This window comes from Pseudoliparis swirei, chromosome 12 (genome assembly GCF_029220125.1).
Source record: "Pseudoliparis swirei isolate HS2019 ecotype Mariana Trench chromosome 12, NWPU_hadal_v1, whole genome shotgun sequence".
NCBI classification, from domain to species: Eukaryota; Metazoa; Chordata; class Actinopteri; order Perciformes; family Liparidae; genus Pseudoliparis; species Pseudoliparis swirei.
In genome coordinates, this window is record NC_079399.1 from 5746026 (window position 1) to 5888022 (window position 141997).

General features: G+C 42.4%; 9 protein-coding genes and 1 long non-coding RNA gene across 19 annotated transcripts; 4 read left to right on the top strand and 6 right to left on the bottom strand.

The window, feature by feature from the left end:
- Positions 1-11961: 11961 nt before the first annotated feature.
- ccn2a (cellular communication network factor 2a) lies at positions 11962-15091 on the top strand. The gene is made up of 5 exons (XM_056428087.1): positions 11962-12279; positions 12418-12634; positions 12758-13009; positions 13122-13333; positions 13747-15091. The coding sequence occupies exons 1-5, from the start codon at positions 12217-12219 to the stop codon at positions 14041-14043; spliced, it is 1041 nt and encodes a 346-aa protein (XP_056284062.1). The 5' UTR covers positions 11962-12216; the 3' UTR covers positions 14044-15091.
- Positions 15092-17396: 2305 nt separating this feature from the next.
- LOC130202262 (guanylyl cyclase C-like) lies at positions 17397-26601 on the top strand. The gene is made up of 8 exons (XM_056427641.1): positions 17397-18183; positions 22141-22299; positions 22769-22961; positions 23190-23364; positions 25203-25301; positions 25419-25513; positions 25624-25700; positions 26025-26601. The coding sequence occupies exons 1-8, from the start codon at positions 17939-17941 to the stop codon at positions 26230-26232; spliced, it is 1251 nt and encodes a 416-aa protein (XP_056283616.1). The 5' UTR covers positions 17397-17938; the 3' UTR covers positions 26233-26601.
- Positions 26602-28203: 1602 nt separating this feature from the next.
- Positions 28204-36966, bottom strand: LOC130202263 (guanylyl cyclase C-like). 2 transcript variants are annotated; one of them, XM_056427643.1, is made up of 9 exons: positions 36610-36694; positions 33425-33568; positions 32496-32654; positions 31834-32026; positions 31431-31605; positions 29504-29602; positions 29292-29386; positions 29105-29181; positions 28204-28780 (listed from the first exon to the last, which is right to left on the bottom strand). In XM_056427643.1, exons 3-9 carry the CDS (start codon positions 32621-32623, stop codon positions 28573-28575), a joined length of 975 nt encoding a protein of 324 aa, XP_056283618.1. In that variant the 5' UTR covers positions 32624-32654; positions 33425-33568; positions 36610-36694; the 3' UTR covers positions 28204-28572. The 2 variants fall into 2 exon arrangements, with proteins under 2 accessions (XP_056283618.1, XP_056283617.1); XM_056427642.1 differs by lacking the exon at positions 33425-33568 and having other exon boundaries at positions 36610-36966.
- A 542-nt stretch (positions 36967-37508) lies between these two features.
- Positions 37509-54727, bottom strand: si:dkey-177p2.18 (phospholipase B1, membrane-associated). Of its 4 annotated transcripts, XM_056427637.1 has the most exons (18): positions 53691-54727; positions 53429-53493; positions 52922-53012; positions 52761-52819; positions 52425-52492; positions 52124-52167; positions 51900-52020; positions 51757-51808; positions 51160-51240; positions 51002-51067; positions 50807-50898; positions 50112-50193; positions 49031-49132; positions 48560-48655; positions 48325-48396; positions 44561-44623; positions 44132-44181; positions 43236-43275 (listed from the first exon to the last, which is right to left on the bottom strand). In XM_056427637.1, the coding sequence occupies exons 1-16, from the start codon at positions 53746-53748 to the stop codon at positions 44582-44584; spliced, it is 1191 nt and encodes a 396-aa protein (XP_056283612.1). In that variant the 5' UTR covers positions 53749-54727; the 3' UTR covers positions 43236-43275; positions 44132-44181; positions 44561-44581. The 4 variants fall into 4 exon arrangements, with proteins under 4 accessions (XP_056283613.1, XP_056283614.1, XP_056283612.1 ...); XM_056427636.1 differs by lacking the exons at positions 43236-43275; positions 44132-44181; positions 44561-44623 and adding an exon at positions 45172-47647; XM_056427638.1 differs by lacking the exons at positions 48560-48655; positions 49031-49132; positions 50112-50193; ... (9 more) ...; positions 53429-53493; positions 53691-54727 and adding exons at positions 37509-38413; positions 39119-39519; positions 40275-40565; positions 41546-41626; positions 41765-41833 and having other exon boundaries at positions 43179-43275; positions 48325-48397.
- Positions 54728-54816: 89 nt separating this feature from the next.
- Positions 54817-65453, bottom strand: sel1l (SEL1L adaptor subunit of ERAD E3 ubiquitin ligase). 3 transcript variants are annotated; one of them, XM_056427635.1, is made up of 21 exons: positions 64900-65453; positions 64711-64748; positions 63216-63414; positions 61526-61693; positions 61243-61348; positions 60781-60943; positions 60597-60650; positions 60445-60504; positions 60267-60348; positions 60005-60159; positions 59503-59559; positions 59343-59411; positions 58911-58988; positions 58710-58772; positions 58419-58506; positions 57983-58131; positions 57714-57879; positions 57536-57613; positions 57025-57197; positions 56746-56874; positions 54817-56631 (listed from the first exon to the last, which is right to left on the bottom strand). In XM_056427635.1, exons 1-21 carry the CDS (start codon positions 64985-64987, stop codon positions 56365-56367), a joined length of 2430 nt encoding a protein of 809 aa, XP_056283610.1. In that variant the 5' UTR covers positions 64988-65453; the 3' UTR covers positions 54817-56364. The 3 variants fall into 3 exon arrangements, with proteins under 3 accessions (XP_056283610.1, XP_056283608.1, XP_056283609.1); XM_056427633.1 differs by having other exon boundaries at positions 54817-56637; XM_056427634.1 differs by having other exon boundaries at positions 54817-56637; positions 57536-57610; positions 64900-65452.
- A 1042-nt stretch (positions 65454-66495) lies between these two features.
- On the bottom strand, positions 66496-84617 carry arhgap18 (Rho GTPase activating protein 18). Of its 2 annotated transcripts, none has more exons than XM_056428389.1 (18): positions 84540-84617; positions 75939-76194; positions 75389-75530; positions 74713-74795; positions 74359-74511; positions 73387-73450; positions 72739-72857; positions 71932-72003; positions 71701-71794; positions 71478-71569; positions 70617-70694; positions 70331-70490; positions 70145-70227; positions 69843-70049; positions 69610-69744; positions 68700-68821; positions 68504-68559; positions 66496-68379 (listed from the first exon to the last, which is right to left on the bottom strand). In XM_056428389.1, the coding sequence occupies exons 1-18, from the start codon at positions 84572-84574 to the stop codon at positions 68288-68290; spliced, it is 2043 nt and encodes a 680-aa protein (XP_056284364.1). In that variant the 5' UTR covers positions 84575-84617; the 3' UTR covers positions 66496-68287. The 2 variants fall into 2 exon arrangements, with proteins under 2 accessions (XP_056284364.1, XP_056284362.1); XM_056428387.1 differs by lacking the exon at positions 84540-84617 and adding an exon at positions 82862-83152.
- Positions 84618-85454: 837 nt separating this feature from the next.
- On the bottom strand, positions 85455-90504 carry fkbp6 (FKBP prolyl isomerase 6). Of its 2 annotated transcripts, none has more exons than XM_056428952.1 (9): positions 90284-90504; positions 88757-88874; positions 88578-88667; positions 88256-88497; positions 87412-87531; positions 87111-87308; positions 86378-86487; positions 86141-86235; positions 85455-85837 (listed from the first exon to the last, which is right to left on the bottom strand). In XM_056428952.1, the coding sequence occupies exons 2-8, from the start codon at positions 88845-88847 to the stop codon at positions 86163-86165; spliced, it is 924 nt and encodes a 307-aa protein (XP_056284927.1). In that variant the 5' UTR covers positions 88848-88874; positions 90284-90504; the 3' UTR covers positions 85455-85837; positions 86141-86162. The 2 variants fall into 2 exon arrangements, with proteins under 2 accessions (XP_056284927.1, XP_056284928.1); XM_056428953.1 differs by having other exon boundaries at positions 88295-88497; positions 89461-90504.
- A 90-nt stretch (positions 90505-90594) lies between these two features.
- On the bottom strand, positions 90595-95144 carry tmem244 (transmembrane protein 244). The gene is made up of 6 exons (XM_056428954.1): positions 95016-95144; positions 93100-93185; positions 92884-92960; positions 91993-92118; positions 91537-91581; positions 90595-91051 (listed from the first exon to the last, which is right to left on the bottom strand). Exons 1-6 carry the CDS (start codon positions 95106-95108, stop codon positions 90954-90956), a joined length of 525 nt encoding a protein of 174 aa, XP_056284929.1. The 5' UTR covers positions 95109-95144; the 3' UTR covers positions 90595-90953.
- Positions 95145-100408: 5264 nt separating this feature from the next.
- Positions 100409-119698, top strand: tmem200a (transmembrane protein 200A). 2 transcript variants are annotated; one of them, XM_056428969.1, is made up of 6 exons: positions 100409-100975; positions 101502-101525; positions 116455-116586; positions 117322-117596; positions 117684-117847; positions 118406-119698. In XM_056428969.1, coding segments are annotated over exons 2-6 (1620 nt in total). In that variant the 5' UTR covers positions 100409-100975; positions 101502-101523; the 3' UTR covers positions 119453-119698. The 2 variants fall into 2 exon arrangements, with proteins under 2 accessions (XP_056284944.1, XP_056284945.1); XM_056428970.1 differs by lacking the exon at positions 101502-101525.
- Positions 119699-122921: 3223 nt separating this feature from the next.
- LOC130202934 (uncharacterized) lies at positions 122922-128435 on the top strand. Its single transcript, XR_008833422.1, has 2 exons — positions 122922-125623; positions 125702-128435. It is a non-coding gene; the product is annotated as an uncharacterized LOC130202934 (long non-coding RNA).
- The last annotated feature ends 13562 nt before the right edge of the window (positions 128436-141997 follow it).

Here is a 141997-nt window from a genome sequence, read left to right on the forward strand (position 1 = left end):
AAAAAAGAAAGAAAAAGAAGCTAAGTGTAACAGTTTAGCTCCACACCTTCCTTTTTGTATTAGTTGTTTTCATCCTGTCTCACAAACTATCACGTCATTCCAGATCCTGTTTCCCATCTCGTCAGTCCAACTCCCTTCACCTGCCTCTGATCACCTCGTTAGTCCCTCATTACCTTCACCTGGTCTTCATGCCCATCTCACCTGTTACCCATTCCCTCATTAGTCCCTGTCTACTTAGGTTCCCTCACTTGCCCTCTGCCAGATTGTCTTGTGTTGTGTTTTTCCGACAAAGCCCTCGAGCGTTCCACAGTGTGTTTGATTATTCTGTCTGTTCAGTTCCTTACGACGCTCTCAGTAAAGGATCTTTATTTGCATTATTGTCTCCTGAGTCGTGCATTTGGGTCCACCCTAATCCCACCGTGACACTAAGATTACTTCAAATGTCTTTGTATGAACAAGAATATTAATCTTTATCGAGTTCATTTGGCTTTCTTCTCAGGAATTTAACTTTTTCAAAATGGATTTTGGTAGAGGTCTGAAATATGAGACACTAATGCTGTCGTATCAACGATTGAGTTGTCATTTAAGTTTCATATACACTTTAACAGTCTTTGAAGGCGGATGATTAATATAGATTTTAAAAAGTCAGGATTGTAAAGTGTCATAATATAGTATGCCTTAATAAGTACAGAAAAAGTACTAAAAACGGTCACAGTATTGCATATAAAGTGTCTATAAAATAGCATACGTCATAGAATATGGCATACTATATACTATGTGATTAAAAAAGATCAAACATGAAAAAGTCTGATAAAATGTCATATTATAGTACGCCATTACCAAGGCGGTGTGTAAGATGTAGCGGCATTTAGCTGTGGCGAAAACCCGTCCGCTCACCTTCCCTTCCCAAGCAGGTAGAAGAACTACGGTGGCCTTCAGGTACCAAAAAGCACAAAACAAGAAGCCTATAAACTAAGTGATGTCTTTTGACGCACTGAGGACTCAAGTGGTAAAGTCTTGTTTACTTCAACTCAGATATTTAACCCAGATAATAAGGTTATTCCTCTTATTCGCAAATGTAAAGGAGTTGTATCTTCTACTGCGTAATTAATATTAAATGCAGGAGCATAACAATATGTTTGCATTGTAAGAAAACAATTACAACTGAAATAAGATAGTATGTTTAAGGAACCGTCTTTGAGCCACACATCTACTAATACAACACAAATGTACGAATGCATGCTGAGCACTCCTGTCGTTTGTGATTTTATTATCTCATGACGTTTTTTTTCGGACCATCAATCTTTCGCCTGTCATCAAAAAAACGTTCTCACTTTGATATATTTGACTTTTTTCATTTTTACTGCTCCATTTCCAGTAACCTGAGGAAATGCCTTTTCTGGGCTGTCCCACTAAAATGCCACATATAGGCGTCCCCTTCCACTCCTGCAGGATAGGCTGCCCTGAAAAGCCCCTCCGAAATACTCTGCAGGGCGGTGTGCGTCCTGAATGTCCTGCACCTGCATAAACACGCCGAGCCGGGAGAGCCGCCCATGCCGCCCCTGCCAGGCACGCTAAACCACATGTCCAAAAAGCAGGAGAATAACATACCTGGGAACATTTACCGTGAGAAGTAGAGAGGTAACGGAGGATATAGTTCACCACAAAAGAGTTGCAGTCGCACGGTAAAAGAATTGTGCCACCTTCAGTTTTTTATACACAAAGTACAAAGTAAGATTTTAATGGTCCAAGTAAACACCAAGCATACCTGGTAACAAAATGAACCAGTACATTACCAGTAAAATATCCTATCAGAGGCAAGAAAGGGGGGAAATAACAGAAACCAGATGGGTGGAGGAGACAAAGAAAAGGAGGAAAATGTGACAAATGAAATCAGATTGGGTGGGAAAAACTATTCGGATACTCTGTAAAATGAGCTTATAAAAGGTTAAACGCAAATATGTGTACGGACCAGAGAGTGGAAATTGGGCCCCTGAGATATTGACCCTCTGTGATAGAAGACCTACCTGTCAGACCCCGGCGGGACAAGGCTTCATTCACCCGCCGTCACACGACACCTTGCAGTTACGTAACTGTGGCACCCTTCAATCGCTGAGCTGTAAGTGAGACCTCACATGGGGCCCCGGTGCAGGACTCTTATAGCGCAGGAGTCTTGGTTTGGTTTTTCTGAGGTTTTTTTTGAGAGTTTTGAGATCTGCAGGGAACCGAAACCGAAGTGAAAGCAAATCATTTAATGCCATAATTCAATGGAGCAATGAAAATATTACATGATGTATAAATAAAACATGACGCACTCTGATAATGACTGGTCATTAAGTAGTTGCAGCTCCCAAATGCATTACAGGGATTGTATAAAAAAAAATCAGGGTTGGCTACCACAGATTTGACAGATACCAGCGTGACAGTTGCTGCTGATGGATTTATACACTGAGCAGGATGCAGCTGGAAAAACAGCAGTGAACTCACAGTTGATGATGCATGAGATACATTTGGGGGGAATACTTTTAACGAAATTAAGATTTGTAAATCGGACAAACTAATAATCCTCAAAGCAGACATTACAGTATGTGGCCATGTGTTTTGGCTCTTAATTAACAGCCTAGATTCAGAGATGGACTGAAGGGTCAATTTAGCTTTTTTGCAAATTGTATTTGAAAGCTGACGAGCTTTATGAAATAAACTAGTAATGTGACTTCCATGAGAAGATTGCCACCACTCTGTTTTATCTGGATGAGGGATCATGAGAGAGTTAGTTTAGTTTCGCATATAAACTGGAAACCAGGAGAAACAGCTCCGTCCAAAAGTTATAAAATATGCCTACTGGAACTTCTGGAGCTAAAACATGACAACTCTGTTAAATCAGGTAAAAAAACAAAATGTAAACCCATAAACGGCGATTTCACTGTTTCTTGTCTCATATGATCTTTCCCTATTAAAGTTTTTTAAGTTTTTCCTTATCCAATGATAGGGTCCAAGAACAGAGGATGTTGTAAAATCTACAGATTTGAGCTATATAAATAAAATATGTGTTGCTAAACTAAGCTAATCAAGCTCCCGACTGTCATGAGCTTGGTCTCCATCTTCTCATTTCACTCTGCAACAAAGAAAGTAAAAGTGATTTCCTATTTTAAGCTGATGTAAATAATGCAAATAAGTCGACATTTTACATTGAGGAAAGAATTAATCTTCCTTAAATTGGCTTTTGTCCACATTGTAGTACGTCCCAAATGGACGGCATGTTTTACTCACCACTAAGTTACCACTAAACTATTACAAAAACTTTGTTTATGCTCCTATTCACTCCCACCGCCGCCAGTGGGAAACAAATGTATTGGCTCTCTGTTGGGAGGAACACGTGAAACTCGGGTCGTCTGCCTCCCGGTTTGACAGCCAGCTGAGCGACGACTCCTTCCTGCGTCATCACTTCCTCCTCACGTCGCTGAGAAATCCACCGTTCCAAAGTTCCAGCTGCGGAATATTCCATGTCGTTGCGAAGAAGGACGATTGGGGAGCGTTAGCATCTTCTTTCTTTCCTTTTTTTTTACGCTGTCAGTTTGCAGTGGGCGGGTCCTCCGCGAGGTAGAAACATCGACTCTGGGAACCATTATGGGCCGAACTTTGAGAGCTATACCGTCTAAGAAATGTACGTAACGCCAGGCTGTAACCTAACCAGCAAACAGACGTATGGACGATCACAGAGGGGTCTGATGGCCACCAGACAGGCAGGCAGGCATGGGCCGAGGGTGGAGGCTGCAGTGTGTGACCTTGCAGCTCCAGCAGACGGATGGGGAGAGGCCTTTGGTTCCAGACACACAGACAGACAGGGAGGGGTCCAGCGCAGAAACTTCATATCTGGAAACAATTAGAGCCGAGGGGAGCTGTGGCCTGTTTCTATGGAGGTGCAGCACAAATCTATCAGGACGTTATGGGAAATACAGTTTTGCTCTCCTAACAACCAAATCCACCACGTCACAAAAAGCGAAAGTTCAGTAGTCCATCAGCATTATGAGGCGAGAGCTAACACTATTGTTTTTTTCCGATCCTTCAGTCAGTTAAGAACACATCGCTGTTTGCTCTGACTCCGGAATATTTTCTCCGCCGTCTAGAAAAAGGACCGGCCTTCTTTCGCGCTACAGCCGTTCACCTTTTGTTCATTTTGATTCGTCATCCGAGAACGGCGTTTCCCTTTTCTTTTTTCAGCCATCAGCACGAATAACATCCATCGGAGGACAGATCATCTCCTGTTGACTTTGAAAGTTCTCTCTCAGTCGAGCCACTACGCGGACGCTCGTTTTGCCAAAAGGGGTCCGACTGGGTTTTTCACAGGTGAAGCCAAAACTCCAGCAGTGATGAGAGATGCTTATTGCACACTTCTCTCATAAAATTGCTTTTGTGGCTTGAATATTGTCATTTTTTCTCTCTTTGCGTTGATGTTAGTGCCGGTGTGTAGAGAGCCCAATCCGTGGTCTGGTTTTATGCTCAAACCGCACACAAAATGCTTTGAAGTTTATGAATTAGTCATCCGGTTGATATGGTCATGCAGTGCTTCTGCTATGTTTAACTACACAGGGTCAGTAGACAGTGTACAGACTACTTATTAAGCTATGATCAATAGTTTTAAATTGACAGTGGATCAACTGAAAAGCTTAACAGAGCTCCTCAGGGTCTTTTAGCTCATTGTTTTGGTTCCTCAGCTAGCTGCTAACACCCAGTTAGCTGCTAACACCCAGCTAGCTGCTAACACCCAGCTAGCTGCTAACATCCAGTTAGCTGCTAACACCCAGTTAGCAGCTAACACCCAGTTAGCAGCTAGCTTGAGAACAAGGGGGCATTTAAAAAAAATAGCCAGATATTTCTTTCAGCAGACCAAATTAGAGTTAAAAGTAGAGTACATATTAGTCTTGCTGCTTGCAGTTTACCAACAAAATGTCTTTATACACCACCCTTGAAGCGAGATTGTTTTCTATAGTCCAAGAATGCAATTCATGAGGCTGTTTTCATTTCAATAAATAAAGTTGCGTGAGACGGTGTGTTCCTATATGAGGGAAAGTAAGCAGCTTGAATCTGGTAAACAGCTTGTAAATAATTGCTATGCTTGATTGAGGCACAGTAAATTGAGATTTGCGTAACTGGCAGGCGGCTGCAAAATAAACAGAAACAAGTCAAAAGCTGCGTATAGTGGGAACACTCTGTTTTTGACAGTAAACCAACAGACTGTAAAAGCAGCCGCAGAGCCTTATGAAGCTGCATGAGACCACAGTTCTCCCGCCAGTTCATAACTAGACAATAAAACAGACAGCGCGTGCACACTTTTGACATCTCAGGCTCCCTCGGTTTGAAAGTAAAGAAACTTATGAAAAGCATAGTGATAGAAAAACAGGGAGTTCATTTGATGTTGTTCAGGTTCAGGTGAAGTGACCTGCACATCAATGCTTGAAAACACCTGTCTGGGAAGCAGAAACCCACAGAGCAAAATTTCTGTTTTTTTCTCAGCTTGAAGTAACATTTACGTTGGCAGCGAATGAGACAAAAGCAGCAGCGTGTGATTAAAGCCAATGTTTTTATTCAAGGCTTTTACAGGAAGCTAATTAGCCGAGGTATGCGGTCGTGTGCCAAGCTAACGGGGGGAAGCTGACATTCCTGCAGGGAAGCGGGAGTCTCAGAAAAAAAGCTACAGAATATGTATTTACATTCACGGCCTACTCCACACAAGACTTTCAATTCAAACACTTCACGAAGGGATTATTTATTTATTTATTTTTATTCAAATATTGAAGAAAAAAAAGTCGGGATGTGGTCTGGCTCGAACCACGGGATGAATATATTTGAGGATAATAAAAAACCTGCAGAGATGATTTGTCATGTTGTTACTGGAAGATGAAAGTCACTTTGAAATATGAAATAGCACCTTTAACAACGGTTCTACAAGTGAGTCGTAACATTAACGGCGTGACAGTGTGCTAACGTGAACAATACCAGGACCCAGAAATCCGGCCCTCATTCATTTTATTATGTCAAAATGTCTACGTCTAAATCTGTCTTTTTGCATGTGGATTAAACAAATGAGATCTAACATTATTTGGTGAACTTTAGGGTAGTTGACAAGTATATTCGTTAGCATTGGACAGAGCTGAGCCAGGGCAAAGCTCCACTAATCACCTCCTGACTTTTGCTCCATACACAAAGCAACCACGAGAGCGGCATCCATCTTTTCATCGGACTCCTCTCAAGAGGCCAATAAGCACATTTCCCAAAAATGTTAATATATTCCTTCAAACTAAAACGGAAAAGCTGAGTCTTGCTCAATGCAATAAAGTGCAGCTGTGCCACTGTGTGTGGCAGGACCCACACTATATATAGGAAGCATCACCTGCAAAGGGCAGACCCATCTTCAGGGTCACAGGGACCCACATGACCCCAAGACCTGATCCGGCCTCATCTGATCACCAATAAGACCTCCAGAGGAGGGAAGCACTCTGTGGGAACTAAGTGTTCCGGGCATGACGTCTAAGAATAGACACCCACCCACATGGCCTTCGGTTGAGAGGTCACTGAAACAGAACGGAGGCCATCCTGGACCCACATGGAGCTGTGTTTAGGTACAGACCACCTGACTTCCACATCCATGTGTGTGGCAGTAGATCCACAGCTGAGATGAGTTTCTGCTGTTTGTTGAAAGAGGAACAGCCCAAATTCTCATCAGTGTCTGTAGTCTAAACACTTTCCAGGACACGGGTTTATAAAAAGGCTTTTAACACTCTCGCTCTGCTTTTGACATTTTGACTTCTCCCCTTGTTATATCTGCACAAATGTTCCCATGCACACTGCATAAGTCTAGTTTCCACCTGTGAGCATCTGCCAGACACAAAAATGCTTCGCCTAAGGTAGATGAAAGCAATACTTCTCCCTCGTTAACGCAGACTGACAAATGCATTCCCCTAGATGTCTCTAACTAAATGATTTATGAGTTCATTTGACCCAAAAATGCAATTCACCTTCCAAATATGCCCCTCTGGCATCAAACCGTCAATATATTATACCGCCGGCCCATTACCCAGAGTAATCCTAAACCCGACTATTTTGTACTGGCTGTGCCTGAAAAAGATTGAGTCTCATGCATGTTTCCAGTCTGAATATTTTCCACCACCGAAGGCTTTAAATAGAACAGCGTTTCCATCTCGACAGTTCATCTGCCCACCGACTCCATTGTTAAAACTCAACAAATCATCCCAGGCTCCAGATCCATTATTACTTTCCACTGCTGGTCTCTTCAACAAAGTTTCCACTTCTTTCATCTCTTAAGTAATTGACCTGTCCCTTCGACATTGTTAAAATTTCAACAGATCACGGTCCCACCCATTAAAAATCTTTTTCTCCGTGAGTGTTTTTGCAGACCAAATTGTAAAAAAAATAATTAAAAAAATAAAACAGCAATTTGCAGATGACACATTTAACGTTGTGAAATCATTCTATGTCGTCTGCTTCGCTCCCTCGGTCTGTATTTCTTTAACATGTGGCTGAGCGTACAATCAATGATTATTTTCCCACATGCGCTAGTTGAAAATCAAGTAAAATACCTCAAATATCAATGAATTACAAAATACCTATTCTCCCTCCCCGTTTAAAAACCATGTTGTTTTCAACTCCAGGCAGCCCGAGAGTTCAAAGAGGCAGAAATATACAAGGCAGGGGAAATCATTTTGAGATTTTGGTTTCATGTTCAGTTTACACAGTGGTATATAGACGGTTGGTTTGAAGACTAAAGCCAAAGGACATTCTTGGAATAGCCTGCCAGCCACCACTAATGGAATCTGGTTTAATGGACAGCTGAGTGCAGATAGCACAACCGAAGCTTCGAATACAGACCCACGCGGTTTGGGAAAAACACTCCGGCTTTGCCTACATATACATTTTCACATACATATACACACACCAATGCATGGAGTTGCCACTTCAACCGAGAACCTACAAAAGCATCATCAATTTGAATGAAAAAGAAGGGACTTATTTGAATAAATATGGGTTTTATTGGACTGCATTTCAACTAGTATTACCTAATGAACTGAATGAACATATATAATATATAAGTCCATTAAATAATGCAGAACGGTTTTGATGAATGCATCCTCTAAACCTCACATCTTTTTTTCCCAAACTGGCATGAAATGAAAAGCACACAAAAGCAAAAATATAAGAATTTTAGATGCACTAAAAATGTTCACTCCGAAATGAAGTTCTGTATCAGGCGCGCTGCGGCACGAAGATGCAGCCTCAAGTTCAGAGTGTCCGGTGCACCTGACCTGCCTTTTTCCCTTTTGATGCTTATCTTCCTATTCGGTGTAAACGTGCAGGAAATAAATGACAGTGGAAACAGATAAAAGACACCTCCAGCATCAGCGTCATCAAACCACGTGATGGAAACATCCCTTGCACACACGAGAGGTGTCAAAGAATACAGGGATTAATAATATCCGCTTTCCACGCCAGAAGAGTAAACAAGGACAGTGTCGCCATACCAGAGCCTGATGTGGGTGCATAAGAATTCAGCCTGAGTCTGTCATCACCACACGTCCTCAAGCTGGAAACTCCCCCCCAGCTAATAAGGTTGTGATGTCACACAGTAGCTATGAAACCAGCAGTATGAGGCTATAAATGGCGAGCAAGAGATGTGCGTAAATCCAGACTAGGATAGAAGGCCTTGAACTACACGGGTCACATGACCTAAGATCAGGGTGCGACTGCAGAGCTAAATCAGGAGCCTCGCATCGGTTTATTCTCTTGGTAAGAATGGGGGAGGGGTGCCGTGGGAATAGTTTTATTTTGGAAAAAATAATGTGAAGAAATGCACCAAGCGTGACGTCGTTAGTGTCGATTTGGAGTCGGCTGTAATCCGCAGACGGATTCCTGTCGGTCAGAGTGTCAACGCCTGTCACTGCGATGCCCGCATGACTAATGACGCCGAGTAGTTATGGCAGTTTAATATTCCCCACGTACGTCACACTGCATGCCTACTTTCACACGTTTACGTTAGCTGGTGAACCGCTTCGGAGTCGGTGTGTAGAGCAGACTCGCACAGAGCTGAAAAATAATCAATATGGAGTTACAGGATTTGAGATTCTTACATTAGATCAAAAAATATCATGCAATAATTGGGAAAAAACGGGGAATCTATAAGAATTGGACACACACACACACATGTGACAACCCTTCTCCACTAATTGAACACCAATCACTCTGAGCCGTTGACGACAAACTGACTTCAGGTGACGTCTTTTATGAGAACTTTGCAAATACAGAGGCAGTGTGAGGAATCAATGAATCCCATCGTCACCAAAATACTTTCCTCACTTCATTTTCCCGACGTGTGAAAGAAGAAAACAACGGTCACACAGGTCTGTTCCCCAACGCTGACGCCAACGGGATGAACACACTCCCCTGACGTTGCATTACCACCACCGTGGCAGTACAGATTGTCTCCCACAGCGACTCTCCGTGACAAACATCGTGGTCTATACTTAGCTCTCGACATATCTGGGCCGACCACACTCAGAACCGTGTGCTTCCCCGTCCACACACCTGCAGAACACTGGAGGCCAGTCAGCCGGCTGGACTTCAGGAGAGGAAACCCTGAGCCTGACGGGCTGAGCTCAGTGTCCGACAGCATAAACATCCAACAGCGTGACAACAACGTCACTTATAGTTCAGAGTGTGGAGGAAAAAACAACATGCACTCCCCCCCCCCCCCCCTTATAAAATAGCCATCAATGGACTCCTTTGTTTGTAGAATGCCATTCAGATACACCTTCAAGTCTGATAAAGCTTTTTCAAATTACAACAAGATAGCGACTTTATCCTCAAATAACATCCCTTAAAACCATTAAAAACAAAAGTGCCTGTGATGTAAGATAAAGTGACCTGATAAACAAGCTGACTTGCGTTACTCTGCACGTATAAGATAACAAAAAAAAGTGTTTTCTGCAGTGTGGCCGGAGCACGTTCCTCCATCAAGCTGTTTCCTTTGGATATCATGGAGTTGAGGCTTTAGACTGGACACACACATATACACACACACACACACACACACACACACACACACACACACACACGCATAACCACACTTTCACTCACGGCTGTGTTTTTCCTTGCTCCGCTGGTCTAATGGGAGTCCCTACTGTACTGAGCCAGCATAGAGAAAGAACATATCCATATTAGGAAGAGAGCAGGCGCCCATATATGGAAACGCTTCCTCTGTAGTAACGGCCCTGTGTCTGCTGGCTTCTCACTCGCATTCCTTCTGCCCCAGGTTTCTCTGGGAGTTTTTCATTTCCGATTCGCTGGCTCGAGAAGGAGCACGGCCGCCTTTCATCAGAGTCTGGGCCCGGTGTGTGATCTCCTTCTTTTTTTTTTTTTTCAACAACAACAAAAAAAAATACACAAACTTATACGTCTAGTCTCTTTCCTGCAATCCTCCACTGTGGGGTTTGATGTCGTAAAAATTTAAGTTAAAGGGCACACCTGGCCTTTTTTAAGTTGATCACAGACTCAACCTCATTAGGGAGGCCTTTGTTGCTGTAATATCTGCCTGATGGGCCGGGCTGCACTTTCACTTGAGTCCACTCAGGATTGCTGACCAGGATTTGTTTTCCGACTAAGACTAAGAGTTTAGGAATGAAAAACGGCCGGTCAAATGTGGAACAAAACCCACAGGCTTTTGTTTTCAACGGAATCCTTCTTTTCGGGAAAGAAGGAAAAGCCAGCCTAACACTCAAATCAACAAACATCCATTAACGGGAAATACTATTGACTGAGAACATTAGTTCTTTTGTCCCATAAATACCTGTCCTGCATACCTTGGCCGAGTGGCACATTCAAATAACTGAGGTAACACCATTAGGATTAAATGACAAACATAACACACATCCGATTAATCCTTCTAAATCTATTAGTGCTACAGGATTAACACTTTTTTTTCATATGCATCTCTAATGAGAAAATCTGAAAGAAATATTTATCAATTATTAGACCGGAGTACAATTTTTGTGTCTTTTACTTAAGTAGGCCTATATCCATTTTATGCTACGTAATACCACGATAATAACCACCGTAAAGGTGATTGGAGGAAGTATTTGAGAACAAAATGCTCCTCACGCATGCAAAAAAGAGATCATAAGACGTCCGTAATGTGCTTTAAATATTTAGTGCTCAGAGCTGCAGTTCAGCCGCTGATTTCAGAGCACAAGAATGCCTCCGCAGTGTCCCAGATGTGACCGCACAAGCACAGGAGACAAAGTTTCGAGAGCGTTCGGTTCAGTAGCCAACGCTCTGTGCTGGAACCAGCAACCTGTTAGATAACCGGCTCGAGCTAATGACTCAAATGAACTTTCTTTCCTCAACAGCTGGGGGTTAACTCACTAAAGTACAGGCTGTCTGTGCACCTCTGAAGCAAAAGCAGACGCATCAGCATTTCCTTTCTTAATCATCACATGTTGATGCATTTTGTGTGAATTTCTACCTGGTGTGTTTTTAAAAACATTTTTTACTGTCCTTCTTTCATGTAAAGCTCGTTTTCGCCTTCACTTTTGAACTTTGAAGTTTGTTCCTCTTCTTCTTTTTTCTTTTTTTCTTCTTCATTAATATTTATAGGTACCGGCTGTCTGTTTGTGAAGTCAGTCTTTAGGAATTCCCAGTGTGGGGTCCCAGGCCGCTAACCAGACTTAACCTCCCGTTCCAGATGAAAGCCGAGAGAGAGAGAGAGAGAGAGAAAGAGAGAGAGAGTGTTGTTTGGCCGAGCAGCAGAGCCTTGCCTTCAGACAGCAGGAATGTGGGATGTCTGGAGTGGGGGTCAGGAAGCGAGGAAAGAATGCCAAGCATGTCCATGTTTGTCCAGGGCTGGCTCTCCATTCAGCCCCCAGTGACGTTGCCGCGAGGGCCAGCGGGTATAAAGGGAGCCGGGCTGTGCAGTCAGAACTCAGATCAGCTCCTCTACCGAAGCTAAACTCTAGCTTTCACCCAGACAAGAAAGAAAATACTTTGACCGGAGCAGCAGAGAAACTCTACGAGACGGACGGGACAAGAGATCAACTTGATCGCCTACAGAACGGTTTCCTCGAGCTCAAACTCTGAGACGACAAGGGAAGAAACTTCCTCAACGAGAATTAAGGAGAAACTAGACTCTATTTCTACAAGGAAGACGACATGTCTGCCGCAATGAAGAAAATGATTTTGCTGCCTTTCCTGTGCATCATGCTCTCATACATGGTAAGTTAAAAAGAAAAAGAAAAAAAAACATTTAAAATGACCTTTGGCTTTAAATATATGGGCAATGCTTTCGCTTCTCTGGCCGTCTCCATGTCCCGGATGTGTCACTTTAACACGTGTGTATCTGTGTGTGCTCAGGTTGCCGGTCAGGAGTGCAGCAACCAGTGCTCGTGCCCCTCCACCCCCCCTCAGTGCCCCATGGGCGTGAGCCTGGTGCTGGACGGCTGCGGCTGCTGCAGGGCGTGTGCCAAGCAGATGGGCGAGCTGTGCGCCGAGAGGGACGTGTGTGACCCCCACAAAGGCCTCTACTGTGACTTCGGAGCCCCCAGCAACAGACGCATAGGAGTGTGCACAGGTGAGTCGTTGAAATCGTCGCCGCACTTCTTTTTTTATGCCGTCGATCATTCGCCGTCCTTGAGTTTTTGGACTTTTTTTCTAATCGTCGTTTTTTTTCTTCTTCTCCCCCCCCCCCCTACAGCTCGAGACGGAGCCACCTGTGTGTTCGGAGGCATGATATACAAGAGCGGGGAGACTTTCCAGAGCAGCTGCAAGTACCATTGCACCTGTCTGGACGGAGCCGTGGGCTGCGTCCCGCTTTGCGCCATGGACGTCAGGCTGCCCAGCCCCGACTGCCCGATGCCGAGACGCGTCAAGGTGCAGGGGAAGTGCTGCGAGGAATGGGAGTGCGACTCTCCCAACAGACGCAGCTTCCTGGGCTCCGCTCTGGCCGGTAAGTTATTCTCCTTTTCTTCAGTTTCCTCGTTGGTTATTTACAAAGAGAGGAGATGCGACTCGTCCGGATGCTGTTTCTAATCCAGCGCTTTGCTCCTGTGTGTTCGCAGCCTACAGAGAGGAGGAGACCTACGGCCCGGACCCCTCCATGATGAGGGAGAACTGCCTGGTTCAGACGACCGAGTGGAGCGCGTGCTCAAAGACCTGCGGCCTCGGCATCTCCACCAGGGTCACCAACGATAACGGCGAATGCCGCCTGGAGAAACAGACCCGGCTGTGTATGGTCCGACCATGCGAGTCCCAGCTGGAGCAGAGCATCCGGGTGAGTTGTTGTTGTTGTTGTGAATCTGCGTCCATGAACTCTTAAAGAAACAGTATTTGCCTTCAGAAAAACAGCCAAAAAGATGCTTAACCCTCCTGTTACCTTCACATTTACTAACATATTTTACCCTCGGGGTCAATTTGACCCCAGCTATTAAAACCTCCAGAAAATTATTAGAATTAATATTGTTTTCCAAGTTTAAGTGTGAGGTACTTTATGTTTGTTTGTTGACTACCTAAATAGCTCTTTAAATATATAAAAAAGTTGATATTTCTTATATGTTTGACACAGTGAAAACAGCCTGGGGTCAAATTGACCCCAAAGAACACTGACGTTAAACATTGAATGGGGTCAAATTGACCCTAAAGGTAACAGGAGGGTTAACGATGTTTTTTCCTCTTCTTCCTCTTCAGAAAGGGAAAAAGTGCATCCGTACACCCAGACTGTCCAAGCCCATGAAGTTCGAGATCTCCGGCTGCACCACCACCAAGTCCTACAGGCCAAAGTTCTGCGGCGTCTGCCTGGACGGCCGCTGCTGCACCCCGCACAGAACCACCACCCTGCCCATGGAGTTCAAATGCCCCGACGGACAGTTCATGAAGAAGCACATGATGTTCATCAAGTCCTGCGCCTGCCACCACAACTGCCCCGGGGAGAACGACATCTTCGAGTCCATGTACTACAAGAAGATGACGGGAGACATGGCGTGAGCCGGCCGAGAACGGACGACCGCCGCGTGCGACTTGAAAACCAAACAGAACTCCATCTCATTTTGCAGCTCATCGTATATTATTATTTTTTTCTCTCTCTCTTCTTCTCATTTTTCTCATTGTAAAAGTAGTCGAGACACTTGTGTAAGTGTCTGTGTGTTTTCGTATTGGCCGGCACGCGTCGGCCACATAGACTCAGACAGAGGGTTGCATCGCAGCTCCAAGAGATTCCTGCACTATAACTTCTATTTTTTGACAAGCCTGCTGTCGGGTTGCCGCCCCTTTCCCCTCCTTGAAATCCCTTTTTACAGACTTGTCCATTTTACTGTATGCATTTAAAAAAAAAAACGTATCTAAACCTTGACGTCCCCCCCCCCCCCCCCCATCCTGCGGGCCCAGACCAGACCTGGAAACTCTAAGCAGCTGTAGATGTAGCACGCACACCACAGCAGGCCAGTGTTCCCCTGTGCAAACAGGTCTGAATGTGTCCTCGTGTGTGTGTGTGTGAGAGCATGTGTGTGTGAACATGTGTGTGTGTGTGTGTGCGTGAATGCCGGCCTTGTCTCCTACCTCTAAGCAGGTCTCCCTGCTCACAGAGTAGAGGAAAGGTCAGAGTTTCCGCCCAGTATGTGGATGAGAAGGCAGCGTGCTGAGTTTAAGGTTAGATATGCAACAGAGTGGACTTTGCCACGGCACTGAGAAAAGCAAAAAATATAATTAAAAAAGAAATGACATGCTGACTTTTACTGATTCAGGTCAGACGGAAGAAACCGAGTGGTTACAGGAACAAAGTGTCTATTTTGGACACAAATAGAAGAAACGACTGGAAGAATTGTAATTTCATTCCTTTTTTGTGTGTGTAAATGATGTATATATATTTGTACAGTTTAAGTTAATTTAAAAGCCAAATGTGTTCTGTGCTTGGAAATGTTTCGATAGTGTCTTTTTTGTGGACAGTATTTTTTACTATTTTATTGAGAAGTGTGACGAAGATGTCACATGTTTCACTTTGTAGCTGGAAATAAAACGTTATATTTTTTTATACAAACACGAGTTCTCTGATTTCTTCTCTGGTTCATTTACTGTAAGAGCTAAAAACTAACATTACAAAGCAAACTGACGCACGTGACTGATCTGCATAACTAGGACATCATTAGTTCATATTCACCTTCCTCATCTTAGTCGGGGAAAGTATTATTATTAATAAAAATCCATTTAATTAGCTCTTTTTAAGGTACTCAAAGACACTTTACATGTTACATTCATACACCGTAGACACAGCAATTCAGGGTTTAGTGTCTTGCTCAAGGACAAATCGATTGGACGGGGATTGAACCCTCAATAAATCAATCAATTGGAAGACAGACCTGCTGACAGGAAATTAACCCTTAGTCGCTACACCTGTCTATTCCCCTTTCCACTTGGGTTTATGGAACACTACTGCGTGACGGCTTCTTCAATCCGACTGTGGATCCGTGGTCAGGTTCGTCGTTGGATCGTTGGTTCGATTCCCCGGCTATATAGTTAATGCCGATGTGTCCTTGGGCAAGACACTTAACCCCAACATGTCTCCCGTAGCCCACGGTGTGTGGATGTTAGTCCTGATGGGCAGGTGGCCCCTGTCATCAGTGTATGAACGAGTGAATGATGACATGCAGTGTCAAAGCGCTTATGGGTCAGATTACAGTCCATTTACCATTCGATAAACAAATACTTAAAAAAATTTATGATTTCTTACAGCAAACAACATGAATAATGCACAGACCTGGTGGCTGTTTATTAAATAGCTTCCGATTGAGCAGAAAGAGGATATTTAAAATGTTGTAGGTTACACTTTGATGCAAAGCTTTGCTGCTTGGCTTTCTGTAACTATTGCATGAAACCAGATGGAAATAAATGAACTTGGGTTCCAAGGAGCAAAAAAGAAATCTCCTTTGCAGACTTTGAAAAAAAAAGGTCCTCATGGACCGATGGTCCAATGTCGCCATCTGGTGCCATTTTTGATAGTGATGTCATGGATTAGAGGAAGAAACATAATCTTCAACCGGAAATGAATCTCTCTGATTCACAGTTGTGATTTTATTTAAACAGCGTAATTTTTTTTATTTAGAAAGGTCTAAAAGCAACATGTCTGTTTGTGGTTATCGCCCAATATCTTTCTGGCCTGCTTCAGGGTCCTGGAAGGGAACAAGTTATGGAGGGAAGCCAGATTACAGCCAATCACCCTTTTAGTTTACCAGATGCTGATGGAGGAGCAGAGGATGGATTTAAGCTGTTTTGAGTCCCTTCCATCAGGCAGGAGGCTGCGGTCCATCAGAACAAGGCCTCACTCCACACAAACAGTTTCTTCCCGTCGGCAGAGCCCGGGTCCCCCACTGACTCACCGTCATCCGAAGGACAATTGCCTTCCGGTCACTCCCCTGCACATCCCTTCAGGGGTGTCCAAATTACGGCCCGCGGGCCAATGGCAGCCCGCGGTCAGATTTCATACGGCCCGCGACATCGGTCATATAATGTGTTATTTCTGGCCCGCCAGATCTGTCAGAATAAATGAATCATAAAAACTTGAAAGATGTAATTCCTCCTTTCTAATGTATCTCAGAGCTGCCAACTTTTCAAAAAACCTTTTTAATAACTCTACTCTCATTTACAAAAACATGCCTAATTCTATTGCACAAATGTCCTGTCTTTATGTTAAATTCTTTATAATACATCTTACTTGTTCAAAGTGCTGTTTTGAAATTTTTTGAGAGGGTCCTTTTCCTAGGACTGCAAATAAAGTGATAAATGCAATGTGGGCAGCCTTAACAAACAATGCTCTGATGTTTTGAGCATGCAGTATACCAAGAGGTTAACACGGTGCTCTCCTGCTGCTTGTTATGACAGCTGAGTTTACACCACCACACAAAATCACACGCACAAACACAACACATTATTTCAAGATTTAAAGTTTAAGAGAGTGAGAACTTAATTGAACCACATGTCATTAACAGGGCTCTCAGGTTTGAAGACAGGCAAGAGTGACATATCTATCCAGGATGCTTTATTTTCATTGGTTGCTGGATTAAATCTTACCCAGATACAACAGATACGTTTTTTTCTGATTGGCTATTGTGTAGCCCATTTCTTTTTTTTGATTGGCTGATAAGTGGCACCTCGCAGCAGAACTCCAGGGGAGCGCTTGATTCCTCCACGGTGAGGGCAGCGCGGCCAGCTCATGTTGGCGCGCTGCTGCACATTAAAACATTAAATAGCCGAGTTTTTTCAGCGTGAGAAATACGATGTGTGGCGGGAGTGCGTGACGTAAGGTCCGAAAGACGCTCAATGCGTGACACTTGAGAGCCCTGCATTAACACACCGTAGTCTCTGCTCGTTGTGTCTGTTTGAAAATCTTCTTCTGTTGCTGACTCCGGGACTCTTTGGGGTAAATAGGATGTCTATGCAGCGAATAGGTTTATAGATAAGCTCCTTAGCGCCATCTATCGTCGCGGAGTTTGAAAAGGAACCAACGCGCCTCGGCCCAAAATCAGAATTTCTTTTGCCGTGAGAAATTGGTTGTGTGGCGTGAGAGCGTGTGAAAACATGCAAAAGCGTGTGTCACACGGCGAAACCGTGAGAGTTGGTAGCTCTGTGTATCTGGCTCTGCATCCGTGGCGTGAACCCTTCTCGAAACCTATTTGGCATGGCGACGGCAAAAAAAAGGAGAAAAGTTGACAGTGAGGGCCGCCGCCTTCAGGAGCGGTGGGAATTACTAGTGTTTCTCCTACCATGAAAACAGGGTGGGGGTCCGCCCCACTGAAATGTTCTCTTTAGCGCCAGATTACAACATAAGTAATGTCAGGTTGTTTTTTTCAACTAAACGGTCGTATATTATTGATCGTATCGACACAGCGGCATGTCATTTCTGTCTCTACGTGGTGGCGTTCACACTTCTCCTGGCTCTCGGCATCGCGGCGGAGCTCCGCCCCCATGCGCACAGACAGGTGCGCACATACAGGTGAGCGCGCTCCAACCAGCCGGCAGAGAGCGTCCAATATGTCGCGGGAACAGCAAACCGACACCTCTGCGTTCCCACGGTGGTGAAGACAAGTCGTCTCAGAGTAGCTCTCTGCTAGAGCAGAGACGAGGTCGGGCGCGAGGGTAAATGCAGATTCTTTTATTTCAAGACCTTGTTTGAGAACTTCACATATTACAAACTACACGGACATAAAACTAAGTCATTAATAAATAAAGAGCGAAATGCCTGTCGCCTACTTTCGTGTAAATGTGTACGTTACAGCGTTAACCGGTTACGCTGCGCATGCGCGACAGACGAGATTATTGGCGACTTGCCAGGTGTTACCTCTCAGCGTTCCAGCTGTTGCCCTTCAAAACAAGAGCTCAACATTGAGCTTTATGAAGAGTGGCCGTATCAAGCCTGCAACTCCGTTTTAAAAAGAGGTGAAGTGGAAAGCCCATTTTATCACAGAGTAAAACGTGATGACTCAAACATATCTGCACTTGTTTTGTTTTTCAAAGGTTGCTCGTTATTGTTATTTTGAAAATATATGCAGTGTAACTAACACTCAGTAAAACTCTTTATGCCCAAATTCTTGATCTTATTTGGTTTAATTTGTCACAGGTTGCACTTTATTGATATTATCTTGAAAAGGTATTCAGTGCAAAACAGGTTAATTGCAGCCACAATCAGCTAAATGTGAAGTGTGTTGAACGGTAACATGTCATTAACAGTGAAAAACCTGTAGATGTGACAAACTATTGCATTTCTGAAAAGATCTAGTGAAAGATAAGGGCACAATTAATTAGTTTGTAAGTGTAATGATAACAAACCACTTTGCATTACTCATAACTCCTGTTTCAAATGTTCATTAACCAACGTTATGTAACTCATAGATATGTAAGGTATTCTATATACAGCTTTTTCATTGTTATCTGACTGAATGAAAGGCAGACTTGGTTATATTATATGTGGTTACATTGTCATTTAAAAAATAAAAGTAATTGTGACAGTTAAAATACATTGTTTTATAACAGTCTATATTCATGTAACTTTTGTGGTTTAAAAACATGTCTAAATGAACTATTGGCCCTCGGGCATCTTTACTTTATCACAATTGGCCCTCATTGCAAAAAGTTTGGACACCCCTGCCTTAAATCTTCACTTTAAATATACTTGTCACTTTAAACTCACACTACTGTTTAAAGTAATGTTATGTGTGTCTGTGCAATATATTTTATATGATATATTCTACTGTAAATCGAAAGTTTCAATTCTTTGACGTGTTGATTGTTTAATTTTATTGTACAATGTTGCACGACCCACCATGACACATTCCTTGCACATGTGAAAACATCCATTTGATTCATAGTTTTGATTCTGATCTTGTGCCCTTTGATTGCCCTCACCATGTATTCGCCCTTGATGACTTCTGACCAGATTTCTAAAAAGGCACACATAAACTTTTTTGTTCTCGTAAAAGGGAATGACATTATATCTGTGTAGTTAATTTGTGTGTGTCTGTGCATGTCAAACTGCACTAATTAGCTCATAAATCACCTGTGTGGCTGCCAGCATCAAAGGTTGCAATCGTGATAACAAAGAGACTAAAGCTCCAGAGGCTTAACATAGAATGAAAGCTGTCAAAATATCTAGAAAGATTACCGAAGCTGCTGTTGCTTCGATATCAGACCTCAAGAGGAAGGACGGCTTGATGAATAGAAAATGTGAAAAGTGTGTCTGAGGTGTAAAAAATCTAGAAAGCGGGAATGGTTTTCTGAGCAAGATCTTTTGAGAGTCAATAATATCTTATTGTGGCCAAATGTGTAAATCTGTTGAATTCCACAGTAATATGTCAGTGACCAGGACAAGATTAGATACATTTTGACCAAAAATGACAATAATAATCATACTTTGAAATATATATAGTGCTTTTCTAGACACTCAAAGATGCATGAAGAGTGATAATTGTGTGATTTGTGGATTCTGAAGCTACTCTCCACTCTCGCGATGACCTCAAATGCTCTGAGCTGCGCAAGACACATCCTTTAGAAAATCTGAATGTTTTTAATAAAAAGTTAAATAAAGATTCGAAGAACAACATATCAGGCAAATAATCATGGTACACGTCCATAGTATGTGAAAAGACAGCAAAGAGGTAGACAGGAGGCTTTTAAAATTGTTTTTATAAAATGTACCTAAACAGAAATGAGCACTATAATAAAAGATAAAGAACCAGCTAATTTCGCTTCGGTACATAGAGCAAAACAACATTTGAAAAAATAACAATAAGACTAAATTACTATAAAGGTAAGAGATCAGAAAAGGCATCGTTACCACTAGAACATGGTAGAACAAACAAATAAACATAATTGAACAAATTTAACAATGAAATACTATAATCTGAAATCAATTGAGTAAAATATACAAATGAACTTGAGAAATGACCCAGGGTTTCCACGGAGGAAAAGGAAAGCCCCAAAACAAGTTTAAATAATGTCCAAGTGTGGCACAATAAAATATTGGAAAACAAAGCTTCAAACCATGAATATTGATATTTCATACACTGAAACATTCAGTCAGATATTTCCATCTTTTTGAGGATGCATTCCTGCCAAATTAATATGAGTCATTATATACATTTACCCCAACGAGAAAGAGGTTTTCAAAGCATTGAAGGCAGCAAACCGCATCCGTTTAGTAGAAAACAAACATGTCTCTCTTGCCAATTGTAGTCCAGAACATTAAGGAACTTGTTCCCGTTAGATGCCCACTTCAGTTTTGTGACCACATGAACCGTGCGAGTCAACTGGCACATTTTCTTGCTCTTCTTTGATCGATGTGCTCTGGTTGCTCTAACCTATGGTCACCATGATGTAATCCAGGTCCTCTGCTGCTTCAACTGGGACTGAATACTTCACATCCTCAGTGTCCCATTCAGTTTGTGTGGTATTGACAGTGTTTGGAGATACAGCACATCCTGGTGGCTCAGCGAGAGAATACTGAAGATTCTCATTTTCTGATTTGGGGAAAGTAAATCTCAGAGGTTCTGGAGGTTCGCCTGGGTGCTCGGCCTCTGCAGCGTTTGACTCCATTTTGACTTCACCATGAAGTGGATAATATTGTTGCTCTGTGTCTGGATAAATATTCTGATAACATGGATCATATTCCTCCTCTTTTATGTGAAGGTTTCCCTGAAGAAGACCGCCACAACTTGCACCCATTTGACTCGTCTCCGGATCTGTTGGCAACTCGGCGTCCTCATAACGGAACAGAGTTTTCGTTAATTTTGGCGCCATCAAGAAAATGCAAACGGTTTTCATCCGACTGGTATCTTGCTTGTTGCACAAAATGATCCTTGCTCTTTTTCTTGCCTGGAACTTCCTTGGGATACTTGGTACATTTCCTTTTCTGTGCTTTCTCGCGACAATAGCGTCCTTGACTCGGATGATTTTTTTCAGATTTCTTTATGGCACTTTGAAGTGTGTCCGTTTTCACTTTTGTTTGCAGCGCCGGTTTTCTTCGGCGTTCATACACAAATGGCAATTTGAAAATCTTGTCTCGATGAGTTTTCCAGGGTTTCCCATATCCATTGACCATATTTTTGACTGTGGATGCGGTAGTTATTGAAAATTCCCAGCTCCTGTGATGTTGTGAGCTAATATCAAAGTTAAAGTCGAGGATCTCATACAGTGTGTGTGGAAAATAGCATCCCTTTTTCGTTTTTGCAAATTTAGATATCTCAAACACAACAGCTCTTGTCAACTGCTCCAAGTCCAGTTTTTTCTTCTTCCTTGATTTAGATGTCACTTCTAGGTCCAAACCCATCTCTGTGCAAATGGGGTAACAGCGTCCTTGATACTGTACTCGACTAAACTGGTGTAATATATCACGGCTTACATCATATGCTGTGGTGTTAAAATGTACAATAATTAGAACTAAAACTATGAAAAATGGGAATGTCCACATACTTCTGGCCCGGTTGTGTGTGTAACCCTGTTCATTGAGGTCCTGCTGCACTATACTCTTTTATTGTGATTCATTCATTCAGTCACACAAACAATATTTGTAATGTTGTCTATATCTTTCTTTTGCAACAGTAACCGGCACAACCAAGGCAGTGAGACGTACATGGACAACCTGATCCGCCGCTTGCAGATGTACTCCAGAACTCTGGAGCATCTGGTGGAGGAGAGAACCTCTTTGTACAAAGCGGAGAGGGACAGAGCGGATCACCTCAACTTCATGCTGCTTCCTGGGTACGCTTGTGTATCTGCTGAAAACATCTTTTTAACTTGTCCTATAAAGGACCGAATGTTTATTGTTTCAAGTGCCCGAACTGACAGAACAACAAACCAGGAACATTTGTTGAGTGTGTTATATATTTGCCTCGTATTGAAGACTTTTTGATTCATCTCCTTTTCTTTCTCTTGTTTATTTTGATTGTTCTCCATTGTGTCCTGAGGGTCTTTCACATTTCATGAATCCTGAAAGCAGGAGACTTTTTGAAAGTTTTTCGAGCAAAAATATCCAATATGGTACCTATTTTCCAAATTGTTGTCCTATTGGTAAAAATAGTCTTTGTCTTTCCTGTCCCTGCTCAAGGCAAAGCGTCATCTGCATGTACCTGTGATACTCCCTTAGCTGAACCTAATTGACAGCAATTAAAATGTCTTTAAAAGCGATCAGTTAACAGCAGTATGTGTCACTACCCCCGTGTGTCCTCAGCCCAGTGGTGCGTTCACTGAAGGAGACGGGCAAAGTGGAACCGGAGCTGTTTGAGGAGGTGTCCATCTACTTCAGCGACATTGTGGGATTCACCACCCTCTGCCACTACAGCACTCCCATGGAGGTGGTGGACATGCTCAACGACATCTACAAGAACTTTGACAGCATCCTCGACCACCATGACGTGTACAAGGTACATAAGTCAAGCGGGCGCAGTGGGGACAACTTCTTATCTCTATTTCTGGGTGTATTCCTTTTTGTATTTCGAAGACCGATATATTGTGCGATAACACTTAGATTTTAAATTGTTCAATCATAATCTAAAACTCTGATGATCAAGTTTGTGTTTTCATTGTTCACGGAATACAGCTAATGATGAGCTCAAAGGTAATAATGAAGCTATGCATCTTTTGCCTCTTAGGTTGAAACGATAGGAGATGCGTATATGGTTGCCTCAGGTTTACCCAAGCGCAATGGTGACAGGCATGCGGTGGATATTGCCCACATGGCCTTGGACAACCTGGCATTTGTAGGGACCTTTGAGTTGCAGCACCTGCCCGGCATCCCTCTGTGGATTCGGATCGGTGTGCATTCAGGTAACAGTCATGAAATTGTCTTATTTAATGCTTATTCTTGCCCATACACCTCACTTAGATCAATAGTGTCTTAATTAATTGGCAAAAATGGAATATAATATGCAAAACTGTGTTTTCATTCGTGTATAAATGACCTAAAACTAAGAATCGTTATGTTGTATTTATGCATGAACGAATACTCAAATGGAATAAATTATTTAAATGGAAGTTAATAAAATATAATAGAAGACTACATTTTATTACTACTTTAAAAATGTTTAACTCCCCTTTTCAGTTCTCAATCCAATCGCATTATTTCCCATTTCCACCCCACCATATTCTCTTAAATGAGAACAACATAGCTACACATTCAATTCAATTCAGTTTATTTGTACAGCCCAATTTCACAAATTACGAATTTGTCTCAGAGTGCTTTACAATCTGGACACATAGACATCCCTGCCCCAAAACCTCACATCGGATCAGGAAAAACTCCCAAATAACCCTTCAGGGGAAAAAAGGGAAGAAACCTTCAGGAGAGCAACAGAGGAGGATCCCTCTCCAGGATGGACAGGTGCAATAGATGTCATGTGACCAGAAGGACAGATTTAGAGTTAAAATACATTCAATGAATATGACAGAGTGTATGAATAGTTCGTAGTAGGCATATTCCACGATGGAGACCTCCACGATCCATCAGGCAGATGGAGGTAAAGAGGAGGAGTGGGCGGAGTCTCAACAGTGGGCGGAGTCTCAACAGGACAGTGGCGTAGTTGGTAGCAGGAATTCCACGATCCAGACCTCGATGATCCATCAGGCAGATAGGATCTATGCTGTCTCATAGGGTCCGATGGTGAACCTGATTCAGCCCTAACTATAAGCTCTGTCAAAGAGGAAAGTCTTAAGTCGACTCTTAAACGAGGTGACTGTGTCTGCCTCCCGGACTGAAGGTGGAAGCTGGTTCCATAAAAGAGGAGCTTGATAACTAAAGGCTCTGGCTCCCATTCTACTTTTTAAGACTCTAGGAACTACAAGTAGTCCCGCATTTAGTGAGCGTAGCTCTCTAGTGGGGCAATATGGTACGACAAGCTCCTTAAGATATGATGGTGCATCACCAATCAAGGCTTTGTCGGTTAAGAGAAGAATTTTAAAAGTGATTCTCGATTTTACGGGGAGCCAGTGCAGAGCAGCTAGTGCAGGAGTGATGTGATCTCTTTTCTTAGTTTTAGTGAGAATACGAGCTGCAGCATTCTGGATCAACTGGAGGGACCTAAGAGACTTATTAGAGCAATCTGATAATAAGGAGTTGCAGTAATCCAGTTTCGAAGTAACGAACGCGTGAACCAATTCTTCTGCATCTTTTTGAGACAAGATGTGCCTGATTTTTGAAATATTACGTGTCTGTGGGAAAGACTCAGACAGGAGTGGGTAAATAATAACATGATTAAATTTAATTCAGTTTTCAATTCGGTTTATTTTATATAGCCCAATATCACAAATTAGCCTCAGAGGGCTACAATCTGTACACATATGACATCCCTGACCTTTGACCTCACATCGGATCAGGGAAAACTCCCACGCTTCACATTATGGATGTGAAAGTAATTTAAAAACACATAGGTAGCCCACACCTCATGATGCTACTGACATCTAGTGACTGAAAGACAAGTCAGATACAGCCAGAAACACCTTCCTCATGATCATAGGTGTTCTAAGTAATCATAGGTTTGATTCAGCAATGTCAACAAATGTGTGAGCACTCAGAAAATAAGAAGGGTGATGACGACGGGAGAGTAAAATGATTTTAAAATGCTGAAATAAAAAAATCAGATTGCTTGTTTGTGTGTATTTGTGTGTAGGGCCGAGTGCAGCGGGAGTGGTGGGGAACAAGATGCCCCGCTACTGTCTTTTCGGAGATACGGTCAACACTGCATCACGCATGGAGTCCACGGGCCTGCGTAAGAGACAACAAGCATCTTAACACAGTCACACTCTGGGTGCTTCAGGTGCAGCTTCTGATTTTAAGAGAGCTTTGGGGTTGACCCTGATGGTTTTCCGTCATGTCGTCTTTCCAGCTCTGAGAATTCACTTGAGCCAGTCTACCATCAACATCCTGCAGAGGACAGACTGCATGTTTGAGTATGAAGAAAGAGGAGAGACGTACTTAAAGGTGGGTTTGCTTTAACTTCTATACTCATCCAGGTGTTTACGTCAAACGTAAACCGCACAGAAAGTGTCCACTGCTCTCATTCCCTTTGACTGTTTGTTCCTGACCCTCAGGGTAAAGGCAAAGAGATGACATACTGGTTAACAGGAGTGACCGCGGGGAAATACAACCTGCCGACACCTCCAACAGCGTGAGTAAAACACTGTCTCCTATCTCCATTGTGAGAGATACACTCATTCCCGTCCTTCCAGCTCACTATTGATGTAAACTGGGTTCAGCTACAAAGCAACAGTGAGCGTGTTCGACATTTGGGACACGATTCCTAATAATGCAATGGATACATGAATGTATTCATGATCAGCATTTAACCTAGCACAATGTAATGCAATTATTACCCACCCTAATGTAGCAGAAGCAGACATTGTTCAAGCTTGACAGGGCTTGTGTCATATTAACATAATTTTTCATTTTGTCACCTTTGCATCCATAAAACCAAATAATCCTCACGTTACAGGGAGAACTTCCAGCGGCTCCAGCAGGACCTGTCGGAGAAGATCGTGTCCAGCTTGGAGAGCCGTGGCGATGGGAGCGAGGGCTTTAAAAACAGGAAGACTCTGTCCACCAAAGTCCGTCGGGGAGAGACTAACAGCAGCCTGCAGAGGAACAGCCCGCCGGAGTACTTCCACCTGGCTGTCACTGACAACCCCAGCACGTACCTGTGATGAGGAGCTTTCAGTACAATATGGCCAAGGAGGAGACGTCATAGAAGTACATCACAGCACCTGCATCAGCCCTGCTGGGTGTGTTGGCGTGGCAGCGGAGCCGCCGTGAGGACCAGCGGGCGTGTTGGAAGTGAGCCGTGTGTGTTGATGTAACGATAAACGGTCGAGCAACAGAGTCTCAGTTGTCTCTTTACCCTTTGACGCGTCATCCTCTCAACACCCATCCCTCTGACACGAAATTAACTGTTTATTAGTCGATGTTTTGCTAAAAAGGAACAAAGTCCACCCTAAGATTTGTTTGTAAATCTCATTCAAGATGTTTTTCAAGTTTTATTGTGGAGGAATAGATGGTTTAAATGGTTAAAATAAGGCTCCTCCTCTTTTATTGTGCTGAGCTGACACATTTCAACACGACATTCTTGAGATAGCATCACTGTGTGTACTCTACATTATCACATGTATGTTATGGGAATAAGAAAAGGAACAAACCGACCCTAAGAGTAGCAAACAAATATACAATATCTACCAGTGTATTTTGATACTGTCACTTTAGGGAGCCAACGTTTTGCAATTTTACTCATAATGGCTATACATATAACTATTTTGTGTGGATATTTCATATATAATGTTGCAAATAAAAAACGGCATGGGCTCATGCCTTCTTATAATTAGTAACACACAACCGTCTCCTGCCCTGTGGAAAATTCTATCTATTCTATATCTATTCTCTATCTATTCTATATCTATTCTCTATCTATTCTATATCTATTCTCTATCTATTCTATATCTATTCTCCACTAAACTGAACCCGCGTCTCCGCTGCTGGGGTCCTTACGCTGCCACAACGACTACGAGTCGTACGTCCACTGCAGCTGGAGGGAGCACGGAAACCAAACACTGCAGCTGTGGTTCCAGACAGAAACCCACAGGTGAGGACAACAACAACAACAAGGTGTGTTGAGGACGTGGCATCATGGGGAGTGTGTCTTGTGACCTGCAGGAAGCAGTGTGCGCCTCACCCAGCTGAAGTGCAGCATGCAAGTGAGCGCAGGACGGCCCGGTGCAGATATGAGACGCAGGCCTTTTCCATCGGCATCGAACACACGGTCTTCTTCCTGGAGGACCGAGCGCTGACCCACTGCTCGCCCGCCCCGCGCCGCACTAGAAGAACAAAAAACTGACTCGGCACACGATCCTCTCACAGGGCTCGCCGGTCAGATGCTTTATGCGTGCGGTTATTTTTCTGCATACGCAGGTTTTACGTGTTTCTGCTTGTCCTGCTGTTGCCTCTGACCTCAGCAGGCTGACGGGTGTGCATGTCAGACTCCCCCCCCCCCCAGACCGCTCCGACCGGCGACCACGGTCGGCGACTCTGGCCGGATCAGCGACGGAAGGGCGACTCTGGCCGGATCAGCGACGGAAGGGCGACTCTGGCCGGATCAGCGACGGCAGCCGGCGTCTCCGCTTCGGCCGGAGACGCCGGCCGTGGAGGCCGGCCGGAACGGAGACGCCGGCCGGAGAAGCCGGCCGGAGCGGTACTGCTCTGCTGGAAATCACTGCTATATACAAACTCTGTTTCGCTGCTCCGTGACGTCACGACTACGAGCGACGTCACCGCATCAAAGCGCAGACTGTTTCCATGGTGACTCAGTGACGTCACGGAGAATGTCTTGTCCGCGAGCGCGCGATTAACATCCGCCAGCTAAATCTGCCAAAGCGTCTCCGGAGCAGCGACGGCAGTCGGCGACTCTGGCCGAAGTGGAGACGCCGGCCGTGGAGGCTGGCCGGAGCGGAGACGCCGGCTGCCGTCGCTGGTAGATATTGTATATTTGTTTGCTACTCTTAGGGTCGGTTTGTTCCTTTTCTTATTCCCATAACATACATGTGATAATGTAGAGTACACACAGTGATGCTATCTCAAGAATGTCGTGTTGAAATGTGTCAGCTCAGCACAATAAAAGAGGAGGAGCCTTATTTTAACCATTTAAACCATCTATTCCTCCACAATAAAACTTGAAAAACATCTTGAATGAGATTTACAAACAAATCTTAGGGTGGACTTTGTTCCTTTTTAGCAAAACATCGACTAATAAACAGTTAATTTCGTGTCAGAGGGATGGGTGTTGAGAGGATGACGCGTCAAAGGGTAAAGAGACAACTGAGACTCTGTTGCTCGACCGTTTATCGTTACATCAACACACACGGCTCACTTCCAACACGCCCGCTGGTCCTCACGGCGGCTCCGCTGCCACGCCAACACACCCAGCAGGGCTGATGCAGGTGCTGTGATGTACTTCTATGACGTCTCCTCCTTGGCCATATTGTACTGAAAGCTCCTCATCACAGGTACGTGCTGGGGTTGTCAGTGACAGCCAGGTGGAAGTACTCCGGCGGGCTGTTCCTCTGCAGGCTGCTGTTAGTCTCTCCCCGACGGACTTTGGTGGACAGAGTCTTCCTGTTTTTAAAGCCCTCGCTCCCATCGCCACGGCTCTCCAAGCTGGACACGATCTTCTCCGACAGGTCCTGCTGGAGCCGCTGGAAGTTCTCCCTGTAACGTGAGGATTATTTGGTTTTATGGACGCAAAGGTGACAAAATGAAAAATTATGTTAATATGACACAAGCCCTGTCAAGCTTGAACAATGTCTGCTTCTGCTACATTAGGGTGGGTAATAATTGCATTACATTGTGCTAGGTTAAATGCTGATCATGAATACATTCATGTATCCATTGCATTATTAGGAATCGTGTCCCAAATGTCGAACACGCTCACTGTTGCTTTGTAGCTGAACCCAGTTTACATCAATAGTGAGCTGGAAGGACGGGAATGAGTGTATCTCTCACAATGGAGATAGGAGACAGTGTTTTACTCACGCTGTTGGAGGTGTCGGCAGGTTGTATTTCCCCGCGGTCACTCCTGTTAACCAGTATGTCATCTCTTTGCCTTTACCCTGAGGGTCAGGAACAAACAGTCAAAGGGAATGAGAGCAGTGGACACTTTCTGTGCGGTTTACGTTTGACGTAAACACCTGGATGAGTATAGAAGTTAAAGCAAACCCACCTTTAAGTACGTCTCTCCTCTTTCTTCATACTCAAACATGCAGTCTGTCCTCTGCAGGATGTTGATGGTAGACTGGCTCAAGTGAATTCTCAGAGCTGGAAAGACGACATGACGGAAAACCATCAGGGTCAACCCCAAAGCTCTCTTAAAATCAGAAGCTGCACCTGAAGCACCCAGAGTGTGACTGTGTTAAGATGCTTGTTGTCTCTTACGCAGGCCCGTGGACTCCATGCGTGATGCAGTGTTGACCGTATCTCCGAAAAGACAGTAGCGGGGCATCTTGTTCCCCACCACTCCCGCTGCACTCGGCCCTACACACAAACAAGCAATCTGATTTTTTATTTCAGCATTTTAAAATCATTTTACTCTCCCGTCGTCATCACCCTTCTTATTTTCTGAGTTCTCACACATTTGTTGACATTGCTGAATCAAACCTATGATTACTTAGAACACCTATGATCATGAGGAAGGTGTTTCTGGCTGTATCTGACTTGTCTTTCAGTCACTAGATGTCAGTAGCATCATGAGGTGTGGGCTACCTATGTGTTTTTAAATTACTTTCACATCCATAATGTGAAGCGTGGGAGTTTTCCCTGATCCGATGTGAGGTCAAAGGTCAGGGATGTCATATGTGTACAGATTGTAGCCCTCTGAGGCTAATTTGTGATATTGTGCTATATAAAATAAACCGAATTGAAAACTGAATTAAATTTAATAATGTTATTATTTACCCACTCCTGTCTGAGTCTTTCCCACAGACACGTAATATTTCAAAAATCAGGCACATCTTGTCTGAAAAAGATGCAGAAGAATTGGTTCACGCGTTCGTTATTTAGAGACTGGATTACTGCAACTCCTTATTATCAGATTGCTCTAATAAGTCTCTTAGGTCCCTCCAGTTGATCCAGAATGCTGCAGCTCGTGTTCTCACTAAACCTAAGAAAAGAGATCACATCACTCCTGCACTAGCTGCTCTGCACTGGCTCCCCGTAAAATCAAGAATCACTTTTAAAATTCTTCTCTTAACCGACAAAGCCTTGATTGGTGATGCACCATCATATCTTAAGGAGCTTGTCGTACCATATTGCCCCACTAGAGAGCTACGCTCACTAAATGCGGGACTACTTGTAGTTCCTAGAGTCTTAAAAAGTAGAATGGGAGCCAGAGCCTTTAGTTATCAAGCTCCTCTTTTATGGAACCAGCTTCCACCTTCAGTCCGGGAGGCAGACACAGTCACCTCGTTTAAGAGTCGACTTAAGACCTTCCTCTTTGACAGAGCTTATAGTTAGGGCTGAATCAGGTTCACCATCGGACCCTATGAGACAGCATAGATCCTATCTGCCTGATGGATCATCGAGGTCTGGATCGTGGAATTCCTGCTACCAACTACGCCACTGTCCTGTTGAGACTCCGCCCACTGTTGAGACTCCGCCCACTCCTCCTCTTTACCTCCATCTGCCTGATGGATCGTGGAGGTCTCCATCGTGGAATATGCCTACTACGAACTATTCATACACTCTGTCATATTCATTGAATGTATTTTAACTCTAAATCTGTCCTTCTGGTCACATGACATCTATTGCACCTGTCCATCCTAGGAGAGGGATCCTCCTCTGTTGCTCTCCTGAAGGGTTCTTCCCTTTTTTCCCCTGAAGGGTTATTTGGGAGTTTTTCCTGGTCCGATGTGAGGTTTTGGGGCAGGGATGTCTATGTGTCCAGATTGTAAAGCACTCTGAGACAAATTCGTAATTTGTGAAATTGGGCTGTACAAATAAACTGAATTGAATTGAATGTGTAGCTATGTTGTTCTCATTTAAGAGAATATGGTGGGGTGGAAATGGGAAATAATGCGATTGGATTGAGAACTGAAAAGGGGAGTTAAACATTTTTAAAGTAGTAATAAAATGTAGTCTTCTATTATATTTTATTAACTACCATTTAAATAATTTATTCCATTTGAGTATTCGTTCATGCATAAATACAACATAACGATTCTTAGTTTTAGGTCATTTATACACGAATGAAAACACAGTTTTGCAGATTATATTCCATTTTTGCCAATTAATTAAGACACTATTGATCTAAGTGAGGTGTATGGGCAAGAATAAGCATTAAATAAGACAATTTCATGACTGTTACCTGAATGCACACCGATCCGAATCCACAGAGGGTTGCCGGGCAGGTGCTGCAACTCAAAGGTCCCTACAAATGCCAGGATGTCCAAGGCCATGTGGGCAATATCCACTGCATGCCTGTCACCATTGCGCTTGGGTAAACCTGAGGCAACCATATACGCATCTCCTATCGTTTCAACCTAAGAGGCAAAAGATGCATAGCTTCATTATTACCTTTGAGCTCATCATTAGCTGTATTCCGTGAACAATGAAAACACAAACTTGATCATCAGAGTTTTAGATTATGATTGAACAATTTAAAATCTAAGTGTTATCGCACAATATATCGGTCTTCGAAATACAAAAAGGAATACACCCAGAAATAGAGATAAGAAGTTGTCCCCACTGCGCCCGCTTGACTTATGTACCTTGTACACGTCATGGTGGTCGAGGATGCTGTCAAAGTTCTTGTAGATGTCGTTGAGCATGTCCACCACCTCCATGGGGGTGCTGTAGTGGCAGAGGGTGGTGAATCCCACAATGTCGCTGAAGTAGATGGACACCTCCTCAAACAGCTCCGGTTCCACTTTGCCCGTCTCCTTCAGTGAACGCACCACTGGGCTGAGGACACACGGGGGTAGTGACACATACTGCTGTTAACTGATCGCTTTTAAAGACATTTTAATTGCTGTCAATTAGGTTCAGCTAAGGGAGTATCACAGGTACATGCAGATGACGCTTTGCCTTGAGCAGGGACAGGAAAGACAAAGACTATTTTTACCAATAGGACAACAATTTGGAAAATAGGTCCCATATTGGATATTTTTGCTCGAAAAACTTTCAAAAAGTCTCCTGCTTTCAGGATTCATGAAATGTGAAAGACCCTCAGGACACAATGGAGAAAAATCAAAATAAACAAGAGAAAGAAAAGGAGATGAATCAAAAAGTCTTCAATTACAGGCAAATATATAACACACTCAACAAATGTTTCTGGTTTGTTGTTCTGTCAGTTCGGGCACTTGAAACAATAAACATTCGGTCCTTTATAGGACAAGTTAAAAAGATGTTTTCAGCAGATACACAAGCGTACCCAGGAAGCAGCATGAAGTTGAGGTGATCCGCTCTGTCCCTCTCCGCTTTGTACAAAGAGGTTCTCTCCTCCACCAGATGCTCCAGAGTTCTGGAGTACATCTGCAAGCGGCGGATCAGGTTGTCCATGTACGTCTCACTGCCTTGGTTGTGCCGGTTACTGTTGCAAAAGAAAGATATAGACAACATTACAAATATTGTTTGTGTGACTGAATGAATGAATCACAATAAAAGAGTATAGTGCAGCAGGACCTCAATGAACAGGGTTACACACACAACCGGGCCAGAAGTATGTGGACATTCCCATTTTTCATAGTTTTAGTTCTAATTATTGTACATTTTAACACCACAGCATATGATGTAAGCCGTGATATATTACACCAGTTTAGTCGAGTACAGTATCAAGGACGCTGTTACCCCATTTGCACAGAGATGGGTTTGGACCTAGAAGTGACATCTAAATCAAGGAAGAAGAAAAAACTGGACTTGGAGCAGTTGACAAGAGCTGTTGTGTTTGAGATATCTAAATTTGCAAAAACGAAAAAGGGATGCTATTTTCCACACACACTGTATGAGATCCTCGACTTTAACTTTGATATTAGCTCACAACATCACAGGAGCTGGGAATTTTCAATAACTACCGCATCCACAGTCAAAAATATGGTCAATGGATATGGGAAACCCTGGAAAACTCATCGAGACAAGATTTTCAAATTGCCATTTGTGTATGAATGCCGAAGAAAACCGGCGCTGCAAACAACAGTGAAAACGGACACACTTCAAAGTGCCATAAAGAAATCTGAAAAAAATCATCCGAGTCAAGGACGCTATTGTCGCGAGAAAGCACAGAAAAGGAAATGTACCAAGTATCCCAAGGAAGTTCCAGGCAAGAAAAAGAGCAAGGATCATTTTGTGCAACAAGCAAGATACCAGTCGGATGAAAACCGTTTGCATTTTCTTGATGGCGCCAAAATTAACGAGAAAACTCTGTTCCGTTATGAGGACGCCGAGTTGCCAACAGATCCGGAGACGAGTCAAATGGGTGCAGGTTGTGGCGGTCTTCTTCAGGGAAACCTTCACATAAAAGAGGAGGAATATGATCCATGTTATCAGAATATTTATCCAGACACAGAGCAACAATATTATCCACTTCATGGTGAAGTCAAAATGGAGTCAAACGCTGCAGAGGCCGAGAATCCAGGCGAACCTCCAGAACCTCTGAGATTTACTTTCCCCAAATCAGAAAATGAGAATCTTCAGTATTCTCTCGCTGAGCCACAAGGATGTGCTGTATCCCCAAACACTGTCAATAGCACACAAACTGAATGGGACACTGAGGATGTGAAGTATTCAGTCCCAGTTGAAGCAGCAGAGGACCTGGATTACATCATGGTAACCATAGGTTAGAGCAACCAGAGCACATCGATCAAAGAAGAGCAAGAAAATGTGCCAGTTGACTCGCACGGTTCATGTGGTCACAAAAGTGAAGTGGGCATCTAACGGGAACAAGTTCCTTAATGTTCTGGACTACAATTGGCAAGAGAGACATGTTTGTTTTCTACTAAACGGATGCGGTTTGCTGCCTTCAATGCTTTGAAAACCTCTTTCTTGTTGGGGTAAATGTATATAATGACTCATATTAATTTGGCAGGAATGCATCCTCAAAAAGATGGAAATATCTGACTGAATGTTTCAGTGTATGAAATATCAATATTCATGGTTTGAAGCTTTGTTTTCCAATATTTTATTGTGCCACACTTGGACATTATTTAAACTTGTTTTGGGGCTTTCCTTTTCCTCCGTGGTAACCCTGGGTCATTTCTCAAGTTCATTTGTATATTTTACTCAGTTGATTTCAGATTATAGTATTTCATTGTTAAATTTGTTCAATTATGTTTGTTTGTTCTACCATGTTCTAGTGGTAACGATGCCTTTTCTGATCTCTTACCTTTATAGTAATTTAGTCTTATTGTTATTTTTTCAAATGTTGTTATGCTCTATGTACTGAAGCGAAATTAGCTGGTTCTTTTTCTTTTATTATAGTGCTCATTTCTGTTTAGGTACATTTTATAAAAACAATTTTAAAAGCCTCCTGTCTACCTCTTTGCTGTCTTTTCACATACTATGGACGTGTACCATGATTATTTGCCTGATATGTTGTTCTTCGAATCTTTATTTAACTTTTTATTAAAAAAATTCAGATTTTCTAAAGGATGTGTCTTGCGCAGCTCAGAGCATTTGAGGTCATCGCGAGAGTGGAGAGTAGCTTCAGAATCCACAAATCACACAATTATCACTCTTCATGCATCTTTGAGTGTCTAGAAAAGCACTATATATATTTCAAAGTATGATTATTATTGTCATTTTTGGTCAAAATGTATCTAATCTTGTCCTGGTCACTGACATATTACTGTGGAATTCAACAGATTTACACATTTGGCCACAATAAGATATTATTGACTCTCAAAAGATCTTGCTCAGAAAACCATTCCCGCTTTCTAGATTTTTTACACCTCAGACACACTTTTCACATTATCTATTCATCAAGCCGTCCTTCCTCTTGAGGTCTGATATCGAAGCAACAGCAGCTTCGGTAATCTGAGTTTCTAGATATTTTGACAGCTTTCATTCTATGTTAAGCCTCTGGAGCTTTAGTCTCTTTGTTATCACGATTGCAACCTTTGATGCTGGCAGCCACACAGGTGATTTATGAGCTAATTAGTGCAGTTTGACATGCACAGACACACAACTTAACTACACAGATATAATGTCATTCCCTTTTAGGAGAACAAAAAAGTTTATGTGTGCCTTTTTAGAAATCTGGTCAGAAGTCATCAAGGGTGAATACATGGTGAGGGCAATCAAAGGGCACAAGATCAGAATCAAAACTATGAATCAAATGGATGTTTTCACATGCAAGGAATGTGTCATGGTGGGTCGTGCAACATTGTACAATAAAATTAAACAATCAACACGTCAAAGAATTGAAGCATTCGATTTACAGTAGAATATATCATATAAAATATATTGCACAGACACACATAACATTACTTTAAACAGTAGTGTGAGTTTAAAGTGACAAGTATATTTAAAGTGAAGATTTAAGGCAGGGGTGTCCAAACTTTTTGTAATGAGGGCCAATTGTGATAAAGTAAAGATGCCCGAGGGCCAATAGTTCATTTAGACATGTTTTTAAACCACAAAAGTTACATGAATATAGACTGTTATAAAACAATGTATTTTAACTGTCACAATTACTTTTATTTTTTAAATGACAATGTAACCACATATAACATAACCAAGTCTGCCTTTCATTCAGTCAGATAACAATGAAAAAGCTGAATATAGAATACCTTACATATCTATGAGTTACATAACGTTGGTTAATGAACATTTGAAACAGGAGTTATGAGTAATGCAAAGTGGTCTGTTATCATTACACTTACAAACTAATTAATTGTGCCCTTATCTTTTACTAGATCTTTTCAGAAATGCAATAGTTTGTCACATCTACAGGTTTTTCACTGTTAATGACATGTTACCGTTCAACACACTTCACATTTAGCTTATTGTGGCTGCAATTAACCTGTTTTGCACTGAATACCTTTTCAAGATAATATCAATAAAGTGCAACCTGTGACAAATTAAACCAAATAAGATCAAGAATTTGGGCATAAAGAGTTTTACTGAGTGTTAGTTACACTGCATATATTTTCAAAATAACAAGAACGCGCAACCTTTGAAAAACAAAACAAGTGCAGATATGTTTGAGTCATCACGTTTTACTCTGTGATAAAATGGGCTTTCCACTTCACCTCTTTTTAAAACGGAGTTGCAGGCTTGATACGGCCACTCTCCATAAAGCTCAATGTTGAGCTCTTGTTTTGAAGGGCAACAGCTGGAACGCTGAAAGGTAACACCTGGCAAGTCGCCAATAATCTAGTCTGTCGCGCATGCGCAGCGTAACTGGTTAACGCTGTAACGTACACATTTACACGAAAGTAGGCAACAGGCATTTCGCTCTTTATTTATTAATGACTTAGTTTTATGTCCGTGTAGTTTGTAATATGTGAAGTTCTCAAACAAGGTCTTGAAATAAAAGAATCTGCATTTACCCTCGCGCCCGACCTCGTCTCTGCTCTAGCAGAGAGCTACTCTGAGACGACTTGTCTTCACCACCGTGGGAACGCAGAGGTGTCGGTTTGCTGTTCCCGCGACATATTGGACGCTCTCTGCCGGCTGGTTGGAGCGCGCTCACCTGTATGTGCGCACCTGTCTGTGCGCATGGGGGCGGAGCTCCGCCGCGATGCCGAGAGCCAGGAGAAGTGTGAACGCCACCACGTAGAGACAGAAATGACATGCCGCTGTGTAGATACGATCAATAATATACGACCGTTTAGTTGAATAAAACAACCTGACATTACTTATGTTGTAATCTGGCGCTAAAGAGAACATTTCAGTGGGGCGGACCCCCACCCTGTTTTCATGGTAGGAGAAACACTAGTAATTCCCACCGCTCCTGAAGGCGGCGGCCCTCACTGTCAATTTTTCTCCTTTTTTTGCCGTCGCCATGCCAAATAGGTTTCGAGAAGGGTTCACGCCACGGATGCAGAGCCAGATACACAGAGCTACCAACTCTCACGGTTTCGCCGTGTGACACGCTCTCACGCCACACAACCAATTTCTCACGGCAAAAGAAATTCTGATTTTGGGCCGAGGCGCGTTGGTTCCTTTTCAAACTCCGCGACGATAGATGGCGCTAAGGAGCTTATCTATAAACCTATTCGCTGCATAGACAGCCTATTTACCCCAAATAGTCCCGGAGTCAGCAACAGAAGAAGATTTTCAAACAGACACAACGAGCAGAGACTACGGTGTGTTAATGCAGGGCGGGAGTAAAGTAAACACAGTATATGAACATGTAGTACAGGCATTGAAGGATTCATCATGTATTGTGATTCAAAACCCATCAATTGTATTAGTTGAAGAATCAATTAAGAAAACTACACAGGTGTAAATTAGTTAGTACGCCAAGTTTATTGCATTAATCATCGTATGCAAATATTCATTCGATTTTAGAGGCATTAAAATGATTCACCAAAACAGAGATTCCCACTTCAACTATTCAATTAATTTGTATCCCCTTACATAAATGAATTACAATCCATTAAATTGCTAAAAATCTCCACTTATTGCTAGATTTGAGTCGACTGTATCTCTAATAAGTAAGCGTCTACACGTCTTCTTCTTCTACTGCTTCCCCATGAGCAAGCAAGCGTCCCAGAAAGAGCTCTGCACATGTACACATGCCATTACTGTACAACCTCACCTTATCGGGGTGTGTGTGTATGTGTGTTCATATAAATCACTATGTTAAAAAAGAAAAATTGAAAAGCAGGCCAGATGCATTTGCAGAAAGAGAGAAGAGACGATTGTCTGAGAGAATGAAGGGAAATAAGACGTCAACCTCCACCGGCGGGAAGGCTTTTCCTTTTTTTCCCCGGGCCGCACTGCGAGTTCTGAATATCACGTGCATTAATGTGAACGAACTGAACTTGTGCATCTTTAGTTTTTTCGTATGTGAGCCTAGCAGCAGTGTTCCTGCCCCGTGTTCTACTCTGTGTGAGGGACAGGACGGCTCGAGGGAGGCAGCAGTAGTCGGCCTCCTCGGGGGGGGGGGGGGGGGAAGCAAAAGTTAAATTCTTAAATTCTCATCGCTTATTGGAAAGGCTTTAACTGCGGGGGACCGGGCGGAGGAGGCAGAGGAGGTTGCAGTGTCTTACTTTCTTTTTTTATTTTCTCTCTGTTCTTTCCTTTCTTTCACCCAGCTCTCCCTCGGCCCCGCCGCATCCCGCGGAGCTTCTGGGCGACGTTCTCCAGCTCCGACTCGATGGTCGCCAGGCGCTCGATCTCTGGCTCCTGCAGAGAGGTTGAGAGGAGATGGAAATATAATGAGTGCAATTAATCATATACACACACACACACACACATATAAATATACAGAGTGCAAACAATCATACATTCATATACACACACACAAATATATATAAATATACTGAGTGCAAACAATCATATACACACACACATATTGATATATATAAATATTCTGAGAGTGCAAACAATCATATGCACACACACACACATATAAATATACAGAGTGCAAACAATCATACATTCATATACACACACACAAATATATATAAATATACTGAGAGTGCAAACAATCATATACACACACACATATTGATATATATATATATAAATATTCTGAGAGTGCAAACAATCATATGCACACACACATTAATATACACATACATATTTAAATACACATATATAGACACACACACAAATATATATATATGTATATACACACACATTAATATATACACATATATTTATATATAAATATACTGAGTGCAAACAATCACATACACACACATTAATATTGATATACACATATAAATATTTAAACACACATATATACACACACATGTATATATACACATTTGTATGTATATTATTCTATTTAATGTTCTGTACTATCTGGACTTCTCTGAAATCAAAGAATTGATTGATTGATTGATCTCAACACGTGTTATGGAGGTAAAGAGATGGACAGCACACCTCTGCCTTTGGGCTGCCGCTTCCCTCCTCTTCCTCCGACCACCTCTTCCTCTCCTTCGGTCGCCCCCTGGCGATCATCCGCAGCTCCTTCTCCTCTGGACTCCTTCCCATGAATCTTTTCTTTTTCTCCTCCTCCTCCTCCTCCTCCTCTTCCGAGTGCTGCGCCTCCTTTCCGGCCGCTTTCTTCCTCTTCTTCACCGCCGCCGACTTGCCCCTCTTGTTCACCCGCTTACTGCTCTCCTCACTCCCTCTCTTCGCCTCTCCTTCATCCTTCTCATCCGCCTCTTCTTTAGGATATCTCTTGTCTTTCTCTTCCTCCTCTCCCTCCTCATCTTCTTCGACGGACTTCTTCTCTCTTGATTTGGTTCTAGCTGCACGCTTCTTTTCACCAGATCTAGCACCTGGGAATGTGAAAAATTAAAGAATGAGATAGATATATATTTATTTTAATTTTATATTTGTATTACTGAAACACCTACTAAGCCAGAAACTCTCCAACATTAGCAAGATTACACTTCTTGTAATGCAATATTTCTTGCCAGCTGGCAGCTTTACTCCCAGTCCTGCTCGCTGTGCTTTATGGGAACTAGCAGCGCGCCTGAAGCAGTCAGATGACTTGGCAAAGGACCTTTTTACAAAATAGATATTTCATCGGTTGTTTTCCCCCCCTCCTTTTAGCAAAAAGACAATATATTTCTCAAGAAAACTCTTAATTTCAGTCGTTATCTATATCGCTGTAATCATGCACACCAGCTCATTTGTATTCTGGGACGTGGAGACAGTTAATAAGCTCTGCCGGTGTGCTGTGAGTGTGTCGGCTGTGTGTGTGTGTGGAGGGGAGGGGGGGGGGGGGTTTCATCATGTTGATGGAAGCACTTCCATCAATCAGCCGGTGGTCCTGAGGCGGCAGCATTTCATCTTTAAAGCATCGCACACTCGCCGCGGCTTCAGAGTCTGCATGCTCTCAACTTTATTACATTATTTTAATTAAGTTAGAATGTCAGTTATTTATTAAATGTGAAGACGTTTGATTTGACGATGCGCTCACGACACAAAGCTGTCATTCTTAATTATTATGCACGTTTTCCTGGCATGTAATTGGTATAATTTTTCTTTTAGTTCCCCTTTAAAAAAAAAAGAAAAGATTTCTACTAGCCTTTCTTATCCTTGATCATGCGGTCCTCCTTTGAAGTAGCTCTCTCCTCTCCATATTCTTCCTCCTCCCTCTTTTCAGCCTCGCTCCACTCGTCCACAGATGCAGACTCTTGGCTTCCTGGACTCTCGCCACGTTCCCTCTTCTCTTTCACCTCTTCGTCATCTTCTCGGGACTCTCCGGTTCCAGCGCTGTCCTCCTCTCCTCGCTCTCCGTCTCCTTTTCCCTTCCTCCTCTTCTGGGACGGGACGGATCGTTCACCGGGGTCTCCGAAGGCTTCCAGCATGGATCGATCTGAAAAGCCAGGAATTTAATTTACTCGAGGACATTGATTTCTCCATGACGTTAGAACACAAACAGCACAACAGTTTATTGCTGCGCTCGTTTCGTGTTGTGACGGAATTTGTGTGTTTTGGCTAAATGGAGCGGGTCAGAATCTCAGATATTACGTAACAGCAATAAAATTGTTAATAATTTGATGCTTACATGGATCTTCCACACGAAAAACCTCATGGGATATGTCAATACTAATATAATTCTGCTTTTTTAAATTTAAAACTCAACAGAAAGGTGAACAACTGAACCAATTAGCTGATTATTAAATTAATTGAAATTGTTTTTAGTATCTTTTTAATCACAAATGCCAAATATTTGATGGTTCCAGTCTCTCAAATATAAATGTCTGCTACTATTCTTTGTTTTGTCAAAAAAAAAGGTAAAGTAAGACCTCATCTTGGGCTGTAATGGATATTTAATCAATTAACTGAGAAAATAATTGAATAAAAGAATGAATCAACAACTGAAACAGCTGTTCGTTGCACCTGAACTAATAAAAGCAGGTAATGCTATCCGAGTGCCTTCATTAGCATACCAGGTAATATATAATATATGGTATAAGATATTCCTTAATTAGTCCCTCAGCGGGGGAAATTGCAGGATCACAGCAGCGGTGCACAGTAGAGCAGTAATGACAATTAAAAAAAATACAATAACAATTTTAAATTTACAGAGGAAATAAAAAATAAACATGGTCGTAATTAAAGTGTATTGAACAGTCAGTGAACAGATTAAAGTGTCCAAGTGACCGAGCGTTTAAGTGTTTTAGTGGTTTTAGTGGTCTACTAGTTTGTTGTGCAGCCTATTATTGTTGTTATAATGTTATGTAATTGTGTTGCAACTGCTGTCAAACAATAAAACAATATACTTTATTAGAGATTTCCCTCAAAAAATAAAAATGCAGAGAAGTATGAACCGGAGCTCCTGGAGGAACTCACCAGCATCATCGTCTGCAGACACTTGCGTGGTGCGTTCAGGTGCAGCGTCGTCTTTCTGCCGCTGAGCTCTCTCCTCACGACCTGCAGTCAACATGAGTCAGTCGAGCTGCTCTGCCATATGTCCCGCTCGTAAACAAGCGTCAACAAGCGCGCGACCAGACATCAGCTGTGAGTGTGTGTGTGTGTGAGTGTGTGTGTGCGTGTGTGTGCGTGACTCACCTTCAACAGCGATGTCCTGCAGCACCTTCAGGAAGCTGCGATGGCGGAGGACCGACACCAGCCGGTCATCTGCACGCCGACAATTGAGCAAATTAGTGGTTTGAAAAAAAGTCTCAAGAAAAGAAAGAAAAGAACAGAGGATGAGGCACAAACAGGGGATAACAGGTGGTTCCTCCCCCCCCCCCTCTCCCTCCTCCTCTTCACTTTTTTTTTAAAGATTCAGCTAAAATGTCGCCTCAGTGGTTCTTCAGAGTTAATAGCCCTGAAATTTACTGCATTCAAAGCAAGAGCACAATTAATCACGTGGGCCCCGGTGAGTTGCAGCAGCAGCAGCGAGCGCGCCGAGCTTTCTGCTGACCCTCAAACGCACCGCCGATATATATATACAGTGTATATATATATATATACACCACGCAGCCAGCATGAAGGAGACGACTGTACAGTCTGCAGTCTTTCTGTTTCCTTCCTCGACTCCTCGACTCCTCTGCTCTCTCTCTCCATCTCTCCATCTCCTCTCCTCACATCCCTCGAGCGGTGTACAGTTTCTCTCTCGGTACCAAATGCTCGGTGAGTAATGCACCGATTGATTTATTTATTTCTTCTTCTTCTTACAACAAGGAGCACTGAATAAAGATATTAGAATATGAATTAGTTCTACTAGAAAGGAGAAGTTCCTCCAGTGAAGCCCGATTGGTTTCAGTCTAGTTTCCACGGTGATGATGATGAGGAAGTAAAGCATCATTTTTTTGGTTGCAGTGGCATAGTATCGATCAATTAATCATCTTTATAATACAGCCTTAAAACACTATTATGCAAAAACATACCCTCAGATTGAGTGAATAACCAGAACCTGGAACACTATGAGCCAATCAGGAGGGAACTCACTGTATTTTAGCCTCTTATTTAAGACGTCAGGACATTAAAGGGACAGTTCAGATAGTTTTAAAGTGGAGTTATGTCGGTATTCATAGTCAGTGTTTTGCATATGTTAAAACGTTTACACATTTAAGTTACTGAGTAACTTCTCGGTCCTGAGCAGAATCTACAACAATCAGGCTTCTCAATAAGAGAATATATTAAGATATTGCCACTGAACTAAATATATGTATCATATATGTATACTCATTTGATTACATGTTCTAATATTAGGGAGATCAATAAAACATAAGGTGCTCAGAGACAGTTGTTGCATGTATTTTGTGTATTTGTGCTTATTTGTATGAAGGCCCTTTTAAGGGCATTGGTCCATATTGCCCCAATACAAACTATATTTAAAAAAAATAGATATTCTCCCACATGAAGGCATTTACAGTCATACCCAAAATCTCATGAACACAATAAAAATGTATCCTGCAATAAATAAAGAAAACTCAATACTGAATTGTGTCTGTGGTCCTTCGGGGGCGGGGCTCACCCGTCTGAAGCGTGACCAGACAGTCCGGACTCACAGGTATGCGGGGGCGGGGCCTCGACAGCACATCTGCCAGCGCCTCCACGATGCATTTCATCACCTGCACACACACAACGGGCACAGATGTGACAGATGTGACTCACGTTCTCTTATTCCCCTGGATGTTGTCGCACTGTAATGGATACTCTGCACCCAAGAGACGCTCTACTGTCAGGGATATGCTACTATCACAATATGTGAATGAGCTTCTGGTAAAATAATAACATGAAGGAAATGAATATATCTGCTTCTCTTTGGATGCTCGTGACTCGCCCGCTGACTCACGAGATGTGAGACTCTCGGATCAGAGATCAGAAGTCACCTCAACTCCATCGTTTCAATGTCATTGGGACATTCCCACATGCCGAGGATACTGCACTCTCTAAGGGTTCTGGCTTTGATCGCTCTTCTCATCTCCCCTTTAAATGATGCTCTCTCTCTCTCTCTCTCTCTCTCTCTCTCTCCCTCCTCTCCCTCTCATTTTCTTGTGTCCCTCTCCTCTCTCTCTCTCTTCTGCTTCTCTCCTCTCTCTCTTCTCTCTCTATCTTCTGTCTCTCTCTCTCTTTTTTGTCTTTCTCTTCTTTTCTCTGTCTCTCTCTCTTCCCTCTCTCCTCTTCTCTCTCTCCTCTTTCCTCTCTCTCTCCCTCCTCTCTCTCTCTCTCCCTCTCTTCTCTCTCTCTTCTCTCTCTGGGAACTGAATCCAGCGATACCAAATCCTGGAGGAAAAGGTTCTCAAATGATTAATATGCATAATCACATCCTGTCTTCTGAGTGTTGGACTCACACTGACGAAGAAGCTGACATACAGTAGTGGCAGGTTACACTACTGCTAGTATTATACTAATACTACTACTATACTACTACTAATAATAATACTAATAATACAACAGTAGGTGCCAATAAGACAAAAGCTTTACCTTTACGTCATCATTCTCCAGCTGACTGGGAGTCACTGGCAATGACAGAACTGCAAGGAAAGAACAGATGCATCAAGCTATATCAAAAGAATTACATATTATAATTATGATTTAGTTCCTACAATCCCTGAAGGTGCCTTTGTTATTCTGCCCGTCCCCAAAAATCACCTTCTGTTGACAACAGGGGACTAAATGTGCCAAAAGGTGCGCGTGAATTCACTTCACCTTCCGCCTCAATTAAAGACGTGCGCGCGCGCCTGTGTGTGTGTGTGTGTGTGTGTGTGTGTGTGTGTGTGTCGCTGTCCTTGGTGCTGAAGCAGAGCAGTCGCATCTCTACTGCAGGTTTCTCTCCCTCTCTTAACAAACTGTATACCTGCGACGTGACGTCACGTCACTCAACTTCCACCAGCATGTGTTTTTGGTTCTTACCGCAGCTCGACGTCAGGATGGTCAACACGACGAGTCCTCGCGCGACCATGTTTGCAAACGAGGCTGTAACGACAACAAAAAACACACAAAAAACTCTCCAGCAAAAATTAGAAAGATAGCGAAGCTTCTATCAGAAAGTATGACGTCACCACCCTTTTTATAAAAAGAAAATCGTTGGATTTTACGGACGCCTCCTGAACTAAACTTGGTCGCCTTTCGGTACTTCCGGAGAGCCAGATCTCTCTCTCTCTCTCTCTCCCTTCCTCTCTCTCTCTTTCTCTCTTGCTGCAGCCTCGGTCCTCTCCGATCTCTCCACCTGACACCGAGCCGCAGCAGCGCCGGCTTTTATAGGGAGATGTGGAGACGGGAAGTGACGTCATCCAGGATCCAATCGGTACTGTCGCACCTGATCTATACCTCGATGGTTGTCAGGGCGTGCACAGGTGTGGAGCATTCATAGACGAGATATGTTGTATATATATATATTTAAAAAAATTATAACTCTTTTTGGTATCTTGGTTTTGTTCTGCAGAGAGATAAAATATATATAAGTGCAGGGGAAAAACCCTGTAAGTGTCTGATTTTGAATACAGACGCACAGATTTCCTGTCTCCATTATCAGAATCAGAATCAGTTTTATTGGCCAAGTAAGTTTACACAAACAAGGAATTTGACTTGGTAAAGTGACTCTGTGTGCTTACACACAATATACATTACAACACAATACAATACAAAACAATTATGTCGTGTTCCTGCAGGACAAAGCTCACCATCATATTGTATTTGCAGATCAATGTCTCTTTCTTGACTGAATGTGTTGCTATGGTGACGGTTTATTGAAAAATGATTGCCGTCATGGCTCAAATAAGAATAGAGAAGCAAAGCTTGTACACGTCATGAGCTCAATTCACCCTTATTATCAAAGAGCTGTGTAATGTGATATAACATAGACAGACTTTATTAATAGTTATATAGCAATACATATAAATCCATTGTTGGACCATTACATTGTGTAAAACTAAACTGCAAATGCTGTTCTGTAATAAGGGTAACATAACATGGTTAAGTAACACCTGAGTTAATGTAGCATGTGACATGAATTACTGTTGCTGCCCATTAAATGACCAATAAGTGACTTTATGGGACTCAATATGGTGAATGTTAATTCCCAATTATTTCATACATTTATTTATAAAACCCCAGATGTCTCCTGGACACACATTTGCACTAAATGTGGTACCAATTTGCAAAAATAAAAATGCTGCTTTGTTTATGTCGCAGTCACAAGCTATTGTATGCAGTTTGGAGTTTTTATCTATTTATTTTTACTATATTTAAGTGAGAGAATAATGCAGTAAAACCTAAAAGCATCATGCAGAATGAACGGACCTGTTCCAGCATACATTAGTGTGATAATATGTGTATGGATTTAGTAAGGAATCTGATTGGGTCTCATCATTATGATTTAAATTATTTCAGACGGCAACCTGCATGTGTTTGCATCCGAAAATACAATTTTTTCTATTAAAAATAACTGGATCCAGAGACGGTTTCCACCTGATTTGGTGTCAATAAACATAAAATGGAAAAAATAAATGTAACTTATTGATTCTGCGTTCTTCTCAGGTGTCCTAGAGCGTGTGGTGTGAACCCATAACGTGTCACCTGAATGTCCGACAGTGATTTAATTCAAATAAAAATAGAAACACATGACGCAGAAGCGACGTTTCATATAGTTTCATGACATGAAGTCGCATCTCGATCTATTAACTCATTGTAAATGCAGCCTTTAAATTGTTTGCTCTCCTCCCCCTGGCTGAGTGCTGCGTCTCAGATGTTCACCGGCCAGACAAAGAGGTTTCTCAGGTGCGGCTCGGACTGTTTGCCGTTTCAAATTTCCTGCTCTGCCTTCCACGCGGGCCCAAAGACCTCATTGTGCTTCCACAGGGACAATAATTAAAAAAAAGGGCCCTTTGCGTCAGCTCCATGTTTGTCCAGCATTAAACCGGGAGGCGGAGGCGGCTTTGTTTAAACATCAAGAGGTTTTTTGTTGTTGTTGAATGTAATAATAGAAAAAGGAGGTCATTATGAAACCCAACAGCTTCGAGGACTCATTGAGATTCACCCGAGAGGAAAGTGGTGGAAAACGGGGACACAGGAATATTGAATATTCCAGCTCCTCGAGTGTTTCTTACATTCACTAAATAAAACGTTTAAAAAAAATGAATAGAAAATGGTTTAACCTGCATTATGTAAGTCATGTTTACCTCGAAGAGCATCCCATTCTGCTCTGACTCAACCTTCCCGTGCCGAGTGCACACTCAATGCTTTTCATTTCCTTTGAAGAGCTAAATCAAAGTAAACCGAGATGAGATTCGTGGAACTCCCACCTGCCGTCGACTTTCACTCATCACACTGAGTCAACAGCGTCCTGTCCCCCCGAACAAGAGCATCAAGCAAACGATACTGGGAGTGCTGGTTCCGTGTGGCGGGTCACTTTGTCTCCTCTGGTGCTCGGTTGCATAATAATATTTAAATTTGACAAAATCCCTTTAAAAAAAAAAAGTATTAATACGAATGCTGTGATTGATTGCAGCGAGGTTTCTAAATCGGCGTTAAAGAATTTAATTTAATACCTTTTTTTATATATACAACTTAAATTAAAATTAAAGAAAACGTTCAATTAGAAACGGATTCAGGATTATTAAAGAAAAACACTTCACTTTTGGTGAAAGTCTGATTAGTTTAATGTTTTATGTGTGGATATATTCAGTGGGTACGGAAAGTATTCAGACACCTTTAAAATGTTCACTATTTGTTTCATTGCACCATGTGAAATTTCAGTTTTTCTTTTTTAATATATTTGCAAACATTTTTACATTTCTGTTTTTTTTCTGTCAAGTTGGGGTGCCGAGTGAACATTAATGAGAAATAAAATGAACTTTTTTGTTTTTAGAAAATGGCTGCAATGAAACAAAGGGTGATTGAATACTTTCCAGTCATGCCGAAGCCACAAGGAGCAGCAGCAGCGGGACGAGGGCGGCCGGAGAGAGAGCGCCGGGCGGACCGGAAGATGTACGGGTGTTCCTACAGGGGGGGGGGGGAGAACACGTTATAATCAACCTGAGTTAAAGCCTATACATGAGGTCATTGGGGAACATTTTCCAAAAGCTTGACATATAAAATTAAGAAAAAAAACAGTTTTTCATGAATTGCAGACTAGTAATTAATAATTGATTTACTTCCGTTTTATTATTTTTCTTTTGGTTTTATTCTGAATCCTGTTGCCTGGTGAAGCACGTGTTCTAGTGAAGGCCAAAACGGGAGCATTTGAGTTTAAAATGGCCAGAAAAAATCTTTAAGATGTTGTGACAGAAAACAAACAAAACAACAACCAGGAAACAGACAATAAGCAAAGAATGCTTCAAAATTGGTTAATCAGGTAATTAAAATGTTACTTTTGAACAATTGACTCGAAAGTCTCGAACACACTAACAGAGAATGATTTCAAAGTAGTTCCCGCCTACAAAAATAAAATCTAAACTGGAACAGAGTATCTTAAGAAGGTTTCAAACTTCTGCAAAAGGTTGTTTTTATATTCTGCAAGGAAAAATATATTTATTTAAAAATTCACTGTAGAAATGCTACGAAAGCTCTAATTTCTTCTTGTTTAGTTTCGTATGTTTTACCAAAACCTTCTGAAACCTTCGAGGTTAAAGACACGGCCGGCTGCTGTGTTAACACCATCGTCATGGCGACCTTACCCTGGGTGGACAGATGAGACCGATGGGCTCAGAGAAGCTGCTCACCATCTGCTTTCCCCCCTCCGGCTGAAACTGGGAGCAGCAGACAAACGTGAAGAAGAAGTCATGTGTGGAAAAAACATGGAAACATAAACTTTAGACATATGTTTTTAAACTGCAGTATTATATTAAATAAAGCTTCCTATGCTGGTGATCTACAGCTTAATGATGATGTCATGGTGGGGCTCATGTTCACCATGTTGTTCCACAGTCCCTTGGCCAGCTCCTCGTGACCCTTGATGGTGAAGTGGAAGCAGTCGTGAGTGAAGAAGGTCATGTCGATCTTCCCATTCTGCTCCGAGAGAAGAAGGAGGAGGAGGAAGTGGAGAAGAAGGAGGAAGAGGAGAAGAATAAGGGTGAGAAGGAGGAGGAGAAGAAGAAGAAGAAAGAGGAGGAGGAGGAGAAGAAGAAGGAAGAGGAAGGGTGAGGAGGAGGAGGAGAAATAGAAGTAGAAGAAGGAGGAGGAGGAAGTGGGGAAGAAGAAGAAACAGAAGGGGGAGGAGGAAGAAGAGAAGAAGAAAAAGGAGGAAGAAGAGAAGAAGGAGGAGACGTAGAAGGAGAAGGAGAAGAAGACACAAATACACTGGTCTAGATCTCCATCGTCACTGAGTGGCCCCTCGGCCTCGACGCTGATATCTTAAATCTCCTGAGAGACGAGGCCGGTTACCGGGAGGCGCGGCGGGTCGGCGTGTTTCAGAAACGGCTGAAGAACGACGGCGAAGTCGTCCTTGAAGAAACGTCCGCTGTGCAGCAGCGACTCGAGTCTCCTCTGTGGGACGGGAGCAAAATCCATTTACAGCCACCGGGCCACATACTGAGAGAGAGAGGGGCAATCCCATGGAATCCACATGGTCCGTTATGGATAATAACACACTCTATATGGGATAATGACATCACTCTATATGGGATAACAACACACTCTATATGGGATAATAACACACTCTATATGGGATAATAACACACTCTATATGGGATAATAACACACTCTATATGGGATAATAACACACTCTATATGGGATAATAACATCACTCTATATGGGATAATAATACACTCTATATGGGATAATAACACACTCTATATGGGATAATAACACACTCTATATGGGATAATAACACACTCTATATGGGATAATAACACACTCTATATGGGATAATAACATCACTCTATATGGGATAATAACACACTATATGGGATAATAACATCACTCTATGGGATAATAATACACTCTATATGGGATAATAACACACTCTATATGGGATAATAACATCACTCTATATGGGATAATAACACACTCTATATGGGATAATAACACACTCTATATGGGATAATAACACACTCTATATGGGATAATAACACACTCTATATGGGATATTAACACACTCTATATGGGATATTAACACACTCTATATGGGATAATAACACACTCTATATGGGATAATAACACACTCTATATGGGATAATAACACACTCTATATGGGATAATAACATCACTCTATATGGGATAATAACACACTATATGGGATAATAACATCACTCTATGGGATAATAATACACTCTATATGGGATAATAACACACTCTATATGGGATATGGGATATTAACACACTCTATATGGGATAATAACACACTCTATATGGGATATTAACACACTCTATATGGGATATTAACACACTCTATATGGGATATTAACACACTCCATATGGGATAATAACACACTATATGTGCATTGAGGAGGATGTGAACTGCACTTGGAAGTCCAGGTTCACTTCCACCAGCTCCTGGAGCTCAGGAGACGCGGCCGCTGGCTCGATGAGGCACGAGCAGAACGATCTAGATAAGAGTGAAGAGCCACGGGAGGAGAAAGGAGGAGGAGAAGGTCAACCGATCAAGGAAAAACCTAAATAAATAGGAATGTTGTGGGAGGTGGAGAATATAACTGGCAAGATTGATGCGATGAACTAAAAGCATTTAAATAAATTTATTTTTCACTTGCATATTAATAATTTAAAAACTTTATTTGTATTCATTTATTTTTCTATTTTTCTATTTATTTATTTCATTATAATATTATAATTTATTTTAATTTAATTTGAAATACTGGACACAAATATGTATTCTGCTGTACATCACAGGGAAGCAAAACAATACATTAAATAACATTGTTGAATATATATAGATTTATACATTTATTTTATTTGCGTATTAATTATTTTTTTCTTGATTTTTATTCATTTATTTTTCTATTTATTTATTTCATTATAATATTATAATTTATTTTAATTTAACTTGACATTCTGGACACAAAGATGTCTTCTGCTGTACTTTAAAGAGGAGCAACAATAAATGAAATCACATTGTTGAAAACATCTGGCAAGATTAATACGATGAATTTCTAAACACTAAACTCTGCATTGAACGTCAAAGTGAAAGATGAGGGCCTCACCTCTGGAGCAGGCACCCCGGGGTGGGCTTCTGCACCTCCCTCAGAGTCTGCATAGGAGGTATCTGGACGATGTTCACGATCATACGAGGAACCTGAAGCACAGCGAGGAAGAGGAGCAGAGCGCACGGCTGCAGTGAATCACACACGGAAACCTCGGCGACACCACTTGCGCTTCCTTTTCCCTTTCCGATTCACCTCATTCATGAGCATCTCCATGGCGACGGTGATGTAGTGAATGAAGTTATCCGCTGAAAACAGAGCCTGGAGAGAACACGCGCAGACTCTGCGCAGGTTAATGACGCGTTGACTCAACTTATTGAACTTAGCTCGTTTAAAAAAAGAGAGAAAAACACCTTGTCTTTGCAGTAATCGCAGATGTCATTCATGCCCATGAGAATAGTCAGAAGCTTCCAGTCTTCATCAAAGTTCAGACCCTAAATTTTTTTAATTAAAAAGACACAAAAAAAGAGGTCAGTTAAACATATTGTGCATTAAAAACATGTTCAGGGCCTCGTGCTGCAGGTGTTGGAGAAAATCCTTAAAACTTAGTTTGAAATCCTCACAGTAGCAGAAACACAAAGATGCAACTTGTTACGATGGAAACCTCTGGAAAAATAACTGCGTCTTAAACTTCCCACAAATAACTAGCGGGTTCTGAAAAAGGCCTTATTGGCAGCGGGGTGGTCTAATCGGCCTCAGCTGGTGGTTGATTGTTAATCAACCACCAATCAGTGTGTGTGTGTGTCCATGAAGGAGCTTTAAGGACTGAGGAGCGAGAGAGAGGAGAGCACACTACAAATATAGGCTACAAATTCTAATAACGTTGCATTTTTTTAACTTGATGAATGTTAAAAAACTTCCTGCTTCGCCAAATCAACGTCTCTCTGTACGGGACATCTCGGTTTCCGTCCGTCGCACACCTGAATAACCCGATGTGTCATCACTTGTACCTCATAAGCTCTCAGGGTGTCGATCAAATGTCTCGTCTGGCTGGGGAGGTTGCTAGAAAGAAAGCCCAAACAACAACAACAACAAAGGGCTTTAGAAGCATCGTAATAAATCATTAATAACACATTAATGTGTGTGTGAGTACAAGGTGTTGTGTCCGGTCACAGCCAGGTTGAAGCCCGTCTCGCTGATGTGAGCCTGCACCCCGTGGACCGTCCTGCCGGCGGCAGCACCGAGCAGCTCGGGGTTGAACAGCTTGATGATGTCTGACGAGTCGGTTGGAAAAGAAACGAGAGAAGACGGACGCTCTACGTTTTCTTTTCTTCTTAATAAAAGATAATGTGTGCGATTTAAAAAAAAACTTCTTACTGGCCAAAGTAACGACATGCTGAAATGAGCCGTAGCCTCCGATGCTGCAGGAGGAGAGAGGTCGGATTAGTGCATTTAAATGTGTTAATTTAGAATTAATGCACCGCGTACAAAAGGAAAATCCACCCAAAAAAACCTCTTAAATATTAAATATTTTGATGAACTTACACAAAAACACGTTTTTGAAGATCGAACATAAGTTTTGAGCCAATGCATTAAAATGAAAGCATGCAGATGAATATTTATGCAGGACCTCTACATCGAGGGGATTAATCCCGTTACAGGTTTCACTCGCGCTTACCTCCACGACACGTGGCGAAACTCGATGGGAATCTCGAGGACGGTGGTGGCGTTGGCGCCGATGGCCGTCTGAAAAGCAACGACGCGACATCGTAAATGTGATCAGGACCCGGGGGAAATTAATAAATATGAATCGTCTGCTGCATTTATTTGAGTTCTCGTATCTTTGTAAATAAGCTTTATATGTGGATGACAAATATTTTACAATTCACACTTTTGCTTTTTAAAAAGGCCCAAAAACTGAGAACAGCAATAACTAGTAATGTCACCACAACATTGAGTCATCGTGATTTTAATTACCATTACAGCTGAAGAAAACAACAACAACAACACCTACCGTCAGCGAATCCCCCAAAGCAGCGATGACTTTGATATCTGCCGCCTTCACAAATTCAACTACACCAAAAATGAAGGAAAAAGAAACGAAATGGAGAGAATAACGTTATTCTGCGATTTCCACTCCCGGGGTTCAGAGGTCATGACGTGACCTTGACGGACCTGAGGACGGCACAGAGGGCGAAGGACTCATGTCCGGGCATTGGAACGCCGGATGCTTGAAGCTCGCCGGTCGAGTTTTCTCCGGAAACTCCTGAGAGGGAAAAGAAGAGGAAGAGGAAGAGAGGGGCCTCCTCATCACTCTCAGGACTAAACCTTTTAAATCCATAACTTTCAGGTACGGACTGAACGTTCCCAGGAGGCAGTTCATCTCGATGACTTGTCGTCTTTGATGTATTCTCTCGTTCGCTCACTGACCCTCGCTCTGCTCTTTGTCTCTAGTCCCACATGCAGATGCTTATTGTGCACATACTGCTGGTCTGGGGTCAGTTGGCGTCCCGTGGTAACCGGCCCCTTATTTTAAAAAGTAGGTTACCCATTGCTATACTCTCATATCGTTTTGGGTCGTTTTGATTTTGTCTAATTGTGTCTTTTCAATACATTGGCCACACATACATTTATTATTTTGTGTCCGACAGTATTTGTGTGATCAGTGGTGACCCGCGGTACCTTGTGGAGGGCCTCCTGGCTGTAGTGTCGTATCCCCTCCTCGTACTCCCACCACCACTCGTTGCCTGAAACAGAAGGATTATTACCACGTGTCCACCCGACGCGCTTCAATTAGCCCAAAAACATACTTCCTGGCATGCGCCGTCCCATATAAATCACCATTTACAGCAAAATAATTGCCCTTTTTGGTTAAATGTTGCATAAAAGGCCCCTTTGTGACGTTAAAAACAGGCCTCTCAGGTGTGCTTGCTCCAGCACTTACCTTTGACAGAGCAGGACGTGAGCAGACATGTTGCCACGGCGATCCAAAGCCGCTCCATAGTGGTGCGTGCGGGCCGGTCAATGGGTCCCCCCGTGCACAATGTGATGCTCAGCGTTATGGCACGGTCACTTTGTCCCCCCCCCCCCCCTCTAAAGCCGGGGACGGCCTGCAGGTCCACCGACAGCCAATCGATCGTGACCGTCACAAATCCCTCGTGACAACAAAGAGTTCATTCTCCACATTACAAGGTTTGTAATTTAGGAACAAAATAAAGTCGATATCAACCGACAGTCGTCACGTGATACGAGCCGTGTGTGTGTGTGTTGACTGCTGGGGACCAAACGACTAGAAACTAGTTTTGAGATGAGATTTGTGACACTATAGACGTCCGAATAGCTTCATGACAGACATGATTATTTTCATATAAGGATTATCATTCTTTACATTTATCCAGGCGTGAGTCAGAGTTGAGAATAATACAAGTAATGAATTCAGATGTTTAGATAAATAATCCACTTAAAAGTACACTACAGTTCAAAAGTTTGGGGTCACGTAGAAATGTCCTTATTTTTCAGTCAAGCATTGTTTTATTCAATGAAGATAACATTAAATTAATCATAAATACACTCTGTACATTGTTAATGTGGTAAATGACTATTCTCTGGTGTTTAATGAAGTCTCTACAGAGGTGTCTAGAGGCCTATCTCCAGTGTTCTAATGGTACATTGTGTTATCGCCTTAGAAGACTAACGGAGGGGTTGAAACCCCTCAAAAACCCTTTTTATGTGAACACAGCTGAAAACAGTTATGCTGGTGAGAGACGCAATAAAACTGGCCTTCCTTTGAGCCACAAGTTTGAAGAACATTAATATTTACAATAAAAATCATTATTTCTAACCTTGTCAATGTCTCGACTATATTTTATATTCATTTGATAAATAAAAGTGTGAATTTTCATGGAAAACACCAAACAGTCTGGGTGACCCCAAACTTCTGAACGGTCGTGTGTACGTTGATGAAGTTGCATTCAGGCGACTTAGAATGTATCCGAGCAGAAAACAGCCGAGTGCGGCGCGTGAACCTCGACAGTCAACGGTGACGAAAACAGTAAAAAAAAAACGAACACTAAATATCCATATATCATTTATTAATTTCTTTATAAAGTTGTATTTGCGATGGTAAAAATGCATCTTCGACAACCTTGACCGCGGTTTCATTTTAGACCGACGGCGTGTTTTTGGAAACGAATGACGTCATGCAGGCCAATCGGGTCGGACGACGTCCCAACGACGACAAGCACGGACTGTGGAACTGAAGGAATGGACTTTTGAGGGGTGGGTGGGTTGGGAGGGTGTATGTGTGTAAACAAAAATAAGTTTCCAATTGTGTTTTGATAAATACTCTCCGGCCTAATCATGGCTTCATTTATGCAGATTTAGGGCCATCTGAGATGAAAAGTGTTGGTAGAGATCCAACTTGGACTATTGGTGAGGGGGCGGGAACTCTCACCACAGCTGAAGTTGTACAACCAATCACACACACACCTCATCCACTTCCTGTAATAGAGAAACAATCCAGAGTTTTGAGGCGCTGCTATCTTTAAGGCGGCTCCGAACTCGAGGCTTAACGAACCAAAACAAGAAAAAGAAAAGGCGGATGAGGTTTGAGGACCAATCGGAGCTACCGACCACGAGGATCAAAGCCCGTTGGTGGAAACGCACGGCGCCAACAAACGTGCGTCTTCAAAGGCGGTCCCGTGACCTTTCGTCAAGTTTGCCCTCTTTAGATCGTTTGGGGTTTTAAACGCCGTCACAAGGATGCGCTTCAGCTCAGTGACTGACTTCAGAAAACATAACCGCCAAATTATATACATCATCTATCTCGGTACAGCTTTCCTAATGATTTAAAAGCAAACTGCGTAACAGATTTCTTATTCTCAGACGAATGACGCGACCGAGCACAACTCGGAACATTCAAATTTTCAGTGAATTGCAGATTTAAAAAAAAAAAATTACAGACTCAACACATCAACCAAAAGAGGAACTAATTAATGCAAAAATTAATGTCAAGTTAGTTCAGTCAAGTATCTGAAAAAAAGGGGGGGGGGAGAGGCCTAAAATTAAAGTCAAAATGAGAGAAAACATGGTAGAACACGACGTTTCTTTTTACAAACTAGCAAAGAAAAGGATCTGAATTAAGTGTTCCCGTCTGTTATTTTTCTAAATTAGGATGGCGGCAGTGTGTGATGCTCTCGAAAAAGGGAAAGTAGGAACAAATTAAAGCACATTTTAGATTCCAACTATGTCGATTAGTCTGCCTGGGATTATTTTTATTTTTTTTCTTCCCGTGGCGAGGACGCGGTCGGCATGCCGAGTCACAGGCCGGCGAGTCCAGAGTCCGCGTTGTCCTCTCAATGCTCGGTTCTGTAGCATTGTCCATAAACACCTCCACCCCCCCACACTGTGTCTCTTCAGCACAGGCCCAGCATATTTTAAATAGAGAAAAGGAGTTGGGGGACTGCACAGTTCAGCAGCCTTCATTAGTCTGTATTTTAGCGTGTGGAGTGAGAGGAGCTCGTGGCTGGCAGAGCCTCCTGTCCGTCTTCCACTGCCCTCACTCCGTCTGGCTCTTTCTCTCTCTCTCTCTCTTTCCACTCTCTCTCTCACTCTCTCACTCACTGCTGCTCCTCTTCCTCCTGGGCCGGCGCCTGGGCTTGCGTTTCTTCCTGAACCGGAGGCTCCGCCTCGGGCTGCGACTGTTCCTGAGGGGGTCTGGGCGGGGGGGCCGGCGCAGGGACGGGTGGCCGGGGGGGAACTATGATTTGGTGCTGCCGCTGCCGGTAGGCGATGACTGTGCCGAGCAGCAGGGCGATGACAGTCATGAGGTAGAGGTCCCACTCCGGGCCGAGAAGCTGGTCCAGGTCCACCTGAGCTATCAGCTCCTTTAACTGACGGGAAACAAAGAGGCAAACGGGGACAAAGGACACAGACACACGGGATTCAGTCAGTTCAGTCCATTTCACAGCCAAATTGTCACAGGTCCAGAAAGTACTCACATTAAGATCCTGCAGGTACTGCAGAGTGTAAACCAGGCCCAGCTTGGACAGGGCCAAGAAAACTGGAACCTGGGCATCGGGACTGGCTTCGGCGGCCATGTCGTAGAAGCGCTTGGCTAAATGGATGTCCTGCAGGAGCACATGAAGCACTTCCCAATCACAAATCAGTCCGACGTAGTCATTAACTGCACTCCGCGTTCATAAATCAATGCGGCCGAGTGGATACGGGCGACGTTTTTTAAAAGCGAGCGATTGAAGTGAGTGGAGCTCGCCGCCCACCTGTTTGATGCCCAGGCCTTTCTCGTGCATGTAACCCAGGTTGAACATGGCCTGGGCGCTGTGCTGCTGCTCCGACGCCAGTCTGTAGTGGATGACGGCCGTCTCGTAGTCCACGTCGGTCCCCTGGCCGTAGTAGTGGTAGTCCCCCAGTTTGATCCTTGCCACAGTGTAACCTGGGAAAGATGATTATATGCATCGACTCTCGATCCAAGGCCAAGTTTGAAACCGCCAAATTTGACTGCTGTTTTAAACCAATCATAGATGGATTCCTGATTAAAAATAAGTAAATGAATAAAGATTTTAAAAAGTAGTATATATATATATAAATAAATATATATTTTTTTCTTTAAAGAAATAAATGTATATGTAAATATATTTATATTTAAATAAATATTTATATAAATAAATAAACATTTATATATATATTTTAATATATAAAAATATATATATAGATGGAAGTAAAACGGTAGAAATATATATATATATGTATATAAAAAGTGTGTGGACTCACCTTGTGCTGCAGCTCTCGTCCAGTGGAGCAAAGCACGAGGGTAGGTCTCATTCTCAGTGAAGATCCGTGCTCCTTCTGCTTGTTACGTACACATAAAACAAGTCAGCGGTCAGAATGTTACTTCTCCCAGAGTTGGTGGTTTGTCACACGCGATAACTAAAGCCCTGGTTTCTCTTACTCTGGTCCAGAATGAAGGCCACGTTGCTCTGGGCCACCTCGTAGCCCTGCTCAGCCAGCAGCAGATACTGGACCAGCGCCGCGTCAGACTCGCCCTCCTTGAAGCTGCCGTAGGCCCCCATGAGGCGCTCTGACCAGCGGCCGCGTTCACACACGTTCTTGAAAAGCTGCGACAAAAAAAAAAGAGAAGCGGACACGCACGTTGTTAACCGGGTCAGTGGCACGCAACAGACAGGGCAGAGCAGCGGCTCTACGGGGGAGGGGCCTCACCTCCACGGCGGTGTGGCAGGAGCGCATCACACCAGTACCGGTGGCGTGCATCTGGGCCAAGTTGTAGAAGGCCAGGATGTGGCCTGCTTGCGAGGCCAGGTTGAAGAACTTGAGTGCCTGCTTGTAATCGCGCTTCACGCCGATGCCGCCTGGGGAAACGGCAGGAAGAAGAGAAACAGACAGTCCATTCAATGGGAGGAGAAAAAAAGCATTCCTGATCTAAAAAAAATCTAAATAATGTGAAGAAAATAAAGAGTAAGAGAGACTTGCAGATTAAAGAAACAGAGTAATTGAATCTTCAGATGCATTCACAACATTCACCAGGCAGACAACAAAGAAGAAGAGAAAAAACAACAACAGGAGGCCATGACACATTGTGTAGCACGAGCACACACACCATGCACAGGTGCAGCGACACACACACACACACACTCACTGTAGTACATGGTGCCCAGCTGGAGTTGTCCGTCCACCCAGCCCTGCTCGGCTGCCTTCTGGAAGTATTTCAGTGCCATCTCGTAGTTCTGAAAACACGAAAACAACAACAACTTTCAAATGGCTGAGAGACACTCTGGTAGCTTGCATATCAAACACCTTTTTTTTTGTTTTTTTACAATTTTACTATTGCCAAAATCTGAAGCTGCCAAATGTGCACCACAGAGTAAGCTGGAAATTAAAAAGTCGGAGAAAGTGAATCATAAACTTGAAATATGTAAAGGATTCTTACTATTGGGACACCTCTCCCGTACAGGTAGGCCATGCCCAGGCCACTCTGTCCCACTGGATTACCCTGGATTTAAAAAGAGCAACACGTAAATGAAAAAGGACTGCATCAAAGGCAATTAATGACATTCAAAAACATAAAATACACTACCAAAAGGTAAATGACCCAGTTCAGATAGACGTGAGGCTACGGCTACATCCTTACCAGGTCGGAGGCCTTCTTGAAGTACTGCAGGGCCGTGTCGTTGTTCTGGGGGAGATACTCGCTGCCTTCAGAGTACATCTAAAAACCACAGGAGGGACATATCTTAAAAATCGAAAATGCACCACCTAAAATATTAAAATGCACCGCCCTCTGATTTTACATTAATGCCAAATAATCGGCTATATCTATTTTGGATTACATTTAGAACAGCTCTCTGCTTCACGCCTCGCTGACGGCTCCAAGTCATATTTATAATTTTTACAAATTGGGAAGTGAGAAGTAACTGATTTGAAGGGACAATGCATGTGCAGCCAGCTTGTGGGTGTAAAAAGAAGAAAGAACTGGAATACAATTGGCCCGTTTCTAACAAACCAATCAGTTCCCAACACCGTTCCCACGGGCGAATAAAGAGAAAACAGTCGCCACACCCACCTTGCCGAGGAACGCCATGGCGTGTGTGTTCCCTGCATTTGCAGCCTGGGTGAAGTAGTCATACGCCCTCTGTTGGATCGGAGCATAAGACGTATATGTAATGGTGGGAAAACAGAGAATAAATACTTTAAAAATATTTTTCTTATAGAAAGAAAGTCACCTGGGGGTTCTGTTCTACGCCACGTCCTCCATGCAGGTGCAGCTGACCCAGTCCCACCTGTCAGGGAGCACATCATTCGAATGATGTTTTATATTATTATTTAATAGAACAATTGACATGTTGTCTGCCTCCAACTATGTAAACGTGGATATTTGCATACAAATTGCGCATTTTTGGAAAAAACTGTGATTATGACCATTGTCAGGACAGATTTAAGGATAATTGTCAGTAACCTTGACAGATGATATGCTTTGTTGAAGTCACAAATACCAGTGAACATTAGTGTATTTTGTAGTTAGTTTTCATGATAACATTTTTTATACTGGAGTTAAACAAATTCCTCTAGGTTTGTATTGTATATTTTCTCTAAAACTGTCCCCGATATGATCAATACATATTATTAAAGATACATGTGCGGAATGGGACGGTGATATCATCTCATACCATCGTGCAGCTAAACATAGTGATCAAAGAACACTTATTGATGATGACGTTAGCTCACCTGAGCTTGAACATCTCCTTTCTCAGCCAGAAACTGATAGTACTGGATCAAGTCCTCCTCCAGCATCCCACTGGTAGACCCCGGGTTCTCCACCTCATCCAGCAGCCGGATCCTCTGCACCGCCGAGCCCCCGGTCAGGGACACGTCATTGGCCACTGGAGAGGGGAAAAAAAACAGATGGGAGAGAAAGAGTTTTGATCATTTTAAGAACAACCAGAGAGTTTATACATGAATATAATAAAAGAGAAAAGTGAATGCTTACCCTGATTTGCCACGAGTCTGTAGTGCGTTAGAGCCGACTCACAGCTCTGGGGAACACCCACACCTCCCCAGTATCTGTAGCCCTAATGAAACAATACGAGGGAATGGATTTGTATTGTTCTCAACGCATGTTAAGAAATAAGCAGACAGCAAATTGCTCTCCTGACAAATCAACTCACCAGGATCATATGAGCAACCAGGTTTCCCCCCAGGGCTCCAAAGGTGTAGTAAACCAGCGCCTGATGAACGGAGAAGTGAACAATTGTTGGAAAAAGTGATGAGACAAGCCATAACATTAATGTATTTAGTCATACAGGATATAAAAACATACCTTAGCCTGACTTGAGTTGACTCCGAGTCCTGCTGCATACAGAAAGCCGAGAGCCTATGAAAAGGTAAACAAAGAGAAAGCAGTGTTACACAACATATTCTACACGCACAAATGAAAAGGGAGTTCGATAAGATTTCACATGGTTTTTCTAGACTTTTATTAACATTTTGGACGAGATCTTTACCGTCTGAGCTTTCGGCGAGCCCTCGACGGCGAGCTTCTCAAACATGCCTTTGGCCCTGGTCACGTTCTGGATCATGTAGTCCCCAAACAGCATGGCGTACGCCACCTTCTCCATGGCTTTCGGGTGGCCTTTCTCGGCTACTTTCAGCAGCTTTTCGTACAACCTGAACGTGGAGAAACAAAAAAAACATGACGAATAAAGCAAATAAAGATGTGCTAGTCGAAGTCACGTGGTCATAAAGCACATATTTATAACCCCCACGAAAACTACATTTACAAATCAGATTATGTTGACTGCTTGAGGCCACATAATAGGATGACATTTATTTTATAAACACACACAATAGCATTTTTCACAGCACCAATTGTTATTAAAAAAAAAAATCCAAATGCATCTTACAAAAAAAATACTGTCTTCAAGGCAGACAAAACCAATGGAATAAATCACAAGGACGAAACTTACTCTTTCTTCTGGGTCCTCCTGGCGGTGGAGTTGAGCATGCGCAGGACAGTCACATACTGCTCATCAGCCTCCTCGGCCAGCAGCCTCTGCTGCGTCTGCTCCTCAGCTGAGAGGAGAAGCCAATGAGAACATACAGATGAAGGGGGTTGAAAAAAGCTTTTATTTTGATAGGGAAATAATGATCTTGAAGAAATTCTATGACATTTTATCTGTATTTAAGCAGAAAAACAGGACACTCAATAAAAGGGTAGTTATACATTTGACAGCCAGCTTGAAGACTTACTCTCACAGAAACCCCACTTCTTCTCCTGGTCGTAGTCATAGATCGTGGCGCACCACAGCCGTCCATCCCCCCGTCCGTCAGTGGTACAGTCAAAGTACTCCCTCCTCTGGAAGAGGAAGGGGAAGATGCAGGGCTCCCCATCGGCTGTACCTCCATTCACCACGGGAACTGGATACAAATTATGAAACAATTTTGTTGGTCTCATGTAGTTTCTGTTATGGATGAAATGCTAAATGCAAATGTCCCAGTTTGTCTTGTATGGTTTGCTCGATCAGAAACTTTAAGCGCTTGGCTAATTTACTACAAACCATCTTTTCACGCTGTGATGCCTCTCAGCAAAATGTCTCATCTTGATGAACCAGAGCGAGTGCAAACCATCCCGCTTTGCGATTAGTTAGTTATCTAGATTTATTATGAGCTTCAGCCTTTCTTAAAACCTTGAATAAAAGGCCTGAGCTGCCACTGGAACATGGTTAATGACTTTTTAGAAACACACTATGAAACATAACCTTTACCGTTATATACCTTTAACCCCCGCTCCATTTTGTGTATGTTTGTAATATTGTGTCTAGATTGTAAATAAAAAATAATTTCGAAAAAAAAACCATTTCAAATAACCACGTATATTGCGATCTCTTGTTTTCTATGAAATAGCAGTCGGTTAATTACAATTTATACAACCAAACAAAAACAAAAACATTTTCATGTGCAATGTTTTACTTGTGCAAGACGTCAGCAAGAAAATTACAAACAATCCCCAAGTAAAATGATGCAACCGTCTGCAAGAGGAGCCACAGGTGCAAGGGGCTGTTTACTTCTCATGGGATTTAAACGTTTATCCAATGAGGCGCTGCCCTGAAACCACTTTGCTCAGTCAGCAATACTGGAAACAGGCTAACATGACGAGACTAAAGCAAGTCCACTAAAGACAGGACAGTCTATGAAACAGATGTGATTTAAGACAGAGTTAACACCTCATGACATCGAGGAGTTAGTAAAGACTATCACTTGACTATGGGTGCTTTTAAGAGCTAAGAAGATGTAAGATTACAGCTGGAACACACGAGTGGTCTCTTAAATGTACCACTGACAATTCACACGACTTAACAATATGGAGCTAAACGCTATCATTTCTAACATCGAAGCAGTTACATGCGTTAAAATTAGTCATCTGTTGTATTTGAAACCGCAAAAACTAAGACTCAACCTCAAATCTCACTTCATTACGAGGTCATAATCCGGCTCACCAACCCTTCTTAAACCAGCATTTCAGGAAAAACAACCATAGAACCAGATATCATTCCTCAGAATCCTGATATTTTAGGAGTGTCCACATGCAACTGCAGGAGCCACATTTCTAGCTATTCCACGATTGCGTACATGTCTGTCTTTGAGTGGACAGACACAACCACTCTGCTCAAAAGTCAGTGTGCCATCAGACAGTATGCCGGCTAACGATCTGTGTGGCACACAGACATTTGAAGACATACATGAACTAAGACAACAAACCATGGCCAGAAAAAGGTGTGTTCGTAATTTAAAACAGAGAAGCAAAATACGACAATCAGACATGTTTAAGGACTTCAAGCACCAGAGAGATTTCCCTAAAGTTAACCAAATAACCAGTTATACCTTTGTTGTTTTTTGCACAACGTGTTTACCGCTCGAGCTACAGTGTGGTGTTCATTACCCTCTTTAGGTTTCTCTTCAACTGGAGGAGGCTGCTCAGGCAGGTCCTCCTTCTCCTCTCCCTCCAGTCCCTCCGCCGGCGACTGTTGTTCCTCTTCCTCCGGCCGGGAGACTTCACGACCCGAGTTCACAGAGACACCGGACGCGATGTCGGTCGACAAATGGACCTCTTCCTCTTCGGAGTCTGGATCGTGGTAAGACTGGAGGGGCGATCGAGGAGTTATCGTCAAGCACCAGATAAAAGCGAAGAATCGCATTGCATAATGTAGTGGCACTCCGTCTAGTTCTGGGTCTTCTGTGCCACACTTTTGAGATCAGTCTTTAAAAGCTATTAATTGAAACACGAGTGAGACAAGTAGTTCTTTCATACAAAATGATGTTTACTAAAAACATAGACGTTCACACGGTCAAAAAAAAACTATGCCGCTTCCAACAACTCTGAGCTCAAACACGACTGTCCAACACACAGCTGTTTTGCTGACGTGACGTCATCTGATTGGAAGCTTACATTCTGACAAATTATTCAGCTTTTAAATACAATACTAAATGATATACACTACCATTCAAAAGTTTGGGGTGACTTAGAAATGTCTTTATTTTTCAAAGAAAAGCACTGTTTTTTCAATAAAGATAACATTGTGATCCTGCAATTTCCCCATTGTGGGACTAATAAAGGATTATCTAATATATCTAATCTAATCTAATTAATCAAAAATACACACTATACATTGTTAATGTGGTAAATTACTATTCTAGGTGGAAACGTCTGGTTTTTAATGAAATATCTCCAGAGGTGTAGAGAGGCCCATTTCCATCAACTATCACTCCAGTGTTCTAATGGTACATTGCGTTTGCTAATCGCCTTAGAAGACTAATGTCTGATTAGAAAACCCTTGTGCAATTATGTTAGCACAGCTGAAAACAGTTATGCTGGCCTTCCTTTGAGCTTGAAGTTTGAAGAACAAAATGAATACTTCAAATATTAATCATTATTTCTAACCTTGTCAATGTCTTGACTATATTTTCTATTCAATTTTCAATTCATTTGATAAATAAAAGTGAGTTTTCATGGAAGACACAAAATTGTCTGGATGACCCCAAACTTTTGAACGGTAGTGTACATTAACGTAAACATTATTTCAAATCATAATAAAAAGATTTATCTTCAGTTACCTTTTTAAAATATTTTTAAACTAAATTATTATAACAAATGAACTCATGCATTTGGCTCTCACACATAATAAAAAAAAGTTTAATGCAACGGCGTGAGGCAAAAGATATGCATGGCTATGTAACAGAAAACTGATGATATAGAGTATTTGTAACCTTAATATTTATCGTCAAGCACATTGTATTTAGAGATAACAATTCAAAAGTGTTCGTCTTGTAGCAGGTGACACCCCACGTTTACAGAGTGGTCTGCTTCCCCATCACATGGACAACAGAAATCAAGTCCTTCATCCTCATGAGCCAACATCAGATGTCTCATGGCGTACCTTCAGCTCTGGTCCGTCGTTCCCACGTTGCTCCTCATCTGAAAAGTATCAACACGGCAGAAGTAAACACTGTGTACACTTGAGATGGGAGAAATAAATATATGCTAAATATACACAGCTGCTTGCAACCGTTTCAGAAAGGTAGACACTTCTGTCAGCGCGTATATTACGCAATTATATCACACTCACCAGCTGCTATTTCTTTGGCGAAGACCATCAGCAGAAGGGTCAAAAGACAAATCGTTCTCGCGTTTTTAAAGCACCTTTTTTCGCCCATTGTTGTCGGCGTTGACAAGCTAACGCTGTGCTAGCTGTAGCTGCTGCTGCGGTTTCTCCCACCAAACATTCAGCAACGGTCACACGACGACGTGGAGCATGAATGAACTCGCACACAGGCTAGACTACCCGGGACCGGTCTCTGAATGACCACTCGGTCGAGTTCAGACACTGCAGCTGTGAAAACAAGCCAACAAATCCCAACGCAGAGCGACGTTAGCAGAGCAGCGAATGTCTGAATGACGTTTAGCGTTCGCTAGCTAAGAAGCTACACAGGCACACACAACGGTTAACCAAATAGCGCAATATTCACAAATGACGCAAACTCCTCGCTGTCACAAATGGTTGCCGGGTACCTCTCGGTGAAATAAAACATCCGAGTTTAACAGCGTAACGCAAAAGCTTCAGCCTTTTGGATACATTAACCGTATCCTACTTAGCTAGCCATGTTAAGCCCATACTACTGATCGACACTTCCTAGTCTCGCGGTTCGACCAATCACATCGCGTTTAGTTTGACAGTAGCCAATGGGCGCAAGGCCAAGATGTGTCAGCCAATCAGGGGCGTACACAGTTATGTTTCTCGTTGTTGGGGTTGTCCTTCTGAAGTCTCCGGTTTGTCCACGACACCACAACACGGTATGAAGATAAGGTGTCCGCCACGTTATTATTAGTATGCATCCGAAATATTGAAGATTCATAATGTATATGGATACACACAATTATATGGTAGCCCTATATCAAATGTGTGTGAGATTGACACATCTATGGTATGTCTCAGTGTAGTTATGTCACGTCCAAATAATTCTGCTTTGATTTTTATTTTACCACAATTTACCTAATCAAATTCCTATCAACTACATGATGAAATGTATTCTTTAATTAAGATATACCGTTACCATAATCAATGTAGCTGTAGGAAGGCTTTATAAGATGTAACCAATGGATGCATATATTGCAGTATATCAATATTTAAACCTAACTGCAGAAACATACCACTCTTTTTAATAACTTGACCACAGACGTCATAACTAATTTAAAGAGCATGGTCAAAATGTTTAAGAATAAAACAGATAGGATACTAATATTACTAATATTTAAAAGTACCACAATATAAAATGTATGAGTGCAGCTACTTGTTTACTTAATTAAATTACTGTTAAGATGATAGACAAAAAAAGTATCTATTGTTATATATATAAATATATATATATACAGAGAGAGAGGTGACTATATGCTCTGTTAAATCTGCTGGTGTGTGTCTCTGACCCACAGTAAACCAGTGCACTAAGGCTCAGGGTCCATAAGCTCCCCTAAAACCATTAGCGCTCTAACCATTGGACTTACTGGGGCCATTAATTCTCACAGGAAATTATCAGGGCAGTCAGCAACTTGTTAAAGAGTGGGGCTTTACTGTAAGTAGGTCTTTACATTTAACAGTGAAGATTATCGAGTATGACAGAAATGAGCCACTGTATAAAAGAACACACACATACAATTCAAACAAACAGATTTTTCCAATGTGCATGCACTCTTTTTATTTCTTGTTGCAAAGACAAGCACTCATACCAGCAGACATGATAGTTTTATAACTGCACTTTTATTTTCAGGCTGTTTAGTGGTCATTTTAGGGGTAATAATAAGACAAAGACATCATTTATGTGGAAAAGACATTCACAGTAAACAATATAATACAAGGCAGTTCAAACAGTGACACATTATTTGTACTCCACAGCTTTCCACAGGAGAAATATCTGCACCGTTTGACTCTGTGGTGCAGATATGATCCTCCACAGGCTGTGGACAGTATCAGATTAGACTTCTATTGAAACCCAAGAGAAGCAGAGCCATGTGCCAAAAAAGATAAGACATTAGATTTTCTAGTCCAACTTTCAGCAGTGTAAAATATCAATTTACATTCAGACTGTGAAGATTAGGGAGCCAAAAAACAAAAGAAAAAGAGTATATGCGTACTTTTGGAACCCATCATGTGAGAGTGCATCACTTAACACGGCAGTTTTAACAGACAGCAATTTATTTCTTGAAAATAATTGATGAATTAAATAATACAAATATTTAAAAAAAGTATATGTATACATATATTTATATTTTTTTAAATATATATATTTTTAAATATATAAAGATATATTTTTATTAATATATATAAATATTCATATATATATAATACAAGAATATATATATACATACAAATATTTCTATATATAAAAATATATATAAATAAATCTAAATATACATCCACACACATACTGGCGAAGAGCAGTTTTGGGAGATGGATCACATATCAACACACTCCAACATCAACGGTTTATAAAGTTATAATGTACAGCAATATTGATGTAGTGTTAAACACTGTAATGTCATCATTGCGTGCCCCGATTAGTGGTCTGTGACATCATTATTCTAAAAGGTTATGGGGTCACTCTCCCTCAGGACTGTAGTACTTCATCACCCCTCTCATCTCTGAAGCCCCCACTCAGGTTTGGACCCTCTAACATAAAACCAGTCACTCCAATGTTCATACAGCCTGGTTCCAGTGAAGTGCTTTGATTAACTCACATGCAATTATATATGAGAGAGAGAGAGAGAAAAGCCAATGTTCTCAAAATTAGGTATACAAAACAATTGTGTAATTATGTTATGCAATTCATTCATGATTCAACAGAGTTCTTCTATTAATTAATTGTCCCAAACTATATAATTTCAGTATATTACTGCTGACACAACATCGTGATTAGTGGCAAATAGATTTACAGTACACAACTGCGATACTTTCAGTATCACATAACATTAGGAATCACAATGTTGTGGCTCAAGTGCCGTCACAAACTGGGAGAAATGGTGCATTTCCACCACAGTACAAAAGTGGTTCGTCAGGCCTCCGGAGACGTGAAGGTCCAATGGCTTTCTGAAACGTTACGCTCGTGGTACGCCAGGCCCAACATTCATACTTGTAGCGTAAGGCAGGATGGAAAAAAAATGGAAAGTCTGCGTTATTGTAAATAAAAGCACAAAATGTTCCCTTTTCTCGTCTGACAATCTGGTTGTTCAATTAGTTCATTAAAAGGGGTTATAGGTCTGAAAACTGCCGTTCGACTAGATGCGTTTTCTTTTGCAGTTTTCAGGGCGAACCAGTGATGTGAAACCATCCAACCGGGCATGTAAAAAAATAAATTAAATAAAAATTGCTAATGGTGCGAGTGCATCCAGAAACCACAGAGAACCAGGTGGGACACAGGTGGGTCAGTCCATTGTCCAGCAGGTCCATGACGGTAGGAAGGAGTTCATCGCTGCACGGCTCTGATGACCCATTCGGCTGTCGGGTTCAGCTGGAAGAGGTCCTTCATGTACGTTTCACCGTCTAGACATCTCTCCTCTGAGCGACGACATATAGAAAAAGAGGCGGAGGGGGGGGGGAAACACATTTTTAGGCCTCTTGGCTCACCAGCTGGGTAATAAGAAGAGAATATACAACTTCTACACATCGGAGAAGGACTTACTGATGTTTCCACCTGTCTCATAGAGACACAGCTCTTCCCGTTTCACCGCCACCGAACTGGGAGGACAGAGAGAGAGAAGAGAAGCAAGAGGAAGAGTCGAGGAGACATGAAGGGAGAGGCCATGTTTAGCATGGTAAAAACAAATACTGCGTGTGTATTTGAGTACTGTTCACACACATAAACACACACACACTACCTGTCCTGGCTGAGGAAGCGCGTCAACACGTCCGCAGCCTGCAACTCTTCTGTGAGCTGCACCGCCATGGACACTTTGCTGAACTGCGGTGCCTGAACTCGAATGAATCCCTGTGAACTCTCCTGGTTGCAAAACACGGACGGGAGATGGAACGAGTAAACACACAGTCCATCACACACACAGTCCAATACACACACAGACCGTCACACACAGCGCCAGAGACGCAGACACACAAACAAGAATGTGGACTTGGATGGTTTCCTGCTCTTTTGTTTAATAAACTCAACACACCCTGCTCTAGTCTGATAGGCTGCCTGTGTTTTAGTATAACGACATCGTAAACCTACATGACGACTGTCTATACAGGATATTTATATGGATGAATTGAATCATATGTAATGAGCACCATAGAAAAACGTGCTGTGCTCATTAGATATGACTAAATACATCCAATTAAACATGAATACACTGTATGGCACTAATGCATCAGTGTGACTGACATTCTTCCATATCGCCACTAGGTGTCACTGATTCCCAACAGACTGTAGTGAGCGATATTATTGCTCTACTAATTATGCCCCCGTAGGATGATTGGTTGGTATCAAATCGCAAATATTAAAGGGTTTTCATTGCATCTTACTATTTATATTTAGCTATGATGTATTAATCCAGCACTGCACGGGGCTCCGACACCTTTACTGGTTGTTTACTGGCGACAATGGAGTCGAGGCATACAGTGAAAACCAGCTGGATGTGGGTTTCAGCTAAATTATTAAATTCCAAATCAACAAATATTATCATGTCGTCCCGAGTAACAATAATTGCCACAATAATATCAGAAAATATTTTTAAAAAGACAGTGACATAAACCCTCAAATGATTAAATAAATAACATAAATAAAACCCTTACCTCAGGGACGGCTTTTTCAGTCGGTTTCTCGGTGGTAATCTTCTTCAGCAGCTTTCTCACAGCTCGCTCTTTATTTTGTTTCCGAAGGCTTTCCATGTTTTGATGTCTGACCTGGGTCATGATGAACTTGGGGATCTGGAGATAAGACACACACACACACACACACACACACTATGAGTGTTTGGCATGTACGGTTTGTTTCAGTGGGGATTTGAGCTCCTCTCGGTACTCACCGTCCAAAGAAGGTTCTGGTATCGAGTCAGCAGCCGGACGATGTTGGCTGTGCTGGTTGCCATGGAGAACTCCTGTTGCTCCGTCACCTTGGATCGAAAGCCTTTGAACATGAAGATGTTGGGTGCCATGACAACCGAGACGTTGTTGAGAGTCATTTTATTCTTGTCCTGGTGGTCGATCACTCGCTTGAAGAACTCCACTAGTGCCTAGGGGAGGGAAACAGACGTCACATTTTTACTGTGCAATAGAAATAGTCAAAAGGTTTATTTATTTATTTATTCAACTGAACGTGAATATACACCTTCAGGGTATCCCGGTTGGCCTCCGGTAACAAAAGGACCAGCAGGTTCAAAGCCTGCAGCTGCTGCTTCTTTGTGGGGAGCTCTTTTAAAGAAAAACACACACGCACACATGCACAGAAATGCTTAATGCAACAAATAAAGGCTTTAAAGCCCCCGTGAGTCAGCAGAATGCTTCATGGACGTACTGTTGACGGCAATAAATGCGTTGAGGTACTCCACGGTCAGCAACGGGTGGGGCAACTCCCTGATGAGCATCTTCAGGAGGCTGGCGGCATCGTGCTGCTTCAGCTGTTGCCACTGAAACGCCCCGTCGTAGAAAGAGGACTCGAGGTCCTGACACAGCGACTGGAGTCGGAAACACGGAGGGCGAGAAGATCGTTCCACGACTTTATCGTCGCCGAGGACGAGGGTCGACCTTTCGGTTTGAACGTGTTACAATGCGGCTGTGGGAGGTGAAAGGCTTTAACCCACCTTGACTCTGATGGCCGCCCCAGGGATCCGTAACAGCCCCTCTGTGTCCAATCCTTCCTGCTCAATATGAGTAATCAGCTAGGGGTGAGAGACAGAGAGAGAGAGAGAGAGAGAGAGAGAGAGAGAGACAGAGAGAGAGTTTGAGATTGCATGCCACAAAATCTGGATATTTTTTACCAGTCAGATTGCTCCTGTATACTTAAAAAAAGATATCTTTCATGATTTTTTTTAGTCACAGAAAGTCCTCTTGTTATTTAGCATGACGGATTTTGTTTTGTACACTGACAAAAAAAACGCCGTACAATAGTTTAACCAAACTGACTGAAAGGGCAAAAAGAGACAACAGCTGAATACGAATTGAAGAGGTTACCAGGCAGTGTTAAAAGAACCTGGAGGCTGAGCATAAAAATGTGTGCAGATTTTAATAGAAACAAGTTCCTGTTTCAGTTTTAGGTAAAAGGCTGGAATATTAACAGGTGTGTTGGTTAAGCTATTCTTAAAATGTACAAATAATAGACGGAGCGTTGCTGTTGGGTTAGCGCTGTTGGAATATCAGCTGATGAATCAGTTCAAACCTCTTCAATATGAAATACTGAGCCGACCTCAGAGGGCCCAAAAAAATAAAAAATGGCTACCCAAAACATTTAGAGCCCAAATAGAAGCTCTGTTGTGGTTCAATGATGATCGAGGGTCACGTGTGCTTTTCTGGCACAAAATAAATGAGAAAGATCAAAAGAACATTTGAGGGGGAAATGGTTGAAGTTGTATTCTCTCTCTCTGGCATGCAACACTGTGGGGACATCGACTCGACTTAAGTTTCATCCATGAAAGACCATGTGACCGGCTGGCCCGCTCACTCACTCTCTGCAGTATGAAAGGCACTTTTGTCCCAGCAGTCCGCCTCTGGTCCTGATCCAGTAGAGTGACAAGGGGGACGCCAAAAACACCACTTTCTGCACACACACAAGGACAAATATTTTAACAAACAGAAATGTGTATTTGTTCTGGAAAAAAATACAACTTTCTATTCAGTTTATCCATTTCTAACGACTTTTCCTTTAGTTTATTGTATGCGTGTGTTGACCTTTAGTCTTGACTTTGACAGCTTTGTGCGCCTTCAGGTCGATTCCAGCTGTGTCGAACAGAGCAGTCGACTCCACCAGCACCAGCCTTCGCACCTGAACATTGCAAAACCGACAGAAACATACACTATAAATAGGAGCTGACTAACTCATCTCTTGCAGGGCAGTTTGTCTCATGAAGGTATCATCATGCATAAATCAATAAACACACACGAATCAAACACATAACATACCTTTTTCATATCCAGAGGAGACAGATCTCCTATTCTGGTCTGACCGGTTTTGTCTCGGAGCAGCTTAAAGTTCTGGAGACGAAAGACAAAAAGGTAGAGTCACGCCAAATTAATGTCTGACGATATTTCATTTTCCATTAAACAAACGTGGGCTGTGTGGGACTGAAGTGACGAGACGTTCACTCTGGACTCCGTGATACCAGCTTCAACCACCAGGGGGCAATACAGACACTCAAAATGCACTTGAATGCCATAAAGTTTGCTCATTAGACCAACTGTACAATACATATTTTAAAGTATCTCGTTGGAGTCAACGTTACGTTCCTCTGCTCGATGTTGTTATTACATTACAGGGACAAACACAGCAACACAATATGTTGCCATGTAGATGGGAGCATAATGTAAACCCTGTGGTCCTAAAGTAGACACTTGTCTGGTTGTAAAACTGAGAGGCAAACATCCAACCCACATACGACTCAACTATTTTGACAACTATTCAAATAACAGTACATTCCGGTGAAGCAAAGATATTGTCCTGCAGTAAAAACAATAAACCTGTGATGTGAGGTTCTTAGATTTTTGATGTCAGATGTCCGTCTGCTATCTATGGAGATCATTGACCCGCAGCAATTAATACGTTATCAATACAAACTCTCACTTGACCCTGCTGACAAACACAAAGAGTGAGATTGCATGCCAATGCATTCAATCAGAACATGCATTGGCTCGGTGCATCATTAAACACACACACACACACAGCTGAGGGCATGCGCGCATAGCCTTTGTGTGCCGGTGTGTGTGACTCACCGGTAGTTTGTCGTCAGGTGAGTTCGGGCTCGCGGTGACCTTTAACCTCTGGTGGTTGTCCCTGTAGGTGAGCGCCTGCTCCGAGAACGCCACGTCGACGTTGAGCTCCGTCTCCACTTCTGCGTGAAAAAAAAGAAAAAGAAGACACACGGCCACACAAGAAGTGAGGCACAAACGTGTTTATGCATGGGAGGCAAAGTGCAGTTGTATAAACACAGAGAGAGCATTTAAATGTGTGTTGATGCCCCAGAGTGCTTCAGTCACTGCAGCTCAAAGAGGAAGAAAGAGAAGCTCGCCTCGCGTTCCTACAACTTCTCTGTTGGTGGATAGAAGCCAACCACTTTGACTCTCCACACACATTTTTAAGTGATGTCGTCATTCCGGTGTGGTGAAGGTCCGAAATGGTGAACATATTAGTCCATTTTACATCGTAGATACTCCTATAAACATCAGATGAACTCTGGACCCTTGAAATAACTTGTGCTGTATTGTATCACATAACTGATCACGTTTCAGTTTGTATTTCCAAGATGTGGGGTGGGAGTTGCTAGGCAGATGTATATTTGGGCCTCAGTTGGGTCATTTTCTATGGTGACTCACGCGTTACATATGTATGTGTGTGTGTGTGTGTGTGTGTGTGTCACGCACCAGCTGGAGGGACATCTTTTTCTCCGTTCTCACTTCCCTCTTTGAGTTTACTCGGCTCCTCGTCCTGCAGCAGATAACACGGAGATACATAACTGTACAGCGCGCAGAGCTTCCTTCAACCAGTAACATATTCTCACACACACACACACACCACATTTTTCATGTTACATATTATCTTGTCTGTTAATTAGTGGACAATGTGCAAGACTCTTGGTCCATAAAACGGTTTATTCTGCTGACCGGAGTAGGTTTGGATTAGCGGTAATATTTCTACTTCTACCCAAATACATATGCGTTGAATATGTTGAATATGAATCCATTCAGTCCAGAGTATTGCAGGGTGTGAATCGGTTACCGACTGACGCCAGACTGGAGAATTAAACAATAAATGCACATTTAAAAGAAGTCGTGATTACTTCCTTTGTGGTTAAAGACAAAAGAAAGAAAAAAGGGAGGGTGGGAAATGTCTCTTTTCTTTGTTGTGGTGGGATGATCTATTCATGGCAACACACAGGGAAGAGATCATGAAGGGAGAAACATCAACAAGTTCTTTTTCACCACAATTATCCGACATGATTTCACCGCTTAGATCGTGACAAGCCTCAAATAATACAAAGGAAATAATCAGCATTATGGGAAATTCACCGATTTGCTTTCCAGCCCGGGAGGTGATGAAGCCAACAATTGGGCTATACAAATAAACTGAATTGAATTGAATTGATGAGAGGATCAATAGCACCCTCATGACCAGCTAATTATCAGGAAGAAAGCAAATAAGTGAATTTCACAAAATGTAGATGTATACCTTTAATGGAGACTGAATTTAAATGTCTGATGAATGAATTATTGTCAGAGTAAAGAAAACTGGAAATGTAATTTACTGTACTCTCATATACCCTTTGATGTTGACACAATACCACTAGTCTGAGTTTGAGTGAGTGTGTGTGTGTGTGTGTGTGTGCGTCCCCTCACTTTTTCAGGAGGTCTGAATATATCCCGAACATCAGGAACACAATGCCGGTTGCGTCGCCGCAGCAACGTCTGCTGTAGTGATGTCACGCGGCGCTCTACCGCCGCCACCTGAGATCTGGTCAGAGTGGACAGGAACACGGCGTTGTCTTCTTCCTGGCAGTCAAACGATCGGACCGAAGCACGAGTCAGTAGTTTTAAATCTAAATATATTCTCTCTCTCTCTCTCATAAAAGCAGGTGTGAAGCATGGCATGATTAAACAGGACAGTTTATGCTCTGTACGCTTTATCTGGAAGACGTAAAGTGCAATAATGACATTATTAATCTACTTAAATAAGGGACAGATGATGAACACCTGATCCTGGTCAGCCGCCAGTGAATTATCAAACAGCCGTGCTAGTCCCGCCTCTGTAAGCCACGCCTCCTCCTGTTCGCCTTCTGGAAGAGAAAATGAGATAAAAAGGATTTATTTTTTATTTTTTAGGGGTACCTGAGATACTACATCACTATCAAATTGTTGTAACTCAAAATGAAGGAAAAGGTGGAGTCTGGTATGAAAGAAGACAAAAGTGTCATTTGCACGCGAGACACAATTCTACAGGTGCAGGAAAGGTGTAACCACAGACCGGACAAACACTCGAAACCAGAAGTGTGTGTGTGTGTGTGCGCCAGAGAACAATAGCATTTCAGGTTAAATACAACCACACGTAAATACACACACCCCTCTAACGCAGGGCGATACTCCACAGGTCTGAGCTGAAAGTGTAATTTTGATAAACAGCTAGTAATTACATGTTATAATCGTTTCTCCGGATCATTACCCTTCTCCATTGAACCTTTTTTAACTGTACATTGTCTACGCTCGGCGGCCCATTGTCTGGAAACACAAGCCCAAACCTGCCTGTGATCAAATTCTGCCACGACCCTGTAAATCAAGAATAAAAAATACAGTCTGTCCACTGCCGGATGAAAGGAAAAAGGGGAAGTGTGTGTCTCTCTCGGGTCGATCCGTGGAACACGGTGTATCTTACCCTCAGGAATCTTCTGCTGCTCCTCTTGCGTTTCCCCTTCTCCTCCTTCTCCACCTTCTCCCTTCGCCGCTTCTCCCCCCGAGCTGGTGATATTCTCCACCTCTTTCCAATAGTCGTCCATCTCCAGCTCGTCCAGAGAGTCCTACATGTGCAGATACACACACACAGAAGACGAGGATTTCAGCGTTTAGTTTCAAGTTCCCGTTCGTGTTTCCGTCCCCGTCAGAAGCTTTTGTTGATCAGATGCAAATATTAAAGAAAACACGATATTTACAGCCGGTTTGATCCGAGTCTCAAGTGAAACTGGCTGAGCAGCTTCTACACACACAACACACTAAACACACTAAACACACTAAACACATATGTTACATGAAACACCTGGAATCTAAACACACATCACAGCATGTTTCTCTAGTTCCCTCTGCTGTAAAAAGAGTTATTACCGAGCCTCCGTCCTATTGGCTCTTACCGAGCTCACACTCATCGACACCTTCGCTCTGGAGAACACGTCGCAGAGGATTTCAACCGCCTCGCATCCCTGTCGGCTTACCTGAGAGTTGCTGCGCTGGCACGGTGGCCGCGGTCTGGACCTGGAACTGGGATTAGGACTGTGTCTGGGGCTGGAGCCCGGCTTGGGGCTGGAGCCCGGCTTGGGGCTGTAGGAGGACTGCAGCCTGGGGTGAGCGAGTAGTGATGGCGGGTCGGTGCCGGGGGGTTTGGTGCTGCTGTTGGTTGTAGAAAGCCCAGATCTGTCTTCATGCTGTGCGCTCTGGTTCTGTTGAACGGTGTAGTGGCCTGTTCTACGGCTACACGAGAGAGAGAGAGAGAGAGAAAAGGTAGTCAGACAGGTATAAACTATACAAAACACCTGTAGAATTCATAACACTACGTTTAAAAAAAATATATTTTTTGTAAACAATTTTTTTTACATTTATTTATTTATTAGTTGTGTTTCTTCTCATTTTTCACTTTACGTTGTCTGTTTGCTCTACCTTCCTGTCACTTTATGCAGTACTACTGCAAACAGAACACACACAAAAAAAAAAACACTTGTTCGCTGATCCCTGTCGCTATATTGTGCACATTCTCTAATAAAGTATATTTAAAAAATAAATAAAAAATTCATAACACGCATCAAAATCAGACCGACAGAACCGACGGTGTTACTGCCGTGCACTTTGGACCTTGTTTACCGGTGACGGATGATGCCTGCGGCGATCATAAATGTGAGGTAGTCTGAGAAGCGGTGGTGTCGCGCTCTGTGAAAGGGAAGTGTACACAGCGATGTTTTACCAGACAGGCGTTGCCTTTCGCTTTGATTCAGATTCATATCGAACACGAGGTTGCAGCGCGTTGACATTCCGGCGAGGAGAACACCAGCGGGGACTAAGAACAGCAGCTCTCGCGCGGCCAGCTCGTCTCAGCATGCCGCGTACCGCTGGTGTGACACAGATGGCTTTCATCGTTATTGCATGGGAGGCCTTAAAGGGACGGTTCACCCAAAAATCAGAAATACATACGCGTGTCCTCTATCAATCGAGATAGTTTTCGAAACTGGGCTCATGGCACTCGAACAATACATTTTGAACTCTCAAGTTAACAGCAATGTTCAGAACTCATGACCCGGTGACTCGAGTCCATGCACAGCGCTCGTCCTTCATTAAACTGCGTTTACAATGTCCATTAACATCTTTTAGAATTCATTAAGCCCGTGAGACGTCCACAGAGGACCCAGACGGGGAGACCGCACCGCTGCTCCTACTACGCACGTCTACTACCTTGTAATATATTCTATTATTACAACATCGGAAGAGTGTGAGAACAAATAAATGGGTCACAATGTTACCCCGGGCCATTTGGACCCGAGTACAACAAGAGAAGCGCCACTCAAATATGCATCGAAGTCGTCGGTGAATCTTGACCAAATGTTTTTTTTGATGTCAGTCTCACTCTTGCTGATGTTGGACTGAATGTCCTCTTTGTAGTGAGACAGGAAGTGACATGTGACACGGCACATTCTCTCCCCCCCCCCGTTTCTCCTCCACTTGAAGCTGCAGTTTACAGATATTATGGTGAGAGCAGCTCGACTGAGAAAGAAAATGCCAACTAGAACCACGTGGGGGTCTTCAGCTTGTCCTGGTGGGAACTTCGATAAACCATTTCAGAGGGTTCTACCTGCAACCCAACGTAAAGAGTTATACCTAGAACCATCTGTATCGACTTGTGACTCCTGCACTTCGAGCTAATCACTCGAAATCCAGACTGTTTGCTGTCCTGGCTCCTCAGTGGTGGAACGAGCTCCCCACCGACATCAGGACAGCAGAAAGTCTCTACAGCTTCCGCCGGGAACTAAAAAGAAACACATCTTTTCCGACTATATCTGGATTAAAACACAGATTAGCACTTCAGTGGCACTTAAATATCTCTTATTGTGGTACTTTTGTAGTTCGACTATGTTGAGGAAATGTTACTTTCTGTATTCTTGTTGTTCTTAGTTTGTACTCTAGGTTGAAATGCACTTATTGTAAGTCGCTTTGGATAAAAGCGTCTGCTAAATGACATGTGATGTAATGTCATGTTAAAGGCGTCACACAGAACCCTCCCATGAGGTTCTAGGCAGAACCCACGTAGCAAGTACCCTTCAATATTATATATATATCTAGAATCCACTCAGTGAGATCAACTGATAAACCATTCACATTACCGAGGTTGATCTAGAACCCTAAAACCCACAACAACGACGGTTCACGATCAGTTTTTAGAGTTTTCTGGGTTCAGTTGTGCGATTTCAAGAATCCATAAAGAACTCTTTCTTCCAAAATCAAAATCAAAAGTTTTACTGGGTGCAAAGGGTTCACGACGAAGCACTTTATGTCGCAAAGAACCCCGGAAAAAAATCTTCACACAGAATTGTGTTCAGAAGCAGTCGGTTCTGGGCCCTTCAGGAAGAACAACTGACCGATATCGGCGCTGCCTGCCGGTCTGTGGTTGCCGGGTCCCGTCCCGAATCGAGCTGGAAGGGTGTCATCGTTCTTTCCCCTCCTCAACAATCCTCAGTTCAGTCTCAACTAACCAAACTCGGCTGTGTATCCGTCGACGGGGCTTTTTTAAAAAAGGTCGACGCATCCAGCGCCAGCAGTTACTGTGATCCATGCAACGGAGCCACGACATGGACACGCCTCCGTGTTACAGGTCAAGATTAGTAATAAGTCACCGCTGCTTCAGTTTCTATTTAACTTTGAAGACGGTAGCATCACACTTTTTTTTTAAACTGCATACGCAGGGCCATGATGTGGACTAATGATAACAATATTGATGCTTTAGGTAAAAGGTACACATGTCAAAGGGTGTAGAGACTATAACATCGATGCAAAAACTGAGAGAGATTACACAGGAATCTGATTATCAGACTTTTAGGACATGAAAGGAATAATTCAATGCGTTGATGCTCCATATTAATTACTTTGGAATTATAAACAGAGCGTTACACTTCACAGGGAGCCAAGGCCACATGCCACAGCTGGCTGGCTTCCTGCCAGCCACACACACACACACACACACACACACATGCAGTCTATAAAACCATTAAAAAAAATAAAAATACTCTGATCTGTTTTTTTAACAACAATTGACCTCGTCTCCTTCCTTCCGCCAATCTCTTTTCTTACCCACTTCCCTCTTCCCACTTCCTCTCGTCCTACACCTCGCAGGGGACTTTTGTGTGTGTGTTATATATTTAATTATTGAAATAAATAATAAATAATTATTTAAATAAATAAATAAATACAGATTATTTTAGTTTCTTTTAACTCGAAAAAGAGATTTTTAATCTCAATGGGTTTTACCTGGTTAAATAAAAATATATATATATTTAAAAATATATATATATATCTACACACTGTGTGATAAAACCTGTAGAGACATGCTATCCTCACCAGTTGAAATGTTTTCGTTTGGAAGGAATGTCCTTGATTTTCTGAAGATGTGTTTAACTTGGAAGCAGATTTGAAGCTGGCAGACATGAACTCTCAGGAGTTAATCATTGACCTTCATCCAGAGCCACGGTGCAGTAGTACAGAACAGTTTGACTACCATAAATCAGAGATTAGAACACACAAACACACACACACACAATCATTGTTAAACTCAAAGTATGACAGTTTGTTATCTACTGATCTTACATTGTATTAGTTTGAGGGTCAAGGGTAAGCAAAGCAAGAAGTTTCATTTTACACATCAACATGCGTCACTGTCGATGTAAGGCTGTTGCCCACGGTAACGTTAGCATCAGGCTCAATGCACAGCTGTGTTTAAATATCAAAACCCCAGGAAGAGCAGCGGTGGCCACGAGGTGGAACTGTAATTACCGGGGTGGTCACATGATGTCATCGGGCTAACGATTACCCCAGACTAACATTATAATAGAAAACATATTCACAACCGCGTTAAAAATTAAGCTACGCATCACCCAAGTAATTATTTCTGACGACTAGGTGATTTATCAACCTCAAAAGCATGACAGGCGTGCTTCCTCGAAGTGAGTTGGTCCAAATAATGAGAAATGTGTGTGTGTGTTTTTTGGAGCGCTGCCATCGAAGTTCATACGCGACTAAAGTGCCGATAAATGCCCTCAATGATGCAAATTATTCAAAGCATTACAAACAACAGCACACACAACGTAGCTCTTTCACCCCCCCAACCCCCCCACACACACACATCAGGTGGGCTGCCCTTGTGAGTAGAACAAACACATTCTCACCTTGAAAAAGGAAAGAGGTGCTGCAGCTGTGAGTGTAATTGTTCTACTCTTTGTACCTTTATCCGCTTTTTCCACCTTTTATCAGCTGCTGAGTACGCTGACAACAAAGAAGAAGTGCGTGTGTGTGTGTGTGTGTGTGTGGAGGGGGTGAGAAAACAGCTCGTAAAAAAAGGTAAATCCCACACTGAGGTGCAAACAGGAATAGAAGGAAACGGTATCGCCCAACATGGAGCGAGTTCAGCACTTAGGAGTTGAATGAGAGTCAAGACTTGAGGAAGTGAACTCAGAAAACTATTTGAGTCCTCGTGACCTTTGTGTCTCCAGAGTACCACTCGGGGACAACTAAACGTCGCCATATTAGCCGATAATGCTTATTTAATCCATGTTTGAAAAGGAAAACTTCCACACAAACAGAGCGTTCACATGTGGTATCAATGTGGTATCAATGTGGTGTCAATGTGGTATCCATGTGGTATCAATGTGGTATCAATGTGGTATCCATGTGGTATCAATCTTCCTCACGTGTTTCTCAGGAAGAAAGCGCACAATCTTTCAAGGACCAGTCCTTCCTCCACCTCTGGAGGTGGAAGACCAGATTTATTTTCATGGTTTGGCGGCTTGAAAAAGTAAAACAATGGGGCGGCTGAGGATGTTTTGCAGGAGGGGAAAGAGGATGACAATCGTGTGTGTGTGTGTGTGTGTGAGGGATTCCCATTCAGATCAACAGGTGCCAGCTGCCTTCTGAGGAAGACAGAAGCTACCCCTGTTCTCTCTCTCTCTCTCTCAGCTACTAGTTTTACCAACTGGTTGAATAAGTCATCTGCCAGTTTGTTTCTGTTTTTTTTGGGGGGGGGGGCTCTCTTGCCATCTGTTTTTGTTTATTTTGCAAACCATTATTGCATTTGATGACCGTTCACTCTTCTTCTGACACCTCGTAACCCACCACGGCTCGTCTTCCTTTCTGCAGATGTCATTTCCCGTGCTGCGTTGCGGGGGGGGGGGGGTCCGGCTGTCTGTGAATTAATCCAAACCAAGTGCGTCCGCACTGACTAAGTCACGCCGCATCGATGAAGCACTGGTTTCTACCACAACAGGAACACACTTCCCCTGAAAGCTCAAAACTTCTCCTTCTTAGAGCACCTGGGCGTCCATGTGCGTGAGTCCCACGAGACACCGTCTGTCCATCTGTGTCCCTCTGTCTGGAGGGGGGGGGGGGGGGGGGGCAATGACTGCAAAACTACGCCCCAACGTCAACCTAGACCGGAGCCACACACTCTCTGCTGTGGGAGGCGAGACAAAAGGCAGACTGTAACGTGATGCTGCTTTTTATTATTATAGTGAGCCGGTTGAGCCATCTGGAACAAACAAACACACACACACACACGCCAGACTGTCTCTCTCTGCGGGTTGTTTACTTGCACCACACCACGGTTGTTGACGGCAGTTGTTTGCTGATCCAAACATCGTCCTGGACGCACACAGAGCCGGCCTGAGCGGGTAAACAAGTGTGCCTCGTGATAAATAAAACACTTTTAACTGTACAGTTGTTTCAGTGCGAGTTGAGCTCCAATTTCCTCTGAGACGGACAGATGCCATGAAGCATGACGCATCGTGACAAACAAATGGAGAAACCACACGAGTGCAGACGCTTCGATACAGTTCAGGTCTCTCAGGAAGGGTTGACAGGTGTGAAAATAACAGTAGCTCAGCCTAACTGAGCCCCGATTGGAGGTTTTTAATCCAATGTGTCGGGCATTGCTCTCCATAACAACACCAAATCAGTGAGTATGTTTAGGAAGAACATACAAAGACACCGTTCTGGGTCCATACACACTTCATGTTGCTTTTACTCCCCCTTCATTTTGTATCTATCTGTATTTCTGCTAAAATATCCCACTTTCTTTTAATATAATAATAATCATGCTAACTTTAGCTTCACTGATGTGGTGACTTGCTGCTTTCGGATCACCGTGAACTGAATATCTTTGAGTTTTGGTCAGGCGGCCATGACAAACCATGACATATGAAGGTGTTAAATTAGGCTTTGAGAATGTGTATTGAGAATATTTGCCTTTCTTAAATGACTAATCACTTGTCCAAATTAGCTGCTGGAACATTTAATAACATAATCTACACCTCTTGATACTTTCAACCATCCATTAACAACAACATCATAGTGGCGGCTGTTTATAGACACTAAGCACCGATTCAAAACAATAGTTTCTCCTTTTGGTGCCATGCGGTGGCGCAGAAGGGTCAGATCGGCAACCTTGCGACTAACAATCTGGACAAGTATAACAAAGTCAAGGTTAAGCAGCTGATGAGCTGATTAGGAATGTGGTGAAAGGGAAAAGCACACCCACAAGGCCAAGACAGGGCGGAGTTGGCCTCATCATGGAAAACTAAAGAAAAAAAACAATAAATTGCAATTAGGCAAGTTTCTGTTGTGACGTCACTGCTGGGCTGTCCAGCAGGATGCAGTGTCCCCCACTGCAGCATGGCGGCTTTCATTCAAAAACATATTCGGGTCAGCTCTCAAGTGAAACAAAATAATAATAAAACTATCCCTGTGCCCTTTGCTCACCAGCTTCTCGCACCTTTAGCTGAAAATACCCTCCTTTTTAAAATCGCTATATTCCAACACCTGCGCGCGCACACACACACGCGCACACACACACGCGCGCGCGCACACACACGCACGCGCGCACACACACCTGGGCACGGTGGGCTCGTGGTCCTGGGCACACGGTCCAGTTTTCGGCAACAGTTCCGCGTTGCTGTGGTAACCCGTTAAAACCACTCCCTGGGACTGCTGCTGCTGCCGACTCATGTTTCTCCTCCTCGTCTTCTGTCGCCTTCTGCTTCACACACCGCTGACATCCACCTATTTATTTAGATGTAGCTATATAAGATATATATATATATCGATCTATCGGTCTATTGAGCAGCGCTTTCCATGGCTGGCCCGCTCTGCTGCCGACTCATGCTGACATCAGACATGTCCCGCTCCCTCTTTCCCCTCCGTCTCCTTTTAGTTCTCGACTTTCTCAACAACTTGTGCCTGCGAGGCAGGACGAGGGGGCTGGACTATAGATACAACACTGCACGCTGATTGGCTGAGACCACGGGGGCAACGACCAATAGCTGGCCTGGCGCCCCCTGCTGCTCGAAGACGGTACAGATTACTTCCTGGTGCAACAGTTCAGTGGATGCTTTTATATATTTATATATATATATGTTAAAAAAAAAAGAAGATATATTTGAGATATATATCAAATATAATATATATATCAAATATAGTGTGTATATATATATATATAAAATATATATATACTATATTTGATATATATAAAATATATATATATACATACATATATATATAATACATATATATAAAATATTATATATATATATCAAATATATCGCATTTTTAGAGGGTGCTTTCAAAGATAAATCAACAAACCACTCACATAATTTTCTTTCAATATTGACATTGTGAATGTAATAAGCAGATGCTGTGACACACTGCTACATTAACATTTTGGAGAGTCGTCAAACATACAGCCAAAACAAACGAGGAGATTCTTAAGTCCAGAGAAAGAAACGTCCCCGAAGGTCGGAGTCAATCCAAATAATCATGCTTTCCACTTGCCGAAGGCCAGCCTGAAGCAAAAGGCACCAAAAACAAAAAAGAGGTGAAGGTGGCTTCAATACAGGCGTCAACAGGCTTCTTTTTCTTTTTAATCAGCTTGCTGCTTTCAAATTAACAAACAAGCAACACTGCAATATAAAATATAAATTGGTTACTTAGTGTGTCTGCCGTGAATTGAATAATCATCCAAAGCCCACCTGATTGGGAAGAATTGTATCCTAAATCAGGAATGTGTTAAATGAACATCTATTTTTAGTAGATGTTCCAGAGGCTTGTTTAATGAATAATTTTTTTTAGGAGTTTATCGTACATCTTGCAGTTAACAAGACAGCCGTCAGGTAAATGCGGAACATACAAACCTGAAAAACCTCCCAGCTAAATTATCCCTGTTGTCGACATACTTATGTCATGTCCTCATATGTTATGCTCCTCCTCGTGTTCATCACAGCAAACCTATAGCACAGAATATCACACCTCTAAACAAAAAATAAGGTCTGAAAATATTTCGTGGCACACATTTCCCCAGACAGCAAAGTGAACTACACATTTCCAAGTGCGGCTAAAAAACGGAAGATATTGGAATGGCAAAAATATCGGTATCTGAATGTGGAACAAATGCCTTTTTAAAAAAACATTTAAATTCACACTAAAACAGACGCGTGCCAGAAAGAGAGAGCAACCTCACACACAAGGATTATGCACGCACACACACACACACACACACCGTCACCGTCTCTCACCTGAGATGAAGGTAGCAGGCGAGTCTGCAGACCATCGTGTCCGTCTGTGTCTGCGTCCAGTCACAGTCGTTGCCAGAGAACGACCTGCTGGCCATATGCCGGGAGATAAATGGCACGACGCTCGCACACCGTGACGAGCGGATTAACCAGAGGTCAATCAGATTTTTTTCTGCTCCTCCATCTGCCCCTCTGCACTTCTGATCCCCCCCCCCCCAACCCCCCCTCGTCATCTTACCTCCCTCTACTCCTCCGTCTGTCCAGTTACTACGAGTCACTCACTTGCTGCGCCGTGCCAAATATTTACTCCTCGCACAATACGGCAGCATGTTCAGGCAGTTAATGAGGACAGTGGGATGCTGTACAGTAGATGAGGCTGTAACACAAGGCAGGGGGATGATGGCTCCTTACAGTAGCTCTGGAAAACACTCAATGAAGTGTGGGCCTATCGACGTCGACCTTTAACATTATAAATTGTTCCCGTTTTAAATAGTCGACCATCTCACATCGCTGTCGTGTTCAGAGTTGTTCCACCTGAGCTTGACTTTAATGTTTCTTAGGAGCAGATTGCCCTTCTGGAGGAAGAGGTTGTTAAAGTACGCCCCCTGCTGTTTTCAGGCACACACGACAACTAGCCTGACTAATGATGTCAAGAGTACTTGCAGGTTCTCTGAAACTCACAGTGACACTCTGCTCTTTAGTTTTTACTGGTCTGTGATCCAAATCCCATGTGGGCCCAAAAAAAAAAACCTCAACCCTTTTAATTATCCACACCACTAAGGTGCATTGATAAAGTCCAGAAGTCAACATGTTAAATGCACAAACTGGAATATTATGAATCTATCACAACAACAGCCACTGTGCATCCCTTTGCCAATACACTTTTTATAAACAAAGCAATTTATACCGACAACCAAAATTTCTACATCCAAGGTCATTTATTTCACAGAAATTCAACACCAAGAACAAATAATGTGAGAACAGCGATTCAATTATCTTCCCAATCAAACAGGAGCCACGAGTCAGTATTCAAGATTGACTGTGAAAACATGCAAACACAGTCTTTATAAACAAAATGTGACAAGACGCTGCCCTGTTCATGCAAATCTTCCTCCAGGCGGCAAAAAAAATATCCTTAAATTGGAACTGTTGAGTTACAAAAAGTTTAAAGAACTCAAAGAAACAACATTATTCCCTTTTGTAACGTGGGCAAAACAACAACACAAAAACAAACAAAGTTTTAACTTTCAGAGTTTGCGATTCTGGAGAGAAAGCGGGCCGTTCTTTACCCATAAAGTCATCTGCAACACACAAACATGTGAAATGAGATCAATCAGATCGGTCTTTCTGAAAAGCCCAAACACGATGCAGTGGGTTTAATTTCCTCGTCCTTTTATATCAAGTTAAATAATTATCTACATTTGTGAGCGCGAGTCTAGTCCAACATACTGTGTGAGTATCGCAAGGACTCATGGGAGCTGTAGTTGAGGAAGGCAGACACAAATAATCCTTTTTGTGTCTTGTTTAAAACGATAAAAGATGAAGGAAGTTGGATGAATATTGATGACTCCCTGACAGACGGACAGACAGACAGGATCTCTCACCCGTTCACTCATCTTCACGTCTTCACTTGGCCCTCAAGCCACTGAACATCTTGGAGTACATTTCCTTCTGTTCGTCCAAGCTGTCCTTACAGCATCTGAAATATGGACACAGGTTATACACATAGAATATCTTCGGGAAGCACTCACATTTTAAACTCAAACTCCAAACGCATCTTTAAACCGATAGTCCGTATTCAATGTGAACTTCCCGTATTCGTCAACCAAAGTTCCTCTTACATTGCCACTCTCCTCAGCAGGTTGTTGATGTCGCTGTCAAAGGGCTTCTTTGCCTGAGCGGCTATGAGGCAACCCTGGGCGCTCTCGTACTCGCTCAGCTCCAGATACGCCTGACAGAGATGACATCAGTCGGTACAGTGGGGTAATTGTTATCTCGAGCGTGAGCAATCAGCAGCAGAGCTGAGCTGCGGCGATTCTTCGCTCGACAGGAAAACAGTCGCCGACTATTTGTGATAATCCATTGTTGGGTAAAGTAATTTACCATGCAGAAAATGCTGTTTTCATCTCTATGCTGATTTTACATTATATATAACTGAATATTTATGGGCTTTGGATGGATAAAACAAGACATTTAAAGACATCACCTTCAACTTTGACAAACCGGGGTGGACCTTTTTCATAGACCAAACAATTCATCTAGAAAACAATCGCTCGGTGACCCTGGAGCTGAAGGATAAACTATGCATACTTGAATTCTAAAGCTAAATGTACACACAATTATAAATAAATTCGTGATAAAAGTCGTATCATCTTTTGTAGTTCTTCATTCAACAAATCAAACTTGATCCGATCCACCAAGGGTTGAACCTCTATTGCGTCTGGTTCTTTCTGTGCCGTCGTCTTCCCTATTTAAAACCTAAAACCTTTAATATCAGACACACTTAAAAAGACTTCCAAGAGCCTGAGAGGATTTTTATTTTGAGAAGCAAACAACAGAAAGCCCTCGTCTCACCTGACCGCAGCGGTAAAGAGCCTTAGTGTTGGCAGAGTCTATCTCCAAGGCTTTATTGCCATATTTGAGGGCTTTGTGCGGGCGGTCCAGACGGAGCTCGGTGAGAGAAAGGTTCAGATAGAGAGGAAGCATCACCGTCTTGATCTTCTCCGTCTCGGCATCGCTCGGCGTGTCCCTGTTCCTCAGCAGCATCGATGCCTTGGCCAAGCACAGAATCCATCGCTAAATATATATTTTTTAAAAAGGCAACATGTACCTGAAAATGGAGCGTGGTTTCTTTATCCGCTCTTCCGAGGTTTACCCGTCTGTATTGATCTTTGGCATTGTCGTAGCGGCTTTGTTTGAAGGCACGGTTGCCGAAGCTGCGTAGTGTGTCGACGACTTCGAGGACCGTGGACAGAGGAAGAGTGTTCTGCGCCTCCTGAAGACAGAGAAAGCAAAAGAAGTCACACAAAGCAGCCAAAACTGCAAACAGAAATCCCCCCGCGGAAATTTTTCAACCTCCTTCTGTCTTATTGTCTCGATAAAAAAAATATATTTTTGGAAAGAAAGAAAAAGCGACAGGTTGTGGGCTTGATCACATGTTTCAAGACGCATGATCATAACAATAACAACTAGAACGGGCACTCGGTAGAGCGCATACCTTCGCATATCACAAGATTGGGCATTGAATTATGAACATTTTGGCATTAGTTGCATGCCAATTGGACAAAAATGTATCGTGCTATGGTAAAAAAAAGAGTTTGACCTTTCCATAACCTTGACATTGACCTTTGACCCGATCAATCCCAAAATCTAATCAACTGGTCCCCGGATAATAAACAATCATCCCACCAAATTTCTTGCGATTCGGTTCAATACTTTTTGAGTTCTGCGAAAGATTTTGACCTGTTCATGACCTTTGGCCTTGACCTTTGACCCAATCGATCCCAAAATCTAATCAACTGGTCCCCGGATAATAAACAATCATCCCACCAAATTTCATGCGATTCGGTTCAATACTTTTTGAGTTTTGCGAATAACACGCATACAAATAAATAAATAAATAAATACACAGCGATCAAAACATAACCTTCCGGCATTTTCAATGCGAAGGTAATAACATAAGCAGGATTGACAAATGCATGCATCGGCTGTCACCTCACAGCATCGTGACAACAACGGGACACCTGAAGCATCCCTACCGGACTCATTGCGATGAAGTCGTCCACTTGTCCCGAGTCGAGGAAGTCGAGGATCTGAACCTCGTACAGGATCACGGCGGCAGCGGGAATGAACGGAGGACAACCCATGTCCCCGTAGGCGTACTGGGGCTGGAAGAGGAAGCGAGAGAATTCTCCTTTCCGCATGGTCAGCAGACCCAGCTCCAGTCCGCCCAGCGTCACATCTGTTTGAATGATGAGGGGCGGTGTTGGGGTGTTTATCAAGGAGGAAACTTCTATTGAACCTGCACAAAGTATGACTGACCTCTCCCTAACTTCATCATCCGGGGGTACTTGAAGCGCGTGTTGGTTTCAAAAGGCCGGTCAGAATATTCCAGGAAAGCCGAGTAATGGACTGTGGGAGAAAAGGGGATTCAGGAGAGGTCGCGGCAGGACAAAATAATTCGTCAAGAGTAGAATAGAATAGAACAAACTCGGACATACTCGATACTGAAGCATTTTGAGGTATCGGCGGGCCCTCTCCAGATTGGACGACCTCTTTCAGGATCCCTCCATCTCCAAGGACATCGTTCATCTGCTGGCGAAGTTGATCGAACGGACACTACAAAGGCCACAAGAAAAGCTTTGAAATAACTCCACATTGCCGTCCTTCAGGTGCACGTCCAGCCTTAATATCAAAGCACAGGAATGCTTCGATACAGTCGGGTGGTTTAGTCGTGGAAATTTAGATCCGCAAGTTTCCTCGTTTGTTTTCATTCTCCTGAATACAAACATAATGAGAAAACTGCTCAACATTGTAATCTTTTGTCAGCTATTATTTTAGATTTTTTGTTGTTTTGTCACTTATACATATATTATTAGGCTTACAGCATAATCTTACTTTCCAATATACAATGTGTATACTTTAACCTAGTTAAGACCTTCATATATTACAACACCTGTTTAACAGTGCATCAATTATCTCAACTATAGACATCAATCATGTGTGAGAAGACACAAGTTAAAGTATTCGACTGAAACTAAACTAAAGTTAGATGGAGTCACACTCCAGCTAACCAGTCATTAACTCAGCCACATTTATCCCCAAAATACAGACTAATAATCATATTATAATCAACATATCAGTAACTTGACTGCAGTAACGGCTCACGTCCCCTACGCTAGCTCAGCTAGCTCTGCTAGCTTACCGACGTCCTGCTCGTTAGCGGCTCCTCGGTGTTGAGGAACCGCCGGATACTGGATACAAACCCGTTTCCTGTCATTGAGACGGTCGGTTTAAGGTTACGGTTCCCGTTCGGGTAGGTTTGTTATATTTATTTTTTTATTTTGTTTTATGAAGTTTAAAGCCAGGTGGCTTAATTGAGCGCGCGGCTAGTTTTGACTTCGGTTTGGCGGTCGCTGCGTCATCGGGTGACGTCACTGGCTGCGGCACGCGGGGAGGCGGGGCTCAGCTGTGGGCCGCACGAGGTCCGAGAGGGTCCTCATTGTACCCCCTTTCCTCAGGCCTTAAACCCTGAACCCTCAAGAACTCACTGACGTCACCTGTTAAATGGTTGCGCGTGAGAGCCTGCGAGGGCTTGAAATGGTAACAGCACTTTGCTGCAAAATATACAAAATTATATCTATGTTTACTTTTTTTTGTCAAAACAATACAATGTTGGATGAATAAATAAATATCCTCTGACTTCACGTGTTTTTATGTTCCTTTCTTTAATCCTTAATGTTTTTGAGTACATTTAATATGGCAGACTGAACACCCACGTGCCGTCCTCTTTGTTTACCTTTGTTATGCGTCCATTTGTAACTGCGTGTATAACGTCACATGGCTATGAATTGTGGGTAAAGGGCAGCAGCGATTTATCCCAAGGTAATTACCCACAATTCATTGTAATGTGACTTGTCCATGACCATGAGGGTGGAGATTGGGATTGGCCATGCTATTCCCCCCAGTGTTTCATGTTTTTGTGTATAGTAACAAAATAAAATGAAAAATAAACATAAAAAACCTACCCCAACGGGAACCGTAACTTTAAACCGACCGTCTCAATGTCAGGAAACGGGTTTATATCCAGTATCCGGCGGTTAGTAAACACAGAGGAGCCGCTAACGAGGAGGACGCTGGTACAGAATACACAAATCAATCATTTCAAATAAAATACGATGCTTCAAAACAATTTACTTTCTGTTGGGATATAAATGGTTGTATCTATTCATTCATTTCAGAGCCAGGATGTATGGGTCTGTCTTTGTTTTCCAAACAAGTGTCACTTAGGCCTCTCCTAGTTTCACAGACACAAACACGCAAAACACTAAACAAAAAAAACATTTAACTTGCAGTATTTAATATGAATCCAGTTTGAACTAATACAATAATTAAAATACTAATAGATAATAATCGTCTTTATTGTACTACAACCTACACTCTACAAACTTGGTATGAAAGACAGTATAAATAAAACACTAACATTATTTAAAAAAACATTGCTGGCTTAATTTACCAGTGGATTTGTTTCAACTTTTTATTCTTTTTTTTAACTGTACAGAATATGCTTTAGAAAAAAGACAACGTTGGGACATTTGTACAAGGAGGGATGTGACAGTCTTTTAAAAAGTGAACCCATTGGGTGCATTCAGACCTGAGCTTAACCAGTAAACCAATTAAAAGCTTTCATTGCGTTCATTAGAAGTTCTGTAGTTCAGCGGGAGAGACAAAGTTGTTTCTGAAGAGTTTATGGGCCATGAGCTGTCCTCCAAATATCATCATCACCAGGCCTGCACCTGCAGAGAGAGAGAGGGATTTAATGATTAAGACAAAGAGATCAAATCAAGGAAGGTTTAGCTGTCCTTAAAAAAGCCTGAACCTAAGAGGGATGTGAGAGGTAGGGCCGCATAGCGTGTCACGATATTGGTCAATATAAAATAAGATGGATTGGTTTAATCTTGTGTGAATTCTGAGTATTTAAGTATTTAATTCAGAACATTAGTGCAAAATAATAATAATAGATTTTTTGACATGTTGTATAGTGAGTATGTTGTTATTATCAATTCAGTAATTTTTTATCTTGTTATCACTTGATTTCCTTGAGATAAGATTGCATTTAAAGGGAATAAACGATCATATTAGGATAATTATATCATCTGCCCTATTGTGGGAAGTGAGATTTTGTGAGTCTAGGAAAAGGCGAAAGTAATATCTTGGCAGAGATAAAAAGAGGGTGGAGACACTTTGAGGGGTAGCGAGAAGAAGAAAGTAGAAAACTTACCCAGAGCTATCCACCAGTGCTCAGCTGAAGGGAAGTCGGACATCACTGCAGAAACATGAAAATGGTGTATTTGATGTAAACACAACAACAACAACAACAACAACAACAACAACAACAACACCTATACATAAAACACAATGCATATTTACACTTAACTTTTTTTCTATGAAAAGTGTAGAGAAGAGACTGCAAGTTTAGGATGTTTGGGCTTTTCTTCAGGGCCTAATCTTTCGAGTGTGTCTAATGTTTTTTGTCAGAAATGCATGATTGTCCTTTAAAATTCTCAAAACACAAAAAGGAAATGCCTGTGTGTATGTGTGTGTGTGTGTGTGTTAGTGCCTATGTCCAAAACCACTATACTCAATTACATAATCAGGCCTCCAATCCTATCAGCTGTTCCGTTCCATTGATCCTGTTTGTGTGTGTGTGTGTGTGTGTGTGTGTGTGTGTGTTTACCTGCCACAGTCATCGCGATGTGCAGCAGTGTGACAGTTATGGCGTAATCCCAAACCCACTCCTCGACTATCCAGGCGAATATCAGCCCTCCCAACACGTAGGTCACTTCTGTGGAAATCACACCAACTGGAGGGAGGAGAGAAAACCACCAACGACCAGTTTGATGATCATCTTTACTTATGGAAAAGTACCATTACTGACTTTTTAAATACTGCTTTAAAAGTGTAACTTAAGTAAAAAATGCATACCCATTAAACAAATAACTTGAATGAAAAAATGTAAAAGTAGTCCTGAGTAATATAAAATATGGACGTGATAATCCTGATTATACTATTGGATTATTTGCATTGATACATTAATGTGTTAGCAGCTTCCCCATGTTGTTGCTGGTGGAGGTGAAGCTTGAATCTATAACAGTGCTTCATATTTTTTAAGCTGTTCACATATGAAAAACCTAAATCTGCAAATTAACCAGTAAATAAAACGTTAACATTGATATAGTGTATTGCGAAAAGTGCATTAGTTGCCTCTGAAGAGATGTGGAGTATAAACCAGGAGATCAGATGGTTGCATTCAAAGCTCTCAACATGTAAACAACTTAAAAACCTAAAAAAGAGACCCAGAAGCAAAAATGCTTTTATATTCCTATCCTAAATTATTATCATCAAATAAATCAGATAATTAATATGAAATAAAGAAAAATAATAAGGAGAAGATGGGGGAAAGAAATGGAGGTTTTTCTTGTTAGCTTCGGGAGAAACGCAAAAAATATCACAGTAAATATCTCCAAATGTAAAGCGGTTTAGGTTTGAAATAACTAATACAAGGGTTCATGTTTCTCTTGGTATTGTCTGATTCTTAACTTGTTTATTTGAAGCAAAAACTACTCACCGAGGTATTTGGGGTTCTGCCATGACGGTTGTGTGGTGTAGTCGAATGGAGCCAACAAGCTGTTGATCTCATGAACCCTGGAGACGCGGCAGAACATCACACACAGTCAAACAGTCAATGTGCACTTCGGGTTTGCGGTTCTTATTCTTTTTTTTGTTGCACGATAACTTTATTTTGGGAGCAAAGTGTGGAGGCTCGTGCAGCACTCGTGTTTACCTGAGCAGTCCGATGCAGAGGCTGACCACCGTGTAGTAGAGAGAGTAGAAGCACACCATGCACATCAACAGGTTCTGAAGGACCACCTGAGGAGACAAGGAGATATTTATGAATAAAGATCTGAGGTTTTAAATTAACGTAAACATGGCCAGGTCTCATCTTTAATTTCATTTAATGATATTTAATAATGCTTAATCTACTGTAAACTGTATGTTCCTGATGCCGTATTAACATAGTACATTACCATAGTACATTAACATAGCACATTAACATAGTACATTAACATAGTACATTAACATAGTACATTACAATGAGTGGATGAAATTCAATGATTTTTTTCGGGTTTTTGAAATGTCTTCCGTTGCCCATCTGGGTGTTTTTGCTTCAAATAAACAAGTTAAGAATAAGACAATACCAAGAGAAACATAAGCCCTTGTATTAGTTATTTCAATCGGACTAAACCGCTCTACATTTGGAGATATTTACTGTGATATTTATTGCGTGTCTCCCGAAGCTAACAAGAAAATCCCCCATCTTCTCCTTATTCTTTTTCTTTATTTCATATCAATTATCTGATTAATTTGATTATAATAATTTAGGATAGAAATATATTAGCATTGTTACTTCTATATACCTTTTCAGTCTTTCTGTGTTGTATATTATATAGAATAATATTGTATTGCAATAATTGACTGAATAAAAATACACAAAAACAACAAATTTCATAAACGATTACATGCGGCCTTCACAGGAAGTGGATTCGTCGACTCCCTCAGGAGGAAAAATAAAAGGGCCTCTTCACAGCTGACGCTTCAGGCTTGTCCAACACAGATGTAACGGATTATATTAATAATGGGCTGCGTTCCAGTGAGCAGGGCCCTCTATGTTGGCTTACTGGAACGCGTTAATGAAATGTAATCATCATTAATCTCATTAGTTAGACCTGTTCTATTCCTGCCGCGCCAAGTCAAACATCAGCTGTGATATACACTCTCTAATCAAAGGGAATAAGTCCAAATCTGTTGAGCCAAATGACTGATCTAGGCTTCTATCAGTCATTTAAAAATAAACTATCTGCTAACAATTTTGTAAGACTTATTTGATCAGTCTTTAAATGTCAGAAAGTTGTATAATAGGCCTAATTAGAATTTCCGAAAGTCCAATTCGATGGATTTATATTGTCCAAAATAAGTCAAAATCTCAATGTAGAGCAGCACATCAGTCCACCGTGTTGGGTCAGACTGAAATGTATCTCATAAACCATCGAAAGACATTCATGGTCCCCAGAGGGGTATTTTGGTTTTATGCATTTCTGGACTCCCCCACATTCATTTTCCAAACATACATTGTTTTTTGCTTTATTGTCAATCTAAAATGAGCAGTACTGAGAAGTAGAAGGGCAGCATTCTAAAAGTATTGAGACAATTCATATCTCTATCTTGAGGATGCAGTATTTTTTTTAACTGACCTACATTTCATCGTATCGTGGCCCCCCTGAACCACGTGAACCCTGCTCAGACTGCCGGGAGGATGTCGGTTTGTCTGCAGGCAGTAAAGTAGCTTAGCTCAAATACTTAAGGGAAAGACTCGCCTGCTTTGTCTGTCATCCCCGAACTAGAACACTTTTAGAAAAAGAACTCCTAAAAACCATCTTTGAGGCTTTAAAATAAGTTTTGATTGAGTTTTGGTTGATTACTCTGAAGTACGCTTGTAAAGGGTAAACACACGTCTAATTGTGGCATGAGGACATGAAGCTTATAAATGTTGATTATGACGATTCAAATATACACATCTAATTTAAGGGAACAGGCGATAAACTCGATTATAAGTAATTTGCTCGAGACGTGTTGTAAACACCTCGCTGTGCCTCCTTAATCTCCTCCGTAATAGCTAACTCATCATAACGGCGTCCTTACCAAGGTGTCACTGGGCGTCGTCTTGAGGGAGAAAGGTCCATGGCGTTTTATGAGTGTGAATCCAAAACAACGACAGCAGTAGTCCAACAACATGAATGGCTGCTGGTCTACATGAGAGAATGTGGGCTACATGTGTTTGTGTGTGAGAGAGCATGATGAGGAAGAGGAGGAGGAGGAGGGAGGATGGGATTAGGAGAAATGGGATTACTACTCAGAATAGTACTAAGAGTAAATCCCATAAGGGATAACGGTGAACATACTCTAGTAGGACGGAGTTTGTTCTGAGGCGAAATACTTCAGGAAGTGCTACAGACACATATTTTTATTTGGGTTATTTGTATTATTTCTTGAATTGTACCTGTGGGTACCTCCCTCTTCTCTCCATTATGTCATTCGGCTTATTCCGGTGTTTTTTCCCTCCATTTTTAAGGAAATTGTCATCTGCCTTTTTATTACTTACCAAAATATTACAGCCAAAATGACTCATTGCTAACTGAGAACATGAAAATGAATCTCCAAATTAATTATGAATGTTAATGATATTTAGTTGAAACCTTATTAACCGTAACACTGAAAACATACATCAATTTAACTTAAACTTATTTTGAAGTTTCTTTAAAAAAATATTTTTAAGAATATAAGAAATCTGCAACAAAAGATCAAGAGCATTTCCACTTATTTATCTCATTTAGTTTTACTTTACTTATTTATTTTATTGTATATATTTACTGCACATATTATTTCATTTAATTTAATTTATTTATTTAGTCCCTCCCCTGTAATCCTCCTTTTTGAGTGCCTGTGTAAAGGTATATGCATGTAGGAAGGTGTATACTGGTGTGTGAGTATATGTGTGGATGTGTAGACGGTTATATGTAGATGCATACATGTGTATACGTCGGTGTAGATGTGCACGTATGCAAGGGTTTGCATTTATCCTCACTATAGCTAAATTATTAATTGTAATTTGTTTATGTTAATAAAAATGTCAAGGATTGTTTGGTTGGGTTGAAAATGCAAAAAAATATTCAAAAAATAAATAAATAAATAAAAACATCAAGAGAGACACGATTACAAACACTAGGTGGTAGCAAATAGCTTCACAGGCGGAGAGGTGATAACAGCCACATGCACAGCCCTGACAGCAGCAGGTAGGATGCTTCCCCATGCACCATCCATTCCTATGGATCACTCGTGCTCCATGTTTTATTTAACTTTGACATCTTCAATGAAAACAGAGAAGAGAATCTGTCCATCCATCATCCGCTCACGAGAAGACGGAAGAGAAAGAAAAGAGGGCGAAACAAGAAACAACGTGGTGATGGAGGAATGACGAAAGCTCAACTTATTTTCCTTCAGAAATAGTGAAAAGAAACTCTATTCAACTCTTCAGCGTCACAGGCTGCGTACATCTGTGCGTGTGTGTGTGTGTGTGTGTGTGTGTGTGTGGTTAAAGCGTGTGCACGTGCCTATTTTGTGTGAGAGGCTGACTTGGCTGCCACGGTTACCTGCATCATTGTAGCCATAGTGATGAGTGATGAGGGGAGTGGGAGGAGAAGGATGTAGTGGAAGGTAGGCGTCATACCTATTCATCGCTTGTGTGTGTGTGTGTGTGTGTGTGTGTGTGTGTGTGTGTGTGTGTGTGTGTGTGTGTGTGTGTGTGTGTGTGTGTGTGTTTTATCTCTGGATTTTTTCTCTGACTCAAAAAAGCAATTTGCTTCTGACTTCATGTTGCATATAAAGTGACAGAGAGCAGAGGGGGAACAGCTATAGCCTAGTTACTGTGCCAAAAAAAAGAAGACATCCTGGTCTCTCTAAATTGCACATATTTACACACGATATCTTGTTTGTTTGATTCATATGGTAGGTATAAATTACATTTGACTATTTTACTCCAGGACATTACCGGTCCCGACTAAAGAATAGTCATGCACATAACAACCCGTAAAGTGTCGAGCTGTAGAGGTGCTATAGGGTGATGTTATAGGGTGCTTCCAGTCTTTATGCTAAGCTAAGCTAACTAGCCGCTGGCTCCCGCTTCATATGTACCGTAAAGGCGGGCGAGCGGTATCGATCTTTTCACGTGACTCTCCGCAAGAAAGCGAATAAGAATACTTCCCAAAACGTTGAAGTATTCCTTGAACAGAATGCTGTTTGCCCTTAAAGGTGCAGTGTAAAGGATTTGGCGCCATCTAGGGGCGAGGTGACAGATTGCAACCAAATGGCCATTTCTAAACGCCATCGTTTGATTTGTCCATTTTGGGCCACTGGAGAAATATGTCAGCCATCTCCGTGAAGAAGACAACATGCATATAAACAACACAATGATTCTTATTTTCAGGTGATTATACACTAAATAAAACATCTTGATATTATAATCCATTTCCCCGCTAAATGCTGCACGCTGTTACTTTAAGGCGTTGTTATTACCAGTATTATGAGTCAAAATGGGCCTGAGGTGATGTTCATAAAGCCTAAACATCCGGTGAGTGAGCTGAAAATGATCATTTAAAACACATTTTTATCTAAATCCTTTTATCGCTCCAACACAGCAGAAGCTCGGCCGTGGTGGAATAACAAGAAGAGTGCAACGCTTGAAGCTTAAAAGCATCGCAGATGGATTTATAGGCCCGTATGAATTATTGAGCCCAGACTAAACCTCAAACAACAAACAAACAGGACTATTTCAAGGAGGAAAAAAACAAATAACAGAATTCTGCCATCCTGTTTGTCATAATAACTCCAACATCGCAGTACATTTAGTTATCAGTGTGAGGCGCGTTAGCGGATGATGCGAGTATGACGAATGGGACCGAGAGACAGCGCTCCTGTGTCCGCGGGGAGTGTTTACGCCACACGAGTCGCTCTCGACAACCGGCGTCGTGTCCTCAGCTGAGAAATGAACACGCTGCCTCTCTCTGCTCATCTGTTTGTTTAACGCTTCGAAAATCAACGCGACACCGAGCGATAGATGCTCGTGAGAATTCGTTGACCTACATGTCAACATGTGTTTTGTCGGGGCAGAGAGGCTGCAACTACCATTCTGTGTGTGTGTGATACACAAACGCAGTTTGATGCATTGTAATTCTTTCAAAATATACAAAAACAGGCAACAACAGCAGTAGCTGAGGATGAGGTTTGAATGACAAGAGGGAGGAAGAAATAATGTTTAGTTTTTTTGGTAGTTGGGACTTTTAACACAAACTTCTTTTTTTGTTTTTCTCTCATGCTTTCACTGTTTTCTGATATTTTGAAGAAGAAAAGATGAGTCCATACCGCCCTTAACCATTCGTCTATATGTCCCGCCTTCTTCCAGCCAATTACCCAATCACAGAGCATTAAAAAAACAGTGCATGTCTCCTTTTAGGTTACATCAAGCCAATCATACTTTGATCTATTCAGGTATTATTTTTTCAAATGATAAAAATGCTCCAACTGACCACTATTATAATCTCCACCGCACACTTTTCTATTCCACTTCCTCCTCCCCCTTTCCTCTCCTCCTTCTCTTTCCACAAAAACCCTTTCCTCAGTCAGTTACATTTTCCCTTTAAATATTTAGAGTCCTGTCCACAGCTGCTTACAATAAGTATAACCCAAAAACATTTTCCAAATCCCAGAATCCCAAGTGGGCTTGTAAACGAGCAATGCAACCGTCAACAATGTGAGGCTTTGTTTTTCCTCTCCTTCTTCTGCCACACTCTCTCCACCTCTTCCTCCCGCTCGGGTTTCCCTTTGCAGCCTGTTTTCATTTCGATCCGATGTGGAATGTAAATACAGAAACTGACGACCGCTGCAGCAGGCGCGCGACTCAGCTGCTCCCGAGTGTTACAGATGGTTTCTATCGTACAGAATCCAGGAGCGTCTGCAAGAGCAGAATAAGTGGCAAAGCTTGAGGACATCTAATGGGTATTTATAGTGTGTGCACATGTGTGTGTGTGTGTGTTGCAAAACAGGTGTTATAATTGGAGTTACTAGTTGGGGTTATAGGGTCAGACGTGTCAAGGTCATGGTCAAGGTCGAGGACCACCATGATGTCCCAGTGAATGTGCACTCAAAGAAATGACTCATTGGATGAACTCAATTAAATTGTTGGCAGGTTTTCCATCCAATAATTATATGCAACTCCAACTCAAATTTAGCACATCAGTGCAATAAAATGTAATTAAGTTAGTCCAACTCATTTGTATCAAATACATCTCAAATAAAATTACGATATTCATTAAATTAAATGAATTTGTGTTTGTCCAACTCAAAATATAAACTAACTAACTAAATATGCAAACTCCACACAGAAGGAACGCCCCGACTGGGAATTGAACCCACGGACCTCTGGCTTTGAGGCGACAGTGCTAGCCACTACACCACCGTGCAGCCCTGAAAGTGTCTTCATCTCATGTAAACAACTGATTTTCAGCTGGCGCATGCGCAAATGGTAGTCCTCAATGAAACACATTTATTTTGAGTTGATATGCACACCATCTAACCTAAATAAATCTAATAAATGAAAGTATTCATACATTTTGTGTTACACCAATTCAATATAAATATCTTCGTTTTGTAATTGATTTATTTAAATGTATCAAACAATATTTAAATGTGTCACCTCTAAGAAGGGCTTGAATCGTTTTTTTGAGTGTGTGCAGCTGTAGCACTCAGACCTCAGGGGGTCTATTTCTGTGTGTGTGTGGTCCTCGACCTTGACACGCCTGACCCTATAAACCCTAAATCTAATTATAACACCCTCTCTGCACTACACACACACACAACACACACACACACACAGCTTGTAAATACAGGAAATGGCATACCCGCCAACATCTGCAACCTTTTTGAAGCCCCTTCTCTTGTGTGCTCAGGGGGACAGAACCCCCGGAAAGTTGAACAGAACCCTGTGTCTGTGTGCGTCGATGACCCCTGACCTTTGTGTATCTCACACGTATCTCACGTGAACGCGCATGGAGTCGCTCCCGCCATTACCGCAGCTGTCGGACACTTCCACACACTTTTCACAAGTTGCATTTATAGTCGTTTCCCGAGCTTTGCGTGTTGCGGTGTAATATATTCAGAATCTTTGCTGCTTCCACATTTACAATCCCGAGCTGAACCATGCTCTGAGCTTCTCTCTCTCCGTCTTTCCTTACGCCGTCTGCGCCCTGCACACGCGAGGAAAAGCGTGGCACGGTGCCTCGTTTCCCTCCATAAACACGCGCACAGAAAACACACACTATAGGGCGCATGCAAACCAGTCACCCCCATCTCTCTCTCTCTCTCTCTCTCGCTCTCTCTCTTTCACGCGCGCGCGCGCACACACAGCGCCTCAGTGAAAGCCCCCTCACATTCCCACAAGCGCTCTGGAAGGAATTGGATGGAGCTACACCGCGTACGTCCTTCTCCCGGCATTACAACAAAAAAAACACGCGCAACTCTCCGGTTCACTCTGATCGACGTTGTTCTTGAAACGCAACTAGTACTGAGGGTTTCAGACCGGAGTTGTGTCTTTCTTTCCTCTTTCGGAAATCAAGTTCCTGGACGCGGATATCGGGGGGAGTGAGACTTTTACGCGTGACAGTCAAACACCGCCAGGAGGGAGTTCACGTCAGAGTTCACGTCTTTTCCACCACTGAGACGAGGGATATTTTGTTCTATATTTGTACCTTCCTCCCTCCCCCTAAGAGCGTTAACGACTTTAAACAGGAGGAGTATCTTTTTTAAGGATTTCCAAAAGGAGCGCCCTCATTGTCCCGAGCGCACGTTCAGACCACGACTCAGACCCGCAGAGCCGGATCGGACTGTGCCGAACCGCCTCCTGTCACCTGAATGTTCTCCTCCATGGCTTGTGAGGGGAAGTAGCCTCCCGGAGTGGGAGATGGCTCTTTACTTCCCCCCAGGTTACAGCCTCGCCCCCCTCCATGTGTTGAAGGCGCAGTGGCTGTGAACCGCTCGGCTCTTCGCTAAAGGTAAGAACTGCTCATTTATTTGACTTCTCGCGACTCTTCAACAGCTTTGCAGTCGTATCTTTCATTTTATTTTACATTTCCATCCATATTTAATGACTTGTTGTTTAATATTTAATGAACAAGGAAGTTTAGCATGAGCTCCAGGCAGTCTGTAAATCCTTCTTTCCACAATCGATTGTTTTTTAATATGATATAAATTACTTTAGCATAATGTATGATCACGTGTTTATTGATCGATTGTATTGGGGAGGGAATATATGATCCGTTTATTGTGACAGGGTTGATTTAAATCCGCTTTTCTGTATTACAATTAACTTCCCAACAAGGCAGAATAGACCAATATGCATAGCTTCTAAGCTGGGTCAAAGGTCATCATTAATGACTCAATGATCATGTATAACATATATATTTACTCTTTCTTGGCATGTTTAAAACTATTGATTCCTGCATGTTTTGTGTCTGTTTTTGTGTTTCTGTATGTGTTGTGTACCTGCTGCCCATCTGGATCTGGACTTCTTGGCCGAAGAGATATTGCATGCACCTTTTTAATGTAAATAACTTACTCTTTAAGTTCCTCTTTTCTTGAAACGTCCCCCGCTCCCTCTCCCTCATTGAAACTGATACAAGGCGTCTCTTAGTTTCTCATGAGATTTGTTCTGTTTGGCTTGCAGCGGTAGCTTCAACTTAACACATCCCATATGTTTCACATTTGATTGATATCACAAAACCCTGCTGGTGCACGTGCACTCCGATTTCAAGGCGAGCGCACGTGATGAATGTGAAGGAACAGCCTTCACAGACTGCACACACCGTTCTGCAGAGTGAAGTTCAAACATGTAACGAGTGAAGGAAACAATCAGCAAGTGGAGGGAGGCTTTAACAACAGAGCTCTGGTGCTGAGTTTATCGTCTTTAGTGTGATTTAAGTGTCTGGTGAATTAGGAGTAACTGTGTGAAGAACGAGGGTGACTCACCGAGCCAAATGGCATCCTTTGACGAAGATTTAACCCAGGAATGCATCTGAGTTTTTAATTTGAGCATCATTAAGAAGCAGGTGACATATCAGCGAATCCTCCCTCACACATATCCACTAACTGGATAATACGCTTTAAATCCCCCTCTGGGGCTTTGCCGCTCCAAACACTCACGATAGGAAAGCTCACACATCCATCACCTGATAATAGATAATATTTCATCCTAGAAACCCCCCATATCTGATTTAAAACATAATTCATGTCACGGCTGCACGGTAAATCAACATTTTTTACCAAAAATCACATTTGTGGCCTATACTGTAGTTTATAAATCACAGGAGGTACGGTATGTTTGTGAAGGGCAAATCACATTCTACAAAATTAACTAAATATTGTTTGGTATCCAAAAATATGATGAAATATGGTCTTTTTAAAATACAAAATATGCATGTTACATCAACGTGGACACCTCAGCTTTCTGAATCCAACTGTCTAAAAACAGTCATGCACATGAAACCTTTGTAAATGTACAAACAGGTTGCTGCTCTACAATATCATACTTGGTATTGCTGTAAAGTAGAAATTCCCAGCTTTCAAATGCACCTGAACGCACTCTGCATCAAGCCGTTAACGAGGTGTTCAAACATTACATTTTATTGCCACGCTGACATTAATCTGTGTTCTTGTGGCTGGTTCCTCTAATAAACGTTCAGGGTGACCGTGAAAACTCCAACTTTTCTGATGCCAGAAAAAGCAGATTAATGTTGGAATCAACCAGAGTGACTGAAAACACCTGCGTGTCCGTGCAGACGAGCGTTGAATTTATGGTTTAACGGTGCAGTGGATCTGGCAGCATCTCGTGGTGAGGTGGTTACAACCAACTGAAACGTTGGTTTGTTTTGTTTGTCCGCTCTGGGCTACTGTAGAAACATGGCGGCCGACTGTGAAGAGGGGAAAAGGTTAAAAAGGATTTTTAATTTTTAAAAATTTGTCTGCATTTATTTTGAGGTAATATGAATGTATTTACCTACAATGGATTCATATTCTTTGGCGTATTACCTGTCAAAGGAAATTAGAAATATGCATATGGTTGAGGAGCTATTCCTGATACATGTAGTGTTTTCTTCCAAGGGATGGGGTTGAAATGAACCCCCTGTTCATTTCTGTTTGAATGAGAATAAGAATAATGACGTAAAAACCCAATTCCCCCTAAAATCACAAATCATACCGAGATTGCAATTTCAGTAAAGAAATATCTCAATTAAATATATATAAAAATGGTTCAGCCCTAATTCCTGAGAACGTTCTCGAGGACAGATTAAATAAGAATGTTATAAAGTTTGCAAATTGAATCTTCTAATTCAACTGCATTTGTAAAACTAAATCTTAAAAGAGGCAGAGAGAAACTACATTGTTGTGGATGCTGTGTAGAGCGGGCCTCTAGAATCCAAACAATGACCCCACAAAGGTCCCATGACTCCAGTTGTGTGTGTGCATGTGTGTGAGTGTGTGTGTGTAGGGGGGGGGGGCAGCTCACGCCTGGCATGAGCATCCGATGCTTCACTTCCAATCCTAATTCAATTGAGTAGCGCTGAATTCATCACAAACAGGCAATGACACAACTCTCTGATTCAGTGTGAAGGATGCTAGACTTATAAAAAAATAAAAATAAACAACGAAATAACGAGGTAATATAAAAATAAAACAAACAAGACGGTGACGAGGGCTGAGGATCGGAGGCCCGAGCGCTCGCGTCAGAAGACGTGCCGCCGAAAGTTCAGCAGGAAAACCCCAAAGTGACGTTCTCTCCAGACAGATGAGTCACCGTGGAGTCTGTGGGAGTGAAGCGACGCGCGAACACACGCTCGCTATCTGTTTATTTTTTGCTCGTTCCTGTTCCTCCGACACACATCCCGCCTTCACCTCTCTCCCGCTCGGCGAGACGGAGGGAGAGAAAGAAAGGCTTTGGCATTGTGAACATTGGAGGACGCGATCGCTGCACGCGCTGCTCTCATGCTCCATCGCTTAAGCCCTCCACAGGTGTTTTCACTTTTGCCTGATTAGACCTCCTCTCTGAACAGCGCGCGTGTGTGTGTGTGTGTGTGTGTGTGTGTGTGTGTGCTCATGCTATGTTGCACTCGTTGCGTTGTTGTATGGTGACATCATATAACTCGTACCGCCCAGCGTAGTTTCACCCACATTCAACTTGAGAAGAAACCTGATGGGTTGTTGGTCGAATTACTAAATTCCTACTTCTGTTAATCGTGTTAAAGTCAACGTTCAACCGGGAGCGTTGGGATTTATCCGATGCCAGGAAAGGAAGATAAATACGGCTGCTTAATATCATCCAAAATCCAAGCGTACACGCCGTAATACACTGGAGTAACTGTGTGCAGGGTTTAGGGTTTAATTTAGGGTTTAGAGGTGCAGTGTGTGGGATTTTGCGCCATCTAGTGGTGAAGCTGCAGATTGCGGACAACCAAAACTTCTCCCTCGTGTCAAGCGTGTAGGACGCAACACAACCTGTGTAAATGCGAATGCCCCGGAGTAAAGCTAGTGTTAGGTTTGTCCCTTCTGGGCTCCTGTAGAAACATGGCAGCCGGCTTTGGGTACACACAACAGAAAACATACTTATTAATATTCCATTCCATGTTAGCCAATAGATCGCCCTAAAAGCTACAACATGTTGCTTTAACCGTCCTGTTATGTTTGTTTCTTGCATACAGCCGTGATGATCTCGGGTCAATTTGATCTGGTTAATGTTGAATCATTCAAAAGTGATCAGAAACAAACAAAAAAATTGCTAAAAACTATAGTTTGTACCTCATCACCAATGTCATTACTAACAATTCAATCAGTTTTTAGTGGAATTGAGTTATTACCCTTCATAGATCAGAGTTCGATCAGAGTTCAATCACTCGTTTTAATGAAAAATACAAGTTCAAACTATTTTTCAGGTACATTGAAAAAATCTAAATCTAAATTGCATTTGTCTACAATAACATGTATTTTCTCCTAAATTTTATTTGCATTTTGTAATTTTTTAAATTATTGAGCACAACATTCAGATATGCTTGTGCCTAAAAAATCTTTATCTTTTTCAATCTGCAATGCCACTTTTAGTTAGTTCTCGTTAGTTAGCAGGATTTCACTTGGCAGCAATAAGAAGTCAAGAGAGTTTTGCATTTCTTTCAAAGAAACATATTAATACTTATACCAAATTAACAAACCACCCGACAAATGGATGTGTCTGAAATAATACCTGAGGTTTGTGTTGATCGTTTTACAACGCAAGCTATAATTCCACTTTCTTTTTGTAGTTTAGTCTCAGCTCATGTCAGAAAACATAGAACCCCTCTCATAGAAAGCATCGTATTTGTGTTGAGGTTGCTCTATCTTTATCTAACCATGTGATCGCATCACAGCTTCCATAAACACTGCACAGTGTGTTTATGGAAGCTGTGAAAACATCATTTGTTCAACACTGCTGCCAAAAATATCAGAAGTGTGAGCTGCTATGTTTTGAAAAGTGAAACCCGAAACACTGTGAAAGGGATCGCGTGAACTTCTTCCATCAAAGGTTGATTGTTTATGGGTTTGTTTTTTTGGAAGGCACAAGCTAAAAGCTAAGAGGGTTTATTCATTGTAACCGCTTTTCCGCCCGGCACCCATTTGGTAAAGTGATTATGTGTAATTATAATATTAAATGTGCACAATTTGCAGTTAATGGGCTTAAACATGCAAAACAGTATAATCCCCCAAAGATCTCTCATTAGACGGAGACGCTCTCCGATCCTTTATCATGTTGTAATTAAACTATAATTATACTATTCTATCGATTATGTTACACTATATTGTTATGCTATTGTATTTTACACTATATATTACACTATATATAACTATATCTTGAACTATATTATACTGTCCTCTACGATACTATGCTTTACAAAGTATTTTATACGATATATATACTATATATATATAGTATAAAATACTATATATATATAGTATATATATATATATATATCGTATATATATATATATATATATATATATACTATATAGATACTATGCTATTACTAAAATAAGTTAGGTGTGTTTTGAGATTTTATTTATATAACTAGAAAATAACATAATAAATTGTTGTCTAGAGAAATCAGTCTGTTAGAAAAAGCTCCACCAAACCGAACGGCGCTGGAATAATGACGCCGCCTGACAGGTGAATATGCAAATGAGGTACTCATGTTCTACTGGGGCATTACAACACTTGACAGCATCATTATGTCAGTTTTTCAAGAACAATAACATGTTGAACAGAGATCAGATATTGTTCACTGCATGCGCGCCCGGACCCACGCAGCTCATTTCCATCATTCTTTGAAAGAAACCAGAAAGTAAATGACCTTAACAAAACTTAACTTCCGTCACGATACTTGGGAAACTAAAATATCCCTTTGTTGTGTTTCCCAGGGCAGTCGTACATATCCCACTCCCCAGGCGCCGGGATGTTACGGCGGGTGACCTTAACTGCGCAGCAGGGTTTCTGTCTCTGGCTTTAAATCCGGCTCAAGGGATTATAAAAATTAAAAAAACATTTTCGAGAGCAATTTGGCCTCAGTTCACCTCACCGGAGCAGTTCATGACCCAGAAACAGCACATAGTAATGATAATGGGAGACATAATGGAGGAGCGTTTTTCTCTACCATGCTCATCCCTCGTTGCATCTCTCTCCCTGACACTTTCCCCTCCATCAGTGTCCACACTGGACTCTCTCCGTGACGCGTTGTCCCGAGCTGAGTCACTTCAGACCAACCGTCTCTGGAGTTTGTTCCATGTGGATCTAAACATCTCCTCTGCGCTCTCTCGCTCAGGACTTCCTTATCTGGCTCTCTTCCTCTGGTCAGGCCCGGGGTGGGTAATCGGGAGAATCGGGAGAGTTCCCGGTGGGCCGCTTCATTTCTGGGCCGGTCGAGAATTTTATTTGTTGACATTTGTCAGGTTAGTCCATCTTCTCTTAAAGTGGGCTACACAAGTTCAGCATTCTGACATCAGCCTCTGCATGGGTTGTACCATGCGAGGAAGTTCACCCTCCCAAATAATAGAGTTGGTTCAGTCCATTATGGAACTCAACCAACTCTATTTTGGAAAGTGAACTTCTCATGGCATACACCATCGAGGAAGTCTCCTCTTCCAAATAGAGTTGGTTCGGTCCAGCCGTCTTTTTCCAAAAGTTTTCTCAGCTACGGATAGCTGGGCCGCCCGACCGCAACGATACGCGTCAGGGAGGACGGACGGGAGGAAGGGGGCAGGAGGGGCTGGAAAAGCCAGGGTGAGCAAGAGTAAGGCATGGGAGGAGGATCCTGCCAAATGTGCCAAGATAACAGATTCATTTTCAAGAGGATAAACACAAGTGGCAACTGGTAAAGAGACAAAGGCCTAATGATAAGCAACATAACTATTCGGCTAACGTTGTAGCCTTGATTAATATCATTGTAGCGTTGTCAACCTATTCCCAAGCAAAATATTAAATTGAATTACAATATTAGCCTAATTATATCACCCAACATATGGCGATCCATAGACTTTGCAAATATTATACAAATATTGATATATACTATTGATATTGATATTGAAGTATGCAGTAATATCACTCTTAATTTTTCTTTGTAGCTTCGGAGCAGCAGATAAGAGTCTCCTGCTGAAAATGATGAGCCCGACATTTGCAATGAGGAGGCCATGACGACAGGGACAGGTAGAGAGGATAACAGTGGACACTATATGAATTAAAGTTATATATTCTAAGAAAGAGCGGTACAGTACTTGATGAACCAATATGCATTGTTTACTCAGAAGTTGGTGTAGTAAAGGAGTAAATCACCACTATATAATACTCATGCAGAAAAATGATAATGACCATGACAATGATCATGATAATGACCATGACAATGACCATGATAATGACCATGACAATGACGGCCCCCATGAGGTCTCACTCCAACAAATCTGGCCTACTGCCTAATCTGAGTCTGACACCCCTGCTACGCCCTTCTGCCTTTTTTAATGTTGTGCATATTTTTTGTTAACTTCTCATCTTAAGTGGATTATTATTGTTGTATTTAACCGTTACATTATTTGTTGGACCATGGTATTAATAAAAGAACTACAGGATAGTAAGAGCTGAACTGTTGCTTCATTTATCCAATTTCCACTATACCATGAAAAAAGTGGGCTGGTCTTGAGCCTGAAATTCCCGGGCTGAAAAGTGGCCCCACTCCGGCCCTGCCTCTGGTCCTGATTCTTCCGGCATCTTCTAGTTTTACATTTTTGAATTTTAAAAAATGTTAAATTTTTAAAAATTATAATTTTGTAAAATCTTAAATTTGTTTTCATGTTTAATTTTTAAAAATGTAAACATTTTACATTTTTAAATGTTTCAACTTTTTAATTGTTACATTTAAAAATGTGAAAATTATTCTTTTTTACATTTTTAAATATTTTTATGTTTAATATTTTAAAATGTAAAATTATTATTTGAATTTTTTTTTACTGAACAAAAAAGAACGCAACAGGACATTGTAAATGACAAAAAGAAAAAAGGTCAATAAATAGAAATGAATTATACATTAAAAAATTAAAAAATACAAATAAAGAAAAGAAAGACATAAGTAGAAAATATATTGTAAATTCATAGGGGCTCATCAATCGTTCTTAACAATTTATTAGCAATTATTTTCAGGTCAGCTGAGAACACAACTCATCTTCTCCTTGTATACAGTCCATGGATTCTGCTTTGATCCTTAGGAAAAGAGATACATTTCCATAGAGTATATTTCCTCTATACTTTTGTCTTTTAAGAAAAAAATCACAACTGCCATGCTCTCTTGCCTCTTCCCTCATACTACCAGACTCCGAGGAAAGACTTTACCAGTAGACACACTGGTCCTGGGGCTAATAACTAAAAGATGTCCAACTCACGACTTACAAAAGGCACTTTCAAAATAAAAGAGGGAAACGTGGCTGTTCTGCATCCACCCAACAGAGACATGTGACTGTAGCTTGCAGAACGTGGTGCTGATAAAGCCTCTGTTTCACTTGCAGTGGACATTCGAATGCAAGTGTTTTACTTTGTTTTAGTTTAGTAAAGGGGTGAAAAATAAAGCAAGACAGCGTTTGCTTCAGGCCCATGGGTGGGGTTATCCTCGCGGTAAGATATATGGGTGAAATACACCGGGGGGGTATTTTCCAAATAAGCACAGTAGTGTTCGTATTATAAGTCAGTTAAAGTCTTCCCGTGGGGACATTCACTCACAGGTTAAAAAAAAGCACACCCAGTGGTGATGTTAGTAATGGCTGAAAGTCTCTTAGTATTCATCCCCAAATTGGCATATTAATCACTTGCTTTGGCATAACTACCACGGTTATAATGCAGAGCATGGATTTAATGAGTGAAGGTCCTCCTTTGCATGTACCATCATTTACATTTGAATAGCAGAGCGCTGCTGTTCCTGCAGGCTGTCTGCTTGTGTTTGTTGACTCCAGGGAAGTGAGAACCAATAATTGCAGTCAGTGACTTAAACTTCATTTACATCACATACGTGCATGCATGAATTTAAAGTATCGGGATGGCCATCTCTGTAGTCCTCAACTTCACTAGCACAGATATATGTATAGTCGGTATGGTTTTTTAAAGTCACAGTCTGTTTTCAGTCAAGAGACAAATTTGAGTTTTGATTTGATTTATTCTTTAAAACTGTTGATCCCTTGTTGATGGCAGGTTGAAAAACGCTCATTTGGCTTAAAGGTCATGTCTTAAAACATGGATTTCTGAACAAGTATGATGTAGTCTTAGCTAACAACTCCTCCTAAACGCTGTCGTTTAACAAAAAAACAAAAAAATGACTTAGATCTAGCCTAGAGTTGTTTGATGCGTTGTTTCTGCAAAGGGTAGCTACCTCCATCCTTTATCCAACGTATGAATACAAAAGTACAGAGTGTCGCTGACAAAAAAACTGATATCAGACTGTCGCGCTCGTAGTTCGCGCTACCTCTTAGCTCACGCTATCTCTTAGCTCGCGATACCTCTTAGCTCGAGCTATCTCTTAGCTCGCGATACCTCTTAGCTCGCGATACCTCTTAGCTCGAGCTATCTCTTAGCTCGCGATACCTCTTAGCTCGCGCTATCTCTTAGCTCGCGATACCTCTTAGCTCGCGCTATCTCTTAGCTCGCGATACCTCTTAGCTCGCGATACCTCTTAGCTCGCGCTATCTCTTAGCTCGCGATACCTCTTAGCTCGCGATACCTCTTAGCTCGCGCTATCTCTTAGCTCGCGATACCTCTTAGCTCGCGCTATCTCTTAGCTCACGATACCTCTTAGCTCGCGATACCTCTTAGCTCACGCTATCTCTTAGCTCGCGATACCTCTTAGCTCACGATACCTCTTAGCTCGCGATACCTCTTAGCTCACGATACCTCTTAGCTCGCGATACCTCTTAGCTCGCGATACCTCTTAGCTCACGCTATCTCTTAGCTCGCGCTATCTCTTAGCTCACGATACCTCTTAGCTCGCGCTATCTCTTAGCTCACGCTATCTCTTAGCTCACGATACCTCTTAGCTCGCGATACCTCTTAGCTCACGATACTTCTTAGCTCGAGCTATCTCTTAGCTCACGATACCTCTTAGCTCGCGCTATCTCTTAGCTCACGCTATCTCTTAGCTCACGATACCTCTTAGCTCATGATACCTCTTAGCTCGCGATACCTCTTAGCTCGCGCTATCTCTTAGCTCACGATACCTCTTAGCTCGCGATACCTCTTAGCTCACGCTATCTCTTAGCTCGCGATACCTCTTAGCTCGCGATACCTCTTAGCTCACGATACTTCTTAGCTCGAGCTATCTCTTAGCTCGCGCTATCTCTTAGCTCGCGCTATCTCTTAGCTTGCGCGAGCTAGCTAAGAAATAGCAAAAGCCGGTGCCATATTGGCATATTGGCACCGGCTTTCGCTACCCAACCCTAAACCTCGGGGGAACCAACTTCTCCAAAGAAATAACAAGTTAGCAACTTGGGCTTCAGTGTCTCTTTCCAGGAAACATGCGGACAGACGCACGGGTATCGAACCGCCAACCTCGTGGTTAAAAGGGAACCCCTCGCTACTCCACTGAGCTGACGAAGCTCTCCGCGGCGTCCTCGGCGATACGCACGCCGAGTGTGAAGCACATCAGCCGAGCGGGAGTCGAGATCTGAGAGGAGCAGAAGGACAGACGGACGAACAGAGACCCCTCGCTTTATTGTTATGGTTGTGTGGAGAGTCGTAACGCTTCGGCACAAATAATGTATAAAACGAGATGTAATTAGCACCCCGAAGTGATGAATGCTGAGTGCTAAAAAAAAAAGAAGCATACTTTCATGCCAACCACTCTCTTTTATTCCTTTGCTGACTCCCTCTCGCCGCCTCCTCTCCTCATCCCTCAACCCCCTCATCCCCCATGCCTCCATTCCTTCTTCCTCTACGCTCTCCTCCTTTCCTCCCTCTCTCAATCAGGCATCTTTCAAATTGATGGAGCGGCGGAGTGAAATCGTTCCGAGCCGTGACATAAAAAAAAGATAGATTTATAGATTTATTTTTTTGTCGCACGAAATAAAAATGTAAATCAAGACGCCGCGTGAGAAATGCACCTTTCGGTGCTCTTAAGATATATCTGTCATTCCTGCACAGCTGGCAGTTGCTATAGAAACGTGCCACCTAGCAGCAGCACATGTAGTTGCTATAGGGACAATACATCACGTGACGTCTCCTATAGATGATATCACAGAAGAAGAAGTGTGATAATGTAGAGGGGGGGGGGGGGATCTCTGCTCTGTACATGTGTTTTTTTTATGAAACTCGTGTTCAGAAGATGTTCAACTGTAATATATCTTCTCCCTGAAGGGGTGAGCTATGGAAAATCATTTCCATATTTCCATTATTTCTTGTTTTACCTTACTGTGTGTATGCACAACAGCAGGATCATCCTAGTCATTATCACAGGGACGCTAATCCACGGTTAAATAAGCACTACAGGAAACTGCTTATTAAGATATTAAGGTAGTGAGGTGGAAAAAAATAGAGTGGTGGATTTTCGCATTATTTATAAGTTGTGTGTGATAGGAGGCGGAAACATTAATATTCATACCGTGTGTGTATGTGTGTGTGTGATCACCGTGTGATTAATTCACCCAAACAAGATGCAGAAAATAGAGCAAATGTCTCCCACTCAGGCATAACTCACTCAACGGTTTATTTACAGAGAGAAACAGAGGTTCAGGCCCCCGATGGGGCGTGAGGTGTTGCGTGAGGTGTTGCACGAGGCTTAACGAGTATTAACTCGGTCCTCTTCATGTGGTCGCTGCCGTTACGCCCGGCCTAGAGGAGCCTGAGCGTGACATTAAACCGCTCAAATTAGGACCAATGTGGCAGCTTATCATCAATAAAAAGGGTTCGGGTGCTGAGCGATTAAACATCTCTCTTGTTCTGCCTGTTTTGTGATATACATGCCTAAAAGGTGCCTAATATTTCTAGACTGAAATAATATCGGCATTATAATTATTATAATTATGAGGATTTTTTAGTTGCCTATTTTGTGGTGCCCCCTCAGGACTTTGTGCCCTACGCACAGCGCGTAGTGCGCTATGGGAGCGGCGGCGCTGGTAGTAGTGTATAGCATGCCGCACAAACAACAATGCAACTAGTGGAGGCGGCAAGGTGCTCCGTGTTGCCAGGTTGGAGATGGTGAAGTATCGTACCAAAGGCTCAAAATGGTTGTATTTGGAGGATAATTATCGTGTATCTGGCAACCCTGAGATCGGTCGACCAATGACTGTTCTCTATACCATCAGAGCTCGCGCAAGAAGGTGGAACGTAAGGGAGATACCATTTCCAAAACTTGTAAGGGGTAAATACTAGTTTGTGAAAACCCAGAGAAACACAAATATCCGACGAAGCAAATTTTTGGAATCCCTGCCGGACGCATTTTTTAGGTCTCAAAAACAGGACATGTCCGGGGAAACAGGACGTCTGGTCACCCTACCTAATGTCCCTAGACCACGAAAGGAACAAAGGAAGCACGGATGTCTTACCCACCTCCCTAGCAGAAACAGGGTTAAACAAAATGGCCGCTCACCCCTACCGACACGCTACCTAACCCCACCACCCACGAAAATGTGCTGCGCCGCATGGAAGCTGGAGAGGAAGGGCCGGCAACACGGGTTCCCTCCTAAATAGCCGTCCAATTACCTGAAACAAGAAAAGCACATAACATAGCACCCCCCTCAGGCAGGGAGGTGAACAACACTAATAATCCCCTAACGCCATGTTCGCGGACGCCCGACTGGTTTCTCTTCAGCCGCTCTCTGGTCCGCTTTGCTCGTTTCTGTCACCTTTCAGCCTCCGTCCCATCACCACTGGAAGGAAAAGCACTCTCTTTTATTGACAGGCCTTTTTTCTATCCGCCTATCAACCCCCTGAAATATATATATTTTTTAAAAATCATTGTTCAACAGTGTTCAGCTTTTTTTGTCCAGGCTTTCATTTCGTGCTCATGACTCAGTGTTGTCCCCCTCCTCCGCCTCCCTCCCCCACTGCACTGATGGAGATAAGTGCTTCCGCATCCCTCTCCCTTTTCACATCTCCTCGTGCCGTTCTGTGGTCACCGTATCTCTCGGTTTGTGTTGGCATCGCCTCCCTGTCTCCTTTCCTCAATCCTTCCCTCCTGCACTCTCATCCATCCTTTTCATCATCTTTCAAGAAACAGAGGGATATCTCCCCATGCTCCCGAAACATTGTGTGGGCTCCTATTTGACGCACACCAGGGAGCGAAAGGAGAGATTCAAGGAGAGAGAGAGAGAGAGAGAGAGAGAGAGAGAGAAGGCTGGTTGTGTTTGTCCTTGTGTGATTCACCATCTGTGGTAAGCGAGTAATACCAAATGGATGATTGACATGAAAAATAGATGAAGACGTGAGAAGGAGAAAAGAGGGGGGGGGGGAGGAGGAGGAGGAGAGAACGTCTGGTTTTCGTGTCCGATTCAAAGTCATTTTGAACACTGAGAGCTTAGTCTGATTCTGAATACTAGAGCATGTTTTGTTTGTTTAAATCTCGTCAGAAGGGAGAGAGATAGACGAAAGTGACCGAATTAAAGGTTATTTTATAATATTTTTATATTTAATTTAATTTGTCATTAGTATTGTATTGTGTATTGTGTATGCATATATGTTGTATAGATACATATATATTTTATTTTATATTTTACTTTGTATACTTCTTTGTATACATCTTTATCTTTCATCCCTGTTTTTTATATTTTATTTTTTATTCTTGTGTGTTTGGTTTATTGGTGCTGCTACTGTTATGACAAATTTCCCCTTGGGGATTAATAAAGTACATATCTATCTATCTTATTAAAATTAGAGACAGCTGCGGTGGAAGAAAAGGAGGGAAAGGAGGGAAATAAGTATTCAGGGTCACAACCAGAACACATTATTCCTGAGACTCAGGATAAGAAGAGAGAGAGAGAGATTTACAGATGATGTGTTCTTGGAGAGACGGTAAGAAATGTGGGAGCATGTGGCGTAAAGAGGAATTAAAAGATAGACAGACGAAGGTCATGAGTGTATTCTTGTTCCAGGCTAAATCTCTTTACGGTGCACACGGCACCGACAACCGGTGACCAAATAAATACCTCAGACACACTCTGCCACGGCCCGTGGTAGGCCAACACTTCCTTTAGACACTTAACACAGAAAATGAAATTATCTGACACAACAAAAGAAGTCTGTTTTTCACCACCTTTACCTTCTTTGCCTCTCCCCGATTCTTTGAGTGTTCATTGTTCAGAAAGTGTTTGTTTTTTATCCGCAGAGGTCTCGAAAAACAACAGACCCAACTGGTTAAAAAAAACACTGCTGAGCTTGTTTCTCGCATTACTTAAAATCCAGATGTTCACTGAGGACTACACGGACAACAAGGGCCAAGGTCTAATCAGTGTGATGTAAAAATGGGGCTACATTTAATATCCAGAGTATTAATGTAACTATTTCTAATATAAAGATAAAGTGGATTCATATCTATGGCTGAGAACAACTTTATTCATTCTAGGCACAAGAGCTCTTTCTCATCGCTTTTTCTGAAAAGTTGTTTTGGGTCAAACTTAAATGAAACTATTGAATCGCAACGAAATAAACCAAATAGCGGCTGACAAAGGATTTGAAAACCGCCGCTAACAATTGGCCCGATACTCTTTATTCCCGGCGGGTGCCGGAGGGCCCCGCACCGCGGCATCGACCAGGCGTCAGTGTGGAGTATGTGATGGAGGATGTTAAAGGGTTTGTGGAGGCGGCGCTAAAGCAGAGGTGTTGTGGAGGTCCACTCTCAGGTGATTCTGACCTAACGGCTGGGGGTCACATGACACGTGCTTTCATGTCTAAGTCCTGAAGTGACAACATGGCACCCGACAAAAAAAAGAGTCATTGTATCTGCAGCAATGAAGTAACTTCATTGGCTCTTAAGAGGAAAACGTGAATTTGCCTTCTATACCTCGGTTATTTAACATCCCAGTCCATTTAATCCTCTTAGTGGTAAACGGGACGATGCTAATGTTCATGTGAGCCCAAACTAACAGACATTTGTAAACAAATGAAGGCTGCTGCAAAGAGCCCGTGTCTGCTGTGAACCCTCTTTCCTGTAAACACTATTTATAGACATCTGAGCAGCTGGTGAGAGGAGAGACTGAGATTCATATGAATATTATGTCATAATTGCGGCACTGTATTTCCAACTTTATAAACCGCCATAACGACAAAAAATAAATAAATGAAAATGACTTCAAATATACCTCAAATGCAGAAAAAACTATCCAGGATGTGTCTGTTTTCTTTTTGTTTACTTTTTACACATCTTGTTGTCTCGTTTTCCTGAGTTTCTCTGTCACACAGAGGAGGAATGCAGAAAACAAACATTCTGCAGGGTTGAATGTATGACTCACACACACACGCACATACACACACACACACATACACACGCAGTCACAAGCATCCACACGCCTGCCCACGTTGTCCTGAGGGCCCGAGGACCAACAGCAACAACAACACCAGTGCACAGAGGAGATTGTACTGGGTGTGTGTATGTGTGTGTGTGTGTGTGTGTGTGTGTGTGTGTGTGTGTGTGCTTGTATCTGTACCACTGTCACGCTGTAAACAGCATTTCTCGAAAGGATGCTGAAAGTCTGACACACTTTAACAGGAATCCACCTGCGGCTTTTCAAAAGTCACCGCCATGGACTGCTCCGTGGTGCTGCGCTCTGAATATTAAGTGTCTTGCTATATTCAGAGCATCTGGGAGACTCTGGCTACCCCAAAATACTGGCGTCCGTCCCTTAACCCGAGTTATTTTTTGCATCTCGTGCAGTGCATCGTGGGGCATGCAGGACGTGTCCGACTCATTGCTGATTTAGAGCTCTGCGTGTGTGTCTGCAGGTTAAGTATGACTGCAGCAGCAGGTGTGCTGACGGGCTTGGCGAAGCTCAAACGCCAAGACTCCGCCCGCTCTCAGCACCGGTCCTCATCGGCGGCGCCGGGCCTGGGCAGCACCCCGGAAGCTGCTCCCAGGTAATCATCTTTTCTTTTTTTTTCAAGAATAAAAAAAATGAAAACTACTTTGGGCAACAGGTGATTTATCATCAATACTGTTTTTTACTGGTGGCTAGTCAAAAAATTAATATATACAAATAATAGTATGAATAAGTTTACGTACTAATTACAACATTTGCATATTTAAACTCGTTTTTTATCACGTGCTTTAAAAACATTGTTTCAATGCTTATTTAGGGCGTACATTTTGAAATATACCAAAAAAATATGTTTGAAAAGAATTTAAAGACGTAAATTTAAGTAATTGCACAGAACTTACACTTAAAGTATATTTTACTCATAATATATTTTTTGAAAGTATACTACAGTACAATTATTTTAAAGTTGAATTTTGAAAATATTCTTTGATAGTATATTTGAAAAGTACTATTGACATTTTAAGTATATATTTTTGTTTTTAATATATTTATTTTGATTTTACAAATTAACAAGACAGGACTTTAAGGATACAATACAAAGGGAAAGGAGAAATGAAAGGTTAAAGAACAACAAAAAATAGATACGAAATTATTAGAAATGTGAAGTATATTTTAAATAAATTAAAGTATATATTTTTTTCGCCTGGGCTATTCCCAAAGATATTATATCTGCAGGTGTTATTGTTCTGCACATGCAAATTATTCCCAATGTTGTGCCTGGGGCTGTGATGATGTCACTAACATGTCTGTTTCCTTTTCCACACGTTACATTTAGGAAGCGTAAGCGGCGCACCGACGTCGTGGTGGTGCGCGGCAGGCTCCGCCTCAACTCCGCCTCCGGGTTCTTCGTCTTCCTGGGATTGATCGTCCTGGCGGTGGGGATCTGCATGGCGACGCTGGGTTACTGGCCGCACGGTGAAACCGTGAGCTCGGCCCGATCGCCGAGCTCACCTAAAACATTTGGAGATAGCGCTGAGACGGCCGCGAGGGATGAGAACGCCACTAGGGACGAGGACGCCGCGAACTCCAGCACGAGTCACGACGTGCGAGGTGAGCGAACGAAGGGATTGAAAGTTTAAGCGATTTCACTCTGACTCAAGTCGGTGGTTCACGACCTCATACGTGCTCTGCGTGTAGGTACCTCCTCCAGGCAGACAGGTGGCGCCCTGACGCGGTTCCTGGAACAGCATCGTCACTCGGCGAGGATGAAGATGTTCGGGCCCTTCACCATGGGCATCGGGATCTTCATCTTCATCTGCGCCAATGCCATTCTTCACGAAAACAGAGACCGAGAAACTAAGGTTGGGCTGAAACCAGGAACACACACACACACACACACACACACACGCGTACACAACGCGTGGGATGCGTCCACCTGGCACTCTGAGAAATGAAATCCAGCTGCCGGTGGACTTTGAGGGTTTGCGTGTGAGCCAATAAGCTGCAAACACAAACAGAGCTGATATTAACTTCCGAGACACCAGATTTGAGCAGAAATTGCTTCTTCAAAAGGACGATTTCAAACACACAAAGCCTGAGTCACGAGAACACGTGGTTAATATTCCTCCCCGATTCCGGATGCTCCTTTCTGTTCTTCCTTCTCTCTATAAAACGAGTTGCATGCACAGTGCACTCATCCATATTCATCATCTCTTCATAACTAACATGCAAATCATATCTGTGCCGACCTCGTTGCATCTCCCTCCCTTCCTTGGTTGGATGTATCGCCTCCTCCTTCCCTTCCCCCCTTCGTGTATTCCAAGGTCACGTCCAACACACACATTGACGCCGCGACAATCCCGGAACATCGAACGTGACCCGCCGTTACTTATCGTATATTTTCTCTTCCCCCGCTCTAGATTATCCACATGCGAGACATGTACTCCACCGTCATCGACATCCACCGCCTCAGGCAGCGGGAGCAGAAGCACCACCGTCACCGCGACGGCGCCAGAGAAGTCGGCGATCGGTTCGCCAGCAACTCCCTCCTGGCGTTCTCCTCCCGGGCCGGAGGCGAAGGCTCCGTCGAAGAGGAGGAGGTGCTGTTGGGGGACGAGGAGTTTCGCCGACACGGGGGTCACCAGGCCCGGTTGGATTGCAGCTTCGCGGGGCTGCTGGCGCCGCTCTACAAGGACCGTCCCTTCAGGCCGGCCCGCTCGGACTCGGCGCGGCGCCAGTGGTCGGTGGACGGCGACGGCGAGAGGGGAGGGCACCACGCGCGCTCCATCGTCTCCTCCTCCCTCTCCGCGTTCACCCTCCCCGTGATTAAAATCAACAACTGCGTGATCGACGAGCCCGAGATGGAGGCGATCACCGAGGAGGAGCGCGGAGGGGAGAGGTCGCGGCCCCCGGCCTCCGTGGAGTCTCTGGTGGTCCCCGCGGCGACCGTGGCCAAGGCCTCCAAACCGCCGGGCTTACACCGGAGTCACTCCGCCTCCTCCTCCTCCCACTGCTCCTCCGTCTCCTCTTGCTCCCTCTCCCCGGCGCCCTCCTCTACCTCGGGCTGCTGGCTCTCCCCCGGGGCGGCGAGGAGCGACTTCGGCTCCAACTCCTCGCTGCACATGCCCGGCGGCCACTCGAAATCCCTGGACCTGGAGCGAGGAGCGAGCGCGCCCGGCGTGCACCCGGAGCAGCAGCGGAAGCACCCCAGCTGGCCCCGCCTCGACCGTAGCAACAGCGGCCGTAGCAACAGCGGCATCCTGGGCGGCGGCGGCGGCAAAGGCTACGCGCGGCTGGAGGACAGGGAGGAGCGCGGCGAGCGGCCGGCGGACGCGTCGGCGAGGCGCGACTACAGCCGGCGGGAGAAGCTGCTGATGATCTCGAGGTCGCACAACAATCTGAGCTTTGAGCGCGGCGAGTTCAACAGCAGCGCGATGAAGAGGGGCAGCTCCGAGACGCGCTTCTGAAGGGCGGTGAACTCGTCCTGTTCTGTAAATTCCTCCCCGGGACCGTGCGAGCACAGCGGCGAGGAACGGAAAATCAAACGGCGAGGGTTTCGAAGACTCTTTCCGTGAGAAGGAGAGCGGTCAGCGATGGACCGCCTCGCACAGGTTCGGGCCCGAGTGCCGACTGTAGGTGCATACATGCTGTATCTGACCCTGACCTGTGACCTCTGCTACAGGGATCAATCAAAAATAAATCACATGACAACACGAGTCTGCTCTTAGCAGGATCGCCAGTCTTTTGAAAATTGCTTTTCTCACAGGTGTCACGGGGTTTCGGCTGGAGGCGCCATGGGGAAGTTTCTGCCTCGAGCGTGTGGCGGAGACACAAAACGCAGATTTTTTTTCTCACAACAAGATCCAGGCACAGCATGAGAAATAACCAATTTATTATTATTAGAAGAAAAGAAAAAAGAAGAAGCTCTGAGACAGTAAAGTTAATATGAACGATATTTGTCTGTATCGCACATTTTTTATTGATTAATATGGACTCTGAAAACTAAACTTATCCAAAATCAGCTCATATATATATTTTTTTACAATAGCAGGGTGCAAATGACGAGGCTCTAGAGCAGTAGCGTCAAACTAATTTTCACCGTGGGCCACATCAGCATCACGGCCGCCTCTTAAAGGGCCGGTGTAACTTAAGCGCTGTATAAACTACTCCGGAAACATGCTCTATAGATAACTCTCTTTGCATTTGATTATTGTTTATTCTAGAGTAGAAATATTGTACACGTGAACATTTCTCTAACACTATCACACAAATCCATTTACTTTGAAACCTTCAAAATAAAAGCACAGGATATAAAGGTGATCATGTGTCTTTCAAGCCGTCAGGGGCCGCATAAAATGACGTGGCGGGCCTTGTGTTTGACACCTGTGCTCTAGAGTCAAAATAACAGATATTAGTGGTAAAGTATTAGTTTTAAAGATGGTTTATGTTTGTGCGTGTGTGTTTGTGTGTGTGTGTGTGTGTGTTTGATCCTCTAATGGTAGCGGATGTGGAGTCAGACAAAACCAGTTCCTATAACGTCAATACGCAACAACAACAACCGCTGTTCGCTGTTTGTTGAAATATCACAGCACAAACGCCCGTTATGTAATTAACGGGATCCTGTGGTTATCTGGCGCCCACAGGCCGGCGTCAGAGCGGCGGGGCCCACAGAGCGGCCCCCGACGGGGCCGACACTCAACACACATCATTTAAACTGAGTAAAACTCATGAGCTCTTCAATACTGTACGGAGATCATTCCACGGTTTTATTGCTGTGAGCGGGGAGAAAAGCAGTTTGAGTGAATTTTGACGAGCAGTGTTTTATATTTACAGCCTGAGCCTGTTTCTGATCCTGTCTTCTGTCACAATAAGATGAATAGATGGCTTCACGGGTGGAGGTACTGCACCATGAAGTATCTTATAAAGTCAAAAAACTATTTTGATTATATTGTCATAACCGTATGAGGTTGCTTTTTTCCCCTCCAGCTGCTTTAACCCTCAATGTTTAACGTCGGTGTTCCTTGGGGTCAATTTGACCCCAGGCTGTTTTTCACTGTGTCAAACATATAAGAAATATCAACTTTTTAATATATTTAAAGGGCTATTTAGGTAGTCAACAAACAAACATAAAGTACCTCACACTTAAACTTGGGAAACAATATTAATTCTAATAATTTTCTGGAGGTTTTAATTGCTGGGGTCAAAATGACCCCGAGGGTAAAATATGTCAGTAAATATAAAGGTAACAGGAGGGTTAAGAACTTGTTTAAAAATGTTAAAGTCTGGCTGAGCATACTGCAAAAATATATTTGATATATTTAAATGTGAACAGTTTCATACTGAACACTGCATCTGTCAGTGTGTAGGAGACGGTTCACACGCAGCCTGTCAGCTGCTGCCCGTCGACACACACACACGCCGACACGCCGGCCATCTGAGACGGCGAGACGCCTTTCTGATATGTCCCCGAAGATTTCATTTCCTCCTTTTAAATATGAAGAAAAAAAACTACAAACACAGATGACTGCATTCACTTTAAAATATGAGCCATGCTGTTTTTCTGCTATGCTGTTGCACAACTTTATCCTCTAATGTTTTATTCTTCTTCCTGGATATCTAGGGTGTGATGACGACTGCAGGTCACAAACATGTGTCGATACTGACATGTGGAGACGTTGCTGCTTTCCATCTTCGGTATATACATGAGCTGACATGATCGATATCTCGGTTTTGGCCCCTTAAAGACGCTGTCGTTTAAACACATTAATCGATGTGGTGAATACATGAACACCACGTGTGTGTGTGTGTGTGTGTGTGTGTGTGTGTGTGTGTGTGTGTGTGTGTGTGTGTGTGTGTGTGTGTGTCGAACAAAGCAGAGTGCAGGAATCCTCCCGGAGAGCTCCATGAACCGGTTCCCAGCAGATTCACGGCTCAGTGTCCAAATAAATTGTATTTTCACTGAAGGGTGTTTTGTCCTGAGTGTGTTTAACCACCGCTGAGACGTACGCAGGGATTCACGCGTGGGAGCTCTTCTCAGGGGTCGACGGGAGGTAACGGCATCCACCTGTGTGTAGACACACACACACACGCACACGCACAAGCGCAGGCGCCAACACACCGCCTGACCTCACACCTACGAACACATGATTAATTCCTTTCTCTCCCTTTCTTCCTCCTCTTCTCTTCGTGCCCTGCACGCAAAAATAATAATACACAGTCTGGATGAATCGTTGTCAATTACCGTATGCTCCATGTTGGGGAAAAATGTGTTTTAGAAGTTCTCTCTCTCCTGGAATGTGTTAACAGTTGTCTCTTCCAAATGTCTATGGGGGATAATCTAATCCTGTGTGGGGTCATGTCAAAAGGTCACAAACCGATGACGAGGTGATGGACCAACCGGAAAGGTCACTCAAATGTTGGGGGGTTGCAGACTAAACGGAGCCTTCAGGTGTCTCCACATCCTCTAACAGGAAACAGATGTCCTTTGGAATGTGGATTGTCTCTGAGATCTATAAAGGTTGCAGTATTGCACAGAGAAGGCAGCAGTTATCTCTGACGGCTTCGAGAGAAGGCTCGGGGATTCTGCTCCATTCAGCTGAATGTTTTCATGACTTGTTTGTTATTTAGCGTTTGGTTGATGACTTGTAAACTTGTTACTATAATAAAGTGTTATGGGTCAACCATGCTTAAACTACTTTTGATCTCTCACAAGGTAAAGGAACATTTATTTCCACCACAAATTGGCGACGAGGATGCGATGGACGCGCTTGACGGGGACTCCGGCTGAACGGCAGATGGCCATAATATAGATGAATCCTCCCCCGAGGGTGAGAAGCTGCCGTTCAGACGGAGACCGGACGGCCGATCCAATCTAGTTGAAAACTATGGACATCACGCGGTGAGAGATCCAGTGTATTATAAAACAAAAGTCATGAAACAGGGAAAATAGAAAAATCTCACAATCAGGTGTTGTTAACAGACGTGTTTTGAAAACTGTTGGGTTCTCTAGTGGTTTGTATGCACCAGGTTTGGCGCACACTTCTCAGGGAAAACAGTTAGCAGTTTTTAGAGATAGCAGCGGTCACTCATGACTTGCCTTGGTCATTCATGTGTATTGTTTAGAGTGCATGCGTCTGGTGAATCCTGAAAATTTATTGACGCACACGTCGACGTAATACACACATGACTATATGGGTAGTGCTCAGAGAAGAGGGGAGACTAGTGGGAACCATGTCGTCCCGATCCTTCCGACCCTGTGTGAATTTATGTCGGAACATTATCCGGGCAGTTTAGATCAAATGCAAAAATGGATAGAAGTTGGTTTTCCTTCAAACGGAAGTTTGAGCGAGAATCAATTAAAACAGTTGGAGGTTCAACTAAGGGAGGAGATGAGCGCGACGGCTCAGCATGCAGTCTTATCAAAGAAAAAGCAGAATAATGTGATATTTAAGGCAGACTGGGAAGCTTTTGGAATGTGGGAATTTGAGTTTAAAAAAAAGAAGAAAAAAAAAGGGAGAGACAGAGATTGAAAGCATTTAATTCGCTAAATTCAAAAAAACCTACAAAGAAGGTTAACAAGTGTCATTGCATTCACCCAAATACTGTGTATCCTTGTCTTTCTGAGGTACTGAGAGAATCGGTGGCTCCAGACCTGGATTCCGCCCCCCCCTTTCGCTCCGCCAGCCTGCTTGCAGCAGCCGTCTCAGTCAAATGCAGCTTCATCGGACACAGTCCAAGAGGGACACAGACTCTGGAACAATGCAAAGACCATCTGAAAGAGCGTTTCGTGAGCGGGACGAGACCAAACTCCGGCAGATGGTGAGAAAATCATATGTTCCACTAACAGATGTCCTAAAGCACGCTGAACATGCTAAGGCGGAGTTGCACAGAAAAGAGATGCTTGCAACGATCAACACGCTTGCAAGGCAAATACGGAATATTCCCCCATGGCAACTTGGGAGGACAAGAGGTCGAGGCAGAGGCAGAATGGATCTGACCCTACAAAGATATGATTCAAGTGTGTGCTACAACTGCGGAGGGCATGGACACTGGCGAACAGAGTGTCCGGAGCCCAAAAAGGAAGACCCACTTTCTACACGGCTGAGCGGAGGGAGGCGGGGGAGGGGCGGATCCCAGAGACGGACAACCCTCTCCAGGACAAACAAGTAAGGCACACTACACAAAAGAAAAACAAAAGAAGCAAACTTTAACATTGATTTTCTAACTATCCTTTAAAGATGTTTTGACTCAGAAGCTAAAATCTCATTTGTAAAATTGAAATTCCCATTATTTTAGGCTATAAGAAATAGCTCAAAACCACTCTGTAGCGAAAAGAGTGAAAAACTAATATTAGACCATGGAGCTTCAGTTGCTCATGATCTTTTCACATTGCATACAGTACTGCAGCAGAAGATTACATGCCATTATTACGTTGTCATGTAAGCATAGGAAGTATTGGTGAGAGAGGGCTGCTGTTGGGTCTGTCTGTGTGTCTCCCTCCATCTCAGGAAATGTGCCTTGGAGCTGCCCTGCATATATCACTGACAGACTATCGCACTGGGAAGGGCGAGGATCCGGGTCCGTGTTTTGCAATGCGTCTCGGCCTTTCAAAAGAAACAATGACCGGGTGCTGAGAAACAGGGATTAGCGCTATTGGTAATGTTTTAAACTACATTGACCATCACAGTAAGTGTACACGAATAAAAAACAAAGAAAGAAGGGAAAAAGGGAGAACAAAAAAAAAAAAGAAGAAAGACAAGAAGAACAAAAGTAACACATGGGGACCAGAATGTCTAAAGGGTTATCATGAAAGACCAGGCATGTCCCATAGAGTGCTTAGTGAAAACTTTGGAATTCTATAGACGATGTATTAGTTTATATAATATTATATGTATGCATTGTATTATATGATGAATTACAGCCATCAAAGGAGGCTTGTAAAATTGACACAATAACAATATCTAAACATTTGGCAGATAATGGACATAAAGTTAGTCTACAAAAAGAAAAAGGAAACATCAATGTGCACTAAAACAAGTAATTTATCTGGGACATGTGATCACAGGAGACGGCAATTCCCTCTCTCCCAAATCGTATTGTGGTAGTTCAATCACTACCAAAACTAATTAAGAAGAAACAAATTATGTTTTTTTAGGAACGACGTCATACTACAGACAGTGGATCCCAAATGACTTAGAAAGAGAGGCACACCTCTCATCCATGGTAAAGGCCTCAGTGAACATGACTTACTGACTTAGACTATAAAAGCAAAAGACAGTAGAGAACGTAAAGACTTCCTTACTACAGGCCCGACCGGGGCCTGCCGAGACCAAACTTGATATGTATTTTATACATAGACCGAAATGACTGTTACATGAACTCCAGTTGTGTCAGCCTCATGGAGGAAAACTTAGGCCTGTGTCCGACTTCTCCTCGACATTACTTTGTTGTCACAGGTCTTCCTCTCTGTTGCAGCAGCTGGAGAAGCCATGGATTAACATCACGGGACATTGTGGGCTATTCTGATGTCACACTTATAGTCCCGCATGCAGTTTCCCACATCTTCCATGCCCAGAAGACTTCTCACCTCTCTGCTCAGAGATGGTTCAGATATCATGTTGGAATAGCGTGACATTACGGTAAAACGCTGCGATGAACTTAACTCAACTACACTTCTTCCGACTGCAGATGATGGAGAGCCTCATGATAGTGTCCAGGTATTGCAACAGACATGCATCCCGAGACCTGATCTGTTGGACACACCTCCTTCCAATGCAGATTCAAGCTATCTGTAGCTATCCAGCTGACCCATAACGGGGCAGCGGTCAGGTTGTATGTTACATCACATCACACACTTGTTGGTGTCAGGCTTACTGCACACCGATCAGTACAAGCAGCAGAGCTGATTGCACTCACAGGGGAATGTAAGGTAGCTAAAAAGGTAAAACTAACAATTACACAGGTTCACTTCATGTAGCCTGGAACGTACATGACCTTGGGCCTCTGTGGAAGACACAAAGGATTTCTAACAACAGTGGCAAACCTATGCACACCACACGGTGGGTTTCAGCTGTTTTCAGTCGTTAAATGTGAAGCTCACATCTCTTCTTTTGACCTGTGTCAATAGTAAACATAGTGGCAGATCTGGTGGCAAAGGCGGCAGCCTTATCGGGCACCCCTTTTCCCCACATAGACTGATTCCAGTCCTTAGGCAGATTTTTCCACAATTCATTCTTTTGCCAATGCCAGGAGCGCTCCCTATGGAACGCTCTGGTGCCACTCTTTGAGTCGAGGGTTTGACAGCCCAGACGGCAAGCCTTGTTTGCCACGCGCTCTCTTCCATACTTCTTGATTTTCTCATGGAGGAGACCACGTGGGCAAAGGGGGAATGTGTAATGCTCTAAATGCAAGTTCATACACCAGAGCATTTTCAACATTTGCAATAAATAACAACAGCAGGGTCACCGCCCTGCAGATACACTTTTTGAACAGTTAGTAATGTATTTTAAATCTCAACGTTTTAGGTTTTAACATCAGGCATCATTGTTCTTATCATCCTCAATCAGCTGATTGAGTTGAACGAGAAAATGGTACTATTAAATCTAAACTAGCGAAATGTTGTGAAGAGACAGGCCTATCTTCGGTGAAGGCACTTTCCGCGCGTGCTTTTTCACATGCGCATGCGAATACAGCATGCTAAGATATTGTGCCAACCTATCATCCTCGCTCTCAGCACTTCACACACAGGTGAAAGCCACACTTCCCTCACCAGCCACTGCGGTCCAGCATCACCTGAAACCAGGAGACTGGGTGCTCATCAAGGATCACAGGAGGAAGCACGGGAAGCAGAGACACTACACGGGTTCCCTTCCAAGTACCCCGACAACGGAGACGGTGGTGAGAGTGGAAGGAGGACAACGTAGGTCTACGCCAGCCACTGCAAACACATCCCAGATCCAGAAGGAGAAGGAGCAGCTGCGACTGGTCCAGACTAAAAGAGGTTGAAGGGTGAGAAAGCGAGCGCCTCCCTCCATCAAGTAGCATGCCAAGCTACCAACAAGCGCACCTTTAGCAGTAGAGTAACCAAACACCTCACTTATTTTGTGTGGCTGGGGAGACAGAGGAGGGGAGCAAACCAAGTTTCTCAAACTGCAAAGCTGTCATACAGAAATCAGTGTGGTAGGAGGTGAACTCATGTGAAAAGGTGACGCCACCCAAGAAACAGTGATGGAAGAAAGATCTCCAGCATCAGGACACTCCTTTGAGGAGCACGGGTGCAGCCAGAGCAAAAGCATGCACTCACTGCTTTCTCTGACCACGACAGCAAGGATACTGCTCCTGAACTTTGAATTTCAATTACAAGACATAAACGGCAAAGATACCAGCCCGTTTCATCTCACGAAGAAGTGGCAGGAATTGCCCAACAGGACGATGTGTTCCCTCTCCTCAATAGATTGATTGATATGTTAATATGGACGAACAAACTTCGTCAAATAGTATGTGAGTGGTGTTAAGTGGCCTACCAGCAGGTCAGCAAAGCACAGCCAAAACCAGCCCCTATTGGAAACACGTACTTTTAAGCCCAACACAGTTACTATTCGATTAGAAAATAGGTATACAGAGCATAACTTGAGTAAATAAATTCAAAGTCAAGCATTCATCTTGGACTAAAGCATAATTGTACTAAATCCTTAACTAAGACCAGACCTAGAGGTGAAGATTCACCAAACCCAAACCGTCCATTCTGATCTATTCTTTGACTAATGTCAGCTGTCGTGTTAATTTCTACGTGTTAGAGGATAACTAATTCGAGAATAGTGTGTAACTAAACAAGATCAGTACATCATGGGTATTAGTAGACAAAAAACCATACTATGTACTCAGAGGTTAATGATGTAATGTCTTGAAATCTTTGGGAATCTACCTCACTGATGTATGTCCTACAAATGGTTTTATACTAACTTTTGACTATCATTTTTCAGTTGTTAAAATTGTCAAAAATGACAAAAAGAGTGAGATGTTGGGGAAAAATGTGTTTTAGAAGTTCTCTCTCTCCTGGAATGTGTTAACAGTTGTCTCTTCCAAATGTCTATGGGGGATAATCTAATCCTGTGTGGGGTCATGTCAAAAGGTCACAAACCGATGACGAGGTGATGGACCAACCGGAAAGGTCACTCAAATGTTGGGGGGTTGCAGACTAAACGGAGCCTTCAGGTGTCTCCACATCCTCTAACAGGAAACAGATGTCCTTTGGAATGTGGATTGTCTCTGAGATCTATAAAGGTTGCAGTATTGCGCAGAGAAGGCAGCAGTTATCTCTGACGGCTTCGAGAGAAGGCTCGGGGATTCTGCTCCATTCAGCTGAATGTTTTCATGACTTGTTTGTTATTTAGCGTTTGGTTGATGACTTGTAAACTTGTTACTATAATAAAGTGTTATGGGTCAACCATGCTTAAACTACTTTTGATCTCTCACAAGGTAAAGGAACATTTATTTCCACCACACTCCACAGCTGTGTGTGACCAACACACACACACACACACGCACACACACTCAAGGAAATGCAAATATAGACGGGCATAAACACTCAGGACTCACACCCAGTTCATAAGCGGGAGGCTCCTCTCTGAGGCAGGAGACATATTGAGGCATCAGAGATGGATGATGTCGCTTCCAGTTAACGTTAACCGAGTCAACTAAAGTCCCCTCGTCCCACTGAGGCTTCCCTTCGCCGTCTTTGTTGAGATTCGGAGAGACGGTTCGCGCCTCCTTCTCACCTCCTCGGCCGCGTCGCACGCTTCAGGCTCGCTCGGGGACTTTGAGTCCGTTCCGGAGAGACTCGCGGTTCTCGTAATGTTCTGTTAGAATGACGTGATGTGCACGAGGCGACAGATATCGCCTTCGCATGGGGTATTGATGTACGAGTCCTCAGGGGAACGGGGATATCTAGACTAGAACGCTTGGAAATCCGTTGAATTGTCGTCAAACGATGTCACGCGTCGACCTCGTCGGGCCCCTGGACCAAAAGCCAGGGGGACGTTAAAGCGGCCGGGAGGCATCGTCCGGGGGCCTTGAACTCCTCTGAGAGAAATGGCGTGTCAGAGCACGCCATAGTTGGGTTATTACCTTTGCATTGAAAATGCGGAAGGTAATGTTTTGATCGCCGTGTATTTATTTATTTATTTGTATGCGTGTTATTCGCATAAGTAAAAAAGTATTAAACCGAATCGCATGAAATTTGTTGGGATGATTGGTTATTATCCAGGGACCATTTGATTAGATTTTGGGATCAATCGGGTCAAATGTCAAGGTCAAGGTCATGAAAAGGTCAACATCTTCTATTTACCATAGCGCGGTCAATTTATATCCAATTGGCATGCAAATAATGCCAAAATGTTCATAATTCAATGCCCAATCTTGTGATATGCGAAGGTATGCGCTCTACCGAGTGCCCATTCTAGTTATAGTTAAGCGGTCATAAGATCATGCTAGTGTGGCACAACAGTAAATATCAGGGAGTCATTAAGATCCATCTTCAGGGCCACCGGGGTCAAACCGGGGTCAACCCACCCAGCATCGCTCCTCCCTCAGAGGTATACTGCTCTAGCTCGGCTGAAAGTGAAACTGTATATCTGTGTGTAGTTTGTATAGATTAAAGTCAATTTGTAAAGATGAACGTGTTCCGAATGGGACGACCGAGGATCGAGTCACACGCTGTTGATTTAAGAAGGTTAAAGGTCAATGTGAACAACACATGGACACCAGCGTTCTCCTTTCATGTGCAGAGCTCGACTCATTCCACCTGCGCTCGCGTCAGGAGAGTTTGAGAGCGAGGCTTTGAAGACCCGGGTTCAGCTCGCCCTCTTCACAGGAAGCAGAGAGAGAGAATATTTCATCCATTCTTCTCTCTTGGCGACAGCGGTTTCTTTTGCGCTCGTGCGTTTGCGGTTTGTGGGGAGGCGGGTATTCATCGCACGTGTGTGTTCTGCCCTCGTGATTTTGCCATTACCCGCCAGCAGCTATGCGGTCAGATCCCTAATTAATCCACTAATAAACAGACTCATAAACTGTGTGGCACATCTGGAGGGTTTAGCGGCTGCCAGGAGAGAGAGAGAGAGAGAGAGCTCCATCCGCACAGCTGCCGTGGATGATAGCAGCGCATCGCGGCGTGGTGCTGAATTAGTAACGGAAGTGAGTCATCCGGTGGGTAACATGTAGGTTTCTAGAGCGATGAGCGCTCCATTATTCATATGTTCTGATGAGAAAGGGAAGAGTAGATGTATATTTCATCACACAGGATTTTTTAATTTTTAATTTCTTCTTCTTTACTATCCAGAATGTTGAGAATCACTTTCCGACTACTTCAGCCTAGGTCCGTCACCACCTCACCTCATGCTGTCTTTACGCCATGTTGACCCCCCTCCACCCCCACCTCCCCATCTCCCACCACCCTGCACTGAATCCGGAGTAATGAAGCAGACAACTGAGTCTCTCTGCAGTGTGTGTGTCACTGAAGGAGCCTCATGGGGAGAGTGTGTGTGTGTGTGTGTATGTGTGTGTGTCCGTGCAGCTATCTGTGTGTTTGTGCTCTTGCCACGAGGCAGCCCGGTTGCCATAGCAGCCCGAGATGTGCTCTGGACCGCTGCCTGAAGAGTAAACTCACTCACACGCATCAACGGAGATTTAAAAAAAAAAAATTGTTACATACATATATGTATTTAGCCCGTGCTGCAACAGCCGGGCACTTAATGTACAGGACTGTCTCAGAAAATTAGAATATTGTGATAAAGTTCTTTATTTTCTGTAATGCAATTAAAAAAACAAAAATGTCATGCATTCTGGATTCATTACAAATCAACTGAAATATTGCAAGCCTTTTATTCTTTTAATATTGCTGATTATGGCTTACAGCTTAAGAAAACTCAAATATTCTATTTCTAAATATTAGAATATCATGAAAAAGTATACTAGTAGGGTATTAAACAAATCACTTGAATCGTCTAATTAACTCGAAACACCTGGAAACACATTTTCAAATGTTTGATTTTGTTTTGCTGTTATAAATCTTTTTTTTTACTTGGTCTGAGGAAATATTCAAATTTTATGAGATAGGATTTTAGAGTTTTCTTAAGCTGTAAGCCATAATCAGCAATATTAAAAGAATAAAAGGCTTGCAATATTTCAGTTGATTTGTAATGAATCCAGAATGCATGACATTTTTGTTTTTTTAATTGCATTACAGAAAATAAAGAACTTTATCACAATATTCTAATTTTCTGAGACAGTCCTGTATATTACAACTGTTAGAAATGGAGCTGTAATCCTGGAGTTCATCCAATCGGAGATAATGGACCGATCATTGTTAATGACTATTCTAGGTGGAAACGTCTGGTTTCTAATGAAATATCTCCATAGGTGTATAGAGGCCCATTTCCATCAACTATCACTCCAGTGTTCTAATGGTACATTGTGTTTGCTAATCGCCTTAGAAGACTAATATCTGATTAGAAAACCCTTGTGCAATTATGTTAGCACAGCTGAAAACAGTTATGCTGGTGATATAAGCTATACAACTGGCCTTCCTTTGAGCTTGAAGTTTGAAGAACAAAATTAATACTTCAAATATTAATCATTATTTCTAACCTTGTCAATGTCTTGACTATATGTTCTATTCAATTTTCAATTAATTTGATAAATAAAAGTGAGTTTTCATGGAAGACACGAAATTGTCTGGATGACCCCAAACTTTTGAACGGTAGTGTACGCCTGAAGACTCACGTTTCTAACTGAGCCTGTTGCTCTCAAGTCCTAAAGATGACTTTGACCTTTTGGGAATCATCGAGACGCTGGATAACAACGCTGACATCACCCGGAGGTTTCTGAAGAGCCATTTCAGAGCTTTAAGTGTGTGACAATCATTTATACTTATTCTTTGAGGTGGCCACGGTTGCTCGGAGTAGTTGGGAAACTGGAAAATAAGGCGCCGATGTTTAATTTGAGAAAGTAAATTATAATTACCTGCCAATAATCAAACCATGTCGACTGTTTATTGGCTTTTGAATAACTTGAATAACCCAAAAATGACTGAAAATTGAGACAGACGTGCTTCGAATTTCATCGTTTCTTCTTCTTTTTTTTTTTTTAATCGACCGGTTCGCTTCACGTAAAAAAAAACAGGAACAAGGCCTCTCAGCACGTTGCGCAACAAAGCCCAAACTTGTTAGCGACGTCGGACGCCGGAACGAGGGAGAGAAGGAGTGAGAGAAGGAGGGGTACAAATCATCTTCTTTGCATCAGGGCTTAAATTTGTGCAAACCGTGTACTGTGACCGCCGACTGTTCAACAGTCATCACTTCTACAGCCGGCGCCATCAAACGAGTCTCACCAGGATATAAAGATCTCTCAAAATGCTTTAATGGTGCTTAGTAAAAGAATAATTAAAAATCAGCTCATTAGAGTCACCGCTGGGCTTTGCATCTGCTCCACATTATAAATGCAGTCTCTGTATTTCTACGTCTTCTTCCACCCTTCGGCTTCTTCGCCCTCCCGTGGTCCCTTCTCGCCTCCTCCCCACGCTCTGTCGTCACCTTCGTCATCCCGTCGCCTCTCTTCCTCCTCTCAATTATTTCCTGTCTGTCTGTCCGCCTTTACTCTCTTCTCACCCGACTGTACGTGTCGGATCCCCATCCTTCTCTCCCTCCCTCCTTCTCTCCCTCCTTTGCGAGTGCAGGAACTAGCAGAGAGCTCCCCGAAGATGGACCGCGAGCTAAGAGGCCGACCGTGTTAATATTTCACACGCTGCTCGGTCGCTCTAAAATATCTTCTAATGAGCGAAGCGGTGCAAATGATGAGAGGATTAAACTGCCGAGAGCGGCGCCGTCTGAGTTATTGATGATTCGCCTCCGCGCTATCTTTCGTCTCCGTTTTTCGGGAAAACGATATCAATCTCGGTGGATCTTCACTGAGATTGATATCAAGCTCCTCTTTTATGGAACCAGCTTCCAATTTCAGTCCGGGAGGCAGACACAGTCACCTCGTTTAAGAGTAGACTTAAGAACTTCCTCTTTGACAGAGCTTATAGTTAGGGCTGAATCAGGTTCACCTGGTCCAGCCCCTTGATATGCTGCTATAGGCTTATAGCTGCCGGGGGACGTTTTAGGATGCACTGAGTACCTATCTCCTCTTTTTTCTCTCCTTAAGGATGAATTTTCATCTCTCAATCACACCTTACTAACTCTGCTTTCTCCCCGGAGTCCTTTTGACTTCACGTCTCATGGGGTCATCGGACCCTATGAGACGGCATAGATCCTATCTGCCTGATGGATCGTCTGGGTCGTGGAATTCCTGCTCCTGACTGCGCCACTGTCCTGTTGAGACTCCGCCCACTGTTGAGACTCCGCCCTCCTCCTCCCCACCGCCATCTGCCTGATGGATCGTGGAGGTCTCCATCGTGGAATATGCCTACTATGAACTATTCATACACTCTGTCATATTCATTGAATGTATTTTAACTCTAAATCTGTCCTTCTGTACACATGACATCTATTGTTCTGTCCATCCTGGAGAGGGATCCTCCTCTGTTGCTCTCCTGAAGGTTTCTTCCCTTTTTTTCCCCCCTGAAGGGTTATTTGGGAGTTTTTCCTGGTCCGATGTGAGGTTTTGGGGCAGGGATGTCTATGTGTACAGATTGTAAAGCACTCCGAGACAAATTTGTAATTTGTGAAATTGGGCTATACAAATAAACTGAATTGAATTGAATTGATTCGGACACGTGGATATCTGATCCGGAAATTAAAAAATGTCCGATGAAGGGGTGTTTATAGTGTGTCGCGTCGAGTGAGTTCATGCATAACCATAAGTCATGGTTTGATTAAAAAAATAAACGGGTTATGCAGGTAAGTGATTTTTCAGAGGCTAAACTGCTCATTACTGCAGCCTCCCTGGTTAAAAGGTCAACGCTGTGCACCGCGTCCGCTCAGTGACAGTGATCCCCGGGTAATAAGCCGGACGAGGCGCGTACGGCGTGCAGCGGTGGCTTCTGTTCAGTCATTTCAACTTCATGTAAGAATCGTCCGTGCGGTGTTTCTTTAATCTGGGCACCATCTTTTTTTTCTTTCTTCCCCCAGAGGATTCTTTTCTTGAAATTTTGCCTTTGAATCAGAATCAGAATCAGGTTTTATTTGCCAAGTAAGTTTGCACAAAAAAGGAATTTGACTCGGTAAAGTGACTCTCAGTGTGCTTACACACAATATACATTACAACACAATACAATACAAAACAAACAGTGCAACGGTCTAAGAAGTTTAAGAAAGTGACTTAAGAAAGTATAAACAAGGCGGAATGGCTATATACAGTAACTGCAAGTGAAATAGAGACATAGACAGCATGTAAAGAGAGAAGAGTCTGAGCTTATTTAGGTTATAACTGTCAAGTAAAAAAAAGATCTGCCAAGTCCTAGTACTGGAAAAAGTTCAGGATTCAGAAAGTTCAGAAAGAAACAGACATTCCTTTAATTGGATGAGACGTCCAGCATACGAGGAGGAGGAGCAAGGAGACGGAGAGGAAGAGAGACTCGTGGGAAATTAAGACATTCTGGAGGTTCGTGGACAGATGCATCCATGAGACCAGTGTGTGTGTGTGTGTGTGTGTGTGTGTGTTGTGTGTGTGTGTGTGTGTGTTTTGCTTTGCTTTGTGTGCATGTCTGTCGTCTCCGAGTGGGACTTATCCGACTCTTAACGAGTCAGCAAACTAAAAGCTTTTTCACACACACACACAAACACACACACGCACACACACACAGCTGATGTTGTAGTCTTTGCAGGAAGATGTTTGGTCTCTGTCTTCATTAATAAACTACAGCGCATGCATGAATGAGCTAATATCTCTCTCTCTCTGTTGTGTGTGTGTGGGTGTGTGTAGGTGTGTGTGTGTGTGTAAAATAATTACAAATAAAACGTCAGCCTGTCTAATATTGTGCCCATTTGTGTGTCTTCATTGTGTCTTCATTGTGTCCTCATGGATGTGTACTAACTAGAATAATTCTCACACACATGTGAATATGGACATGCGTGTGTGCAAATGTATCTCTATCATGGACAACTAAAGAGTGCATGTTCGTGTGTGTGTGCGTGTGTGTGTGTGCATGTGTGTGCATGTGTGTGTGTGTGTCCGTGTGCGTGTGTGTGTCCGTGTGCGTGTGTGCATCTGGCTAAAGGTTTAAACGCCCCCTCCTGTGTTTCCTGTCTCTGCAGGCATCATCTGCCTACTCAACCAATCAGGAGGAAGCATCCCACATCCCTCTTAACGAGCCAATTAAATTAGTGCTGCTGACAGGAACGACCTCAGGGCCTCCTCCGGCTCCTCTCTTCTTCTCTCTCACTTTAATTGTTATTCCCTCTGGCTCTCTATCTCTTCCCATCTGTAGCTCCTAGCTGTGTGTGTGTCTCCCTTTCATCCTTCTGTCTGTCTTTGTTCTCTCTCTCTCTCTCTCTCCATACCTTTCTCTTTTTTTCCCCGCTGTCTATTCATCCATTGTGTCCTTCATCCTTGACGGGGCTCGTCGGTCATCCATCTGGTCATCGAGCTGTATGATACTGTATATCGTCAATGAGACACACAAACATGTTTTTTTTCTGGCTTTTAATCTACTTTAATCAATGTTCTAAAATTAATGCTAAAATGTTTACGTCTAACGTGAAAGGAATCGTTCGTGATGACGACGCCACGCAGAATTATCCTTAATACGATTTCATGTACATGCGATTTTTTTTTATTTAATGAGATTTTATACTTGTATTTGGAAGACACTATGATCTTTTTACTCCGCCGCATTGATTTGACAACATTAGTTACGAGTGATTTATTTCTGATTATTAATAGAAAATCAAAATCAACTCGTGAATAATGATGCATTACGGATAAAGCTACATAAAGGAGTTGAAATTAGCTCCATTGCTGGTGGAATTACATTACATTACATGTCATTTGGCTGACGCTTTTATCCCAAGACTTTACAGTAGTACTGTTTCATCACTGTAGACGCAGCTACAGGGCAACTCAGGTCAGGTTAAAGTGTCTTGCTCAAGGATCGATCGGGGAGGGCCTCCAAACCAACCCCCTGATTGAAAGACGGACCTGCTACCCACTCACCCATAGTCGCTAACACAAGGACTTTTATTCGTCACAGTATTTGGCAAATTCGTAATTTGAGATGTTGAATTGAATTAAAAGATCTGAGTAGTTTTTTCCACCATAGCATTTATTGCAGAGATAAATAATATATAATCATGAATGTGTATGTGGTTAAATCTGTGGTTATCTTCCGATTAAAATATTACAAGTACATTACTACAGTATATTACTAATATACAACCTGCTTCATAGGTCAAGAAGTTATTTTACTTTTCAGATAAAAAAAAAAGGAAAGGCAGATATACATCAACATATATACAGTGGGTACGGTATTCAGTTCCCTTTAAATTTGTCCACTCTTTCTTTCATTGCAGCCATTTGCTAAAATCAAAAAAGTTCATTTTATTTCTCATTAATGTTCACTCATCACCCCATCTTGACAGAAAAAAACAGAAATGCAGGAATTTTTGCAAATTTATTAAAAAATAAAAACTGAAATATCACATCAGTCAGAAGTATTCAGACCCTTTGCTCAGTATTCTTTCAACCGAAATACCCCGATGATGGTTTTGGAGAGAGCCATTCATCCCATCTGGAGATCCATATCATTTTTGTATGAATCAAAGCATTCAGACACCCGTTTCTCCTTCGATATATATGTACAATGTGTGTCACGCTGTGAGAAACATCAAGCCTCACGGACTAAAAGTCCTGGTGTTCACCGATAACCGTGCATAGAGCCAGTAAACATCCAGTAAACATCCAGTGATGCCGCCATGAGGGCGAACTCTGTGATAATGAGGCAGATTAGAAGACGATGGGAAGATGTTTTCCACCCAACAGGTGGGGAACAAATCTGCAAACAACATCTCTCCATAGAAAATCCGAAAAAACAAGAATTCACAGATGGACCAGAGGACCACGCCAGAGAAGCTAAGAAGAAGATAATGAGACAAAAAACAACAACAACAACAACAACAACAAGCTGGCGTCACAATGCTGGTTCCAGCTCGAACATGCCGATAGTGGGTTGACTAATTGGCATAAATAACAAATCCATGAGTCCAGCGTGACTTGTGTAAACAGAACAAGCTGCCGGACACGGTGAATTGGTGTGAAAGGAGGTTTTACTGACACATAATGGGAATGACAGAAATGTAATTTATATGTAAATGTGAAGCAACAATGACAGCGACTTCAACTGTGGCCTTTAGTTGTTAAATGTCAACAGAACACTTTAAGGGGAGCAACGAGGATGGGATCTTAGAAACATGTGCCACCTGCAGGGCCACTAAATATATATATATTTATACATATATATAAATATGTATGCACAAATACATATATATACAGGACTGTCTCAGAAAATTAGAATATTGTGATAAAGTTCTTTATTTTCTGTAATGCAATTAAAAAAACAAAAATGTCATGCATTCTGGATTCATTACAAATCAACTGAAATATTGCAAGCCTTTTATTCTTTTAATATTGCTGATTATGGCTTACAGCTTAAGAAAACTCAAATATCCTATTTCTAAATATTAGAATATCATGAAAAAGTATACTAGTAGGGTATTAAACAAATCACTTGAATCGTCTAATTAACTCGAAACACCTGGAAACACATTTTCAAATGTTTGATTTTGTTTTGCTGTTATAAATCTTTTTTTACTTGGTCTGAGGAAATATTCAAATTTTATGAGATAGGATTTTAGAGTTTTCTTAAGCTGTAAGCCATAATCAGCAATATTAAAAGAATAAAAGGCTTGCAATATTTCAGTTGATTTGTAATGAATCCAGAATGCATGACATTTTTGTTTTTTTAATTGCATTACAGAAAATAAAGAACTTTATCACAATATTCTAATTTTCTGAGACAGTCCTGTATATATATATACACATGTATATTTAAAGATATATATATTTATAAACACATACATATATATTTAAACACATATATTTTATTTGTTTCCCCCACTTATCCACTATATATATACAGGACTGTCTCAGAAAATTAGAATATTGTGATAAAGTTCTTTATTTTCTGTAATGCAATTAAAAAAACAAAAATGTCATGCATTCTGGATTCATTACAAATCAACTGAAATATTGCAAGCCTTTTATTCTTTTAATATTGCTGATTATGGCTTACAGCTTAAGAAAACTCTAAAATCCTATCTCATAAAATTTTAATATTTCCTCAGACCAAGTAAAAAAAGATTTATAACAGCTGAGTGTTTGTCAAGGCTCAGGAAACCCTTGCAGGTGTTTCGAGTTAATTAGACAATTCAAGTGATTTGTTTAATACCCTACTAGTATTCTTCATGATATTCTAATATTTAGAGATAGGATATTTGAGTTTTCTTAAGCTGTAAGCCATAATCAGCAATAAATCAGAATAAAAGGCTTGCAATATTTCAGTTGATTTGTAATGAATCCAGAATGCATGACATTTTGTTTTTAATTGCATTACAGAAAATAAAGAACTTTATCACAATATTCTAATTTTCTGAGACAGTCCTGTATATATATATTTAAGTATATATATATATATATATATATATATATAAACATATATATATATAAATATACAGTATATACATCTATAGATGTATATACAGGACTGTCTCAGAAAATTAGAATATTGTGATAAAGTTCTTTATTTTCTGTAATGCAATTAAAAAAACAAAAATGTCATGCATTCTGGATTCATTACAAATCAACTTAAATATTGCAAGCCTTTTATTCTTTTAATATTGCTGATTATGGCTTACAGCTTAAGAAAACTCTAAAATCCTATCTCATAAAATTTTAATATTTCCTCAGACCAAGTAAAAAAAAAGATTTATAACAGCTGAGTGTTTGTCAAGGCTCAGGAAACCCTTGCAGGTGTTTCAAGTTAATTAGACAATTCAAGTGATTTGTTTAATACCCTACTAGTATACTTTTTCATGATATTCTAATATTTAGAGATAGGATATTTGAGTTTTCTTAAGCTGTAAGCCATAATCAGCAATAAATCAGAATAAAAGGCTTGCAATATTTCAGTTGATTTGTAATGAATCCAGAATGCATGACATTTGTGTTTTTTTAATTGCATTACAGAAAATAAAGAACTTTATCACAATATTCTAATTTTCTGAGACAGTCCTGTATATATATATATATACATATATATTTAAACACATATATTTTATTTGTTTCCCCCACTTATCCACTATATATATATATATATATATATATATAAACATATATATATATAAATATACAGTATATATACAGGACTGTCTCAGAAAATTAGAATATTGTGATAAAGTTCTTTATTTTCTGTAATGCAATTAAAAAAACAAAAATGTCATGCATTCTGGATTCATTACAAATCAACTGAAATATTGCAAGCCTTTTATTTTTTAATATTGCTGATTATGGCTTACAGCTTAAGAAAACTCTAAAATCCTATCTCATAAAATTTTAATATTTCCTCAGACCAAGTAAAAAAAAGATTTATAACAGCTGAGTGTTTGTCAAGGCTCAGGAAACCCTTGCAGGTGTTTCGAGTTAATTAGACAATTCAAGTGATTTGTTTAATACCCTACTAGTATACTTTTTCATGATATTCTAATATTTAGAGATAGGATATTTGAGTTTTCTTAAGCTGTAAGCCATAATCAGCAATAAATCAGAATAAAAGGCTTGCAATATTTCAGTTGATTTGTAATGAATCCAGAATGCATGACATTTTTGTTTTTTTAATTGCATTACAGAAAATAAAGAACTTCATCACAATATTCTAATTTTCTGAGACAGTCCTGTATATAAATATATATATATATATATATATATATACATAAATATATTAAACACATATTCATTGTATATAGAGCATTCAAGAGAAACTGCATGCCTAGTTATGATTTTAAGGATCAACGCTGGTGTCAATATTTAAATTTCTTACCAAATAAAAAAAAAATCTGCATTTCATTATTTCAAACGGTGCAAAACATTATCGTTCGTCTTAAATCAACACAAAATGTGTAACTTGGGGTAAGTGTCTGCCTGCCTGCCATGTTGCTGGAGTTTGCACGTTTAGCAACCTTAGCTGCGAGGGGCCGCCTCCATGTTGAGAGCCATGTGGAGACAATGGATATGCTCTGAATTTAAAATGCGAGGCTCTCATAAATCTACTCGATTATACTAAACATGGGACGTGAGATGCATATTGTCCCATCTCTGGATCTGGATTTGTTCCCACTTAAATTATGTTATAATCTTCAGGATTTATCTTTTGGTTGTGACAAAGATCAGGATGTTAAACATGTGCATTCTTTGTTTAGATATGATGGAATTGGAACGCTTTGGCTTTTTGCTATGCTGTTTGTCTCAAAAGAAAAATAATGATACCGCTTTAAATATTTGATCCCCCAAATATACAGGATCGTTCTTCTCTGACAGAGATCAGGGGGAAGTTCAATATAACCTGATTACAGTGTGATGATAATCACAGCGGGGTAGAGCTAGACACACACACACACACACACACACAGTACTGATATAAGTGCCTTTCGATATCCATAGAGTTGTTGTTAGGTTGAGAACCGCAATTACCACAGCTTTCTGAGAGAGAGAGAGAGAGAGAGAGAGAGAGAGAGAGAGTTTAAGAACAGTCATTTAGCCACATTAGTTGCCACAGCTACCAGATTATCTACGGGGGAAACGTCAGTGCATCTGAAGTGTTTACAATGCCATGCAATCAGGATAATGACACAAAAACATAATAATATCTGGAGCAAAAACTAAATGACGACATCATTTCTCAAAAGCCCATGATTGCATTATAAAGCACGACTGAAAACAACCTTTTATGTGTTTTTTCTCTCTTTTTGCAACCACGATTATCACTAAAAGCACAACTTAATCTCCATGTTTATACAATACAACGTGTACTTGTTGTAATTGTGACACAGCTTTATGCACGGTTATATATAACGGTTGGATGAAAAACTTAGAAACAGAGCAGTTATGTTCGCCCTTTACACACAAACATATCCAAGGGATCAACAGACCTTTAAAGCAAATTAAGTTTAATAAGCTTTCCTCATTTAAATATGTAAATCCTCCCATTAGTTGCACTCTGCTTCCTTCCCGGCCTTCTGGCCCTTCAGTGTGAAGCAATAACTAGAAACAAGCAACATGATAATGACGGAGCTCTCTGCCGAGGCCGCCATCAGCCAATCGATGCTCAATCAAACATCTAATGCGAGACGACAGTGAAAGCTCTTCATGCACACAGAAAAAAAGAGTTTCATTAACCATGGCGGGGAAACCGGAGCAAGTTTGAGCAATAAAGGCAGAGGGCAGGAAAAAAAATTGATTTATTTCCTTCTGGATGGCAAAACTAATGAAGGCAATCGTAGACAGATCACACACAGGTCGTCATTAATCTGTAAAAGTAACATGTCGGTATTTATTACAGTCAGGGGCGCTTGTAGGATTACATTGTTGGGGGCCAGCGCAGCAGCCTCCCCAATGTCCTAGTGCCCCGGGATTATATCGTTAAGTATGATGGGAGGCTATTGGATTGTAATTTGAAGGGGGAGAAAACATACAAACCAGAACCCACGCACATATTTAGAGTTATAAATAATGTGTCCATGTGAGAAACAATAGTTTAGATTAATGATAGCACAAAAAACAAAACAAAAAAAACAACCTGGTTACGGTTATGTTTACATTTTATTTATTTTTTATTTCATAATTTAAGCCCACTGCGGGATGCTCCAAAACCCGCGCTTCGCCCACGCTTCGCACGCAGGTGTTACTAACGATGTTAACGAGGCCTGCTTCCTGTTGTCCGCAGCAGTGCTTTAGGTTTTAGTGAATGA

Excerpts from the sequence above, each read along its gene's own strand:
- ccn2a (XM_056428087.1), top strand. The coding sequence starts at position 12,217 with ATGTCTGCCGCAATGAAGAAAATGATTTTGCTGCCTTTCCTGTGCATC. Across the intron at positions 13,010-13,121 it reads CCTGGGCTCCGCTCTGGCCG|CCTACAGAGAGGAGGAGACC; the intron begins GTAAGTTATTCT and ends GTGTGTTCGCAG. Across the intron at positions 13,334-13,746 it reads AGCTGGAGCAGAGCATCCGG|AAAGGGAAAAAGTGCATCCG; the intron begins GTGAGTTGTTGT and ends CTTCCTCTTCAG.
- LOC130202262 (XM_056427641.1), top strand. The coding sequence starts at position 17,939 with ATGTCATTTCTGTCTCTACGTGGTGGCGTTCACACTTCTCCTGGCTCT. Across the intron at positions 22,300-22,768 it reads AACTTCATGCTGCTTCCTGG|CCCAGTGGTGCGTTCACTGA; the intron begins GTACGCTTGTGT and ends GTGTGTCCTCAG. Across the intron at positions 23,365-25,202 it reads TCGGATCGGTGTGCATTCAG|GGCCGAGTGCAGCGGGAGTG; the intron begins GTAACAGTCATG and ends ATTTGTGTGTAG.
- LOC130202263 (XM_056427642.1), bottom strand. The coding sequence starts at position 36,854 with ATGTCATTTCTGTCTCTACGTGGTGGCGTTCACACTTCTCCTGGCTCT. Across the intron at positions 32,027-32,495 it reads AACTTCATGCTGCTTCCTGG|CCCAGTGGTGCGTTCACTGA; the intron begins GTACGCTTGTGT and ends GTGTGTCCTCAG. Across the intron at positions 31,606-31,833 it reads ACCACCATGACGTGTACAAG|GTTGAAACGATAGGAGATGC; the intron begins GTACATAAGTCA and ends TTTGCCTCTTAG.
- si:dkey-177p2.18 (XM_056427636.1), bottom strand. The coding sequence starts at position 53,748 with ATGGAGCGGCTTTGGATCGCCGTGGCAACATGTCTGCTCACGTCCTGC. Across the intron at positions 52,493-52,760 it reads CTTTGGGGGATTCGCTGACG|ACGGCCATCGGCGCCAACGC; the intron begins GTAGGTGTTGTT and ends GTTGCTTTTCAG. Across the intron at positions 52,168-52,424 it reads TTTCGCCACGTGTCGTGGAG|CATCGGAGGCTACGGCTCAT; the intron begins GTAAGCGCGAGT and ends CTCCTCCTGCAG.
- sel1l (XM_056427633.1), bottom strand. The coding sequence starts at position 64,987 with ATGGGCGAAAAAAGGTGCTTTAAAAACGCGAGAACGATTTGTCTTTTG. Across the intron at positions 63,415-64,710 it reads ACGACGGACCAGAGCTGAAG|TCTTACCACGATCCAGACTC; the intron begins GTACGCCATGAG and ends TCGCCCCTCCAG. Across the intron at positions 60,505-60,596 it reads TCAACTCAAGTCAGGCTAAG|GCGCTGGTTTACTACACCTT; the intron begins GTATGTTTTTAT and ends TCCGTTCATCAG.
- arhgap18 (XM_056428387.1), bottom strand. The coding sequence starts at position 82,977 with ATGAGTCGGCAGCAGCAGCAGTCCCAGGGAGTGGTTTTAACGGGTTAC. Across the intron at positions 75,531-75,938 it reads GCCAGCGCAGCAACTCTCAG|GACTCTCTGGACGAGCTGGA; the intron begins GTAAGCCGACAG and ends CTGCACATGTAG. Across the intron at positions 74,512-74,712 it reads TGGCGGCTGACCAGGATCAG|GAAGAAGACAACGCCGTGTT; the intron begins GTGTTCATCATC and ends TTTGACTGCCAG.
- fkbp6 (XM_056428953.1), bottom strand. The coding sequence starts at position 89,535 with ATGACAGGAAACGGGTTTGTATCCAGTATCCGGCGGTTCCTCAACACC. Across the intron at positions 88,875-89,460 it reads CGCTAACGAGCAGGACGTCG|TGTCCGTTCGATCAACTTCG; the intron begins GTAAGCTAGCAG and ends TGGCCTTTGTAG. Across the intron at positions 86,236-86,377 it reads CTGCTGAGGAGAGTGGCAAT|ATGCTGTAAGGACAGCTTGG; the intron begins GTAAGAGGAACT and ends TCCATATTTCAG.
- tmem244 (XM_056428954.1), bottom strand. The coding sequence starts at position 95,108 with ATGTTGTTGGACTACTGCTGTCGTTGTTTTGGATTCACACTCATAAAA. Across the intron at positions 91,582-91,992 it reads CATCGCGATGACTGTGGCAG|TGATGTCCGACTTCCCTTCA; the intron begins GTAAACACACAC and ends ATGTTTCTGCAG. Across the intron at positions 91,052-91,536 it reads GCACTGGTGGATAGCTCTGG|GTGCAGGCCTGGTGATGATG; the intron begins GTAAGTTTTCTA and ends CTCTCTCTGCAG.
- tmem200a (XM_056428969.1), top strand. Across the intron at positions 116,587-117,321 it reads ACCCCGGAAGCTGCTCCCAG|GAAGCGTAAGCGGCGCACCG; the intron begins GTAATCATCTTT and ends CGTTACATTTAG. Across the intron at positions 117,597-117,683 it reads CACGAGTCACGACGTGCGAG|GTACCTCCTCCAGGCAGACA; the intron begins GTGAGCGAACGA and ends CTCTGCGTGTAG.